The 144,179-nt window shown below is 45.3% G+C and overlaps 1 protein-coding gene, 1 non-coding gene and 1 pseudogene across 2 annotated transcripts; 1 reads left to right on the top strand and 2 right to left on the bottom strand.

Moving 5' to 3' along the window:
* Nucleotides 1–14,949: 14,949 nt before the first annotated feature.
* On the bottom strand, nt 14,950–15,113 carry LOC142442089 (U1 spliceosomal RNA). Its single transcript, XR_012783341.1, has one exon. It is a non-coding gene; the product is annotated as a U1 spliceosomal RNA (small nuclear RNA).
* Nucleotides 15,114–17,772: 2,659 nt separating this feature from the next.
* Nucleotides 17,773–76,213, top strand: NDFIP1 (Nedd4 family interacting protein 1). Its single transcript, XM_075541753.1, has 8 exons — nt 17,773–18,045; nt 44,837–44,924; nt 52,909–53,039; nt 59,676–59,763; nt 60,743–60,867; nt 64,063–64,129; nt 67,499–67,604; nt 75,215–76,213. Exons 1-7 carry the CDS (start codon nt 17,983–17,985, stop codon nt 67,600–67,602), a joined length of 666 nt encoding a protein of 221 aa, XP_075397868.1. The 5' UTR covers nt 17,773–17,982; the 3' UTR covers nt 67,603–67,604; nt 75,215–76,213.
* LOC142439411 (signal peptidase complex catalytic subunit SEC11C pseudogene) lies at nt 61,994–62,779 on the bottom strand (annotated as a pseudogene).
* Nucleotides 76,214–144,179: the final 67,966 nt, after the last annotated feature.

The following is a 144,179-nucleotide window of genomic DNA, read 5'->3' on the forward strand; positions in this document are numbered from 1 at the left end:
CTGCCCCTGTGGTGAAGGAAGCCCCTGGGGTGCTGTGGGGGCATGTTAACTTGACCAGCTGTTAGCTGAAAGATTAGAAGTTTGGGTCCACCTGGAGCCATTTCAGGAAAACGTCTTGGTGCTCCACTTCTGAACACTCAGTTCTGGAGAGCCCCAAGGGGTACAACCCTTCTTTGGGCTCACTGTGGAGCGGGGCTGACGCTTTGATTGGCAGCTGCTGGTGGTGGTGAGCAAGTAGTTAAAGAAACAGAGTTCAGACACTGTGTCGAACCAGTCCTCGCTTGGTCAGGGGGAGCAGTGTGGTCTGAGACTGGTAGTCATTTAACCTTTAGGAGCTGATGGTCCCCTCTAAGGAGGTGTTACCTGAGCTGCTTCCCGGGTGACAATTTAGGAGCCAGTGAGATCTGAAAATGCTGCTTCCAGGTGAGCTTTAGTCTGGGTTTCTCCAGCGCTTCCTTACAGTGGCCCGGCCTGTCTGCCAACGTCCAACGCACGCTGCTGGTGTGAGCTCAGTCTGCCCCACTGAAGGAAGCATGGCCCGGCCCTGTGCCATGTTGGAGGGCACTGTGGCAGCCACTGTCTGCCAACCCATCTGGCCAGGGGCCTTCTTCTTTGTCACTGCCCTCTTCTTTACCCGCATGCGATCCTGCTCCAGGGACCAAGCTTTCCAAAATGTGCGAGAGAAAGGCTTAACTAACAAGTGGCAAAGAAGTCTTCCTGAAAGGGCCTCCCGGACCTGCCTCCGATTTGTCTCCCTGGGTCTGGCACGGTCTGGTCCGGGCTATCAGGGCCGTAGGGTGCTTCCTGGACAAAGCCCAGGGGCCGGCTGCAGCAATCGGCTAAGCGGACTTGGTGCTTGAAATAGCAGCGTCGCCACGTCTGCTGATGCTGTTTCTCCCAGAGCTGTAATCAGATCATGTGGAGGGGTCGGGGAGTGCTGGGGGAGGTTAGGGCTTACAGTGCTAGGGCTCTGCACCCTCGCAGTCACCTTCGGGAGTTGGTCAGGCCCTGTTCGTTCAATATTAAAAGACCGCCCTCCCGCCGCAAAGCGGGGGCCGCCTCCCCCCTTAGTACAAACCAGAGTGTATGAGGAAATTACTCTCCCAAGAAGCCTGGCAGAGGAAGAGGACATGACCTAGTGGGGTCCTTTTGTTTTCTGCTGTTGACCTTGCCTACTTCCTTGCCCAAATAGATAATACAATCTCTGAGAATCTTCGCACAGAGCTGGAGCCTGGGTGGATTAAACATGGAGGCAGGAGTGGGGCTGGGTGGGCAAAGGCTAGGAAGCCCAATTCTATGGTACCACCCCGCAGCCTTCTATTTGACAAACATGCATAAAGCGTGCTTACCGCCAACAGCGGTCCTCCATCGGCAACATGGGCACACTTGAGCCCACCAGGACCCACGGGGGGCATGTGGCGCAGGGTCGCTTCGAGTCAGGGACGCGGCTAAGTAACAAAAGCACGGATCACAAACGAGATATCGTCCTTGTTGTCCTCAAGAACGATCTACCGAAAAGCCATGCCAATCAAACGCTCTGTTCCTTGGCTTTTCTTGAATCAAGTCTGTGGTATTTCTGAGAAAGCCTATTAAATGTATAGGCTAGGTTTGAAAATACACAAACAAACAAACAAACAAACTAAGCCCTCTATTAAATAAAAGAAAGCAGTTATTTGTATCTTATTCTGGCAAAGAAAACAACTTTAGGGTACTGTTACGGTGGTGCTCACAGCAGTTCCACACCACCGCCATCATTATCTCTGGACCCTTTTAAGCACCCACTTCCCTGACCCAGTAGTCATGACTTTCACCAGATTGTAGCTTTCTTAATTGTAGGTCAAGATCAAATTACCACTGACTGGCAGGACTCAGGCCTCGGCAAAGGAAATTACATTGGGCTTTAAAGAAACAACGCTGGGAGCAAATAAACTTTGCAATCATCCCATAGAGATGACTCACCGTCTCCCCAAGGAGTATCTGTTCCATGCAAAGGAGAACGTTTCTTTTAAAACACGCGTCTCAGCCACATGAAAACTCGGAGGCCGATGTTCAGAGCAGCATCATTCATAATGGCTATTACTGGCAGAGCCACTAGCGCCCAGATGACACTTAGAAAAAGCTGACTTGTCTTCCTGTGGAGACAGCCCTTTGGGTGTTACAGTTACACAATGAACAGCGTACACAACGGTTCATAATGGCTTTAAAACTTGTGCAGTCGAATACACTTAAAATTAAAGTGCGGAAGTAACATGGCCTTTTTGAGGATGCGTACTGGGCAGGATACTCTCCTTACGTAACTGCCGAGAGGACGGACATGAGCTGACGCTTCCTTCCTCGTCTGTTTATTCATTCGACTCAAACTTGGTCAGTCTCTCCTCCGTGACATCTTTCATAAGTCATCCAGTTTAAAAGGAGTACTGGCGCTTCAATGGTTACGCACCAGGTTGCTAAATGAAAGACCAGCAGAATCCACCAGTTATTTGGGGGAGACAAACCCACCAGACTATCAACTCCTGTCAGAGTTACAGTTTCGGAAAGCTTCCACGCTAGTATACAGGGTCACTCTGACTTGGAATCAACTCAATGGCACACAACAATAGCCAGCCATATCTTCCTTTCCTGAACTGTTGTTGAACTTGGTCCAACATATAGGAATGGCAAAAGGAGGTGGTGGATGAGCTGCATTTTCCTGCCAACTTTAGGTAATTGGCAGTGCTGACAAAGCAGAGTGCTGAGAGTGCTGAGACGGATTCCTAACTGCATCCGATTGTAGTGGGGGCGTTGTGACTGACTGTTGATGTCTGGCCTGGGTTGGGAGTGAAGTAAGTCACATGCACCATATGCATTTGCCCTGCGTGGGTTGGGCACTATTTCATGAGTCCAGTTTGTTTGGCAATGCCATTGCTTGTATAAACACCAAAAGCACAGCCATCACATTTTACATTTTTGGTTCTTCGTAGTGATATTTATTTACATTGTTGCTGTTGTTGGTTTTTTATCCCCTCAGAATCTGTCATAGAGCAAGGTACAAGAATGCCAATAATAATACAGAATGCCCAATAAAAGCTGTTGCAAATGATGTTACGTAGGGAAATCTGACCTTTTGAAAATACTGCTTTCTAGGAACCCAGTAGCTCCTTGTAACAGGATCTATTCCACTAGTGATAGATTTATGTCCAGTTTACGGCAAGGGGCAAAGAGAGTAGAAGGAAGTAGAAGCAGTGGAATTAGACACATTTTTAACTTCTTATGTTAACAAAACTTGTTTACTTGAAACTGTACTCATGGCATGCAGTGGATAGACATAGAGGGTGTTGTGTGTGGAAACTAGAGGGGTTGTGTTTCATTCATTTAAAGAGAAAGTTGCTCAGAAAGGGAGTTCAATGTCTGTGGACTGAGGAATGCAGGAATAAAGTGAAACAACAGAAATCATCTCTTCCATGACTAGGCACCCGCTGAGCTCAAGCCTCGCACACCCCTGACAAGAAGCTAGGGGAACTTGACCACTGAGAGTCAATTGGAAGTGCATCCCACCCCCAGAAAGAGGCTCTCTCTAACCTGGCCACTCTGCTGGCTTGATTGAAATGCATCCTAACTCCCTGCACCGCATCTGAGTCTGCTCAGGCCCAACCTCAGGCCCGCCTTGTGCAGTGGTCCTAATTGTGTCTCAGCACAGAGCGAGTCACTCTCAGGAAGCCTGTGGCAGGGACACTCCCTGGGTGTCTGTGGCTGGAAAATATGCATCATCAGAGGCACCACGAGAGAAGTCAGTGCTTCCACTGGCTGTGAGTCTGAAGGGGCAGGGCACACGCGCAGAGGCAGAGGATAGCTCCTGAAACAGGCAGTTTGTGAAACATTTGTACCTACTTAGTCTCATTAGGACCTTTAGCAGTTCGAAACCACCAGCTGTTCCCCAGTACAGAGAGGAGGCTGCCTACTCCCCTAAAGAGTTAGGGTCTCAGAAGCCCACAGGGACAGTTTTACTCTGTCCCATAGAGGGGCTGTGAATTGGAATTGACTCCATGACAGGGAGTTTGTTTTGTTTTATTTTGTTTAGGAGGGAAAAGACTAGGCTGAAACCACCACGCCCTTTACCTTGAAATCATTCTGCTTTAGGAAAACATTCCCCCCCCCACCAACGTTTATGTGAAAATTCTTTCTCATTTGCTGGTCAGAGGCACTGCTTGCTCTCTTCTGATGAGAGGAAGGTATATACGTTTACACAGCACTCTGAAGGAGGGGCCTATTTGAGCGGTGAGGTCTGTATATGGGAAAGGGGAAAGGAGTGACATTTTTAGGTCCTAAGCCTCTTCGGAGAAAGCTTGGGGACAGGTCTATTTTTAGATTTGTTCCCTGCCACCCACAAAGAACTAAAAGGTACCTAGGCACCTGGCTGTTTCCTGCGGGGAAGTTGTTAAGGGCTGGTAAGTACAGCTGCTACGTGTTGTGAGTCACAAAGTTTGACTTCATAATCTGAGGCAGAGCGCAAGGTACCTCCCCACCCCCCCCCTTCTTTTTCTGTTTAAAACTCAGTTGGGTTGCATGATTACAGCATGTTTGGGGGATAGCACAGCTGCTCAGATCCTAAAGGGCTGGAGCTGTAGCCCTCACTAAACAAGAGACCAGCATGAGGCGCGCCCCAGTTTGCATAGTGCAGCCATGGGAGGAAGCTTGTGTTAGCCACTTCCTGGCTGTGTGACCATGGGGTGTGAGTTGGTCTCTGAGATCAGTGTCCTCATCTGTATAATCAAAGGCCCGATGAAATGATTTCTAAAGTCCTTTTAGCACCAATATTCCCCGGCACACAAAACCAGATACTTAACCGCTAGGTCAAGTTATGTCTTTTCTTATCCATGAGATAGAGATAGAAATTGGACCTCCCCTATTGTTCACATCTCCACAGGAGAGAGAGAAAGGGATCAGACTTCAACCAGGTAACCAAGACGCAACATACACGCATGAAGCAGGGAACCAATAGAGAGGCCTGCGGGGCTGGCCCCAATCCCAACTACGTGCTTCCCCCCCCCCCCCCCCCACACACACCTCAGAGGAATGCACTTCTTCAAAGACAGCACTGAAGCTGCAGCTCAGGAAGAGGGGCTGTCTGATCAGGACAAACAAAGAGGGAAGGTGAGGGAGTGGAACACATTCTGGCCCACCAAGCCCCAGGATAATATTCAGGCTCGGAGGAGCCAATGCATAGAGAGGAGCACAGGGCCGGCCTCACCAGGAGACACGACGTCCCTCACTGACCCACAGCCCTATAGAGGACAACACTGGGGACACGGAGCAGCAGATGTGCCTGATCCGACCCCACCACACTGAGGTAGGACACTAAGGACATGCAGCAAAGCAGCAAGGGAAGCAAAGCAATGCAGTCCTGGGGGAATGCCAAAGGTGGACTTTGGGGCCAGGCCAGTGGACTTGACCGGAAAACACACATAAAGGTCAACTGGAACTGCTGGAGGGCTTTAATATTTTTGCTGTTGGTTATTTATTTGTTTTTCTGGAAGGCATAGGACAGTCACAGATGTCTAAATACAGGCATGTATATATGTAAATAAATTTATATATAATGATAGTGGAATAGCTATGTACATATATTTATTTATAAAGTATTACAGCAGCAGATGGACATTGGGCCTCCACTCAAGTACTCCCTCAATGCAAGAAAAATTTGTTCTATTAACATGGCCCTCTGTGATGCTTATCTTCCCTGACAGGATCGCTGAAGACAAAATGGGTGCATAAGCAAATGTGGTGAAGAAAGTTGATGGTGCCCGGCTATCAAAAGATATAGCATCTGTGAATGAGGGGGAGGACAGAGTGGAGACACAAAGCCCATCAGTAGTTAATTGGACAACCCCTGTCAGAAGGGCCACAGGAAGAGATGAGCTAGTCAGGGTGCAGTATAGTACTGATGAAACACGCAACCTTCCTCTAGTTCTTTAATACTGCCTCCCCCCTCACTATCCTGACCCCAATTCTACCTTACAAATCTGGCTAGACCAGAACATGTACACTGGTTCAGATAAGAGCTCACGACACTGGGAATCCAGGACAGATAAACCCTTCAGGACCAATAATGGGAGTAGCTATACTAGGAGGGGAAGGGAAGGGGGGTGGGTAAGGGTGAACTGATCACAATAATCAACGTATGGCCCCCTCCCAGGGAGATGGACAACAGAAAAGTGGGTGAAGGGAGACAGCAGTCGGTGTAAGACATGAAAAAAATAAAAAGAAGAATTTATAAATTATCAAGGGTTCATGGGGGAGGGAAAAAATGAGGACCTGATACCCAAGGGCTCAAGTAGAAAGAAAATGTTTTGAAAAAGATGATGACAACATATGTACAGATGTGTTTGACACAATGGATATATGTATGGATTATGATAAGAGCTGTAAGAGCCCCCAATAAAATAAATTTTTTTTAAATTGGACCTCCCTCATGTAAGCGGTAGAGAATACGGCGAATGTAAATTGCTTTGCACAATACCTGGCGTGTGCCGTCAGTCCTCAGTACATGTCAGTCGCTGTTGTGAGAGTTCATAGGCACACACCACATGCAGATTGTAGTGCCTTACCACCTTCTTCATTTGAAAGTAAACAATTCTATGACCAAGAGTGTGGGACAGCCTAGTGTAATTGAGGATGCATGGCGGGATAGCCCACGCCAGCAGGTCAAACGCTGAACCATTTTGAATGCTTCTGCTCCACTTCCAAGGACTGCACCTAGGAGCTGCCAGCTCCGACAACTCCATGGACGGCGGCCTATTGGGAGACGAGAGAGCAGACCTAGGCCTTTCCATGCGTGCTGTTTCCAATCCTTGCTTCGGAGTCACCTGTGGATGCCCTCGAGCCTTGAACCTTTAGATTAGCAATCGAGGGACTTGGAACGATCTATTGAGTGGTCTACGGCCATGTGTGGTTATGAAATGAGGCTGGGTTCTCAGGAAAAGGGAAGCCCATCTACAGGACGCTTGGTGTGTCCTTGTCTCAGAACTCCGTTTCCATTTAGCTACCAATCTGAATTTACAATGTGTTTCTGAGACCTTGTGATTGCTTCTGTCATCATTGATTTCACAAGGCTTCATTTCCTGGGGTATCATCTTACTGTGTGCCATCCTCACTGTGTCACGGCCCCGCTCACTCCAGGGCAGAATTTTCCATCGGAGGCAGACGGTGCCTCCTCCATGGGCTTCAGTTACTAAAGATGTGAGTTGGTAATGAGTGGGGATCCTGCTAGAGAGAGCTTCCTGAATGATTGGTCAGGATTTCATGGTTTACAGAGGAGCTCCGCTTCGCTGGACCTCAGGTCATCTTACTTAGAAATGGGAGGTGCCCCCCTGTTCTTTGCCCAAGGCCTGCTGGGAGACACCCGAGCAGTGCCCTCTGAAGACCTACAGGAAGCGCCATGCAGGCCTGCCAGCGGGGATGAGCAGAAGTCAACCCTAGCTTCTCCAGTGGAGGTCCCCTGCTGCTGTTGTCTCTTTTGTGTCATAATTAGAGCGTATTGTTTCTCCCTTGGCACACCGCGGGCAGTGCTCTGCTCCCAGCTTTACAATTTCCCTTGTGTAAGCTTGTTTCCTGTGCTATCCCTAAACACAGGAGAAAACTACCATCCTGGGAAATGTGCGAAACCCTTGATTTAGCTCACCAACCAGCCAGGGGCTTGGAGGCACTTAAACACTTCCCCTGCTGCTGTGCTCTTTTTTTCTTTTTCAAGGCACTTCATTAACGCAACAGGTTGGGACATGGTACCCAAAGACGAAAGATTAAAGGTTTGATTGCCTTGTGGGCACTTGGTTGGTCCTTATACCGTGACCTCCCACAAAGCCCACAAATAGATCCTAAATGTAAGCCACGTGCCAGAAGAGGGACCACTGAAAGACTGCGTGGGTTGACTCCTAAGTCTCCCCAGGTTGTGTATTGGCCAACTTCTAGGAAACGTGTGTCGTTTACAAAGACTGTAATGTCCACGGCTGTTCCTGGAGTGGAAGAAGGTGAGGCTTTCTACTCTCCGCCAGGCCTCTAGTCGCAGGATTCCACCAGGGCAGCTGACCCAGCCCCATTGCGTTGCAGACTTAGAATGGACTCGGTGGCATTGAGTTAGGTTTTTATTTTATCCCAGGAGCTGGGCAGTGCACACCTTGCCCAATCAATGGTGGCTGCCCGTGCACCATCATTTCCAAAGCTTCAATCACATATAGTCTATTTAGAACAGTGGGGACCGTTTTAGCATCTTTAAGACCCCTGGGAAGAAATGCCCTCCTTGGCGTTTTATTTAGCTCCCAGTCCCTGCGGGTTGTTTAATTTATCAGGGGTCCTTTTAACGTTTCTCCCTGACTGGCTTTATTTATTTATTTTTATAAAGAGCACGATTACGAAGTCTTTGATGAGACAAGGGCAAGACAACAGCCGAGACATAGCATCTGGATGAGGGAGACGTTCGCATGAGGTCATAATGGTGTCCGATGGCTTGCTGGGACACTGTTGTTCTTCGATGCCATCGAGCCAGCTCTGACCATAGCGAGCTGCGCGGTCCGGCGCCATCCTCACATTATTCTTAGGCTCGAATCCTTTGTTGCTGCCACGGTGTCACTCCTCCTTGCTGGGACACATAGCTTTAAAAAGGACATGGTACTCAAAGAAGATGGTCATAAATAGGGTTGGTATCTTCAATTGCAAGTCAAATTTCAGGTGAACTGGGTCTTCATTTGGGTGCTACTAGCATTCCTGGGGCCATTTCGAGTCTACAGAGGACGACCATGTACCAGACTCCTGTTCACGTGGGGATAAGAGGGACCAGAAAACAGCAACGTCTCTTTTATGTTGCTACTTTCGTTTTGCTTTTTTTTTTCCTTTCCTCTCGTGTCCTTCTAATTTAGGATTTCCTGCTTCTTCTAACCACCTTCCATCCTTCGGGGTCCAGGCAGTGTGTAGCAGGAGTAAATGACCCTCCTCCGCATTTCTTGTGTCCCTCTGAGAGAAAGCTGGAGCGCTGGCCTATGCTGCGGCCGTGAGCTGCTGCAGAGACGGCTCTGGCTCATGACCAGAGAACTACTCCATCGGGTTTTCAAAACCACGGTCATTTGGAGGCGGAACTCTAGACCGGTCTTCCAAGGCACCTTGGGGAGGCAGGGTGTTGTGCAATACACAGCATGTGGGCCCTATCCGACCTCCTCTGGCTTCGCTATTACCACGAGGCAGGGGTCAGGCAGGCCTCTGAGCCTCTTTACGGATTCTGACATCCACTGTTCCTCCCCCAGCACTCTACTTCTGTGGGTTTGAGAATTCGCTGCATGACCACACAAACGCTCAGACCATTAAGGAAAGTCAGCAGGGAAGTTAAGGAGCCCCGGGGGCACAGTGGTTATGAGTTGGGCTGCGAACCTCAAGTTCGAGTCCAACAGCTGCTCCAAGGGAGAGAGACTGGGCTTTCTATTCCCCTAAAGCATTGTAGTCTCAGAAAGTCAGGGACAGTTCTACCCTGTCCTTTAGGGTCGCTATGAGTCAGCATGGACTCAGTGACAGTGAGTTTGGTTTGGGGATCAGGGAAGTGAACAGTTTATCACAAGTCAGGATCAGCAAACACTGAGGAGACAATCATTGGTCCACAGCCTCACCTCTCGTCAGCCAGTAGTCAAGCTGCTCCCTAATCCTTAGTCTGTCAGCCATGTGCTCCCTTGGACTCTGCCTCCATGGGCCAGGAAGGTAGCCTGTCACTTTAAGTCACAGTCCCATAGTCTCAGGCCAGAGGAGGAGAAGGTACCCCATATTCTCAGGACTGCTTTTCTGAGTCTCCATGCCCCAGTCTGCGGAGCATCTGGTCTCAGCAGCCTCTGCTACTTCAGACGGAGATAGTGGCTCTTGTCTACCGAGGAATGGCTTTGATGGAGGCGTGATTTGTCTTTTGCTCAACCATACTCCCACGGAAAAAGAAGGATGTCTTAAGTCACACCCTTGAGTAGTCTTGAAGATACCCCCCAATAAACCAAGGGTGTGATTTGGTTCACATTCTCTACTAAATCAGGTCTTAATCCCACCCTAATCTCCCTGTCCATTGGAATAGTAGGGACTACACTCTAAAATGAGATTATAGACACAGGCGTATAGTCCAGAATTAGAATACAGCACTAAGGGATTATGGCTAGAAGGGCTATATTCATGGACTACATTTTGAACCACTAATGTGGGGGCTAACAGCTGAGTGTATAATCATTTACACCACCCAGCGCTTCACTACTTGAAATCCAAACCCGACCCACTGCCACCGAGGTCATTGCGACTCATAGCAACCCGGCATAGGATTTCTGAGATGATAGATTTCACAGGAGCAGACAGCCTCGTCTTTCAGTCACTGAGCACACTGAACGCTGACCTCACGGCTAGCAGTCCAACGCTTATGTGTTTGTCGGTGGTAGAGGCTAAGCGGGTGTCAGTATTGTTGACTGAAAGAAGCCATTGCAGTCCAGTGGCGAGAAGGTCAACTAAGAAACCAAGAGTCTCGTGTTGGATTTCTACACAATTAACCCTGCTACTCTGATTCAGGTTTGTCTGAAGAAGCCATTTATGTCTTAATATATTTTCTAAATTCCTAGTCTCATCCTCTTTCCTTCCCTCTCAGCCTATAGTTGGTCTGCAAACTACAGCCCCAGGGTCCAATCTGGCCCATTCCCTGCCTTTGTTTGCTGAGAGAGCGGATGGTTTTTGAGGTCTTTAGAGGAAGAGTCCCAGGTAGAGTGGGTGATGAGTCAGGCTCCCAACCCTGAAGTCAGCAATTTGAAGCCCGCTGGCTTTCTATTCCTGCCCGATAGGTTGCTATGAGTTGGAATCACTTGATGTCAGTGAGGTGTTTTTAAATGGGTGGGGTGCAGGGGAGGGTGGTGGTGGTGGTAGGAATTGTGACCTTGGCCCAGGACCATGGCTGTTTTGTTCTACTGTACATGGGATCCTTAGGGGTCAGAGCTGACTCGATGTCACCCAGCGACAGTTCCCTTATTGCTCTGTGTGGACTAGCGGGAGAAGCTCCGGGCTTCGAAGGCCATGTTAGATAGAGCAGACTTCTAACAAACCCTTCTCAGTTACAGATTGTATAGCTCCGCTCCTGCCTAGTTCAGAAGAGGAACCGCTCAAAGATTTTTATAGTTCCTATGATGTGAAAGACAGAGGGCCATAGTTCTCCTGGAGATTAAAAAAAAAATCTAAACTGAGAGAAGAGATCGAGTCATGAACTGTGTTCCTACTTGTCCGGGTGATTTCTCCTCCCTCTCAGGGTGGATGATTCAGAGCCAGCCATTCTCATAAAAAATACTGCACATGGAAAATATTACTGTTATTCTGTGGGGAAATAAGTTTCTAAGTGCCGCAAACTGAAATGATTAACTTTCTCTGTGGAAACTCTCTTGACAACATCTCTAGTTGAAGCCAAAGGGTTCATCTGGTTTTACAGTCTTGGATTATCTTCTCTGTCTGCTTGGTTTGCCCCAGGCGTGGAGCTGAGTCAGAAATTCAGCGTTCTCTCCTTCCCTGTTCCATTTACAGGCCAACAGGAGACCTTGTTTAGAAGAGACACAGTTTCTCAATTCGCCAATGTACCTCACCTGGTGAATCAGGGCAAATACTCTTAATTTACTTACTAAAGGTTTTGGAGAACTTGGCGGAAGAGGAGCATACATGGCATAAAATGTTTTGGTTGAGACCATCAGAGGGCTTGGTAGGGATGGGAGATTGGAAGTCGATCAATTTCTTCCTTTCCAGAGGGAATATTCCTGTTGATTTCCATTCTGAGCAGGATTCATCTCCTCATGCAGGCAGTGTCTGGACATTGAGGGTGAACGTCTGGAGGAGAGCAGTAGGTGGGAGGCAGAGCACTTCCGTCTCCGCAAGTCACAGAGCCACCCGCGTCAGGAAGATGGCATGCACTTTTCTAAAGCCCTGGGAGACAAGGAGGGCCCTTTCCTTCCGATTCCTCCTTGCGGATTAATTCCAGGAAGAGGAGGAGGCTTTCTCAGTCAGGGTGCAGTATAGCACCGATGAAACAGACAACTTTCTCTAGCGTTTTAATGCTCCCCCTGCCCCCCACTATCATGACCTCATTTCTACCTAACAAATCCGACTAGACCATGGCATATACTCTGGCACAGAAAGGGGCTCACAACACAGGGAACTGAGGACAGAGAAACCCCTCAGGACAAATAATGAGAGCAGCGATACCAGGAGGGGAAGGGGAAGGTGGGGGGACAAAGGGGAAACCTATCACAAGGATCAACATATAACCCCTTCCCAGGGGGACAGACAACAGAAAAGTGGGTAAAGGGAGACAGCAGTTGGTTATCAAGGAATCATGAGGAAGAGGGGAAAGAGGATCTGATATCAAGGGCTCAAGTAGAAAGAAAATGTTTTGAAAATGATGATGGCAACATAGGTACAAATGTTCTTGACACAATGAATGGATGTATAGATTGTGACAAGAGCTGTAAGAGTCCCCAACAAAATGATATTTTTAAAGAAAAAAAGAAAAGAAAGGAAACTTTCTGTTCCTATAAAGCGCTATAATCTCTGAAACCCATAGTTCTACTCCGTGCGACAGGTCCTATGAGTTGGCATCACCAGGATGGCAGTGAGACATGCAAGTCTGGACAATTTGGACCAAAAAAGGGGCTGCATTTCTACTTTCCCTTTGATGAGATCTGTTTAAATTCATTTCAAATTGTTTCTCCATCCCCAATCCCTTGTTTAGAATGAATCCCTGGTTTTTATTAACTTTGAAAGTTTTTGGGGATTAAAAACAATATCTGAGAGGCAGAAAAGGGAGGGGAAAATATGAGACTTGAGTGTCCCGCTTTGTGAGTTCTCCAGCTTGGCACGCTGCTCTCCCAGCATAGGAATATGGGAAGCTAGCGCCTTCGACAGGAGCCCCGGTGGAGTCGGAGGTCACACATTGGGCTGCTAACCATCGGGTCAGCCCTTTGAAACCACCAGTTGTGCTGAGAGAGAAACCCGAGGCTTCTTACTCCTGCAGAGTTATAGTCTCATAAACCCACCAGGGCAGTTCTACTCTGTCCCCTGGGCACACGAGAGGTTGGAACTGACTCCGACTCCATGCCAGTGAGTTTGGTTTTGGTTTTGACAGCACCTGGGAACTAGGAACACACAGGTAGGTGTCTGGATACTGACAGAGGATTCAAGACAGGGAAGGTGAATAGCTATAATTAAAAACAAATGTTTAGCATATTTATTGCTACGATGGAGGGGCCCTGGTGGCTTAGTGGGCTATGCACTCAGCTGCTAAGCACAATGTCAACAGTTCAAATCTACAGCCGCTCTGCAGGAGAAAGATGAGACTGTCTACTCTCACAGATTTGAGGCCGTGGAAGCTCAAAGGAGTAGTTGTACTCTGTCCTATAAGGTCGCTGTGAGCCAGGATACACTCGGTCGATGGCAGTGAGTTTGGTTTTGGTATTGCAATGATAATCATAGACTGGCTGTATTTCAATAGCAAACGAGATAAAATCATCTGTTTAAAGTGCATTCTTAAAGAACGCCTATTCCTTTGGATTTCAAGTTCTTTGGCTATCACGCATTACCTATAGGAAGAACATAGCTAGTAGGTTATTTTTAGGTGCGATAAATCAAAGTATAAAGAACGTGAGCTTGTACTGAAAATTAGATTTACTATATTTAAAAAGTCATGAATAGCTGAGATTTGTATTGATTATAATTTGCTTCTGTATATAGATGTGATAGCTAAGGTTTATTGTGCCAACCTGGCTGATGAACACATGTGGGATTAATTGAAGGGCAGAGAGATAAATTATTTGGCGAGCCTCACCTGTCTGCTCTCTTGCTCTCTGATGGTTGGACCAGGGTGCAGCTGCCTTAGCTAGTTCTCTGCCTCAGCTGGCAAGGCTCACTTCCTGCGAGACATCCCTGAGGAGAAGCCTCAACATGGACCTACCCTGATGCAGCCCTGCCAGCACTAAGATGCTTACATGTTCACTGATTTGGCTTTCCTCCTGCAGTCAACGTCATTGTGTGTGTGTTGTAAGTTTGAGGAGGACTTTGGAGATTGATGTCGGACATGTGGGCTAATGTCAGACTTATGGGCTTGGACTGGACTGGGTTGGGATGCTTAATGTACAATTGGCCTCTATGTAAAACTCACTTATAAAATATGAGTGTTTATGAAATTTGTTTCTCTAGACTACCTAGACTAAGACAATAGACAACCCAGGGTGGGCTCAAAACAGAGCCATGTTTTAAAATACGCCATTAACCAAACTTGGCTCTCAAAAGCTAAAACAATGTTAATGTTGATGCCAATTGTAGACTACCATATTGGAAAGGCAATCAAGAAGATCTAGGCATTGCAACAAGTTTCCCAGATCAAGTTTTTGTTTTTCTTAGTTGGACCCACGAGTGACGCAATCTCAGACATCTGGGTGTTAGACGCAACAGACCACGAATGCCTGCTGTAGTATCAGGAGCTTGAAGCCTTGATGCTGTGCGATCAGGCTATCGGGGAAAAGACAACCAGCTCTTATCTTCACAATGCTTATCATTTATTTGTGTGATATGGGTTTAAAAGCCGGGTTCACGGGCTTGCAATGTAACCTATTTAACCTCTCCAGGCATAATTGCCTCATTTTTGGGGGGCCAGTTATGCTGGCCTCTAACCAATTCTTCTGCACAGTGAGCTCTTTCTCCTCTCATCCTTTGTCCCCCTTTGTTCCTATAACTCGTCAAGCTGTTTGTTTGTCTACATCTTTCAGGTTTGGGTTTCCATGTCACAAGCTACAATCGAGGTATTAAAACACTAGAGGACTCCAACTTTCAGGTCTGGAACCGAATTCACTCAAACAGTAGACGAACAATAGCAGGTCTATAAGGGGGACAGCAGCACCAGGGAAGTAAGAACCCTTGACAATGATCAATTCTTTTTTTTTTCAGGGGAGAGCACGAACGCAATCCCCCACTACCACAAATTATGCAGTCGAGTTTCCCACATTTGGGGAAATCTCAGGGGTCAGCACATCCGGAGTGCAATGGATAAGCCTTGCCCTGGGAAAACCACCTTCGTGATCATGGTATCTCCCCTGCCAGGTAAGTATAATAATCAATTCTTTAAGATCAGATGGGAAGCATTTACTGAAAGGCAAAGTTCAGAAGGGTTAGAAACGAGGGAGTGTGGGAGCAGACAGTCTTAAGCTGGACTCTGAGAAAGGCATCCCCAGGCATCTGAGAAACAGTGCATTTATGGGACCATCTGCAACACATTTCCTTCTCTAAGCGAGACAGGACCATCGCCATATTCCACAGTGCGAGCAAGGCCCCCTGGGAAGAAGCAGTCATCTCATTCCCAGGAAGCTGAGGCACAGAGTGGCTTGACCTGCAACTATGATAAACACGCTCTCCTGTTCCCTGGGAAACAGCGGAAACACAGCATTCTGCAGGTGTTCAGTGATACTCCCCTCCAGACTGTGGACTAATTGGCTAGAGATATTCTGGCCCCTTTGTTTGCCTTCAAGGAAATTGTCAACAAATCCGTTGTGTGAGAACTCGTCACGGAATGCAGGATAGGTGACAAGAACTGTATATAAACCTGCCTTGAATGAGGTTTGGGGCCTTGGGATCCCTTCTCCTGGAGCCCCCTACTTCCCAACTGTATCTTATCTTTCTCAATTTCGACCTGCCCCTGTGAGTGAGTAAGGGGGCACTTCACAGGGAGGAATGGAACCAGGGGACACGGGGCTGAGTCCTGGGACAGTGGGGGAACTGCAATGAATTGTGATGAACCAAAATGTGCATGCATTGTGGAGTGCCAAACAGGGCTCCGTAAACCTTCACCCAATTCACAATAAAGAATAGCAAACAAAAGGAAAAAAAACCCAAACAATAACAAAAACCATTGGAGGACGGTATAAACAAGAGGATGCTACTATTGCAAATAAGCTTTGAGACCCAAGGGGCCTCAGAAATCCTGAGGATTAGGGTCTGCAAACCTTGCTGTGAAGGGGCCAGATAGTATCTTTTGCGGGCCATACTAAACAGCTGTTGTGTGCCAAGAAAACTTAACATTGACACTGAAATCTGAATTTCCCATTGTTCTTTTTATATTTAAATTAAAAAAAAATTTTATTGGAGGCTCGTACAACTCCTATCACAATCTATACATCCATCCATTGCACATTTGTGCATTTGTTGCCATCATAATTTTCAAAACATTTTCTTTCTATTTGAGACCTTGGTATCAGTTTCTCATTTTTCCCCCTCCCTCCATGAACCCTTGGTAATTTATAAATTATTATTTTTTCTTGTCTTACACTGACCGATGTCTCCCTTCACCCACTCTTCTGTTGTCCATCCCCCAGGGAGGGGGTTATATGGAGGTCATTGTGATTGGTTCCCCTTATCTTTCCCCACCTTCCCCTTCCCCTCTTGGTATCACTACTCTCAATATTGATCCTGAGGGGTTTATCGTCCTGGATTCCCTGTGTTTCTAGCTCTTATCTGTACCCATGTACATGCTCTGGTTTAGCAGATTTATAAGGTAGAATTGGGGTCATGATGGGGGGGAGCATTAAAAACTAGAGGAAAGTTGTATGTTTCATTGGTGGTATACTGCACCCTGACTGGCTCATTTCCTCTTGGAGACCCTTCTAAAAAGGGATGTTCAGTTGTCTACAGATGGGCTTTGGGTCTCCACTTGCACCCCCCCACCCCTGCATTCACAATGATATGATTTTTTGTTCTGAGTCTTTGATGCCTGATAGCTGAACCTATCAACACCTCATGATCACACAGGCTGGTGTGCTTCTTCCATGTGGGTTTTGTCACTTCTCAGGTAGATGGCTATCTTCAAGCCTTTAAGACCCCAGATGTTATATCCTTTGATAGCTGGGCACCATCAGCTTTCTTCACATTTGCTTACGCACACATTTGTCTTCAGAGATCAGGCTGGGAAGGTGAGCATCATGGAATTCCCCAATATCAATTATGTGGACAGCCCCGCCCTCCTCCCCCCGCCCAAGAATTTCCCATGTTTCTTACAAGGAACCCTGGTGGTGTAGTGGTTATGCATTAGACCCTTAACCACAAGGTCTACAGTTCAAAACCACCAGTAACTCCCCGCTTTCTACTCCCAAATATTACAGTCCTGGAAGCTTAGAGAGGCCGCTGGGTTTGTTTGCCGACTCCTGTAATGAAGCACAGTCTCCGAAACCCACAGTCAGTCCTGCCCTGTCATAGGGGTTCGCTCTGAGTCGGAACTGAGTGGATGGCAATGAGTCATATTTTTCACAATCATGGTGGCTCACCAGATTTGCCGCCTCCCCCCCATCTCCGACCCCCTCGAGCTGTCGCTGACTGATCCCCTGATCGGTGAGGATGGCAGCCTATCACGGTAGATGCAACAGGGAGACGAGGGATTAGATCATTGCAAGATTGTCCACCTCCCTGAACACCCAGCACTTCCTCTAAAATTGGGCTGTGTCATGGGGTTGAGGAGGGTTAGCCGAGAAAACATGGGGGAAGCCCAGAGCCGGGTACAGGTGAGGGCCAGCGGGGCTAGAAGCGGGCAGTAGCGGGTTAGTCTTCAGTTCTGCGCGGAATCAATCGGACGCAGGTTGGAGCGGCGGACCCCAGAGGGGCGCGGCGGCGGCACGGCGGCGCGCGGGCGGTGGGCGGGGCGCGAGGCGGGGCACGGGGCGGGGCGAGGGCCGGGGGCGGGGCGTCGCGTCGTCGCCGCCGCCGCCGTCCGCGCCGCCGTCGCCGTGGTCCCCGCCTCCTCCCCAGGGGCCGCGTCCGAGCCTCAGCGGCAGCGGCGGCGCTCGCAGCCGAGAAGAGCGTCTCGCCCGGGAGCGGCGGCGGCCATCTAGACCCACCGAGGCGCGTCCCCCTCAGCCTCCCGGCGCCCCCAGGCCCCAGCGCGCCCCTCCGCTCGCTCGTCCGTTCGCCCTCCCCTCCGTGTCCCGCTGCGCCATGGCCTTGGCGACGGCGGCGCTGGCGGCGGTCGAGCCGGCCTCCGGCAGCCGGTACCAGCAGGTGAGCAGCGCTCAGGTCCCGCCCCGGCCCCTGCTCCACCCGCCCCACCGGCCGCCTCGAGCCGCGCTGGCCCGGCCTGCGGCCGACGCGACGTCGGGGCTTGGCAGGCCGCGCTGGGCCCGGGCGGGCCGGGCTCGGGTCTCACGCCGCCGCGGGCCTGCCCGGTCGCTCCGGGACTCGGGCCGCGGGTGGGGGCGGTGGGAAAGCCGCCACGGGGCCTGGGTCACGCATTCCCGCGGGCGGGCGGGCGGGTCCGGCTGGCATTCATTTCATGTTCCCCTTTCCGCCCTTGGTTGATGTCATTGGCAAGGGGGGGATGGGGGGTGGGCGACAAGAAATGGCCATGGAAACGGGGTGGTGAGAGAAGATTAAAATCACTGCCGCCGCGGCCGACGGTTCCCCGCTGCGAGATGCGATTACTCAGATTCCGGGTCGGATCTGTGTGTGTCAAAGCCCACCCGCCTCGCCTCCGTTTGAAGACCGAAGTAAAAAAAAAAATAAAATAAAAAGCCTTCGTTTAGGAAAAGGCGATGTTTGCCTGCGATGATGCCTCAAGATGTCGAGTTTCCGTGAAGGCTGCAGGGCGGGTGCGTGTTTCAGACGCCGGGAAACGATTCTTTAAGAGATTGAATAGCCCAGTGGGGAGGGGATGATTGCATAGGGAGGATTGGCGTATTATCGTGGGTATGATTTATAAATTGAGGCCCTGGGGGAAAACAGCTGCTTGTTTTTCTCGATACTGTCCCGCCGCCTCCCGCTTCCTCCATTCCCCGCCCCCCCCCCCCCCCCCCGGAAATAGAGCGGGACCTGCTGCAGGGTTTTTAAAGGTATTTAATCTCAAACGTCGTAATTGGGAACTGAGCCAGGTAATAACTGCTGTGTGTTGGAACTGCAAGTTTTGTCGGGTTTCAAGTGCTATCAGCATCATTTGCATATCGTGTCAATCTGCTCTTTTTTGGAATCAAGCGCCCTAGCGTAGGTGATGTATAATGTTATATTTTAGAAATAAGGGAAACCAGTCTGATCGAAGCACGGAGCCGAACGCTGGTGAGGCCACTTTATTGGCTTGTTTTGCTGTGGTCAGTGCTGTGTTGTAATTTCCTCCTTCCTTAGGCTCCCACTCCGGAGATGTCTGCTTAAGAATTTAGCGTCTAGATTTCATAAATACGCCCAAATTGATGGCAGTGCAGGCTAGTCCTTAGATCTCTTCCCAGACCGAGGTTGGGCATCTGCTTCTTTGGTCGGGTCTGACCTTGGGCAAGGCCCTGGGTCCCTCACAGACTTCATTAGTAACACGGGGATGACAACTATCACTTAGCTGTAACCACGGTGTGTGCGTGTTATGCTAACCCATAATGCCCTCTGACTTTTCCAAACCCTTTTAAGTGAGACAAGCAAAACGCTGTTTTTGGTTTAATCCCCTTTGTACTGCCATCTCCTTGAGCTATTAGGCAATGCCAACATAAAGCTAGAATACAAAAAATCTGATGGGAGTATCAAAATTATGTACGACTCGGTGTGGCATTTCATAGCTTTAAATATGCAGAATTGAGCTATATCAGGGGCAGGCCATCTTTATCGCTCATTTTATTCTTTTGAAAATCGTCATGATTTTGAAGAAATAACCTTCCTAGGAAATAAATAAAATTCCGTAGAAGCAAAACAACAGAAACAAAAGCAAACAAGCCTCAGACCAACCGAAACAAAAGTCTATCAACCATAGATCAGTATTTGAAGTTCATGTTTTTATGTGTATCTTTGTGGATTTACGGCTATGTATATATGCACAAGCATAGTCGGTGTACACCTACACAGATAAGGATAGCTAAACTAATATTGATTGAGCATTTACTATGCACCAGGCATAGTACTAAGTGCTTTATACCATATCCCATTTAATCCTCCCAAAACCCTCATGAGACAGCTATTATTCTCATTTCTCAGAGGAGAAAATTAAGACTCCGAGAGGCCCAGGAACTTACTCAAGGTCACAAAGATTCTAAGTGACTACAGAGATTTATATATACCTACTCAGAAGACAGATTCCTGGTCCACATATAGGCATATGCATTAGCAGATGTGTATACATGCATCTTAAGCACACACACATGCATATACAGGCATGGTTTTGTACACCCACATGCAGTTCTATAGACAGCAGATCGCACTTACATGCACTTTTTTCACGTGTATGCTTATGTACCCATGTTCTCATTTATCTCATGTTTTCAGATATGTGTGCTCACAAATTATACATATATGTACAAAGGCACACCTAGATATGTAATAAATATGTGCTCTTAATTTAATATGATTGTATAATATGCTAATGCCTGCATAGCATATAATCATGTGGCAGAACCACCATTTAATGAAACATTTGCCTACTTGTCCATATATATATGTATATATATATGTATTTACTGAAATTTCTCTTAGATACATCTTCACCTATTTAGTATAAATTTCTAGATAGGAAAATGCTTGGACAAAGAATATACATATTTAAAAGGCTTTTCGATTACACCATTGGCAGCTTGGTGGGAGCATGATACTGTGGTTGTCACAAAAGGCTTTCCTGGCTTCTGTTTGATTGGGCCGATCAAATGGCGCTGCCGCGTTAGCCAGCTCAATGTGATGGGAATCTATTATTGATTTACAAATGCCAATTCGGTTTTGCCTTTATGGTTTGTTGGTAGTACACGATGTGCATCAATTGAAGTTGGCTTCATGACAGACTACACAGAAGGCTGGGCTCCTAGGTTTCCTTCAGCTTTATTTTGTAATATGTCTGCAGTTTGAAGTTGAGCTGTACATCCAAATGTACAGAAGCACTGTTTCCCAAAGGTCTGTGTAGATTCATAGCCCAGGTTTGAGAAACCGGTTGTGTTTTGTGCCCCTGAGATGCTGGCTCTGCTAGTCTTCTATTCCAGACCCTCTGCCTTGTTGGAAGACATGGTTAGGTAGATTGTGAATGTTACCCAGTGTTTTGTAAAGTGTTTGGAGATGATTGGATTTGCATTCAGGATAAATAGACTATGACGACACCACTTCACAGATTTAACAATAGATGGCAGAATATATACCTTTAGTCTTAACTTGGTGCCTGCTGGAAAAGTTGCCTGCTTTGGAAAGTCAACAGTCAGTAGTGTAGCTTGCTGACCTTGTAGGGAAGCTATTGGGAAGGATACCTGCTTAGATACATTCTCTCTCAGAATTGTAGAACCTATTGTTGACCCATTCTTATTTTCTGGCCTGGCTTTACTAGTTGAACCTAATTAAAGGAGGATTAATCACCTTAATTGTTCTGTCAGTTAGCAGATGTGTATACCCAGATGTGCTGGGAATAAGGCAAAACTTCCTGGTCTGGCAGAGACCAAGGCCTAGCTGCACAGCTGTCAGACTTGATGCCATTTGAGTTGATGCCACTCCCTGGTTTGCCTGCACATAACTTTAGGTCACTTCATAGTAGACACTAATTTTATCCCACCACTTTACATTAAATTACATTTTGAAGCAAGACCTACTTTGACTTTGTGTTTGTATTAATAGAAAAACAAAATAAAGAAAACTTGAAATAAATTCAGGTGACAGCCCCCAATTTCTTAGACTTATGATAATTTCTTTTAAAAGAATTTTCTTGTATTATGTTTGAACAAGTACAGTTGCTTAGTGGAAGCATATTTGTACATGAGAATAAGTCAAAAATTATTGCTGCAAAATCATAGAAACTGGCTCAGCAGATCCTCTCAGAAGCCATGTTTTGATTGGACTTTTTTTAAAGGTGCCCTAGTGAAACTAAGACAAGTATATACTTAGAGAACTTGTCAACAACCGTCCACGGATTACAGAGACATGTTTAAACATGGGTGTTTTTAAATAAACCCGTGAGCATATGAACTAGAACCCAAGCAGCCATACTTTTGACTTACCCTCATACTAATGGACGATGCCCATTTACATAAAGCAACATTCAACACTTTCGCTAGAGATTAATGCTGGAATCAGCTAGATTGTTTCATGCTTATTCTCGTTATTTTTTTGTTGTTGTTATCATATATCAAATTTGTTGGACTTTCCGTGTTTCCATTTGTGATTGGTATCAGTGGCTGGCTACGTAAAGTACAAAGTGAGCCCTTGCCTTCATTTAGTGGAGCAGTGAAGCAGATTTTATCAGATGTCACTTAGCACATCCTGTTTTACAATGAAGCTGACTAATTCTTCTTTGGAATCGCATGCTTTATATTAAAATCCCCAGTACTAATTTTATTTTAAATTTACTTTTCAACAGTTTTATTGGCATATGATTTACATGTCATGCAATTCAGTAGTTCAGTCACATCAAGAAGAGTTGTACAATCATTACCACAACCCAATACTAGTTTTAAATCCTAATCAAATTTAAGAAGATATCCAGTAATATACATTCTTTTTTTTGTTGTAATATACATTCTTAAGGTAGTTTGTTTCACTTAATGCATTTCTTACACTTCTGACTCCACCCATGAGCAGTGAGCACAATCGTGATGATTTTCCTCCTGTTGCCTTGAAGCTAGTATGCTGGAACAGGCTCAGTAGCAAGCACAATCGGAGGTTCCAATGTGGTTTGGAGGCCTGTTTGAAGCCTGGATAGATGATGCATAGAAGTACATGTATTTAGGGAGTAGTAGTGTCTGTTCATCACAATTTTACTTGGTCACCCAGTGATTGAAAGTTTCATTTAAAAGGAAACTTGTTACCCAACAGTCCAAGGACACATTATTCCTGTGCTGGAATCAAGGAGTAACTTTCTATTCCTTATGATTTAACGTTCTTACCGGTCTCTCTCAGAGGTGTAACTGCTTCTTACATGTGGTCAGCTTTCTGTAGGCGTGTTCCCTGTTTTCTATGCTTTTTTTGTTTTTTAATGTGTTAAATATATATTTGTATACTCACACACATATATACTTAACACAAACGGCAAATGTATATGTATTTCAACATTTTTTACATGTACAGTTCAGCAACATAAATGACTTTCATCATGTGCTCCTTTCACCGTGGTTTCGAAAAAGTCTGATCACCTTGAGCAGAAGTTCAGGCTTCCCTAAGGAGTGATTCCCTCTGCCGCCCTCCTGCCTTTTCCTGGTAAGCACTAATAAACGATAAATTCTCCTTTGTCCTTTTTTCTTTTGAAAGCGCTGAATTTTTTTGTATTTTAAAAGTAAACTTAAATTGGGGAGGCAGTTTTAGATATACAGAAAAATGGAGAAGATGTACAGAGTCCTCAGTGCCCTATTTTTCACTGTTGATTATTGACGTTCACACCATTTTGTGTGGTCAACTCATCGTCACCCAGATGGCCGAGTAGAAGTTCCCCATAGGCTTTTTTGTTTTATCGACCCCTTTATTTCCAGAGTTACTTAGGCAGGCACCTCTTACTCCTTTAATAGGGTGGCTGCATATTCTCATATTAGATTGTTTAGTCATATTTTGAATTCTATCTTGTGATCCTTCAACCGCCTAAAGTAATTTTTAAAAACTTGGCGTACATTAAGGCTTACTCTCTATGCTGTCAAGGTCAGTAAGTTTGATGAATGTATAGTATCTGTTTTTTTCACCTTTTAAAAATGATTGATACCCTATTAGCAATAATTTTTTGTTTATCCCTGTATGATGTGCATGTGTGCACATATATCGTTACATGTATACATTCATGCAGGCATGCGTACATGCATATATGTCTACACATATATATGCACTCATAGAGTAGCCACATACATATTTTTAGTTTTTTGTAGTATTTTCTTTTTAAAAATGTATTAACTTTGTTGAAAGTAAGCACAGTAAAGCATAATCCAGTCCAATTGCATCAATGGCCATTATTACTTGATCTTCTTGCATTTAGTAGTTTTGTTTTCAGCTGTTTGCAAAGCCCGAATTACTATAGCAGTAGAGCCTAAAGAAGTGTGATTTGAGGATTGTCTGTAGCCAGGGGACTCTTGTACATGATTGAGAGCTGACAGATTGTCCTCACACTTTTGTCCTTGTGTATTGAGTTGCTTTTTCTGATGGACTTAAAGGCTGTTTAAAATCCATTCTGCTCAGCTGTGCACGTGAGGATGGGCAACACTGATGCCCTTACACTCACTGGCCCAATTCCCTTAGGTGGCTGAGAAAACAAGGTTGCTTACAGGTATACAGTGGACCTCGTGAGACTTAACTTGTCACCATTCACCATTGTCACTATTCAGCTCTGACCAATATGAACAGCTTCGTAGAGGGGAGACGAGAAAATTATGCTGGGCAAGGAAGGTAGTCATGGGCTTATTGTATTGGCATCTGCCATTGTGTGGAAGGTTTAAATATCTTTTATTTGTGTCAGGTTTCATGTAATCCAAATGCCATTTTAGTTTTAAGACATTACATTTCACTGAAAATACTTAAGTGATACCCTATAATTATGTTTCAAAGGATATCAGTAATTACTAGGATTGTAATTCTAGCACTGATTTTATGTTTGCTTATCAGGATGTTTTAATTGTAATTTAGCTGTAGTTAGTTCTTGTTGATCAGGTTTAAAAGGTTTTAGTGAAATAGATTTATTTTTTCCTTTTAAAAATACATAAAGAAGCTTTCAACAACTTTAGTAATAAAAAGACGATCAAATATTTGGTATTCCTCCAGAGGCTCGAAGGATATCTGCAAAAAGGATGATGGTGCTTTTTAAATTTTCTCTATATTTTTCTGCGTGGTATTTTTCTCCTTATGTAACTTTTATAATCAGAAATAAAAACATTACTGCTTTTAAGAATGTTACTAATATATTATATATTTATATATATATATATATATATATTTTTTTTTTAAAGAAGAAGCACACCAGTCTGTGTGATCACAAGGTGTCGAAAGGATCAGGTATCAGGCATCATCAGAACAAAAAATCATATCAATGTGCATGAAAGGGAGTGCGGCGTGGGGACCTAAAGCCCATCTGTAGGCAACTGGACATCCCCTTACAGAAGGGTCACGGGGAGCAGACGAGTCAGTCAGGGTGCGATGTAGCAAGGATGAAACATACAACTTTCCTCTAGTTCCTAAATGCTTCCTCCCTACCCCCACTATCATGATTCCGATTCTACCTTACAAATCTGGCTTGACCAGAGGATGTACACTGGTACAGATAGCAACTGGAAACACGGACTCCAGGAGGAATGATCCCTTCAGGACCAGTGGTGAGAGTGGCGATACCGGGAGGGTGGGATGGAAAGGGGAACTGATTACAAGGATATACATATAACCTCCTCCCTGGGGGACTGACAACAGACAAGTGGGTGAAGGGAGACGTCGGACAAAATAATAATTTATAAATTATCAAGGGTTCATGAGGGAGGGGAAAGTGGGGAGAGAGGAAAAAAAATTAGCTGATGCCAGGGGCTTAACTGGAGAGCAAATGTTTTGAGAATGATGAGGGCAATGAATGTACAAATGTGCTTTACACAATTGATGTATGTATGGATTATGAAAACACTATTTTATATATATATGTACATCGATTGTACATGCAGTACTGAATGCTTTTTATCCTGCCGAATTTGTGCATTGGTTTAAAAATGCCTAGTGACCATTTTGTAAAGATGCTTACAAACCATTTGTAATTTAATTAATTATAAGGTATTTATGAAAAATACCCACTCACTGCTTAAATACTTTAGGTTCAAAAGTATGTTCCCTGGGTCTTCTAGTCCAAACAACTCTACCAAAGGTGGTGGACTGTTGCTTTGTTATCTGTCTATCTGTCCCTTCAGCCCTTTGTTTAAATAACACTCAGACAGTCCTTGTGCAGAGTGTTGTTGTTATCTGCTCTGGCGCTGACCCCCAGTTCATGGTGTCCATGTGCACAGCAGACAAAACCGCGTGATCCTCTGCTGTCTCCACACTCAAATAGTGAGTTGAACCATACGGCTCTCCATGACTGGTTTTGGCGGAGAAGATCAAAAGGAGACCTGTCTGTCTGTCGTAGTGGGAAAGCTGTGCTAAGATATAGTCCGCATCATAGCACTGTGCAAGTCTGCCGACAGGTGGGTGGTGAGCATGAGGTGGATTGCTTAGAAATTGGACCCTGGGGTCTCCTGGATGGAAGGTGAGAATTATACACGCAAACACCACTGCCGGTAGGTACTCATTAAATAATTGCATGAATCTAGTCTATGAAAATGAATTATGGTATTGAAATTTAATCAGGTACTTATCAGAGACTAGGATTTCCTAAGGAGCTTCGTTGTTAGGTGCCATTGAGTCTGTTCCCACTCATAGTGACCCCATGTGCAACAGAACAAAACACTGCCTGTCCAATGCCGTCTTCACAATGGTTCTGATGTTTGAGCCCATTGATGCAGCCACTGTGCCAACCCCTCATTGAAGATCTTCCTGCTTCTCTGCTACTAAGTAGCTGGTGTTACTATAACAGAAATGCCACGTGCAGATGGCTTGAAAAAAAATACTTTCTCCGTTCCCAAACCACTGTTACTGAGCAACTCTTTACCTCATTAGGGTTTCTGATACTGTGACTTTTTTTTAAACCATTTTATTGGGGGCTCATACAGCTCATATCACAATCCATTGTCTCAAGCACATTTGTACCTTTGTTGCCATCATCATTCTCAAAACATCTGTTTTCTACTTGAGCCTTTGGTATCAGCTCCTCATTTTTTACCCCTTCCCTCCTCATTCCCCCCTCACTCATGGACACTTGATAATTTATAAATTATTATTATTTTGTCATGTCCGACATCTCCCTTCACTCACTTTTCTGTTGTTTATCCCCCCCAGGGAAGAGGTTATATGTAGATCCTTGTAATCTGTTCCCCCTTTTCTAACCTGAGACTGTGACTCCTTATGGGAGCAGACAACTTCATCTCCCTTCTATGAAGCAACTCCTGGGTTTGAACCACTGACCTACCTTGTTAGCAGCCCATCTATACCTCACTTACAGCTAGCTGTTCCTCAGTTCCTCCGAGGTCGTCAGATGGCATCTGTCTTCCCCATTTTTGTTTGTGTATCCAACCTGCTCTTTTTATAATTAAGATTCACCATGCACAGTATTGTGGTATAGCTTAATAAACATGACAAGCTATTTTCAAATAGGATTATATGTATGAGGGTTAGGATTTCAACGCAGACTTTGTGGTGGTGGTGGTGGGGAAACCACACAATTGAATCCATAATATTAGATAAAAGGCATTTTGTGATGGTCGTTAGAGAACATCCAGCCCCAAAGAATTCTAGGGAGGCTTCTGAGAACATGAAACTGTCCTTGAAGGGCGAGCTGTTGATGGTAGATAGGACTTGGAAGCAGGGGCCGGTGCTTACGATTTATCGTTTCCCACGGGAATTTGTTTTCATTCCTAGAATTCACCATCTTCTCCTGAGAACCTCAGGCCTTCCTTCTCTCACACCTTTTCTGCTACTGGCGATGCCCGCCATCTCAGTTACGTATTCTGTCTAGGAGAAGTTAGAGTAGCCTTCCCACCCCAAAAGTAGGTGGTGGTTTTGTTGTTAGTAGCTAAGGAGTCATTCCAACCTTTAGAAATAATTTTTCTTGATTTCTTTGTTTTGTTTTATATATTAGTGGTCTTGTATTTGTCTTTGTGGGATTGACTCCTAAGCATAGTATCTTCCAAATTCAACCATGCCAAGTGGAATTTCACAATTTCATCATTACCTTCTGAGCAGTACATAGTATTCCATATATATACCTGGAGGTTTATTTATCCTTTTTATCTGTTCTGCTCCTGTCAGGCATTTGGGTTGTCTCCGTCTTCTTACTATTGTCATGGTGCTGCGATAAACATGGGTGGGTGGGCATGCATCGCTCGTGTTTTGCGCCTTAGTCTTTAGGTTACGTACCAAGTAGAAAGATTGCTGGGTCCTATGGTTTGTCTATGCCCATTTATTTAGGAAAAGCATCATATGGCTTTCCACAGTGGTTCACAGTTTTCACAGCCCAACAGCAGGGTATGAACGTTCCAGTCTCCACATCTTCTCCAGCTTTTGTTTTTCTAATCTTGTTATTAATAGCTTGTGTGAAGTGGTATCTGTCCACCGTTTTCCTATTATGGTTATAACTAATTTGGTTAGCTAAATATTTAGCATTTCTAATAATTGATTATAGTAAAGGCTTTTCCTACCTAGGAATATATTACACTATAATTACTTTTCCTTGCCTAGATAGCACTCTGCTTACCATAAAGTTAATAATAATAATTTGGTGTTTGTTTGCTTAGTTTCTCTGTGTACTTCTCTGCTTTAGTTTCCTAGGGTTGTCGTAATAAAGTTCCATCCTGCTGTAACAGCAGAAATTGCTTTTCTCATCGCATGGAGCCTAGAAGTCTGAAATCCAATGTCAGCAGGGCCATGCTTTCTCTGAAGGACCCAGGGAAATCCACTTCTGTGCCTCTGCCTAGCTTTGTGGTTGCTCTCATTTCTTGGCTTGCAACTGTATCACTCCGCTCTCTGCCTCTGTTGTTGTATGTTCTTCTTGCCTATTTCTTTGTGTCTCCAAATCTTTCTCTTCATATGAGGATACCAGCCTTTGGATATAGGGCCCACCCTAATCCAGTGTGGCAGCATCTTAGCGTGTTTATATCTACAAAGACCAGAAGGTCTCATTCACAGGTACTGGGGGTTTAAAACTTCAACATAACTTTTTTTTAGGACACAGTTTAGACCACAATATCAAAGGTTTACTCATGCTACTATTTCATCTTCAGATGCTCACCTAATAATATCTTCATATTTTTATTGTTTGTATATATTTATATATACATATAGATGTACAGATGGCTTTAAGATCATGGAATTTTTCCACAAACTTTTTGAACCCCCCTCAATATATAACAATCTACTGACCATTTCAACTATTTAGTGTACTATTCATTGACATTATGTTTGTCATATAGTGCAGTCATCACCAATATTTGTTTCTAAATGTTTTCATTTCCCTTAACTGTACCCCTTAACCAATAACTTCCCACTTCTTCCCCTATCTACCCACTAATAAGTTTTAGTCTCTATGCATTTGCCTGTTTCACCAAACATCTTAATTTTTTTAAGTGTTTAACATATTTAATTTTCTCAAGAGTCTTCCGGGCTGTTTGAGGGGGTTACTTTGAAGGCTTGCTCCTGAGTTGTCATGCTGGGGTTTACTTGCTCTTTTTAATGAAATGTGTATCAGCAGCTCCGATGGCACTGCGGTTGGTCAAATGTGAGGTTGCTAATCGAAAGATTGGTGGTTCTGAGAAGACCCAGTTACTTCACAGGAGAATGATCTGGGCTCTACTTCTGTAAAGATTGCAGCCAAAGAAAGCTGATGGGAGAGTCTGACTCTGTCACATTGGGTCAGTGTTAACTTGACAGTACCCAAAAGCAGTAAGATATGTACGAAGGGCCCAAGTTCATGGGAGAGAGGAATGAAAAGGTTACGGGATTTTCTCACAAACTCTGTGAGGAGCCACCTTTTGCATCCCAGCTTTTGCCGTTTGTTTGGCCTCCCTTTCAGTGTTCCCACTGACCCCCTTCCTTTGATTTGTGTCTTCCTCTCTTGGTTTGTTGTTGTTATCAATTCATTTCTTTTCTTTTTAAAAAAATCTTTTTATTAGGGTCTCAAAGAACTCTTATCACAATCCATAAATACATCAATCTCGTGTAAAGCACACTTGTACATTCATTGCCCTCATCATTCTCAAAACATTTGCTCAACACTTAAGACCTTGGCATCAGCGCCTCATTTTTTCCCCTCCCTCCCTGCTCCCCGTCCCTTATGAACCCTTGATAATTTATAAATGATTATTTTGTCATATCTTACACTGTCCGACGTCTCCCTTCACCCACTTTTCTGTTGTCCGTCCCCCAGGGAGGAGGTCACATGTAGATCCTTGCAATCGCTTCCCCCTTTCCACGCCTCCCTCCCACCACCCTTCTGGCCTGAAATTCCTTTTCTGCGGTTTTATTTTTCCTCGAAATTTTTTTGAGAATTATATAGTCAACAGACCAATTAAATTTGTGTGCGCGATGTAAAAAGTTTCTTCATGTACAGTTTAAGGACGTTGATTATATTCTTCAAGTTGTGCAACCATTCTCTCTCCTTTTCTGAGTTGTTTCTCCCTTACTGACACAAACCCACTGACCCCTAAGGTTCCTGTCTCATCTTTCAAATGGCTTTTGTCCAATCAGAATCCATAGGGACGGTTTGGTTTTTTTTCCATGAGTTATTCCAAGAGACTTTATTTTTAAAACAGGTCCCAACAGTGAGTTTTTGGCCCTTGCTGCCTCGGTAAACTACAAATGCTGGTTTAGCTGCTGGATGCATTCTTTAGTATCAAGTTTGAAAAGTGAATAAAAATTATAAAAACATTCAAATGGTTTCCATAGGATAATAAAGTGTGACCCCCCATCTCCTAGTCTTAGTTGTACATCTGTGCCAACCCTACTGTTAGTTAGACATTTCAAAGTTGGTAATAATGAAGTTAAATAGTCCTCCTAAATTTCTTAATTCAAGCTAAACTTCCAGTTAACAGCTACAAAAAATAGTTTTGTACACATTTAAACACAAGTTGTTGAAGACAACCCTGACTTCCTGCTCCTCTCCTTACAGACAGGGAGTCCTGGTTCTTGATTGACGCATGAGTTACTATGATAGCCCAGATATCACATACTAGATAGCTGTCCTCTGTAACATGTGGATAGTTCTTAAAAGAACATAATACTCAAGGCAGGCTTTGAAAACAAAAACAACCCAAACAACTAATGAAGCTTAACTACTGTTTGATTTTAAGACGACCTCAGGGTACAGTTTCTTTGATGGGGCAGTGTTTTCTTGGCTGTGCAACAGGCAGATCTCTCTCTGGCCTTTGATTCCAGGAGCTTACTTGTTCCCTGCTTGGGTAAATGTTACAAAGCTGGTTTAGGTCAGCCAATAAGCATCTAGAGACATGCCACACCACCAATAAGCCTCAGCCTGAAGGTGCTTAGCTCTAACTCTATGGACTGGCAGTTCAGCTCCAAGTGCTCAGAGGCACCCTCTTCTACTGAAGGTGGTCAGCTGTCTCAGGCTGTAGGGTGGGGAACCCACTGCACCATTTCATTCTCGTCTTTTGGGGCTGCTGCTGCTGCTTGTTGTCTCCATTGTTAACAGTTGTTTCTCCGTCTCTTGGATCTAGTAGATTCACAGTGCAGGAATACTTGATGTAAAGGATGGCTTTGCTCATGGTTCTCTATTCTTTGTGGTAGTGAGGTCTCCTTTCCTCATCTGGGAAGGTTCATTTTAAGCCTATTGGGTTCACAAAGCTGATAAATCCTTTTAAGAGGAGCCCTGGTAGTGTAGTGGTTATGCATTGGGCTGCTAACCACCAGTAAGCAGTTTGAAACCTGGTACCAGCCGCTCTGCAACAGAAAGATAGTCTTTCTACTCCCCTAGACAGTTACAGTCTTGGAAACCCACAAGGGTGAGTCTACCCTGTTCTATGTATGAGGTGCCCTGAGTCGGACTTGACTTGATGATAATGAGTTGTTGTTGTTTTGGTATCCTCATTATGGTGCCAGTCTCCTGATTTACATTATTAGCAAGCCATCCAGTGTCATTTGGTGGGAGTTATAAAGATTATGGCTAGAAGGACCTTATTTAAGTAATTCATTGCACTGCAACCCAGGAACTATGTGCAACAAACCAGGAAGTAGAATGGAAGCATTAAACATGCTATTAAGCCAATTAAAATATGACTGCAAACCTTCAAACCAAGAAACTAAATTCCATGAAGTGTTTGTACATAGCAGCCTTAGCAGTTAACACATTTTTGGTCATTGTTTTAAATTTAATCTGTCATTACCACTTTTCCCAATTGTTACCCAACAGATGTACAACTATTGGTGCAGTACTGTGCAGCGTCACCCTTGATCCTTGTGACCTCATCAGCATTGTTAAACTCCTTCCCCTCTCTCTCTCCTGCTCCTGGTAACCACTAACAAACTTTGGTCTTTGTACATTTGCATTTTCTTCTCTTTGTATAAGTGAGTGGGGTCATAAAATACGTGTTCTTTCATGATTGACTTATTTTGCTCAACATAATTCCATCACACATTTCCCATATTGTGTAGCATGTATCAAGACGTCATTTCTTCTACTGGTTGAGTAATATCCCATAGTGTGTATATAGCTTATTTTGTTTATCTTTTCATTTGTTGGTAGGTGCCACTGGCTTTTTAATTCAGACTACCGCTCTCCCACCTTTTTAGCATTCCTGCTGCGTGGGCTGTGTGCTGGGCTGCTAACCTCAAGGTCAGTAGTTCAAACCCACCAGTCGTTCCCCTGGAAAAACAAGGCTGACAGTGAAAATGCAGTCTCAGAAACCCTATAGAGGGTTGCTATGAATTAGAATTGACTTGTATAAGTGGGTTATCCCCCTTGCTCGCCTTTCCCACCCCGTTTATAAGGACCTGGTAGCACAGCAGTTGGCATACTACTGCTAATCCAAAGGTTGGTGGTGAGTTTGCCGGAGAAAGATCTGGGAATCTGTTGCTGTAAAACCATGATTCCCAACCTTCCCAGTGCCGTGACGCTTTAATGCAGTTCCTCATGTTGTGGTGACCCCAACCATAACATTTCTGTTACTACTTCATCACTGTCATTTTGCTACTGTTATGAATTGGAAGACCCCTGTGAAAGGGTCATTCGACCCCCCAAGGGGGTCGTGACCCACAGGTTGATAACCGCTGCAGTACAGGTTACGCTGTGGAAATCCTGTGAGCACTTCTCTATCACACGGGGTTGCTGTGCATCGTCATCATCAGCAGTCATCCGTGTTTTGGAAATGTCTGTTGGTTATAGGTGAGGCATTTCTAGGATTTCGAGTGATCGAAATGCTGATTTTCCTTCATGTGTCCACAGACACATATTGACACCTATGTTGTACCTAAAACACTATTCGCAGTTTTGCCAAATAGTACATGTTGTTATTTTCTCTTTAATTCTAAAAAGCTGAAGTTTTAAGATGTCTGTATTTCTTTTGTGTTTCCTAGATTGTTTTCTTTTTGTTTTTATTATGAACTATTCGATAACGAAAAAGAGATATATGCAATGTGTGTTGCTTATGGAACATGATAATAAGCACCCATGCACATCCTGCGTAGTAAGGTTTGTTTTTTGTTGTTCACATATCCTTGCTTTTGGAACATTAGAAAAAGGCGTTGGTTCTCCGACCTCTCTTTGTGATGAGGATGTAGTGATGAGGATGCTGCCTGCTGCTGGCCCCTCACCATCATTACTGTCCCTTGCACAGTCACTGCAGTCACCTCTCAGTGGCTATATGCTTAGCCTGCAAATGGATTGCGTGGGTTGTAAAGTAATAGGAGTACTGTGAACTGGTGGTAAACGAGATGGCATTAGGACAAGTTGCCAGAGCTGTGCCTCCATGCCTGCTCTACTCAGCGTGCATTAATAATGTATCAGTGACTGCCAGTCACTGTCTTAGCGCTTGGGTGAGTTCTGCGAAACCAGGCCATGGTGTCAGTTGTTAGAGATCTCTCATGCTAGACTGCTGGTTCCCTGACAGTCTCCTTTCTTCCGTACTCTACTCCCTGAACTTGTTCGTGAATATGATTTACCTACAGAAACACGCACAAATCATTAATGTACACAGCTCAATGAATTTTCACAAACTGAACACACACGTTTACTTGGTATCCAGATCGAGAAACAGAGCATCCCAGGCACTCCAAAAGCTCCTTTGAAGCAGCCTTCTATATACCTCCCACGTACTGACATCTGACAACACGCTCGTTTTCCCGCTTCTGATCTTTGCGTATGAGAGGCCTTCAGAAAGTGTGTAGAAAATGGATTTAAATGATACGGAATTTTTCCACAACCTTTTCCGAAGCACTTTCATATAAATGCAATCTAAATAAATAAATGTAATCTAATCATGTAATTTTTTTCTGCTTAAAATGATAATATTTAGCCATATTGTAAATTGTTACTGTTTATTTGTTTGCACGGCTGCATGGTATTTTTTTTTCTTTTTTAGCTGCATGGTTTCCTATTGTGTGATTATCCCACAGCGGTGGATTTGGTTTGGCTTGGTTTAATTATCCATTCAATTGTTGGTGTGCATTAGAATAGCTTCCAATTTAGAACTATACTGAATTAAATTGCTTTGAACACTTGCAAATCCTGTGGTCAACATATATTAAATATTGCTGTAGCTTTGAATGGAATTGCTAGGTTCCAGAAGATAAATGTTCAGCTCCAGTAGATATTGCTAAGTAGTTTTCTGAAATGACTAAGTAAACCTACATTCTCACCTGCAGTGTTTGAGTGTAGGGGTTATTATACATTCTCAAGAACATTTGATATTTTTCAGCTCTTTCATTTTAGCCATTACATCTGTGCTTTTAATTTGCATTTCTTTGATGGCTAATGAAATGGATCACTTATTGGCTATTTGAATATTCTTTGTGAAGTAGCTGGTCAAGTCCGTTACTCATTTTTCAATTGGGTGGCTTTTACTGATTTTAAGGGTTTTTAAAATATATTTTGGACATAGATTTTTATATGTGTGTGTGTGTAAAATATATATACTATATATATCTTTTGTGTGTGTATATTCTCCTAATCTTTGGATTATCTTTTCATTCTTAATGTTCTTGAACTTCTTCTTGTCCTCCAACGCAAAAAAAGGTAACAATAAGAGAAGATTAACAAGGGCATGCTTTATTTCTAGAGGAAGAAATTGATAAAAAACATTCACTGCTGACATACAGGTGTAAAGCCCAGAAGGAACCAGCAACTGTCCCTGGGAAACAACTTTCTTTTTGGTGTTGATAATGAAGTAGGAACAGCAGCCCTCTCAATGGATTTGAAACATATTTTATCCCTGATGACAAACGATAAATAAGTACTGTTTAACAAAAGGTCATTGAAGTAACTGTTGAACCCGGTGGTCCTCAGCCTTCCTCGTGCGTGACCCTTCATTGCAGTTCCTCATGTTGTGGTGACCCCCAACCATAACATTATTTTCGTTGCTACTTCATCACTGTCATTTTGCTACTGTTATGAATTGGGAAACCCCTGTGAAAGGGTGATTGGACCCCCAAAGGGATTGCCACCCCAGGTTGAGAACCGCTTGTTTAAACCACTCAAACTATCAATCTAAACAGTATCGTGATGACATAAAATAACAGCAAGACATTCTAAAATTAAATTTAAAAGTGGAAGTGTTCTTTTAGGGACATTAAGTGGGCACTGGGTGAAATAGTGAAACATTGGTGTGTGTTTAGCATGTAGTGAGTGGTGTTTGGTAAAAGTTTGCATTGAATGAGGGTAGTCCAGCTTTCAGCGATCGACAAAGATGATTGCTGTAGGCTGTGGCAGAGGAAAAGCCAATGCAGAGAATGGGAAGCTCGGACAAAAACATTTTGCAAGTGATTGTACTTGTTAAGCTAGAGATCTACATTAGTGGCATTTACATATTTTCAGTCAGTGCACAGTACAGATTGTTTCACAAAGTTGTACAATTTGGACAAACTGAGATATATTATTAGATGGACAGTTATTTAATGATAATTTTATATTGGATCAACTTTTTAAAGGGTTGGCATCTTTTATAATTTTATGCATATATTGTTCTTAGTTGCTGTCACAGTGGATCTGACTCATAGTGACCTAGTGTTTAACAGAATGAAGCACTGCTGCTTCCCAAGCCATCCTCCCAATTGTTGTTATATTTGAGCCCATTGTTGCAGCCACTGTGTCATCTGTGTCATTGATATTCTTCCTCATTTTCAGTGGCCTGCTATACCAAGCACTATGTTCTCCTTTATGGCCTGGTCCCTCTTGACAACATGTCCAAAGTATGTTAGGTGGCGTCTCGCCAGCCTCGTGTCCAAGAATTCTGCCTACTTGTTTCAAGACCAATTTGTTCCTCCTTCTGGCAGTTCGTGGTGTAGTCAATATTCTTTGCCTATCGCATAATTCAAAGGCATCAATTCTTCCTTATTCATTGTTCAGTTTTCATATGCATATGAGACTATTGAAGAAAATACCAGGACTTGGGTCAGGCACTGCTAAATCCTCAAAGTGATATCTTGGCTTTTGAACATCTTAATTAACTAATATTTTTATGTTATTTACTCTGTAATAAAGGAAGAATAGTTTCTCTCATCCTGTTGAAGTAAAGAAAACAAGCCAGCACCTTTTTATACTTGTCTTTGCTAAAGACTTTTAATTAGGCCCTAGATCTATGAGCCAAGTCTAAATTTTCTTATGGAACCAACAAGTGGAAGAAAAGTGGTTACTGGGTGTGAGGGGCGATGCTGGGAGAGTGGAGGGTGAGTGGGTTGGAAATGGGGAACTGATTACAAGGATCCACATGTGACCTCCTCCCTGGGAGATGGACCGCAGAGAAGGGGGGGAAGAGAGACTCCGGGTAGGGCAAGATATGACAAAATAACAATGTATAAATTACCAAGGGCACATGAGGGAGGGGGGAGCCGGGAGGGAGGGGGAAAAAAAGAGGACCTGATGCAAAGGGCTTAAGTGGAGAGCAAATGCTTTGAGAATGATTGGGGCAGGGAATGTGTGGATGTGCTTTATACAATTGATGTATGTATATGTATGGATTGTGATAAGAGTTGTATGAGCCCCTAATAAAATGTAAAAAAATAAAAGAAAATGATGAGGGCAACGAATGTACAGATGTGCCTTACACAATTGATGTATGTATGGATTGTGATAAGAGTTGTATGAGTCCCTAATAAAACATTTTTTTAAAAGAAAAAGAATAATTTGAAAACAAAAATACACTTTACATTAAAAAGTACATCTGACATAAAAAAAAAAGAAAAGTGGTTACTGTGGACTTACGTTGTTATTATATAGTATAGATGTTACTTCTTAAGAAACAATAGTAAGTTTGACATTTGTGTTAATGCCCAAGTAATAATACATTAAAAGAACAAACAAACAAAAGCATAGATCCAGGAATGGGTTTGGGGCTTACATGAAATCCTAACTCCAGTTTAAAAACAATGAATTCTTATATCATGGCCCTGCTTGATACTTGCCCTCAGGAAGGGAACTCAGAGGAAGACCGGTGCTGTAGCAAAATGTGGTGCATAAATTAGATGGTACCTGGCTATTAGATAAAATAGCATCTGGGGTCTAAAAGACTTGTCTCCAAACAAGCAGCCATCTAAGTAAGATTTCAACTAAGAGCACATGGAAGAAGCACACCATCATCAGTCACTGAGGGATTGTGAAGCATATAATCCAAAGTCAAAGGAGGATTTGTATCAAGCCCAGCGTATAAGAATCTGGTTTGCAAAAGGCGATGGATGAGAGTGGGAACTCAAGATCCATTTGTGGAACTATATAGGAAATAAGCCTCTGGGGGAAAAAAAGGAAAGCATAGGAGCTTACTGTTATTCATTTGAAAATGCTGAACAAGTCCACCAATCTTTCAAAAAAGCATGAAGTGTATTGGAGGCCTACCATTAATGTGGAAGGCTCTCTGCTGTAGGTTTTATTGAAGCGCTGTGCTAGAATGCATAATGGTGACTCTGCCTGATGTCTGGTGGAGCCACTGTGGGTGGTGAAATACTTGGACGTAGGACTGCATCTCAGGTGCTGGCACATACGTGCCTGTTTTCTAGTGCCACCTGCAATCTCAATGCCACAAGTGTAGCTGTAGCTGACTGACTCAGAGCTTTGACAAATGAAGTGATGCTTCTAGTGCCTAAGTTTCTTTGCAAACTTGGAAGTGAGTGACTGTTATCCTCTGAATGCTATTTCTTCATTTGTCACTTGAGGCTCACATGGACAAACTAAGATAGGCACAAGAAAACGATCTAGTTAGAATTAACATGAGTACAGCATTGAGGGAATTTTTTTCCCCTTCCAAATCGAGTTGTGCTCATCCGTTGTATTTATACGTGTTAACAGGGATACTCACATAGTTCTTTAAATAGAGAGCTTTACAAACCAACAGGCTAAGAGAATGTATTGCACTATAATTCTTTTCATTGCTTTGATTTTTTTCCTCTTTTTTTGCCTTGACTTTCAAAGCATTGTTCTGATTATTTCGCTTCTCCTTTGCTTTGACTAATTTTGATTTTTAATTGTACTTTTATTTCAATATTAAGAAGACTTGCATCCGTCTTTTCCTTCTCATATGATAGATACTGTTGGAGATAGTCTAAATTTTAGTGCATTTTTAAAAAAAAGTATCTTTTGTTGAACTCAAAGTAGGGAAAGTAAGTAATTTATGTTATTTATCATAAAATAAATTGTTAGCCAAAATTACCTTTTGAATTCCTGACTCTTCATTTAACTCCTCAGGAAAGGAAAATATTTTTTAAAATTTACTTTGGTTTCTTGTTCAACTAGTTAATGATTGGTGTGTTCCTCTATTCATAAATAGGCACTCTGTTAAATCTTGGGGATAAAGCTGATACAAGGGCTCAAGTAGAAAATGTTTAAAAAATGATGATGGCAACAAATGTACAAATGTGCTTGACACAGTGGATGTATGTATGGATTGTGATAAGACTTGTATGAGGCCCCAATAAAATGATTTTTAAAAATCTTGGGGACATTGCGATGAGCAGGACCTAGTCTTTCCTGTTAGGGAGTGTAGGAATTGAGTCAGCAAGAGAATAATGATTTGGAGTAGTGACGTTTGGGTTTGGTTTTAAATGCAGTTTACCTTATAGAGGTTTGCCTTTACGAAGTTAGAAGATAAATCTTTTTTGGTGATGTAACTAACATTGTAGATTTTGAAGTGTTCAATTAAATGATTCTTGGACATTTTCTTCACTCCTGAAATAAATGCCATGCACATTAGCAATCACGCTCAAGTCCTCTTTTCCCACAGCTTCTGACAATTAACAATTTGCTTTCTGCCTCTTAAGGAGTTGTTTATTCTGGCATTTTGTATTTGTGGAATCATGCCGTCTTTTGTGAACCGGCTTTTTTCATTTAGCATAATGTGTTCAAGGTTCTCATCATGGCTCAGTACTTCATTCTTTTTTATGGCCCAATAACTCCTTTGTTTTATGTTGTTTGTATGTTTTAACATTATTTGTAATAGACAAAATGTCAACCAATTGATAGTAATGGGTAAACAAAATGTAGTTTACACAAACTATATGTGTGTGCCAATTTTATTTTTTTATTGATAATAATTGGTGGCCTTTTGGGGTTATTGTGAATAAAACTGCTATGAAAATGTGTATGGTGTGTGTGTGTGTGTGTGTGTGTGTGTGTGTGTGTGAGAGAGAGAGAGAGAGAGAGAGAGAGAGAGAGAACATGCCTTCAGTTTTCTTAGGAGTGGAATTGTTTGATAATAACTATAGGGAGCCCTAGTGGTGTAGTGGTTACTTATTGGGCTGTGATCCACATGGCCTGCAGTTGGAAACCACCAGCTGCTCCACGAGAAAGATGGGCTTTTTATGCTGTAAGCATTTACAGGCTCAGAAACCCAGAGGAGGTCATGTGAGTTGGCTTGGTGGCAGTGACTTGAGATGAAAACCTCGGGAGCTCTGGATGGGACGGACGGAACCAATGGCTATTTCAGCTTCGTACTCAATACCCCCGACCTTTCCATTTCCCTCTTTTGATACCTTCTGCTTAATTCGCATCCTCCATATGAGCACTCAGCTCTGCTCCAATGCACGTGAGGTTACCATGAGTCAGAGTCAACTGCCAAATTTGTTTTCATCAGAAGCAGCTGTTTGAGTATATGATGGTTCCAGTTTCTCCACGTCCTTAATAACATTTACTAAGCAACAATTACTGTTGCTTGTCATCTTTGGTTGTTGTCACAGTGGATTGTGATAGAGCTTTAAAATGTGCTTTTGATTTGCATTTCCCTCAAGACTAATGAAGGAGCCCAGGTGGCATAATAGTTAAGCAGTTGGTTACTAACCCAAAGGTTGGCAATCGGAATCCTCCAGCTGCTCCACAGAAGTGATTTGGCAACCCGAGCCCCTTGAGGTTACATGCAGCTAGGAACCCCTATTGGTGAGATCTGCTTTGTCACATGGGATTACCACAGGCCAGTCTGACTCGGTGGCATGCACCAACAGTCAATCATGATGTTGAGCATCTTGGCATGTGCTCATTGGATATTGGCATATCATCTTTGGAGAAGTGTGTATTCAAATATTTTGTCCATTTGTTGAATTACTCTTACTTTAAAAAATTACTCTTTTAATGTAAATAAAATGTGTCAGAATTATTTTACCATACTTTAAATGCCATCTCTAATTGATAGCAATTTAATTAAAAAAACTGTTCTTGGATATAAAGAATTTGATGATGTTGGGATAAAAAGAACTTATACACTGAAAAAGGATGTACCTTACAAACTCTCTGGCTGTAGTTGAACATAGAGTAATATACATACTTGGCTGTTTGCTTAAAGAAATGTGCTTGTTTATGCTCTTTTTATACTGTCTCATTTAGTAAGGTTGAAAGAGTGTGCAGAAGCTGTGGGTTGGTAATGAAAGGCTTAAAAATTGCGTTTTAAGATAAAAGTTGTAGAAGTCAACTCTAAAATTAGAAGTGAGTAAATAACATTTAAAGCTAGAGTTTAGACATTCACTCAGAATTTTCTGAGACTTACTGTGGATAACTTAAAAGAAGGGACTTAAAATTTTTAAGAATCTCCTTGCCTAAATAGGCCTCAACCAAGAAAAAAAAATTTTCAATGACGCAAATACTTCCAATTTTATTGGTTAGGTCAGTGTTATAGTTTACATGCTATTTGTGTTAGAATGAATTATAAGATTTGTCTGGATACTTTTCTACATATGTAATTTTCTTGTTTTTGTTGTTCAGTAGTGATTTTTATTTTAATATATTTTCTCTCTAGCTCCTGGTAAATAGAAAGAATCCAAGAATAACTTTGAAGTGGCTTTTGACAGACTCAAACTCACGACCGTCGAGTTGATGCTGACTCATGGTGATCCTGTAGGGCAGGCAGGGTAGTTTTCCAAGACTGGTTTCTAAGACGGTAACTCTTTACTGGAGTTGAAAGCCTGGTCTTTGTCCTGCAGAGCCGCTGGTGGTTTCAGATGGCTTCCTTGGGATTGGCAGTCCAGTGTGTAACCACTACACCACCGGGGCTCTTTCCCAGGGTGGGAGACAGACCCTCCACCCTGAAGGAAAGTGGACTTTCCTGGAACCACAGGGGCTTCTGTCCTCTACGGTCACTGTGATTCAGAAGGGACTTGATGGCAATGAGAAAAAAGAAGAAATATATTTGAAGACAGCTAAACAGATATAGAAATAGTCCCTACTTACAGAGGAAGGAGGTGAAAAAGGAAAGCATTTTGTTTATTTTAGATTTGCATTTTTTATAGGCAATCTAGAGAACCAAACTTGAGGAGCACCTGTTTATAGGCAAGAATCCCTGGAAGGTGTAAGGGGTTGTGGTGGATGCTAACCAAAGGTATCTAAAGCAGGGACGCAGAAGAGTTTTAGGATCATTTTGGGGTACCATGAAGAGTCTGTTTTGAGTAGAGATAGGCGTACAGGAAGGCAGGAAAGCGGAAGTGCGGGCACACCGTGAGTGTGGTTAAAGAGAAGACCATCCGAATTTTCAAATGACTACCTTTTTCTTTCCTCGCAGTCAAGAGGCATGTGATAAGTAGCTAAACTCCCTACTTGGTGTAGCATGTTGCCATTACTTGGAGATAAGTAAAACTGACCGAACTTGTGTGAGAAGAGAATCCAGTCCCTAACCACCTTTATTGCCTATCTACAAAGTCATGTGGTCACGCTCAGCAGGTCCCACCCTTCTCAGACCTGCTCATGAAGCACCTTTACAACTAGAGTCCGTGACACCGACTGCACTCTGGCTCCAGTGGCCCAGTTGGTAGGAGAAATTGAACATCTTTTCAACTCCAGCCACAAGATGATGATGACGCTCAGCCTCAGGAGAGAGCCTGAAGATCCCTGAGCGCTAGAGATGTGTGTGGTGGGGAGGCTTGCACAGGAAAAGTCCAAGGGACGAAAAAAGAGAGCCATTTGGAGACCAATTTTTTATAGTCTTATACCTAGACCACTGTCAACGATGTGGATTGCGATGCACAGTGACTCTCCTGTGTGACTTCTGAGCTGTAAAGGGTCACAGGAGCAGACATCTGGTAGCCCATAGGTAAGCTCAACCGAGTTCCAGTTGTGCTCGTTTCACTTCTGTTAGTGAGTACCTGACTTTGCTTGCTGAGTCAGACTAATGGCTGTTGACACACTCAGTTTTTAAGGCTGTGACTTTATGGCTCTCCTTTCACTATATACCAGGGGGCTTCAAAAGTTCACAGAAAAATGAAATGATTACACAATGGAATTTCTCCAGGAACTTTCTGAAGCTCCCATATTCCTGTTGAAAATAATGTTAATACATGATTCTAAAGTGAAAAAGTTTAATGGGGCAAACACTTTCAACGTGGAAATAGTCCTTTCTTTCCTCTCCAAAAGAAAGCAAGGGTTGTGAGAAGGTTGGAATTTCTCTGGTGTTCTGTGTTACTGTGGTGTGTGGTGATCACATTTCACACTGCCAGTTGCTCGGAGACAGGCTCCTCTCTTGTAGATTCTGGTATATAAAGTCTCTTTATTCTGTAGACTTCTGTCTTTCTTAAGAATTTCCAGGCCTCCTTTCTGAAACCTAAATTATGCAGAAGTAGCATGATTACTTTGACTGGGCTCAGGAACTACAAAGCCAGACAGAAATGTTGAGCGAGGTTTAAAGAAAGGGCATTACTGGCAGTGGCAGATTAAGGGAACATTCCTGAAAAGTCTGTTGGCCCCTGTTCTTGCTATTCTTCTGCTGCTTTCCCTGGGCTTCCCAGGGCACAAGCCTATTTTAAGTGTGAGGAGGCTTTGAATAATCTGGCTAAAGCCTCAGGTGAAATTAAAATCATTTCAAATGAACCATGGCTCTCTCTAAATAATTCCTTGACTTGACATCCCAGTAAATCCACTTTACCTCAATTTAGAAAAATTATTTTTATTACAATTAAAATATTTAAGTGTGTTGTATGTGTTTGTTAGGTGGGGGCACCCCAAATATTTTGCCTGCGTACCATTATTTAAAAGAAGTTTCCATCTAAGGTTATAATACAGTTATCTTATGAGTGCCTTAAGTTTAACATTGGCGCCCTGGCGGTGCTCTGTGTTGTGTTGGACCGCTAACCTCGATGTTGGCAGTTCAAACCCACCAGCTAGTGTGTGAGAAAGATGACATTAGCTCCTCTTGGAATGGTTTACAGCCTTGGAAACTCTAGAGAACGGTTCTACTTTGACCTGTCTATTCCATCTTTGTGAGTCAGAATCGACTGAATGACAGTGGTGTGTGTATATGTGTGTTATTGAATAGCATAGGAATTAGATACTAAGATTGTTTAAAATGTAATAGGTTGCCCTACTCAAGCTCCCTCTGTCATTTTTCTGTCTCAATTCAAAGTACACCTGACACCATCCAGCCCATGTGCAGTCAACAACCTGCACGGAATTTTTGACTCCTCCCAAATTTAACTATGGTTAGCAGGACCTTCCCAGTTACAGAAGCAGTCAACACATTGTTTGTTATAAGTACTATATACTACACTGACATAGAAGCTGCATTTTCAATATGAGATCAAATGGTATTTTGTAAATGCAAGGTTTTTGTGTGTGTTGGTGTAAGTACAGCGAGGGCTACACAAATTTTCGTTCTAAACCCCCCCCCCCCCCCCCCCCCGCATTAGTTCTTGTGCTGGAAGTTCTCATCTGGAAATAGCAGGCAACCACAGCTATAGACCTCAATTTATCAACCCAACCCTTCTTGTACTGTCATGACTTTTCTGTCCTTATTTGGAGCACTTCCAGCATCACTAGTGGCACTTCATCTAGGCCTCACGGTGATCCAAGGGATTGCACTAAATATGATAAAAATATACAAGACCTGCGAGCGATCACTTTATACTGAGACATACAATGGGCTAGAGAGACAAACTGCACCTGTGGGGAGAAGTTTGCATCACATGACATTAAAAACAAAAACCCCAGGGTGTAAGTGGAGACCTATGTAGTTCCAACCCATGTTCAAGGATCGACTGTAGAGGTTTTTTGTATGTGTGAATTGGCTTAATGGTAACGAGTAGAGGGTTTAAGTAAAGGTTGTCTAGAGAAGTAGATTGCCAGGCTTTTCTATTTTGCCTTTTTCTGGAGGCTCTGCTGAAATCTGTTCAGTATCACAGACGCTGATTAATTAGGGGGAATCAAGCCTCGGAAACCCTTGGTTCGACCTGCATGGGTCCTGGGGGCACACAGATGGTTTGCAGCATTTCATTCTGGTATGCATGGTGTCCTCATGAATCGGGCAGCCTTGACCAGCTGACAACATTTTACAAGTGGCTCAGTTGACACTATACATCATGATTCTAATGAAATCAGAACTAGACCCATAGGTACATTGAGAAATAGCTGGCTATTTTTATATAGACTGACTGATTCCTGTCTTATACAGCTCATCTTGTTAATGAATTGAATGTAGGGGCACAATAGAAAAATTAAATCCGATGTCTTCGGGAAGATAACTTGAGTGGACTAACCTAGACTACCAATGGCAGGATGACATACTTTCAGTGCGTTATTTCAAATAGCAGACGATTTCCTAGTAGAACACTTTGCTAAAGGGTTTGTCAAGTTTTTAAAGTATTTGGAAACACATTGCCAAATTGCTTTCTTCTTGCATTAAACTATGAACTTTTCATTTAGTTGCAGAATGAAGAAGAGCCAGGAGAAGCAGAGCAGGCTGGAAGCGATGCTCCCCCTCCTTACAGCAGCATCTCTGCCGAGAGTGGGGGTAAGGAATGGGGAGAAGGGATTACTGAATGTCTTAAATGCTTTTTTTGTGTTTATTTATTGGTGGTTGTCTTTGCTTCAACTTCCCTTAAGACATTTTTTGACCTTTTTTTTTTAAGTTTGTAGTTTGAGGTGAAAAAAGTCTTGTTCTAAGAAACAGATGAAACCCCATTTCAATGTTTTGTTGTTGTTTTTCATGGAGCTAAATTTGACCCTATGTGGTAAATGTATAGGTAAGAAAACACTTGCCCTTTCAACAATTTTACTTGTGCAGTTCAAAACCAGAAAGCCAACCTAGTTGCCATTGCATGGTCATGGATTCTGAATCATGATGGCCTGTAGAACAAGGATGAACTGCCCCAGACACCATGATTATAGTCAGGAGTAGCAGCGTTTACTTACAGGATGACTCTAGGGGACAGCCGTACTTAAGTTGTTGTCAGACAGGAAACCAATCCTATCTAAACCCACGCTGACTCATAGAAACCCCAGAGCATGGAGCAGAGCTGCCCCGAGGGTGTCCACGGCTGTAGATTTTATGTAAGCAGCATGCCACACCTTTCTCCTTCAGACTGGCTGGTGGCTTCTATTGGTGACCTTTCCATGAGCAGGGGAGCACTTCCTCACTATACCTCCAGGGCTCCTGTAGAACAATTCAGTGACATTAAATAAGTTCATGATGTTGTTCAACCATCATCATCCCTCATTTTTCCATCACCCTTCATATAGCTCTGTGTTCCTTAAGCCAATGGACTCTTTTTCAAATGCAGATAAAATTTTATTTTGATGCTATTGAGAATATGCACAAGAAAACATATGCCAGTTCAGCAGTTGATACATATACCCTTTAGTGGCCTTGATACATTCCTTGAGTCGGTTAACCATTCTAACCCTTCTTTTCAGAGTCATCCCTCCCGCTGCCTGTACAATTTCATATCTCTTATTTCATTTATCATAATCAATTTGATTCCATATAGAGAGTTCTTAAAAGAGCCCAATACTCAAGGCAGGCTGTTTGTTTTTGTTTTTTTTTGACTAGTTAAGCTAAACTATTTGGTTTTAAGAGGATTTCAGGGCATACTTTATGTTTTAAGTTTTAAAGATTACTTTAGGGTAATAGTATGCCTCTAACCTTCAAGGCTCCTGAAAATCTGGTGTCTATAAGAATTTAGAATTCTGTATTTCCCTCTTTTTAATCAGGATTCTCCTGTGGAACCGTCTTATCAGTAATGGTAGCTTGAGGACTCTTCAATTATGGCAGGGGTCCTCAAACTATGGCCCGAGGGCTACATGCGGCCCGCCGAGGGCATTTACCCGGCCCGCCGGGTGTTTTTGCCCCGTTTTGTTTTTAACTTCAAAATAAGGTATGTGCAGTGTGAATAGGAATTTGTTAATAGTTTTTTTTTTTTTTTTTAACTAGTCTGGCTCTCCAACGGGTCTGAGGGACAGTGAACTGGCCCCCTGTTTAAAAAGTTTGAGAACCCTGAATTCTGGTCTCACGGCAAGGGAGGCAGTTGTTCACAGAGGCAATTAGCCGCTCATTCCATATCCTCCTTCTGTTCCAGATACTGAAACTCCCTCTGTTGTCCAGGGTTACCTGCCATTGGAACCACTAATTAGCCTTAGTCTCGATACATGTATCTTTCCATATAAGTGAGATCGTAAGACATTTTCAATTTTATGATTGACGTACTTAGCATAATGTCTTCAAGTTCTGTCCCTATTACAGCATTACAGAGAGTTCCTTTTTCCTTTTGGCTGAGCAATATTCCATTTTATATATGTACCACATTTTATTTACCCATTTATTGATTGATGGGCTTTTTGGTTGTTTCCACCTTTTGGCTATTGTGGAAAATGCTGCAGTGAACATTGTGCAAGTCTCTTTTTGAGGCTATATTAACACCCCTGTCAGAAATCAGTTGGCCATAGATGTATGGATTTATTTCTGGACTCTCAATTGGATTCTATTGGTCTGAGTGTGTATTATTATACCACAACCAAACTGTATAGTATGTTTTTAAAATCAGGAAATATGAGTGCCCCTATTTTGTGCTGTTACTTATTCGGGGCTTCTTGCCATCCTACAAAGGTTGAGGATTCATTTCTCTCTTTCTGGAAAGATGGCTGTTGGAATTTTGATAGGAATGCATTGAATTTGTGGTTTCATCTTAGTATTGACATGTTAACACTATTAAGCCTTCCAATCCATTAACAGGGAACATCTTTCCACTTATTTAAGTCTCTTTGATTTCTTCCCGTAGCGCTTTATAGTTTTGATTGCACAAATCCTTCACATCACTGTTTGGATTTCTTCCCAGCTGTTTCATTCTTGTAGCTGCTATTGTAAATGGTTTGCCTTGTTTCCCTCTTCGATTCCTCATTTCTGGTATATGGAAACCCAACTGATTCTCACGTATTGATCTTGTACCCTACAACTCTAGAGGAGCACCCTTGTCTTGTTCCTGATTTCAAAGGGGTAAGCTCTCAGCGTTTCTACATTAAGTGTAATGTTGACTCTTGGTTTTTTCGTATATATATTCTGGATCATTCTGAGGAATCCTATTCCCATCATCTTTTGGGCTTTCATCAAGAAAGAATGTTGGATTTTATCAAAATTAAGCCACTGGACTCTTAATATAAAAGAAGTAGAATCCAGGAATCATGTGATCCACCTTTTGTTCTCTTTCTAGTTTCTTCATTAGCCAGTTTGCCCTTTGTGACTCTAGTACCTGTGATGTAGAATGTAGTATGAGAATTGTCTCTTAAACTAGGACATTCTTAATGAAAAATGAAGCAAACCACTAAAGTTTCCTAACTTGCTTAGCCTGTTCCTCATTACTTTTCTTACACATTAACCTTTACTGTTGTCATTTTATATATGATTAACTCTTTGATTTTTATGTATACGATGGAAATAGCGGGAGAAGAAACAAAATGTCAGTAATTAAGGACTTTTGATAATGAAGAGTTCCTAATAACCACTTCTGTTGTAATTCCTAATGGTGGACCAGCTCTGATGGAACTACTTTCTTATTCTCTAAAACAGAGGGATGACAAGGGTGTCCGAAATGGCCCCCGCTGAACCCAGATGGATATACAAGTTGAAAACCGCATTCCTGTTGAGTCCCAAGTGTGCGCTTCAGCTGACGTGAGATTAAATCTCTTGATAGTCTGCGTGACCCTGAGACTACCATTTTAATTAGGTGGAACATGAGTCACAGTTTCCCACCTCTACTGGCTTTAATTTCTGAACCCTTTCAATTTTGGATTAGTGACGTTTCTTTTATTTGTTAGTAGCTAAAATTCTGTTGTCTTGAGTTTTTTTGTAGAATTCTAAGGTGTCTCATGGAATCAGATGAGTAGTACAATATTAAGACGGGGAGGAAAATCAGGATGTCCTGCATGAGGCATTCCTTTCTGCACCTGTTATGGTGCAGTTAATGCGAAACTTCCGCAGTGTTTGTCAGAGGATAAGTTTGTCAGCATTCAGAGCGTCAGCTATTGCCTAACCCGCTCGGAGCCCCCAGTGCTATTCTTCTACAAAGGGTTTGTACTGTTCAGGTAAAGGGGAGTTGGAGCAGGTGCTGATTACTGTTGAGCAAGTGGCGAGACTCAGTTCAAGGGAGTTGGAGCAGGTGCTGGTTAGCTCAGCTTTCCGTGCCAGGCCTGGGCCAGGGGTGCGGAGGGGAAGATGGCTGTTGTGAGGTTACCAGAGGAAGGCTGCTGCCACTGTGGCGTATCACTTAGATCAATTTGTGCTGGGAGAGGGTGAGGCTCTCAGCTGAAAACAAGATGGTTGTACTTAGCGTAAAGTGAGTTATGACACATCTAGTGAAAACTTATGGATAAGAGTGGATTTCTATTCTATTAGTAATAAAAATTCTATATAATTAGCTACTCAGAATCCTTAGACGCCAAGTTTTTCCTAAAAATCTGTTTCTACTTTCTTTTTAATTTTTTTGTGTTGATCTTGGTAATATATAGAGCAGAACATATGCTTCAACAATTTCTACCACATGCAACTTAGTGACATTGCTTATATTCCTACAGTTTCTAGCTTCTTTAATTGTGGAAATTTTGAAACATTTTAGATAGAAATCTTCCACAAACACATCCTAAATGCTTCTCTGCCTTGTTCATTTAAATCTCACATTCATTACTTTTTTATTTATGATTTGGAATTTCCCAGTCGTAGATAAGCTGTTCTATAGTACTGTGATGCCTTTTTTTCTTTGAAATTTGTGGAACTTTTTGACTGAGGAATGGGTCCCCATCCTCTTCCCTCGCTGTCAGAGGAAGTCCCTTAACTGCTGTCAGCATGAGGTAACCTTACAGGAGGAATCCCATTGCTCCATCTCATTAATTTCTGTTCATCGGTTATGGGGCTAAACAGCAAATAAAAGCTTGTTGAGATTGAGTCTGAAGCAAAAGTAAGCCCTTGAGGAGTAAAGGACTGATGAGTTCCTGCTTGAATAATGCCTTTGGATTTTGTGGCCTTTTAAAAATAAATCATTTTATTGGAGGCTCTCACAGCTCTTATAAAAATCATACTTCAATTGTGTCAAGCACATTTGTACATATGTTGTTTGTAGCCTTTCTTCTGAGTACTCAGACCTTTAGGGGAAAAAACAAACCAAAAAACCCCAACAATTTATTTCTTGAGTCTTGTTGAGCTTCTTTTTAGTGTCAAGTAAGCTAAAGGTGACCTTCCAGGAGTAGCTTCAGTTCCAGGTTAAAAGGATGTCATAAGACAACAGTTGTAGAAATTCCACCAATCTCTATCAGACCAGTAAGTCTGGCTTTTTTTTTTTTTTAATTAATTTGAGTTTTGTTCTAAATGCTTTTCCCATTCTAACTGAGATCTTCTATTGCATCGGTCAGTCACATCTAGTTCTTCTGGTCTCAGGCTACAAGGGGCCATTGGTCCCTTGAGTTGTTTGTTTCCTTCACTCTGCTTCGCTCCAGACAGAAAGACACCAATCATTGTTTCTTAGATGGCCACATGCAAGCTTTTAAGACCCCAGATCTACTGATCAAGTTCACCAAACTAGGTACTACTGTCATGATGAACTGTGTTATGCCATTTGGGTTAGATGCCCCAAAGACTATACTTTTTTACTCTTCAAGCCCAGTAACCCCTCCCACGAGATGTTTAGGTGTCAAAAAAAGTTTCGTCTTGTATGTGTTCGCTCTCTATATAGACATTTTCAGTACACATATTTTGGAAAGTGTCAAAAAGTTCATTTCAAAAATGAATTGAAAAGATAATGGAATATTTCCAGGAACTTAAAATAAACCTTGTATACACGGCTAACCATAACCATTAAGCGTACATCATGTATTTCCACACCTGCCTAGCATGCATATCTACCTATGTAACTACTTAAGATTTTTTGTTCTTGCTGTTGTTTCAAAATTGAGTGTGTTGTAACATGCATCACAGTTGTCTTTATTCTTGCGTATCTAGTGCTTGCTTCCTTTTCCTTGGTCGCCCTGTGCTGACATCCTCATTATGCGAATTGCCTTTCCCATCACCAGAATTTTGTGTCTACTGTCTAGAAAGTGATTATCCTTTTCCTCCTCCTCCCATCCCTGGTGACCATCAAAGGTGATCCCCCCCCCACCCCCCCGCCCCTGTGAGTCAATCTGTTCTTTTTATTAAAGTGATCACTGGCTAGATTTATATCAGAGTATTTGAACATTTTAGGGCTAGTGAACAATGTTATTGTTTTCTTGATTTCCTCTTCAGAGTTCTTGTGGCTGCAGAGGAATCTCACTGGTCTTTGTCCACCCAGCCCCTTTGCTGAAGTCCGCTGTCGGTCTCAGTGATTATTCGTTGATCCATACAGTTTTACTTCTCCCTGACCCACTGAAACGCTTCATCTCCTTTTCTTTCCACTTAGCAGCAGCAGCAGCAGCAACAGCAACGGCAGGGCTTGCAGCCCAGTGCTGATTAAGAGTGATAGTAGTGGGCATCCTTGTGTTTCTTGTTCACTTTTTTTTCCAGAACAACCTTTCAGTCTCTCTCCATAGAGAACAATGTTGGCTGTGGTTTTGCATATTTGCCTTTTATTGGGAGAATATCGCTTTTAGTTTCTGTTTTGCTGAAAGTTTTATGACAAAAAATACTAGATTTTGTTAAATGCTTGTTCTGTGTTGATTATGGTGATCAAGTGATTTTTTTATTTATATGGTTAACTACTTTGCTTGATTTTCTAATGTTGAACGTCCCATCCTTTTGCATTCCTGGTGTGAATCCCAACTGATTGTGATTTTTTTTGACCCATAAAAGAATAAATTAATTAAAAGAAAAAAATTAGAAAGAAAAACCTGTAAATAGATCAAGGTCTGATTTTCGAATTCTAGGCGTGTCCTTCAGTCAGGTCCAATGGGGTGCCACGCTTTGGCCCCAGAGTCTGTCCTTTGTACTCCCTCATGAGCTCCATGCTCTGCTCCCCGCATTGCTCTGCCGCCCGCCTTTAGTGTTTTGCCTTGGTGTCGCAGAGTCAGACCAGGCCAATCCCAACACTTTGAGTCTCCAGTGTTGTCCCCCATGGGTCCCTGGGCCAGTGAGTCTGATTACTATTGTTCGATGTTTTGGATTCTTCTGCTGGCTAAAACTGTGTTGAGCATATTTGCGTCTGTACTTAGGAGAGGTGTTGAGCTCTCATGCTCATTTTTGTATGGTGTCCTCACCTGACTTTGGTACCGGCTGATGCTGGCTCCATAGACTGAGTTAGGGAGTGCCCCTTCCTTATCGGTGTTCCAGAAGAGTTTGAGTAGAACTGGTGTCAGCTCTTCTGATTGTTTCTTAGTATTATCCAGGACCTTTTTTGCTGGGAGTCTAGTTTTTCTGTATGACCTTTTCAATTTATCATTTTGTGTGGTCTGTTGTAATTTTCCATCTCCGCATCTGTGTTAGTTTAGGGTACATGGTATGTTTCTAGAAATGTGTTCATTTTGTCTAGGTTTTCAAATTTGTTAATAATATCATTTTTAATACCATTCTGCTGTGATCCTTTTTATCTCCGTTGAATCTGTTACAATGTCCTTCCTCTCGTTTCTTACATTTACTCAACATTGTCAAATTGAGCAGTGGCTTCGTCAACCTTATTGATCTTCTCATAGAACTAATTTGTCTTGTTAGTTCTATTATTTTTCAGTTTTATGTCTCATTTATTTCTGCACTGATTTTTAGTATTTCCTTTCTTCTGGTGATTATAGACATCTTTTCTATTTTCTTTATTTGTAAGATTTTATCAAATGCTTTTTCTACCTGTGTCAAGATTATTTTTCTGTTAATGAGGTAAATTTACATACATTGAAAAATTTGACAGTGTTTTACAGTAGAAAATTTGAATGTCAGCTATAATTAACTGAAGAGTAAAATGTTAATCTTGATGAAGTTTTTAAAAAAAGTCTTAAAGTGTCTCAAAAATTACAAAGGAAATGAATGTATTTGTAAATAGACCTTTTCTATAAACAAAAATAGAATCATCCATAATAGAGATCAACCAGAATGAAGATATAATGTCAAAAAAGGAGGAGAAACAAAAGATTAAATATGGGTAAATGAACGTTTTCCTTTTAAAGAATCAATTTTTATTTCCATAAATGAGAGGAAACCATAGAATACAAAACATATATATTAAGGCTGCTTAACCTTCTGAAAGATTTCCTTTATGTCAGTATTAATATTGAATGCTTTTTCTGGCTATATATTACATGAGTACTGAAAAAATTCTCAGCAGCACTAGGAAAGGAGGGGGTATACAAGTGAGCCTGGAATTTAAATAATTGAGAAGCGGATAAATTTCAAAACTACTTTTAGTCTTTTATATTCATCTTTAACCATTTTTTGGGTCCATTATTCTATATGTACCCTTGGTGAATGCCTAGGTTTTGTTTTCTAGGGTTAATGGAAATCCTTGTATTCATTTAAACTATTTATCAGGTAATGTGACCTCATCTTTATTCTGCAGCATATTTTGACTACAAGGATGAGTCTGGGTTTCCAAAGCCCCCATCTTACAATGTGGCTACCACACTGCCCAGTTACGATGAAGCTGAGAGAACCAAGGCTGAAGCCACCATCCCTCTGGTTCCTGGAAGAGTAAGTTTAATTTTACTACTTTTTACTTGATTTGTGGGAATTAGGTTGTTTTTCCCACTACACATAAAACAATGAGGAGCAATATATATGGCCAGATGATCCGCTCATTTTCCTTGTATTTCTACTACCAGCACCTTCCCAAGTCTCTTAAAATAGTTAAAATGCCTTTTAGCAAACGTTTTTATTTCTCCCTTGATTCCGTGGTACTTACTATTTTAGTGCTATGCCAATGACCTTAGAAAAATCTATGTAGAGAAAAAGATATAAATGCAATTTCATAACATTTATAGACACAAAAGGGACCTTAAAAGCCATCTGGATTAGTGTTCCCCAAATTGGGCCATACCGACCCCTAGTGGGTGCTGGACCGATTCAAACTCGCTCTTAATGGACCTATTCAAACTCAAACTCATGCTGACTCAGAGTTACCCTATGGGACAGAGTAGAACTACCATTGTGAGTTTCCAATTCTAACTTTTTTTTTTTTTAAGGGAGAGCAATTGTATATTGAGAAAACATCCCAGCCCAGTGCAGGTCAAGTCCATAAGTCCGATATTAGCCCATATGTCTGATACTAGTCTATAAATTCCTCCTTTAACTCACACGGCACATGCAATGACACTGAATGCAGGAAGATCACAGACCAGTGGGTGGGAAGTCTTATGGATCCAGTTGCAGTGGAAGCATCTCAGCACTGACGTGGCTCTCCACGTGGCTCCTCCAGCTCTCTGAGAGTCTCAACAGCAAGAAAGGGAAGGCAGAGAGCCCCAATTCTAACTTTTTATGGAGGTAGAAAGCCCCATGTTTCTCCCAAGGAGCAGCTAGTGGTGTTGAGCTGCTGACCTCGCAGTTAGCAGCCCACCACATAACCGCTGTGCGAACAGGGCTCCTATGGACTAACTCAGGAGAACTGCAAAAGCAGATTACACTTCTCCTGGATTATGATCTAGAGTACAAAAGTTCTTAATTGTGAAGGTGGTGCTGAGTAAGATTTCCTCCTGGAAAAAAGACAGGAAGCCAAATAAGACCAAAATACCCCCCTTGCTAGTTTCAGGCCAGGTACTTTGGAAGCATAGTGTGCTGAGTCATGGGGAAAGGGACTGGGTAGTGTCTGGGCTGCAAACCAGCCAGAGATTTAGGGCACTCATAGTTCATGGCTTCTGACTTATAAGGGAGGTTAATGTGGTTTCATAAACTTTGAACCAGTCTGGAGTTACAAAAGCAGGGCTTTGGGCCCTGGGTCCTAGGGAGGATGGGGCATAGGATCCAGTCTCCAGGAAAGTGGGGAAATCAAAGGTTCAAATTCCTAGTTTCCAATAGGAAATGAGTGTGAAAGAGAAGCCCAAGGAGACAACCTGGGCAGTGTGATGATGCCATATGCCCCAGACGGCCCGCTGCTTTAATGTAGTGGCTTGTGTACAGCGGTACCCGAAAATCACTGCCTGCAGACCCCATCCTAGGCTGACCGTACATTAATATGTTCAGTTCTTGTGGGTGCCAGAAAGAGACTAAGGAATTTTGGAGCTAAATTCCTTCCTCAAGGAGTTTATTGTTTAGGACAAAACTGTCAATGTAGCTGCCATGTATGGAAAGCAGACAACATGCTTTCATCTCTCCTTAATGACTGTACATATTTTTACCCATTGAAGGTAGAAATTGTATCCTCATTTTACAACTGTAAAATTTGAAGCAATTTGCATAAAGTCATGTAACTGATAAGTAGCAGAAATAAGGCATATCGGATCTTCCAGGCTCTGTCATCCTTGTATATTTTATTATGCTATAACATTTTCTTATGCAAGGTGTTTTTTTTTTTTTTGCATTGTGTGGGTAGAAAACATTTTATAAGGCACAATTTCTACCATTCATTTTAGGAGTTTAAAAAACCGTGTAGGGGTAAAAAGCCCACAGATAGCCATTTCTAACCAGTACAAAACCACCAGACCAAAAGAGATCCTTTTTTTTCTTTATATATAGTATATATAAATTTTATTAGTGTATTTCTTTTTTTTTTAGCATTTTATTAGGGGTTCATACAACTCTTATCACAATCCATACATATACATACATCAATTGTATAAAGCACATCTGTATATTCTTTGCCCTAATCATTTTCGAAACATTTGCTCTCCACTTAAGCCCTTTGCATCAGGTCCTCTTTTTTCCCCCTCCCTCCCCGCTGCCTCTTCCCTCATGAGCCCTGGATAATTTATAAATTATTATTTTGTCATATCTTGCCCTATCCGGCGTCTCCCTTCACCCCCTTTTCTGTTGTCCGTCCCCCAGGGAGGAGGTCACATATAGATCCTTGTAATCGGTTCCCCCTTTCCAACCCACTCACCCTCTACCTTCTCAGTATCGCACCTCACACCCCTGGTCCTGAAGGTATCATCCACCCTGGATTCCCTGTGCCTCCAGCTCCCATATGCACCAGTGTACAGCCTCCGCCCTATCCAGTCCTGCAAGGTAGAATTGGGATCATGGTAGTTGGGGGGGCGGGGTGGGGGAGGAAGCATTAGGAGGAAAGCTGTATTCATGACTGACTCATCTCCTCCCCTAGACCCCCCTGTGAGGGGATCTCCAGTCAAAAGAGATCCTTACATAACTGCTTTGACATATATCAATCTGCAACAAGAATAAAAAACAATATGTGAGCTATATGAGAAACTTTAAAAAGTTTATGAAAATGGAATTAAAAGATCATGAAATTTTCCTCAACTGTTTTGAGGCACCCTCATATAAAGCATATGTGTTTGCATAAATGGACGTGCATACATATATGCACATGTATATATAGATGGGTGTATGTGTGTCTTTATGCATGTATCTGTGTGTGTGTGCGTGTGTGTGTGTGTGTGTGTGTGTGTGTGTGTGTGTGTAAAGCCCACGGTGGGATAGGAGGAAACAGGCACAGTTCTGGGATACTACATAGATATAACCAAACACCTTGCAGGATTGGTTTTTAGGGCTTAAAAGCTTAGGGCCATAGTCTCATAGAACAACTCAGTCTGTTGGCACTATATGCTTCAATAATGTCTGAAGTCTCGGAAACTTGCAAGCAGCCACCTAAACACAGTATGTAGTCTGGAGGAAAGAGAAAGGCGACAAGCAAAGACTGAAAGAATACCCTAGCCTGCAAGTCTGGCGATCGACAAGAACCGCGGTCTCTTCTGGCCTGATACAGAAGAGCTAGATAGTCCCCCGCTACCACTACCAACCATTCTAATTGAGGGCGCATTAAATGGATGTGGATTAGAAGGGGTAGAAAATGTGGAGAATTGTAACGTCTTTAAAAACAACGACAAGATAATAACAACAACAACAAAGGAAACAAACAAAATTTCTGGACTAGTTGAGACTAGAGGCCTCCCTGAGACTGTTACTATGAGGTGCTGCTCTCTTAACCTTGAACTGAAACTATCCCTTGAAGCCCCTTTTGAGCTAAGTAACAGATTGGCTCAGAAACTAAAGAACATTGTCCATGAATACTGTGCCCCTTTACAAACAATGAAATGCTGGCCCTAACCAACTGTGGCTTTTTACACAGTTGGGGAAGATGAAACTTTTGAAGCAAGTCGAGTGTTTTGATGGATACAGATGAAAGTATTGGAGAAGGAAAAGCCCAGAAGCAAGAATAAATTCAGTCAGGTGTAGGGCCAGGTCTGTGGAGGTGGAATTGGTTTTATGAAGAGAAACAGAGGAAAATGTGACCAGAACTTCAGGGGATGGAGGTTTGGGAATGCTAGACTGAGGTCTTTGGACTTGTGTTAAATTTTGATGAGACTAGTATGGTATTTGAGACACATTAACTTGACACTAATTTTTGGAGGCATGAAGACAGTGTCTTAACTACCCCTGTGAGTTTCTGAGATTTTAACTGTTTACAGGAGTTAAAAACTCCTGTTTGTTTCTTGTTGTGCAGCTGGTGGTTGTGAGCTGCCAGCTTGCAGATCACAGACCCAAAGCGTTACCACTATGCACTAGGACTCCTTAGGCATCTTTCTTAAAGGACCGAGTAAAACAGCTCTAAAGGGTTTCCAAGGCTTTAAATCTTTACAGGGGCAGGCAGCTTAATTTTTCTCCCACAGAGCAGCTGGTGAGCTTGAACCACTGACCTTTCCATTCATATGCTGGTGCTTAACCTACTATGGCACCTGTGCTCTTTCAGTATCTCAGTTGTATTCCTGGAGCTGTTGAAAAGGTAGGCCACATATGTTGGTATCTACGTTAAGATTATATTCCAGACGTTGAACTTTTATTATCAAAGTAGGATGGAAGAATGGAAAGAATCCTATCTGCCAGTGAAATTGGAAGTGAGATAATGACAGACCTATGTGCCAACCGAAATACGTTGTTTTGGCATAGATTTTTCCAGAGAAGCAAAACCAGTGACACTTATATATGTAGAGATGAAGAAGGAAATCTATGTTAAGAAAAATAACTCGCAGTGGTAGAAGTGGTTTGTATGCAGCTTGGTTCATGTCCATATGTCTGATGGTAATCTAGAGCAGCAGTTCTCAATCTGTGGGTTGCGACCCCTTTTGGGGTCGAACGACCCTTTCACCGAGGTCACTCGATTCATAGCAGTAGCAAAACTACAGTTAAGAAGTAGCAATGAAAATCATTTTATGGTTGGGGTCACCACTACATGAGGAACTGTCTGAAAGGGTCACGGCATTAGGAAGGCTGAGAACCACTGATCTTGAGGTTTTTCCTGACTCATGTGGCTGCCAGAGCTGGGAAACTAGGAAGCCAGGAAATGAGTCAAGAGGCAAAGCAGGAAGGTCGTGGCTAGTAGATGCAAGCGACGGGTCAGAGTATGGCAGCCACTGCTAGCTCTCAGGATCGGTAGGCAACATCAAAGGCTGCAGGGCAGTCTCAAGAAATGAGAAGCAGGATCCAGGCCAACAAGAGGAGGAAGGGGGAGGAGGATTCTTCACAGAGTCTCTTTTATGGCATCAAATAAGGTGCACTCTCGGGCTGAGACCTGAGTGAGAGATTGCCTTGCTCTGCAGGGGAGCCTGGAATTGCTTACATTATGGTAGACCCAAACCTCTGAGGCTCTTGGCCCAGCCAGGACACTGGTAATAAATTTCTTTTGTAAGAATTAATACCAGACTAGTTTCAAGGAGATGGAGGTGGAAGATGTCCCAAATGTCCAACTCTTCCAAGACGCTACCCTGCTCCATTCCCTGCCCCTCTCCTCCCTTGAGTGCATTCCCTCCCGTGCTGTTCTGTGATTCCCTGCAGTGTCCCACAGAAACTCATGAAATGGTCCATATGGTGGGTGGGTGGTGGTCATTTCAAAATGGAGGGTCAGCCAGAGGCGAGCCAAACACAGGGTCCAGACCCACAGCCAAAATGTCCAAAAGGCACTGCGGGTCTTCTTGCTTCTTACCAAAGCTCCGTCAGGGAAACAGAAGTCTGGCTTTCCAAGCAAGACGTGTGTTAGAACCAGCAGCATTTTATCCCTTAGCAAAAATGACGTCTTAAATCACGCCCTTGACTAAAGGGCAGACACAAAGTGTGCGCCTCAGCCCCACCCTCTACGGAGGGCAGGCCTCGTGCCTCCCCACCTTGTCCATCAGGTTAAGTAGAGAGAATGTCCTCCAAAATGAGACCATGGCCCCAGACGGCCAAGGCCCAGACCATAATGTATCATATAAGGAACATGGCTAGCAGGGCTGTATTAATTGACGATAGCTCAGACACAAAACCTAACCGTCACACATGCTTATGGAGTTGTGCAGTGGACAGACCTGCAAACTCCTCATGGATAGCCGTGGTGTCCTTTCTTTCCATTCGGTTCTAGGATGCACTTGGACTTGTCAATTTTACCTCCTCAATACAGACCCTGGATTACTAATATTCTAGAATCTAAACCAAATGTGTAAATAAGTTTTCTCTTAAAGAATGACTAGTTCTCAACACAGGAAATCCAGGATAGATAAAACCCTCAGGACCAATATTGAGAGTAGCGATACCAGGAGGGGAAGGGGAAGGTGGTAGGGCGAACTAATCACAATGATCTACTCTAACTCCTTCCCAGGGGAATGGACAACAGAAAAGTGGGTGAAGGGAGGCATTGGTCAGTGTAAGACATGGAAAAAATAATAATTTATAAATTCTCAAGGGTTCATGAGGGAGGGAAGGTGAGAGGGAAGGGGAAAATGAGGAGCTGATGCCAAGGGCTCAAGTAGAAAGAAAATGTTTTGAGAATGATGAGGACAACAAATGTACACATGTGCTTGACACAATTGATGGATGGATGGATTGTGATAAGAGCTGTATAAGCCCCCAATAAAGTGATTTTTAAAAATAAAGAAAAAAAAGAATGAATAGTTCTTTGTGGACTGTTTCCTTTTGAAGTTGTTAAAGAATTTAAGGTTATAATATGAAAAACCCTTTTTGTGTGGAAAACTACAGGAATAGAAGAAAGATAGGTTTTTCTTTGGTTGTTCTTTTGCTTATAAGGCAAAATTACGTTTTGAATGTGTGCTGAGCCATGATGGTCATAGTTTGAATTGGGTTTTCTCATTTGGACTCTTGGTTGCCCTTTGTCTTTCTCTTGATGCCTTTCCTTTGCTTAGAACTAATGCTGATGCATTTGCTTTTTCCTTTTGTCTCTTCACGCAGGATGAAGAGTTTGTGGGCCGGGATGATTTTGATGATGCGGACCAGCTGAGGATAGGAAATGATGGGATTTTCATGTTGACGTTTTTCAGTAAGTATGTTCACATTCACAGACCCACCCACCACAGACTGGCGAGCTTTGGTTTATGGGTGGATCTGACTAAATTAGAGTAAGTCGTGGAGCTCGTATATTAGTGTAGTATATTTATTTGGTTCCCTTTTCTGGGTTGCTTAGAGCTCAGTTTCTTTTTTATCTTAACACCTGTCCCTTCTTTTCATCTTCTGTAAGGAGACTTCTGAACATTTGTTGGAAAATTCCATCTTCTCATTCTTTTCCATGAAGAACTTTTTGAAGCCCCTACCTAATATTTTCAAGAGTGTTTATGGAAGATATAATTAAAGCAGTTCTGGGGATTGTGGCCTGTTCACCTGAGCTAAACCTCTTCTTTGTAGATCAGCATGATCCCTTAATGTTAATCCTACGCAGACCTGCCATGTAGAATTAGCATTGAGTGACTTGCTCTGACTGATTTGATACCTATTCTCTGACAGATCAAAGTCAGCCTCTTTTCCCCTTGATATTATTTTCCATTTGTCTTTTGTTGTGACTAATTCAGAAGTGAACCACCATTTCTTTTTATGTGCTGTGTTACAATAAAATGGTTTCTTCCAAGAACGTGTGGTGCTTTTAATTGTGATGTTATAAAGCTATCAAAGCTCATAGAAGCAGGAGGATGAATGACTTGAGTCAGATTATTTGGGGGCACTGACTCAATAATGCTCCAGGCATTTATAACACACAGTAAAGGTGAGTCAATGTGCAGTGTGGTGAATGTTGTCATAAAGTGCACAGTGTGTGAATGGTGCATTTTTGAAAGAGTGAATAGGAATTGACTGTATAGTGTAATGTATTCAGAGAGGGTGTTGTGGTGGGGATCCTTGCTGTGGGGGGAGATGGAGGGCTAGCAGTCTTTTATCTTCAGGAAAGTCATTTAAGCAGAAACAAGTATAACGGGCTCTTCTCCTTTGGTCTAGGGCTTGTCTGAAAGCTTTTTCCTCTCTTTACACAGTGGCATTCCTCTTTAACTGGATTGGGTTTTTCCTGTCTTTTTGCCTGACCACCTCAGCTGCAGGAAGGTATGGGGCCATTTCAGGATTTGGTCTCTCCCTGATTAAGTGGATCCTGATTGTCAGGGTAAGTTATACAACAGAAACAACTGCAAAGAGATGATACTAAGAATAATTTTGAATATTTGAGTTTTCATTTGTGTGGGCGGTTTTGGGTTTGTTTGTTTTTTCTTGTGTGGTTGTTATGTCAACATTTTATATGTGAATTTTGGTTAGCTTCTGTTCTGGTTTCATGAAGTTGAACTGAAATCAATTGCAGTTAAGTTCATGGACATAAGTTTTGTAGTCAAATCTGGTGAATATTGGTTGTTTGCCAGCTGCCCCCTCATTTTAATGTTTGCAACCCAAAGGGCCTCCTTGGTCTCCAACCAAAGTGGGTATTCCTCTCAGTCATTTTACTTAACACTTTTACTTGAGCTTTCTTCCTCTCTTCTTCCTTCTCCCTTTCTTCCAGGATTGCTTATATGATTAGCATCACTGGTTATGCCAAAATGTTCAAAGATTTTTAAACAATTTAAGTACTACTACTGCATTAGGGGCCTTGCCCTATGAAGTAACTTCGTAAAAGGTCTTCCAGTGGTTAGGGGTTACCAGCTAGAAAATTTTCATGACGTTCTTTCAAGTTATAAAGCTCTAATCTCTTAGAGTACCTTTGATATCAGGTAAATGTATTGCTATTAATATTATATACAAAGCTAATTTATATATCATAAATTGGCATTCTTAATTCATTAATGGGTTGCAATTTTGCAAATCGCAAAAATTTTCCAAGTAGTTCTTTATTTATCCTAAAGCATTGGAAACACTTCTAGGATCCCAGGCTTGCTTGAGAATATAATGAAAGCTGTAAACCTTCCCCACAAGGAGAGGACACACAAACACACACACACACACACACACACACACACACACAAAATGTATTTTAAGACACAGGCCCTCAAGAGCTCTTTGTCATTCCCTCTCTAAATCTTAGGTATTATTTTATTAAGAAACAACATGCTGTGTTTCAATGATCAAATTGTGAAACTTTGGATACCAAAGCCTTTCATAGAAAATACAGATGGACAGATGTGCTTTATACAATTGATGTATGTATATATATGAACTATGAAAAGAATTGTATGAGCCCCAATAAATTGTTAAAATTAAAAAAAAAAAAAAGAAAATACAGATGGGGGGATTAGTTACCAGTCTTTTTTTTTTTTTTTTTTTACTGAGGAAGCGTTTATTTGGGCAAGACAAAAAGGTCTCTGGACGGGGTCTCTTTATGCAGAACGAGGAGCATCCCAAATATATTAGTTTCTCTTTTTTAGCACAATGCATGTCATCTGGCGGCAGAACTCCCGCCCTCCTGGTTCAGGACTCACGTTTGAGTAGCACATAGGCGCCCATCACAGCCAGCAGGGTGTACTTGAATTTGGGGTAGTCATTCATTATTATGGTAACCATACCGACATAGGGCAGAAACCCTCTTGCTCTTCCTACCACGTCCTTCTTTTCCAGCCAGTTCTGGCCTTCCTTGTATAAGCCTCTGTCGTCCACCTCGTTATTATCACCTTTGGTCAGGAACTTGATGTCACCGTTGTCCTTTTCATGGACTTTGATGACTCTGTGCACGATTGGAATGTCTCGCCTTTCGACTTTGAAGACAACGATCTCGCCGGCTCTAATGGGGTCTTCCCAGAAGTTGGTCAGGAAGAGGAGGTCTCCCCGGTGGAAGGCCGGCTCCATGCACCACTCAGCACCACCACGATGGGGCTCTTGCTGCCCGTGAGGACGATCAAGCCTTTTCAGATCATGAGCGCAGAGGACACGAACATGGCGAAGTTCAGCACCTGGTAGTAGAGCTGGCGCTTGTTCATTTCCCTTAGGTCCCCGAAAATGTCCAAGCCAGACACGGGGAGATGTGTCCCCACCGCGCTCGCGCGTACCGTGGCGGGGTCGCCGGGGGCCGAGGCGGCCCGCAGACTCTGCTTGTCACCGGACCAGTTACCAGTCTTTTTAAAAAAACAAAATGTTTGTATTAAATTGACTAATTTTTTAAAGCAGAATCGATTTGTATCTGTTAGGAAGCTCTTGGCTCTGGGCAACAGAGAAATTTATCTTACAATAGTTTAGAAAACAGCAAGGACAATTTGCTATCTCTCCCATGATGTCAAGTTTGATCTGCACCCGCTGTGGAGCGCGGTAAGTCAGTGGCTTGGTCGTGGCATCAGGAGCATCTGGCGTTCCCGCAGTCTTGTGCTGAGCATGTTGCTATACCTTCCCCTCCCCTCATGGTCAAAAGCTGTTTCAGGCGTTACATCGAAACACAACAGTGCCTAACCGAAGAAAAGGTACAGTTTCTTCTCTGTCTTTTCTTTTTGAGAGCCAGGAAACCCTCAGTTCCTGTTGACCATAATCATATCATGTGTCCATGTCTAAACCAGTCTTTGCCCAGGGAAGGAGATAGTCATGTTCTAGGAGACAAAGCTTTCAAGATGCAGAGAAGGCAGGAGAAGTAGGAACAAAATCGGAGCTCATTAGAAAGACAGCAGTGGTAGCAGCCAACCAGTCCGTTTCGGCACTAGGCAAGCAAAGGAAACGACTACCAACAGGTATTGCTAGGAGGGTGAATATTATGTGCGCCCCCCCCCCCCCAGTGTTTTGTTTTTTTAGTATATGTGCTGCCGAAGAGAGCCCTGTTTTGGTTTTTTAGAGCAAAGTTTGTTCAAGTTCAAACCGTCCATACTTATGAAAGCTATTGTATTTCAAGATAGCTTTTCCATAAGTGAAATATATTTACATGTGTTACATAGTGATCTCAAATCAATGAGTAATATATAGAGAGAAGACTTTTACATATCTTGTTGTCTTGGAAGAAATACGGCCAGAATGCTCCTAGAGCCAAGGATGGTGAGACTTCGTCTCATGTACTTTGGACCGGTCCCTGGAGAAGGCCGTCGTGCCCAGTACAGTAGAGGGCAGTGACAAAGAGGAAGGCCCTCACACTGTGCACAGAAACAAACTCAAGATGGACCGACACAGTGGCTGCAGCAATGGGCTCAAACGGAAGAGTCGTGCGGATGGTGTGGGACCCAGGGGTGGTTTTGTCAGAAGCCAGCTGATGGCACCTCACAACAGCAGCAACAGAGTTTCTCTGTGTCCTTGTTAAATGACGGCATCGGCGTTCCAAAGGCAGTCTGTGCTTCAAGTGCCCATAAGTTAGAGTGTGCACCTGTGTCTGTGCAGCAGCTCAGCAAATGTTCGCTTTGTTTTTCAGTTCTCCACCTACTTCCCTGGATACTTTGACGGCCAGTACTGGCTCTGGTGGGTGTTTCTGGTTCTCGGTAAGTGCTTTGACAAATGAAAAGGGGGGGGGGGGGTTTACATTAAAGTTCAGAAGTAAAAGTACTTTTAGCAAACTCTCATCTTGTTTGCTGTTCAATAATACATGATGAAATCATCAGTAATAAATCTTTGAAGACTTAACTCTTAAAGACTAGGCTGCTGTCACCATCAAAGCAACATTTTTACGTTATTAAAAAGTCTTCTGGTGGTGGTAGGTTTTCCCTAACCCATTCCTTCTGTGTTTCAGGGGCCCCTGAGCATACAATGACTTTACAGTCTGTTTTGTTTGTGTTCTTTTTTCCTTTGTGAGTTACTACCTTGAAGTGGTTACTGGCTCAGACGGGTTGTGGCCCATGTTTGGTCAGCAGGCCTGCTGATGGGTCTGACTAGCATGGTCCAGCACCCATCCTTGATAACTTTGAATAGGCTAACCAAGTCATGCTTTGTCGACCCCACATTTTACTTAGAAAATATCTTTCTACCCATAGCAGCGTCTACTGTAGTCTGACCTTTGGCATTTTAAGTGACAAGAAATAATGACACTCCCCACCTCCTTGATAAATGAGAAGTTAAATAAGAAAGATTACCAATCTCCCCCCCCCAAAAAAAGGTTAAACCAAACCTATTGCCATCAAGTCGATTCCAACTCATGCTGACCCAATAACCGCCCTATAGGACAAGTAGAACCATCTCTTCCCCAGAACCAAAAGTCAGATCAGACCGTGAAATGCAGCGAAGAAGAGCAGTGAATTGTATTTTCAGGTGGACTGTTGACAATGAGATACATTGATCATCTTTCTGTGTTAAAAGTTTCATCAGTATGGTGCTTCCTCAAAGGCCAGACACTTAAATACCATATAGTCCAGCAATTCCACTGTCGGTGTTCAGTCTCTTTGCTGAACAAATAACGCAAGAAGCTGGACAACATGAAGACGAACTCCGCATCAGGATTGGAGGAAGCCTCGTTAACAGTCTGGCTATGCAAATAACAGCTTTGCTTCCTGAAAACAAAGACTAGAAGGAGCAAAGCCTTTGCTCAGTACCAAAGACTGCAGCCCAGTCTGCATTACCCCTCCCCATCAGGAAGGATAAATCCTCACAACCAGATAAAGAAGTAAAACTGTCAGAAGTGGGGCAAGACTGAAGTTGTCGAGGATTTCATTTTACTTGAGTCCGCAGTCAATGCCCGTGGAAGCCGCAGTCAAGAAGTCAAACGACGTACTGCACTGGGCAGACCTATTGTGAAGACCTTTTCAACGTGTGCAGAAGCAAAGCTGTCATTTTGAGAGGACCAAGATCTTTCGGATGCATGTGAAAGCTGGACAGTGAATAAGGAAGACCGCAGAATAATTGGTGCATTTGAATTGCAGTGTTGGCGAAGAATATACCATGGACTTCCAAAAGAATGAACAGCTCTGTCTTGGACGAAGTACCGTTAGAATGTTCCTTCAAAGTGAGGGTGGTGGTACGTCACCTCACGTACATCAGACATATTACTCAGAAGGGACTAACCCCTGGAACAGGACATTATGCTTGGTAAAGGTCAGAGAAAGATCCCCAATGAGATGGACTGACACAGTGGCTGTAACAATGGGCTCAGACATAGGAGAGATTGTGAGAATGGCACAGGACCAGTCTGTTTTTTCTGTTGTGTACTGAGTTCCTATGATTCCACTGCACCCAACAATAGGTATAATCCTAGAGCATTAAGAACCATGACAGGAATAGACGTGTGCACACCGTGTTCATTGCAGCATTCACACCAGCGAAAAGAGAAACAAACCAAGTGCCCGTCAGTGGATGGATGGATGGATGGATACACAAACTGGTACATATACCCAGTGAAATGCCATGTGACATTAAAGAATAATGGCGAATATGTGAAGCAAATCTTAATGTGGAAGATATTATGCTGAGTGAAATACATGAATCACAGAAGGACACATATTGTTTGAGACCATTATTATAGAAAGTCGACACAGTTACACAGAGAAAGAACATACTTTTGACGGTTGCCAGGGATGAGAAAGAGGTGAGAGAGAAAGTCACTAACTAGACAGCCACGTGTTAACTTTGACTAAGGGAGAGGCCAGCAGGTAACCATGGCAGAGAGCGGGGCAGCGTTTCACTCAGAGCTTTGGGCTTGCTGTAGACACATCCATATAGGTGAGTGGATCCCAACTCAGTGCCCTTGTCACCAAGGAGAGCCTCCCCATCCGGCTTTCTAAGCTGTAACCTTTCCAGAGACAGGGTTTTCTTCTTGAAGAGTGCTCGCTGCTACTGGATTTGAACACCAACCTTTCAGTTAGCACCTGAACATCATCATTGTGCCACCAGGGCGCCTTGATTCTAGTCCAGTGGTTCTCAACCTTCCTAGTGCCGCGACTCTTTAATACAGTTCTTGTGTTGTCGTGACCCCAACCATAAAATTACTTTAATTGCTACTTCATAACTAATTTTGCTACTGTTATGAATCGTAATGAAAATATTTGATAAGCAGGATGTATTCTCATTGTTATAAACTGAACTTAAGTAAAGCATGGTGATTAATCACAAAAACAATATGTAATTATATATTGTGAAATATTTATTCCTAATTACAAATAAATTTGTCTTGAAGCATGATTTACCATGGGTAACAGTCTTCACACTGGGTACTGGGATGTAGGCGTATCTGCATGTGGGCGGACCCTCCTGGAGACAGAGGAGCTGTGTCTCCATTCCTAAGACCATTGGAAATAGGTGTTTTCCAATAGTTGTAGGTGACCCCTGTGAAAGGGTCGTTTGACCCCCCCACTGGTTGAGAACCGCTGTTCTAGTCTAAGCATATAAAATCATTCTCACTACTTCACTCGCTGGTAAATAGAAAAATAACCTATGTAAAGTAGAGAAATAAGATTTAAGCCTCCAGATGAACTGCAATAGTTAGGGATGCCCTGACATCTAGTGGACAGTAGTATGTACTGTAGGCCATTGGGGTTGGGGTGGAAGTGTGTGAGAAGAAAGAATCCCATAATACGGAGTGAGTAAAAATGCCCCTCACTTGATTAAAGCAGCTATTGCTCTCTACTTTAGGAGCTAATTCCATTGGGGTACTTTTTTCTAGAAGGTAGATTTTGATGTTTTTTAATGTGCTTTCTCCCTTACCTTTTATTTCTTTCTGGACCCATTAAATTCCAATGCGCAAAAGAGACTTATAAGAGGGATGGAAAATTTTTTAAATGGGAAAATTTTAAGGAAATTCTGGAACAAATTGATTATGTTTTGATAGCTTTTAACAGAAATGGCCAAGTATTGCTAAACGGATATTTCTGGGGAGGGGACTTAGCATTAAATGATAATTTCATGCTTGATTTTTTTTTTTTAAGGCTTTCTCCTGTTTCTCAGAGGATTCATCAATTATGCAAAAGTTCGGAAGATGCCAGAAACTTTTTCAAATCTTCCTAGGACCAGAGTTCTCTTTATTTATTAAAGGTAGTAAAGACAAAACAACTTTATTCTAATCTAAATATAATCATGTGACCATTTCAGGTTCCTGTTCATTTACGGAAAAACAAACACTTGTACTGTTTTACTGTAGACATTGTGCTGAAACGACGGCGTCTCTTTAGGTCTCATACGGTGTGTGTGGTGGAGGACTTTGCAGGGGCAGCGTGTGTGCAGTCTACTGCTGTCCTCCAAGCCCATGGGCTCTTTTCGGTCTTCAAACTGCGGCACGGGCCTCCTTCCTGGGCTCCTGGACACGTACGTCTTCGAGCTCAGCCTCGCCATGCTGCTCCTCTCTAACCCAGCTTTTGAGTCTACTCAAATGATTATTGGGCCCCTAGTAAGAGTACGGGTTTGTGATTGGGATGGAAAGGGTTAGGGTGCTCCTGCCTTTTAGGAGCTTCTAATTTAGTCCGGGTGTTTCTGTCTACAAAAAAGCTGTTGACAAGGGTGAGTTGGGAACCTTAACCTTGGAAGCAAGCTCTAGCTCATGTTCTGACAGTACAGAAGAGGCAAGGATCTTGGTATCATCAGGGAGCCGGGGTATTTGGCTAGGACTTGGTCCTGGAGGTTTGAACCTGTAGCTCACTGGTCAGTGGATCCAGAGGATGCCGTTCAGAAGGAGCTCTTCAGGCTGATGATGCTTTGGCCGACGCGAGCCCTAGGTCGCAGGCACGTCAGCAGCTCTTTTGGTTTGGGCGCTTGACAAACGCAGTTTCGATCCCTTAACCGTCACCAGAGAGGCTCTTCTGAGTTGCCTTTCCTGAGGTCTTCCTGCTAAGCCCTGCCCAGGCTCTTCGCGGGTTCACACCTGGCTGCTCCATCTTGCATCAGCAGCCACGTAGGACAGAGAGGAAATCTGGACAAAGTGCACTGATGTTAGTTAGTAGGCCTGTGTGGACTTCACACCTTGTTCCTTGTACCTGGGTTGGGCTAGAGCAGTGGGTCTCGATCTTCCTAATGCCGCAACACTTTAATAAGTGACACCCCCCCGCCCCGCCAAAAAATTATTTTCATTGCTACTTCATCACTGTTAAGAATTGGGCAACCCCTGTGAAAGTGTCATTCGACCCCCCCCAAAGGGGTGATGACCCCCAGGTTGAGAACCGCTGGGCTAGTGCCTCATGGTGTGGAGTCTGAGCACCAACTAGTGGTCAGTCTGATTGAAGGCCCCAGGCAATGAGTTAGTTACATAGGGTGTACCACATACACAAACCTTAAACTGCAAGCGGAAGTTCAACTAGATGAGGGGTAGGCAGGGGAATATAACTTTTTTTTTCTTCTTTCAAGCACAGTGTAATAGTAGCAACATGTATTAGTCTGGCTTGAAAACAAATTCGTAGATACTCGTGTATAAGAAAGAGCTTCATATACAAGAGCAGTTGAATATTGAGAAAGCATCCCTGTCCAGTCCAGATCAAGTCCCTAAGTCTGATAATTAGCCCGTTTACCCGTCGGAGGTTTAGATGTGGGAGGCTGTGACTGCCCAGCATGCCTTGGGAATGGTCAGATAGCTACTCCAGGGCCTCTGACTATCTCCATGGGGGGTGTCATAGTTTTTCAGCTTTTCTGTCCTGCTTTGATTCTCAGGGTGTGATTTGAAATCATTCCTGATACTCTCAGAACATTCAGAACTTTAAGGGGTTGGGCTCAAAGCAGCATTGAAAATTCAAGTACCTCCTGACTAATTTTCAGGGGTCTTCATAAGAAACCCTCAAAGCCCTATTATTCCACCTGTGACTCTTTCCTTTTTCCATGAATAGGGGTGAGAACTCTCCATGTACTAACCAAATACAGAATGCTTGCTTTCTGTAGTGCAGGGCAAATTTGGTTTGAAGGTAGGCTGGATGGTTTGGGTTTTGGTTTTCCTTCATTGGTTCTTTCTTTCTTTTTTTTTTTTTTTTTTTACAATTTTTCATCATTTTATTGGGGGCTTGTACAATTCTTTTTTTTTTTAGATTTTTTTTTTAATTTTAACAATTTATTGGGGCTCATACAATTCTTTTCACAGTTCATGCATATACATACATCAATTGTATAAAGCACATCTGTACAGTCTTTGCCCTAATCATTTTTTTCTCTTTTCTTCTTTTACATTTTATTAGGGACTCATACAACTCTTACCACAATCCATACATATACATACATCAATTGTATAAAGCACATCCATACATTCCCTGCCCCAATCATTCTCAAGGCATTTGCTCTCCACTTAAGCCCCTTGCATCAGGTCCTCTTTTTTTTCCCCCCTCCCTCCCCATTCCCCCCTCCCTCATATGCCCTTGGTAATTTATACATCGTTGTTTTGTCATATCTTGCCCTATCCGGAGTCTCCCTTCCCCCCTTCTCTGCTGTCCCTCTCCCAGGGAAGAGGTCACATGTGGATCCTTGTAATCAGTTCCCCCTTTCCAACCCACTCACCCTCCACTCTCCCAGCATCGTCCCTCACACCCTTGGTCCTGAAGGTATCATCCACCCTGGATTCCCTGTACCTCCAACCCTCATATGCACCAGTGTACAGCCTCTGTCCTATCCAGCCCTGCAAGGTAGAATTCGGATCATGGTAGTTGGGGGGAGGAAGCATCCAGGATCCGGGGGAAAGCTGTGTTCTTCATCGATACTACCTCACACCCTAATTAACCCATCTCCTCTCCTAAACCCCTCTATGAGGGGATCTCCATTGGTCGACACTTGGGCCTTGGGTCTCCACTCTGCACTTCCCCCTTCATTTAATATGATATATATATACATATATATACATACATATATACATATACACATATATACACATACATACACACACTTATATCTTTTTTTTTTTTTTTTGCATGATGCCTTATACCTGGTCCCTTGGGCACCTCGTGATCGCACTGGCCGGTGTGCTTCTTCCATGTGGGCTTATTTGCTTCTGAGCTAGATGGCCGCTTGTTCACCTTCAAGCCTTTAAGACCCCAGACACTATCTCTTTTGATAGCCGGGCACCATCAGCTTTCTTCACCACATTTGCTTATGCACCCATTTGTCTTCAGCGATCCTATCATGGAGGTGTGCAGTCCATGATATGATTTTTTGTTCTTTGATGCCTGGTAACTGATCCCTTTGGGACCACTCGATCACACAGGCTGGTGTGTTCTTCCATGTGGACTTTGTTGCTTCTGAGCTAGATGGCCGCTTGTTTATCTTCAAACCTTTAAGACCCCAGTCACTATCTCTTTTGATAGCCGGGCACCATCAGCTTTCTTCACCACATTTACTTGTTCACCCACTTTGGCTCCAGCCGTTGTGTCGGGAGAGTGAGCATCATAGAGTTCCAATTTAATAAAAGAAGGTATTCATGCATTGAGGGAGTGTTTGAGTAGAGGCCCAAGGTCCTTCCACCACCTTAATACTTGACCTATAAATATAGACACATAGTTCTATTTCCCCATCCTCCTATATATATTTGCATGTACATGTCTGTCTAGACCTCCATAAATGCCCTTTGACTCCTAGCTCTTTCCTCCATCTCCCTTGACTTTCCTCCTGCCCTACTACCATGCTTCATCGCCACCTGGGCTAGAGTATACCTCTTCTCTAAGCAACCTTACCCTTGATCATTTCCCACCAGGCCTGCCACTCCCCCTTCTCTACCATTTGGGGTCCCATGTTTTTCCCTTGTCCCTGGGTTTGTTAACACCACTTCCTTACCCCCCCTACCCCCCCACCCCAAGTCCCCCCAGAACTGTCGGTCCCGTTGTTTTTCCTCCAGATAGTTCATCCAGCCTGTCCTATTCAGACAGACCTGTGGAGTCACTAACATGCACGAAAACTAGACAGAGGAAAACAAAGCAACAGTATACAACCAGACAACAAAACAACAAAAACAAACCACTGACAAAGAACAGAATAAAACAGTTCACAAGAGAAAAGCTTGTATTTAGTTCAGGGATCGTTTGCTGGCCCTTAGGAGCGTTTTCCAGTCCAGTCTGTTGGGGCACCACGCCCTGGCCCCAAAGTCCACTTTCAGCATTCCCTGGGGACCTTGCCACTCCATTCCCTTGCTGTTCCGCTGCACTCCCCCAGTGATTTGCCTCGGTGTGGTGGGATCAGGTCAGGTGCAATTCCCACACTGTGTCTCCAGTGCTGTCCCCTGTATCGCCCTTAGTCACTGAGGGGCATCATGTCTCATAGTGGGGCCAGCCATGTTGTTCTCTCTGTGGACTGGCTGCTCTACTCAGGAACATCATCATCACGGCCTGGTGGGCCAGGCTGTGCTCCACTCTCTCCTCCTGCCCCTTCATCTGCTCCCGTGTGCTCTGATCAAATATGTCCATCTCCCAGAGCTGCAGAGTCAATGTCGTCCTTTGGAACAAATTCTTTTCGGGGGAGGGGCAGGAATCCACTTAATTTATGGTGCTGGGGCAGCCTCCCAGACCTCTCCACCGGTTCCCTCCTCCACACCGGGATATTGCATTCACACCTTGTGACACTGGGTTGAAGTCTGGTCCCACTTTCCCTGTGGAGATATAAACAATACCCTCCCCTTGGGTGGATTAATGCCCCATGACCCCACTACCCTTTTCTTCCTTGTATTCATCCTTTTGTTTTCCTTTCCCCACCTCCTCCACCATTGTCTACCATGTACATCCCTGGTTTTGGTCTGGTCTCTTCCATACTACCCCGTCTTCACCCCTAAAATGTTTGTATACAGTAGCTTTTTTCTCTATGCCACTTTTGCTTTTTTTTTTTTAAATTTTTTTTAAATTCTTACCTCAGCGGACTCATGTTGTACTTGTCCTTTTGTGCCTGACTTACTTCGCTTAGCATGATTTCCTCCAGTTCTTCCCATGCCGCTATGTGCCTCATACGTTCATCACTGCTCTTTAGTGATGCGTAGTATTCCATTGTATGTATATACCACAGTTTTTTAATCCAATCGTCAGTTGATGGAAATTTGGGTTGCTTCCAACTCCTTGCAATTGTGAACTGTGCCGCAATGAACATTGGAGCACAGATGTCTGGTCTTGGTTTGTTTCTTGCCTCTTCTGGGTATATGCCCAGTAGGGGGATTGCTGGGTCATATGGTAACTCTATTTCCATCTGTTTTAGGTATCGCCAGATATTGGTTCTTTCTTTCTCCGATATATCACTAATTAAAAGCCAGTCATAAACTTGCTTTATACCAAAAAGACCACGTGTTTTAAAAGTAATCCTACCTTAAAACAGAAAAAGAATTTCCATGCTCTCTCAAGCCTTGGTGTTTTGCTTGAAAAGATACATATGAAGAGGGATCTTTTTCATCTACTAAAATAGAACACAAGACAAACTCCCCAAAAACTCTGAAGACACGCCTTTGAACAGACAGCATAAGCACTGCCGTCAGTCACAGCAGCTGCTCTCTTGGACCCTCTAAGCACACAGCCTCCCCCGCGCCCCCCACAGACCCCATGTCCCAGACCACAGCAAGAAGCCAGGTGGAACGGCTGGAGGGGAGACAATGGCATGTGTCCCTGTGAAGAAGGCAGGAAAAGCCAACCATTCCTCTCACTGTTCACAAAGAAACCGCTTGTAGACACAGCTTTACCTGAAATGTGTTCAGAGTGTTTCTTGTCTCCCAGTTAACTGCCACCTCCTTTGATGCCATAAGGGAGGGGCTAACTGTTACCATAGCCCTAATGTGTTGGTAGCACAGCTAAGTAGCTAGAACTGAAACTATCCACAAAGCACTCGTACATGTGACGCAGACTAGGTTTTAAAATTTAATATGCAAAAAAATTTTGTTTAGTGTGTACATCACATCTAAATAGAAACAGTCTTTAAGTGCTGGCGCTAATGAGCGAGGACCCTATGTAATTAGACAGTGATTACTATGCCCTGGGAGCTCTGGACCTATTAGGTACCCAGTTGTGCAACTTACCCGTGTGCTGACACACAGGCTTCCATTCCTCCTTGTCGGCACCTGCCTCCTCGCTCCCCATCTGCTCTTCAGTTCAACTCAAGTTGCAAGTTCGTTTATTCCCGTGTTACCGACATTGCATCCTTGTTACCATAGTGCTCAAGACGTGGGTGTCTCTTTGAAGTGAAATTCTCAGAAGGCTTTTGGAATCCTTCAGAGCACTCTGACCTGCCATTAATAATGATGTGTGTCCCCCGAGTTTCTGCCACGCAGTGGGAGGCAGCGAGGGTGCCTCTGGGCAGGGTGTGCAGTTTGAGATGAGCCTTGATGATCCGTCTGGGTTCTCCGTGCATGTGCAGGGTCACAGGCGGACTTTGAGGGATCTATTAACGCAGACGTTCTATGCCAGAGCAGCATGCACATAACCGAGTAATTATCTGGGCTTCATCCATGTCCTCACAAGCTCTGTGTTGATCTAATACTCATCATTTCATCAAGATTCGAAACTGATGAAACTCAAAAGTTAACTAGGCTTATAATAAATCTGGCCTCATTGCAAAAGTCATTTGATATCAGACAGCGTTTTCTTCTCTTTGACTTGTAGAGTTCTTTATTTCCCTGTGTGACTGATGCCCTTGCACAGGCTGAGATGTGTCAGTCTAAGGAAAAGGCACTCTGTCAGCCTGGTGTACTTCAGAGCCATGCACTACTGGATTCGAACTTAGGCAAAGTGACCACTTAAAGGGACACTTCTTGTCCATGTTATAGCTTCTCCACAGTTTTGGCAGCTTTTTAAAGACCTATGTGCTAATATAATCAGGAAAGATATAAAACCAGGGGTTCTTGGGCCTCGGGCAGTGTAATTTGAAGAGAAGGGAAGGAAGCCAAGCACCAGCCAAGCCCTGACTCAGCCCCAACACCTGTGAAATAGGGGGGTGGCACTTGCTGGGCCCATGGCCGTTAGTGTCGGGAGCTGCCTGTACTATTTCCTAAGCAGTTGTCCCGAAGTCATGACTGGGAGTAATTTGTTATGCCGGTACAGAAATGAGCAAAAAGTACTGGATGAGAATTGTATATAGCAAAATGTAGGGGCACTTATTTTGAGAGCCTTTATTTCAGTCATACCTATTTCTTAACATTCATTTGAGACTGTAGTGATTTTTTTGAGTCATACATACGTGTCCCCCAAATGCATTGATCTTAAAAAAAACAAAGCAGCAGCAGCAGGTAGCCATGCACTATGTTGAGTACAGACTGTCATAATTGGCCTCCCTGTCTGAAATGTAAGGCAGGCTTTCTAGTGTGTGATCTGGCAGGACTGGCCGCGGAAGCAGTACCCTCATGTATTAGGCAAGCAATGTGTACATGGGCAGTCTTCTGCCTCCGAGCAGAGCGTGAGCTGTACTGTCCGGGCTGTGTAGCGTGACATGAAGAAGCGCTGCTTCTGTTCTGTTCATTGGTTTGGAGGGAGAGATCCTATGGGCACGTGGGTTCTTAGAGAAAGCCTTCCTATTCTTTGTAATGCTGGAGACCTTGGTAGCCTGAAGAGCTGCAGTACTATTGAGCACTGTGATGTCAGTGCACAGTAATTGCGAAACTATGCAAAATGTAATTCGCTTGTCTCCAAACATCCTGCCTTTGCCTTCTTTTGTGATTATATCCTTCTTGTAGCCAAAATAACAAGCTAGCGCGAGATTCAATATTCAATTTCCTTCTCTGGCAGATGTTTTCTGGCAAAGGCCTTCCTGCGTTTATGAATTCTCTCCCAAGAAGCCAGAGGACACCTGCAGGAAGTGAATCAAGATGCAGAACACGGGAGAAATCACCTGCTTTACAAAAATAAAGAAAGTACTGTCAAAGAAGATCATTTCTCTCTATTTGTTCCTAGGTGTAAAATTTTAATAGTGCAGAATTCTGTAATCATTGAATCATTAGTGGTTAATGTTTGAACAAGCTCTCTCAATCAAGTCTGTGATGTATTAGTAATGCCTTATATATTGTTTGTAGTCATTTTCAATAGCATGAGCCATGTCCCTGTAGGCAGTAGGGGGCAGTCTTGCTTTATCCGTTCTCCATCTCAAAATGAATTTGGAATTAACTATCTTAGTGTAAGATATGTATAATGCTGGTCATTTTAAAGGGGTTTTCTCAAAAGTTAAACTTTCATTATGACTGCATCTCTGCACATAGTACCTATTTGCTGTTAAAATTAATCTAGAAACTTATTCACTTGTACTGAGAACACTGCGAAGCAAAATTACATTTAAGGTGTGACCAAAACTATGTTCTTAATTGGTAAATAAGTGTTCCATTTTTATAATCTGTATTCTCAATTTTGTGGTACCTTATTCTGTGGTATTCTAAGCGATTCTAAAGATGTCGCTATATAAAAGAAAAAGGACAAGGACACACAAGCTACTCAATTACTAAAATGCAACTCTTGACACTTTATATATGAATAGAGCCCCTACCCTTTCTTTTCCTTTTCTTTTGTCTCCTGACAGCTAGGAGCCTGCAGTGGGGAGGAGTTCAGGTACTAGGAGCAAAGAAAGAATCAACTTGCAACTTTTGAGACGATCCCTAACATACTGTACTACTTGCTTTTACAATGTGTTAGCAGAAACTGATGCGCTTTCTGCCAAGTGGTAATTCACCTTGGTTTGCTATGTTAAAACTGTAAATACAACAGAACATTAATAAATGTCTCTTGTGTAGCACTTTTGCTGTAGGTTAAATTTCTTGGTTTGCATTTGTTGGTTGCTAAAAGAAATTTTTCCTTAAATTGTACAAAATCAGTAAATAAAAACATAAAGGAATTCTCGAAAATCTAGGGTGAAAAATTGGTTCTGCAGGATACCAGGGAGTGTGCGCTGTAAAAGATGCTTGGAAAAATTCTATTATCTTTTACTTCTTTTCATTAATTTTTTGAAGCCTCCCCGTAAAGTAGGTTAAACTATCTCACAGGGAAGAGGGATAGAAATCTTAAATCCTTCTGGAATTCCTAATTATCTCTCGCTTTTTAGACATAATCTTAGACAAAGGATTTCTATTGTTTTCTACATGTTTTCTGAGTTTGCTCTTTTTCTCAATCAAACACAGCCAACTGACTTACGTCCTGGCCTATGTGAGCACCTGTTGAGGTGAAAGAGCTCTATGTCTCTTTGTTACCATTTTGTCTCTGTTGTGGTAAATTCAGAGGTCAGTGGTTCTTCTATATCAGTCATTTGAGTTTTTATTTTTCACATGTTCAAATGAAATGCAAAGACAAAACCCAACAGCACGATCAAAGAACTGCACGAGCCAGCACCAGAGCGCAGCGTGATGACTGCTGGTGGGGGTCATTCATGCCCCTGTGAATGGCAGGCACTCAGCCTAGGAAGACTGCTTCAGCATGTCAGTATGCCTAACACCCAGCGGAGGGCGGCTCGTAGCCGGTTGTTGGTTACTATAAACAATAGTACACCTGCCCCTCACTTAGCAACTCTCAGTGTTTGATTTGCAACCTGGGGCTGTAACCAGGCCTGGGGTGTCCTCCCTGGCCTTCCCAAGCAGGCGCCAAGGCGAACAAGGGATGTGGCCAACAGGCGGAGGGAGCTCTTCTGTTTGTCTGCAACATCTCAAGGTGGCTACAAAGGGCACAGGGTGAGAGCAGGAGGGCACAAAGTCAAGGGCATGCAGGGGGAGGCTAGGTGAGGGCCAAGGGTGCCAGGGAGGTCAGTAGGGGGATGGGAAAGAAAGGAGAGAGGGTAGGGACCATGTGAGGCTGGAAGAGGACAGAGGACAAGCAGGGTCCTTAGCCAGGGGAGCTGTGTGAGTAGACCTTTATCCAACAGTCTGAACGGACGAGGGCACCCGTACTAGTTGTTAGATGCCACCCACTCATGTCCAACTCGAAGAACAGAATGCACCTTGACTGGTCCTGTGCCATCCGCGCCGCCGTTGCTGTGTTTGAGTCCATGGTGGCGGCCACTGTGTCAGCCAGTCTCCTCGGGGATCCTCCTGCTTCCCACTGACCCCACCAAGCATAACGCCTCCAGGAATGGGTAATCCCTGATACCATGTCCAAAGTAGGGGAGATGAAGTCTCCACAGCCTGGCTTCTAAGGAGTGTTCTGTAGCAGAGGGAATTAAGTAAATTAACTTGCAAAACAAAGTAACAGCGCCTTAAATCACAAATTCAAACATCGTAAACTAGCTTGAGCTCTTGTTCCTTATTTGGTTTGTATATTCAAACAACTGAAATATTTGGAATCCCTATTTCTACATAAGTGGTCGTCTACAAGACTGTCGAGTGGAAAAGCAGAGAGGGTCAGCTCTATTTCATTTGAATGTCACGGCCGGAAAATGAAAGCCATCTCAGGTACGTGGGATTGCCCCACTGGTTCTCTAGAACCCCTGCTATTGACGGGGACACGGTGCTCATGCGTTTTTCTCTTTCTGCCTTTGGGAGTTACCTCGAAAGGAGAGAATCTTTACATTGACTTTGAAAGGGCGCCTAGAGAAACCACTGGCATTCACCCGAGGCTATGGGATAACCTGCGTCTGAGACGCCATTCCTCAAGTGGCGTTCTGTCCCATGTTCTTTGAACTGCGGTTTTTGAACTCTGAGGTCAGGGCTGCAGGGCTGTTAGGGTAAGCGTTCCCAAGGGCGGGGGGGGGGGGTATCTTTACTCCTCTGGAAGAATGAGCAAGAGCTTGTCCCAAGAACACCTGTGGAAATCCTGTAGAACAGTGGTTTTCCACCTTCCTCATGCCGGACCCTTTCATACAGTTCCTCGTGTTGTGGTGATCCCCCTCAAACAATTGTTTTCGTTGCTACTTCATCACTGTCATTTTGCTACCCAAAGGGGTCGCAACCCCCAGGCTGAGAATGGCTGCTGTAAATGAAGAGCTGTCCCCGCTGAGGGCAGGTCCTTTGTTTCTAAGCTCCAGAGTAGTCAATCTACTGCAAGTGTTCATCTCAGCCCTCGGCTAGTCTCAGAATAAAAGTCTGATTTCTGTTTTTTCTTTTTCAAATGCCATTGTCTCCTGATTTTGTGGTGTTTTGCTGCTGCTTAATCTAAGTCTGTCGATTGGTACCTTGTGAAATGCACATTTTAAAAATCTGCATACAGAATATTATAAAAATGGAGAGTTCTCGAGCATTTATCCAGGATTTCACCCAGGTCAGAAAATGAGATGCAGGTGTGTGAAATAGGCGTCTGTGGGCTCTTCATCCGGCTCTGCCGACGATGCTGTCTGACCGTTGATGCAACGTTTCGCTGGCGTTTGCCAGCCATCTGTGATAGCAAGTTTATAGACCCCAGTCTAGGAGAAGTGGTTTTCTTTCAGTCCTACAGAGATTCAGAGTGGAGTTAGAAGAAGGTGGCACTCCTTGTGACTTGGGAAACGAAAAAATGGATCAGAGAACCTAAAAAACCTCTCCAGTTTCAGGAGTGATTCATTAACAAACATTGTCAGAAAACCTAAGAAAACTAAGCAGGGTGGCGGCACCTTGGATTAGCATTTGCCATTTAAATGCTCCTCCCGAGAAAGATGGGGCTGTGTGCGTCTGTGGAAATGCACAGTCTGGAAACCTAAGGAAGAGGTCTACTCTTTCCTATGAAAATCCAAACTAGCCCACTGCCATCAGGCTGCTTTACAGACAGGTTGACTCAGCATCTGCCTGTAGGATTTCCAGGGCTGTAAATCTGTCCTGGAGCAGAGCAGCTTGTGGGTTTCAACCAGTGACCTTGTCGTGAGCATACCAAGGCTCACCTGACAGCACTACTTCCAGGGTTCCTTTCCAAACCAAACTCGGCCATCCAGTCAAGGGTAGAACCGCCCTGTGGGTTGTTGAGGCTGTAACTTAAAAAAACAAACAAACCAGTCTTGTTGGCATATACTTCCCATATGCCATACAATTAAATAGTTCAATCATATTGAAGTGGTACAAGCACCACTACAGACAATTTGAGAACATGCTTTTTTTCCTTGTATTTCTTGGCTCCACATTTCCCACAACCTCCCTTTCCATGCTCCTAGGCAAGTATTAATCCAATTACTGTCTCTCTAGATTTACTTATCCTGAAAAACATGAAGGCAGCAAAGAAATAACAATGATAAAACAAAGTCTCCATAAAATAGCAGAAAATATTACAAATGGGTCGAAAGGGAGGCTGAATGAGAATGGATTTCATTTTAACCAATCACATTTGCCGTAATAGATGTTACATTGCTGCCTGGTTGCGGGGCTCCTCACATCCCTGGACTGCTCAGAAGGGTCTCATCAGAGGTTTAGTGCATGGGAGGACCCTGCAAATGGATTTGGGCTTCCACTGTCAGCCAGAACCCTCTGCAGAATTTAAGCTCTGATACCATTCCCTCCTCCAGATTTGGATCTCATTATTTACAATCCGTGCATCACACAGGCTAGTCTTCCATATGGATTTAGCTGACACTTCACTAGATGGCTGCTTGTTTTAAGACAAGCCTTTAAAAATATCCAAAAGATACAAATAGCACAAACAAAAAATACCCCAGACCGTTTTCTTTCTGATAGATGGGCATTATCGGATTTCACCACACTTTGCTGTAGTACCCACATCTTCAGTGATAAGTCTCCTCATGAGGGTGCACATTGAGCGGGGCTAACAGCTTTCTCCTGCAGGGAGCAGCTGGTTTAGAACTGCTGACTTTGGAAACCTAAGTCAGAATCAACTCTGGCAGGGGTTTTGGATGTTTAAGAAAGTGCTAACTTTTTTGACTAGGAACCCCCTCTATATTTCATTCCTGAAATTCACCCAGAGTGACGGCCTGCTGTAGTGATTTTCACCTTGTTAGTGCAAGGAGCCCTGGCAGCACAGTGGGTTATGCATTGGGCTGCTAACCCCAACCTCACCAGTTCGAAGCTACCAGGTGCTCATCTGGGAGAAAGGTGAGACTTGGTACTCTTGTAAAGAGTTACAGCCCTAAAAACTCACAGGGGCTGTTCTAATTTTCCCTTAGGGTCTCGAGTCTGCGTAGACGACAGTTTGGAGCCAGGGTTTGCATGTTCTCCCTGTGAGAGCTTCCTCCGCCAAGTGAACAGGAGCAGGCAGATTGTTACTGTGACTTAGGAAACGGCCCTCTTCATTGTTAGGTCAGAAATGCCTCCTCTCTGAGGTCTTAGCAAGAATTTTGCCATCTGTTGCCCGATGCCACGTCTTTGTTTTGGCAAAACATCACCCAGGCCATATTTGGCCATTGCCTGGTTAGATGTCACCATGGTTATTCGGTGTTTCATTCTTTCCCTCCGATTGTCAGCACTGAAGAGTCTTACACCCATGACTTATTTCTTTCCAGTTTATATTTTAACCGAGATCGCAGGTAAGTTAGTAAGTGAGCCACTAGATAGATGACCATCGCTACCGGCCTCTTTCTTTCTAGAGTTACCTGGTACTAGAGTAAGACCTGCCAAAATCAGACCCAGTGTAAGCAGGAGCACTGGGGGGTGGGCTAGGGTGGGGTGGTGAGCTACGACCACAAGGGCCGCAATCTGAGCCCACCAGTCACTCTTGAGAAATGATCGGAAATCTCGGAAACCCGCCAGCGTGGGTTTCCCAGCTCTACTCTGTCCTGTAGGGTTGCTATGAGTCAGAATCTATTTGATGGCAATGAGTGGGTTATTTTTGGACAGTAGTGTGCTGAATGGAGGGTGGAACCCTGTCAGAAAAGGAAGACTCGAGATGATTTCCTCTGAGAGAGAAGTAGGAAAGGGGTAGAGTGCACCTGCCCAATGTGGACAACCCGGAGACCTGGGAACCAGGCCTGTCAGGTCTCAACTCTCACAGGTTTCACATTGTTTCAGAGGAGCCCATGGTGGCACAAATGATTAAGCGCTCAGCTGCTAACCGAGAGGTTGGCAGTTTGAATTCACCTAGGGCCTTTCAACTCCCTTCAGGATTCTCAGAATACCACACCTCGCGTCCTTCGGACACGTTGTCGGGAGAGACTAGCCTCTGGAGAAGGACATCGTGCTTGGTAACGTATCAAAGAAGGCTTTCGAGGAGAGGTGGTGACTGGCATCGGAACAGTAGTGAGGATGGCTTGGGGCTGGCGGTGTTCGTTCTGTCGTGCACAGGGTCGCCGTGGGTCGGAGCTGAGTGGATGGCAGTGGCTTCCCAGGAGAACGACCTGGCGACCTGATTCCTGGCAGATGGCAGCCTACAAAGCCCTGGGGGTGCTCCGGCCCTGCCCCGTGGGTTGCTGTGAGTGGGAATTGGCTCAGTGGCACCCCAGCAGTTGTTCAGGCCATGGGCACCGCTGGCCTAGGATGCGGCCTTCACAGCCCGCAGTTTGCTAGGGCAGGCTCCAAGCTCTCAGCTCCAGGGGTGTGTACCCGTGGTTGTGTGTCCTAAGACACTTTTTTTTTTTGGTAGTTATAAATTATACCTAAGGGGCTTTGGTGGGCATAATGGTTAGAAGTTGGGCTGCGATCAGAGGTTTGAACCCACCAACTGTTGCTCAGGAGAAAGGACTTTCTATTCCTGTAAAGAGTTACAGACCCATAGGGCTATAAAGACCTCTGCACACGACCTCTTTAGAGTACTGAAGAACCAGGCAATTCCTTGGAGGACTGAGGTGCCCCTGGCCCACGCCATGGTGCCCTGCACCGCATCATATGCATGTGAAAGTCGGGCAGTGTATAAGAAAGACCGAAGAGAAGTTCAGTGCATTTGAATTGTGCCGGAGACGAATGTTGAAAGTACCACAAGCTGCTAAAAGGACAAACCGATCTGTCTTGGAAGAAAGATGTCCAGAGTAGAGGCCAGGATGGCTTGACATCGTCTCACATACTTTGGACACACTGCCAGTAGAGACCCGTCCCTGGAGAAGGGCATCCTGCTTGGTAAAGTGGAGGGGAGCGGAGGAGGAAAAGACCCTGAAACAAGATGGGGTGGCCCAGTGGCTGTATCTATGGGCTCGGGTATGGGAACCATTGGGAGGGTGGCACAGGACCACGCAGAAAGTCAAGGCCGACTGGATGACACCCAACCGCAACAACCCCAAGGAGTTCATAGTCTCGGAAACCCCCGGGGTCAGTCCTCTGTCCTATAACGTCGCCGTGAGTCGGCATGGAGTGAAGATACATCGTTCTGGAGACTGTATACTTCATAGGTCTCCAGCATTCTGTCTCGAGTCATTCTGTGATTTAGTGGGATTTCTTTCTTTTTTTTAAGGATTGGATATAATGAAATAAAATTCCTTATGTTTCTCCAACACCCATTCTAAGTTGGGCAGTCAGACTTCGTTCCTGTAGCAGCTTTACGGGGTTCCCCAAGTAAAAGTGGGTATGCACTATCTGGGGTCGTGCTCTGCGTGGGAGAGGGGAGAGAACAAGCCTACAGAGCCTATATCCCTAATGCCTGATCAAGTACAAGGGTTTTTTTGTTTTGTATTTTAAGGAGATTTGTTAGAGTATTCTTAAGGGCATTCATTGATTGTTGGGTAGAAGTAAGAGTGTGTTTTGTCTTGGCAGGTCTTCTCAAAGCCCATGGCTCCAGGTATTTCCTCTTTAGGCAGGATGACGGGAAGGGCTGCGTAGCTAGAGCCGTGAGGAAAGTGAACTTCTAAATAATGGACTGATGTGACTGTGGACTCTTCCATGGAGGTCTTGGAAAGTGGTAGGTCAGCCTCTGTGTGGAATGGTTTAAGGATAAAGGGAAAAGAATGGGCTACCAGGCTCCTCAGAAGTCCCCAAGAGCCCTGGAGGTTTGTATGTGGCCCATGTCAGTGACAGATGGGACAGTAAGTTCAACAGATGTCATGCCTGCCGTTCCCAGGCTAGTCTTCCTTTAATGTGGTGACCTTCTGGGAGCACTGCCCTCAATAGCTAGAGGGACAGGAGTGTGTCTAAACTTCTGGAAAACCTAATTGGATGGCTCATTACCTACCAGTACATTTTTAAATTAAAAAATTAAGAGCCACTGATTTTATTTTTTTTAATGAAGTTGCATTTTGCTCAGAAGTCAAAGATAAGAAAACAAACCCTCCCTGCCTTCGTTCCTGGAGCCGTTCTGAAAGCTTTGTAGATGCTGAAGGGATTTGTTTCCGTGGCCATCCCGAAAGTTGCCTTTAAGACCCTTCCCCTGAGGGCCAGTGGGCAGGAGGAGAGAAGGGAGATTAGGGGAAGCTAGAAGTCTGATTTGTGAAAGAAGGGGAGAAGGGTGGGAGGGGCTGGTGCAGGAGTGTGGCGAATCGGGTCCTTTTGTCCTTTGCTCCTGATTTAATCCTTCCGATTCCTGGGATGAGATTGCCAGCTAATTGCTCGGAGCTCCCAATGAAAGAAGCAGAGGAAGAATGAATGACTGCAGACGTCCGTCCGAACGGCCGCCTTTCTGCGGGGCACTTTGCTTTCTGTAGGGTCTTCAGGAAGAGCTCCGGCGGCGCTCTCTAGAGATCTGCTATACTGACAAAGAAAGGAGGCAGAGAAGAAGGCATGCCCTCTCCAATTCCAAAGTCTGGGTGCCCCCTCCACTGTTGCCTTTACATAAGGGTTGATGAACTAAGTTCACGAGGCCGACTTTAAACTTGAAAAAAGAGAGAGTGAGAGACTAATGTGTTTTATGGTGGTGTTTTAATACAAGTGACTCTTTGCTAGAAGTATATTGACCATTTTAAAGTGTAATCTGATCTTCCAGGGGAAGACATTTAAATCCTGAGTACAGACACTCTCCCTAGGACGAATTATTGTGTTTGTACCTTGATACCAATCTCCCTCATGTTCTCATTGGGAACTTATGTTTCAATAATACCTGAGCTGTCCAAAAACAGTGCACTAAAATTGTCGTCAAAATATATATCGAGTTTTTAATAGCAAACCATGGGCACTTTACTGGTTTGTATTTATTGCCGGGTGTGTTTTATTAGAAGGGAAGGTAAATAAATGTGTTTTGCAGAAAATACGGAGTCTTAAGTCAGCTCCAGTAGCGGTTATTATTTTTTAACTAGATGGTGGTGCGTTCACACACCTAGTTTATTAGCAACCTCCCTGTAAAATGTTGAGGAACACGGCCAGGGCCTGGGTGAGAGGTCGTGAGTTCATCCCAGCTGGCCTGAGAGAGGAGGGCTGCTCTGGTGACGTAAGACTGACGGAGAGCCAAGAAACGCTCCCTGCATCTTCAAATTCCCACTGACCTTGGCTGCCTCCATCCACGGTGTTTCAAGAAGAATGAGAGATTGAATCTGGGGAGCTGATCACCTGTGCTAGAAGGGGAAAGGTTGCCGCTGCTCCTGCGTGCCATCAGGGGCCCGCGGGTAGCAGAATCCAGTCAGCTGCAAGCACTGCGGGGTGGGAGCTCCTTTGCAGCCCTTGTGTGGCGCCATGTCTTCTCTGCGGCTGCCCCTCCGCTTCTCAAAACATGACCTCCGCCTTCAGGGATTGGTCTCCCCTGATAACATCTCCAAAGGATGGGAAATGAAGTCTCAGCGTCTTTGCTTCTAGGGAACAGTCTGGCTGTACTTCTTCCAGGCCAGATGGTTGGAAACTATAGCTTCTATAAATGATAAATAGCAACCCTCTAGAACACACGAATGGAACTGCCTCAGGGTTTCCAAGACTATCGATCTCATTGGGAGGAGAATGCCTTCTCGTTCTCCCACAGAATGGCTAGTGGTTTTGAACTGCTGACCTTTTGATTAGCAGCCTGACGTGTAACTCGCTGTGCCACCAAGGATCCTATGAATACAGAGGCACTATGAGGCTGAGTCAACTGGACAACAGCTCAGTTGGGTTTGGGGCATCAATTACAAATACTTGTACTCTTGAGTGAGAGGTTTTATTTGTTTTTGCTTTCATTTGATACATTTAAATATTGATTAGCTGATTATGAGGTATCTGACCTCATGGTGGACATAGTAGATTCAAAGATCTGTAGTCCCTGGCTACCAGGAGTTGCTAGTCTGGGGTGGAAGGTGGGCAGGATATGCTGCAAAGTGCTTTCCTGTCGAAGAAGCCTTCGTAGGTCTATGTTTCTCCTCTGCTTGACTTGTTCAGTGGTGATATTCTTCAAGGTATGACCCCACCGCGGCCACCACAGCCCATGCTATCAGAGTGCATTCTGACTTGGAGCTCTGGTGGCAAAGTGCTTATGCGTTGGGCTGCCATCAACAAGGTCGGCAGTTCAAAACCACCAGCCCATCTTTCTCCTCCCGTACACGTGGGGCAGTGTGACCCTGCCCTGTGGGGTCGCTGTGAGGCAGTATTGACTCACTGGCAATGAGCTGTTCGCCTGACTTTGGATGGCCCGCGTGTCTCTCCGTAGAGCTGTGCTCCTGTGGGTTGGGGAAGCAGATCACCAGGGCTTCCTCTGGAGGTGCCACTGGGCGGACTCATCCACCCAGCCTTTTAGTCAGCAACCGAATGTGTTTACCGTGGCCTCCCAGCCAGGATCGCCTGCCACGAATTCCTTTTTCAGCAGAAAAGCACGAAAGAGCTCCATGGAGTCACATACTGGACGACTTCAGTGGAGGACTGCTGCCACCTGTAGAAGCCATGCCAGACGCCTAGAAAGATGGGAGGGGACAGCCGCTTGGGCTGAGGCAGATCGTGGAAAAGCAGCTGCAGAGGGGAGAGGTGTGTGAGTCAGCCCACACCAGGGCTTGAGCTCTCACTTACCACTGTGTGATCTTGGCAAAGTCACTGTTCTCTCCAAGCGTGGGTATCCTAAGCGTGTGCCCGAATGTTTTCTCACAGGACCTCTTGCAGTTCTAAATAGGGTGGTGGAGGAAAACTGCCTGGTACAGGGGAGAGCTGTGCACAGCTGTCCAACCAGCATTCGCTTCAAAGACAGGACGTTAAAAACATAAACCTACTATTTGGGTTACGTGTTGAGCTGTTAACCAGAAGGTCAGCAGTTTGAAACCACCAGCTGCTCTAAGAGAAAGATGAGACTTTCTACTCCTGCACAGAGCTCCATCTTTGAAACCCACAGAGGCAGCTCTACTGTCTCAGCGGGTCACAAGGAGTCAGAATTGGCTCGGTGACAGTGTCGGAGTGAATGAGGGAGTGCTAGAAGTCAAGCCATGGGCATTCCTGTCCTTGTCCAGGCTTCCCTAAAGGCTGCCTTTCCTCGTTCCTTCTCTCCTGGTACCCGTCATGAGCCCAGATCTGGTACCTGGTCGCCCTTTGCTCCCGAAATTCTTGCAGTCCAGATGAGGCTAGGAGTCACCGCCTGCTTTCCTGGTAATACCGTCAGGCGTGTATGTAGGACTTGATATTTATATACGTGTTCATTCGATCCACACAGATCACTATAAAAAGGATTATTATACATTCTGTACCGCCAGGCAACCAGGCCTCACTCCCGGTGCCAAGTAAATTTTTCTACACCCAGTCACATCAAACTCTACAATGAAGCCAATAAACTGCCCTTCTCATTTCCTTCCCTGGGTGCGCGAGGCTGACACCGCGGCCCCCTCTTCTCGGGGCGGTTGGTAGCCTCGTACACGATTTGCCATGCTCTGGCGTTGTGTGCATCTTCGTCTTCAAAGCAGCCTTTGAACTTCTTATCCTTTGCCTTGTTGCTTTCTGTACTCGCCGCAAGCCCTGTGTTATTTTCCCTGCTCTGCTCGTCCTTCTCGATGACCTGAGAGCCCTGCCCCGACCCTATCGCCAGCGCTGCTTAGGTCACTCTGCTTCTCTGCCTGTTCCTGACCCAGCTTCACGCACTTCCACTCCCGCCTTCCAGCTGCTTCCGCTCAGGGCAAGCCCTTATGTGCCCGAGGAGAGGCTTGCGCCCTGTTGTTGCTGCTCAGTGCCTTCAAGTTGAAGTTCGGGCTGGGCTGGCATCGCCCTCACAACGGTTCCCTTGGAGTCGCTTGCTGCCGCCTCTGGGTCTGTTCATCTTGAGCAGCTCCCTCCTGCTTTGCTGAGCCAGCATGATGGCGTTTTTCACGGACTAATCTCTCCTGATAACATGTCTCACCTTCTCCCAGGCTACGGAGCAGTCCAGCGTCCTCCCTCCAGGATAGGTTTGCTTGTTTGTATGACAGTCCACAGGGCTCTGGCTATTCTTTGCCGCCACCCAAACCCAAGGCACCTACCCTCCTCCAGTCTTCCTGACTCCGAGTCCGGCTTTCGCCTGCAGACGAGCCAGCTAGAAACACCGGGACTTGGGTCAGGCGCACCTCTGCCCTCAGAGTGACATCTTTGCTCGTTGGCACTTTTGGGTGTTGTGCAGCAGATTTGCCCAAACTGATACATTGTTTGATTTTTTGACTGTTACTTCCGTGACTCTGGATTGTGGGTCTAAGCAAGATGAGATGATTGACAACTTCAGAGAAAAGATTGAAATTGACAAGGATTTTCCTTCATAGGGTTGTCTCTCTTTCTTTTTCAACTTATTGTGAATTGGGTGAGGTTGGGGGGATCCATTTTCCATTCAACAATGCATATAGATTTTTGTCGCATGCCACTGATGGCAGGCCCCATAATGTCCCTCCACTGGGATGTAGTCAGGCACTTCATATGGCCCTTCCAGCCATCATCCCTTTCGAGATGGATTGGAATTGTAGCCTCTATGCCCTGGCTAGCACCCCCTGTTGCGGGGAGTTCTCTCTTATGCTAATGGTCAGGATTAAGATGGGATGTACTTGAGTTTCCACCATACTGGAGGGTGTGACTCAAATCATCACCCTGGGTGTCTTTGGGAAGGGGATGCAGGGACGGGGGAGTATGCAGTGAGTTTGGTTTGGGGGCTTGAGCTGTGGGAGGCAACACATCACCTCTATCAAAGCTGTTCTTTTAGTGAACCCCCCCTTCCTGACTGAGCACATACAGAAGCAAGAACTGCTTGGCCTCTGGGATATATTTTGCTTCTAGCTCTGGACCCTGCCTCTGGCTCGCCTCTCTTTATCCCACCTCCGGCTCTTGAGCCTGGAGCGGCAGCCTACCATTTGACCCGATTGTACCAGCTGCCGCAGCCTTCTGTATGAGAAGGGGCCTCCTGGCAGCTGTCTGAACTCCCACCTAGGGCTTACCAACATCCACAACTACACAAGGCATTTCCTTAAAGCTCCGTGAGCCCTCTGAGAAGGTGCAGAACCCTTGGAGGTGAGGGCATATGCTGAGGGGGAGAGTGGTGATTGAGATCAGAGACCATGATGTTGTATCGCATTTTGGAAAAGTTAGACATTTGGGACATCTTTAATCTCCACCTCTTTTGGACTAATTTTGTTTTTTAAAAAAATTTCTTTTGCAGTAACATCCTGTTGCCCGTGTGTGTGTCCCATGTCCAGTTCTCCTTTCCCCCTAACCCTTCAGAATTTGCCCTTGGCTAGATGTCCTTTTTATCTCAGGGGTTCCACTAGTCTATCCGGTCAGCTAGTCTGGTCTTTTTTATGATTTTGAGTTTGGCCCCACATTTTTCTTCCACTCTATCCAGGACTTTCTAATGTGATCCCTTTCAGAGCAGTTGGCAGGGGTAGCTGGGCACCATCTAGTTCTTCTGGCCTCAGGGTTGTGGGGACTGAGGTTAGCACGATCTTTTAATCCACTGGACTTACTGCTTCCACGGGTCTTCAGTTTTCTCCAATATTCTTTCCCCCAGACAGAGAGGGGCCAATAATTGCACCTTATATGAGTGCTTGGCAGCTTTTAGGACCCTGATAGTGGCCCCCAAAGTAGGATCTAGAGCACTGACTTTGTGAACTAGGGTGTGCCAGTTGACCCTGGTGTCCCCAAGACCATCATCCTGAGCCTCCCACCCCCACCCCATTCCCAGGGACTCATTCTCCATGGGACTTCCCATGGTAGATGGCCAGGCCTTTGTTCAGAGGTGCCTCTGCGTGGACTTAACCACCAACCTTTTGGTAAGGAGTCCAGTGCGTACCTATTTGCTCTATCAAGGGCCTTCCATGACGTTAGAGGACCGTGTTGTCAGAGGCCACCTGGCCTTTCTGTTTTTAGCCTGGGCCATTTTATCACTTAGTCACTTTCTACCTCCTTCACCATCCCATTTAGTTCACCCCTCTCACCCCAGCACAGCATCATATGCTTGACTTCTTAGTTCTCCCTGAAGCCCCATTGGATCTCTGAATTCCCCTGGACAGATGTCCCAGCGTATGTGCCTGTGTCCCACACTCACCTTCCTCGTGTCAGCCCGTTCAGCAGTGGCCTGCCTGTTACCCCTTTTTATTTAGGGTCTGGGAGACTTTCTTTTTTTTTAATTTAAATTTTATTTTATTGGGGTCTCTTACAGCTCTTATCAAAATCCATACATATATCCATTGGGTCAAACACATCTGTACATATGTTGTCATCATCTTTTTCAAAATATTTCCTTTAGACTTGAGCCCCTGGCATCAGCTCCTCATTTTGGCCCCTCCCAACCTCTCACAGGGTGTCTCTCCAGCTCTCTGTGGCCTCCTGTGTGGGTGGGATTTGGTCATTAAACACAACACTGAGGGGTCCTGTGCCCCTCGTTCTTCCTCAGACACATGACCCCAGCTGACTTCTGCATGAGGCTCCGGGAGGCTAAGGGCTGAGTGGAGAAGCACCTGGTATTGGGCTAGCCCCACGGGTCACCACCCCCTGAACAATCACTGACTCTGTAAGCTTTTAATTGGAATAAAATAAAACGCTTGTGTCCAAATGTATCTTAGACTAATGAAGCTATTGTGTTCTCACATGCAGAATGTATGTGTGTAGCAAGTGTTAAAATTGAACATAGAAACGCTTTTTCTCAATTACAACAGCTTTTTATCTGTTTCGCATACTGAGGTCTTCAGAAGACTTTGCTTATAAAAAGGGTTTTATGGATGAAAACAAAGGTGTTTGAAAACCACTAATCTAGGTGGACTTCGCAAGTCATACATCACTTTATCTGAAACTGTTAGTGTGGGACGGACTCCACCACTGAATAGGTCCTAGAGGGCGGCTGTGTAACTGAAGGGTAAATTAAAGAAAAATAAAACAAAGCACGCAAGGGCTCACCTCTTCCATGGAGACCAGAGAGAGAGTGAATGTATTCTCTCACAGGCTTATATAATCTTGGGCATGCAAACAATGTCATACATGTACCTAACATGAGGGGACGTGCTAGGGGTATACATGCAATAGGAAGGGGACTTGATAGAGACATACACGTAACAGGAAGGCACATACGTAACAAGAGGGGCGGGTTGTTGAGATGATGGCTTAACCTTGGTTGCCTCTGAGCTGGCTTGACCTTAAGTGTCCTTGACCTCAAGTCTTCTCTAGGGGAGTATTCCTGATCCCTATCAGAAGGGAGTGGGCTGTACTTAAGGTGGGGTGGTCCGGTTGCTCTCCATGGCAGACATCCTTCAATTGGATAGTAGCAACTATGTGCTTGCAAGCAGCCCTTAAAATTGGCTTTATTACAGGGCGGTGGGGGACTGGGGGCCGTCGGGGGATGATATTGTGGGGAGTGTAGTTAGGAAAATGTGACTGGGATGTATCTCCAACCTCCACCAGAGTCTACCTCTCGGACTCCTTCAATATGAGCACGGAGTGTTTAGCCACATACACTCTATGACTACTTCTCAATTTCCCATGTTAGTCCATCACACTTTTTTACACTTTGATCTTAGAGGGATTTCCAAAATACCTGATTCTGGAAAAACAAACAAATTACAGTAAGTTGATAGAGATAATTTTATTTCCACTGTCCAGAAAATAAAATAAATGTGGGGTGTTTTTCTAGCCTTGCTTTTGTGAGTGTATCCATTGTACATAGATTGTGTTTGCATTTTCTCTCTGATAAGTTTCTACCTTACACATGTTCCAGTTTTCAGAAACTTTACTGTGTTTTTCACCAAGATGGGCGATGGAAAAGTAGTAAGACCTTGATAAACAAGGCAGGCCCATTGAAATCCAGCTTTCTCGGTCTCATTGTCCAATAAAATGTGGCCAGGCATTAAATCAATTCTATAGTCTTTTTGCTACAGCAGAGCTCCTCCGGTCTTTCCTATAACCAGATGATGCCACTGGGTGGGGTGAATATATTTTCAGGACCCCATTGAATCTTCAGGACAAGGCTTAAAGGAAAGTGGTTGTGTCCTATTTCAGAAATGAGGAAACAAAGGCAAATGGGTGTGTCACTTCCCTCCATGGCAAAGAAGTGTTGGAAACAGAATTTGAGCCCAGGTACGCTGACACCAAGTGTTATAGATTGAATTGTGCTTCCCCCCAATTATGTGTTATAAATCCTGGCCTCTATACCTGTGGTTACCATCCAATCCCAATTGGGGAATGCATTGTCTTTGTTATGTTAATAAAACTAGATTAGTGTAGGGCATGTCCTGAGGGTGTACTCCCTCAATGCAAGAACACTTTGTTCTATTAAACTGGAATTCCATGATGCTCAGCTTCCCCACAAGATCACTGAAGACAAATGGGTACATAAGCAAATGTGGTGAAGAAAGCTGATGGTGCCTGGCTATCAAAAGATATAGCATCTGGGGTCTTAAAGGCTTGAAGGTAAACAAGCGACCATTCAGCTCAGAAGCAACAAAGCCCATATGGAAGAAGCACACCAGCCTGTGTGATCAGGTGTCAGGCATCAAAGAACAAAAAAATCAAATCATTGTGAATGAGGGGGAGTGCAGATTGGGGACCCAAGAAACATCTGTTGGCAACTGGATGTCCCCTTACAGAAGGGTGGTGGGGAGGAGATGAGCCAGTCAGGGTGCAGTGCAGCAACGATGAAACATACAACTTTCCTCTACTTCCTAAATGCTGCCTCCGCCCCCACTCCCCACTATCATGATCCCAATTCTACCTAGCAAGTCTGGCTAGACCAGAGGATGTACACTGGTACAGATAGGAACTGGAAACAGGGAACCCAGGACAGATGATCTCTTCAGGACCAGTGGTGAGAATGGCGATACTAGGAGGGTGGAGGGGGTTGGGGTGGAAAGAGGGAACTGATTATAAGGATCTACATATAACCTCCTCCCTGGGGGATGGACAACAGAAGAGTGGGTGAAGGGAGACGTCAGACAGTGTAAGATATGACTAAATAATTTATAAATTATCAAGTGGTCATGAGGGGAGGTGGGCAGGGAGGGAGGGGAAAAATGAGCTAATGCCAGGGGCTTAAGTAGAGAGCAAGTGTTTTGAGAATGTTGAGGGTAATGAATGTACAAATGTGCTTTACACAATTGATGTATGTATGGATTGTGATAAGTGTTGTTTGAGCCCCGAATAAAATGATTATAAATAAATAAAGTGTTTAAAATCCCATTTGAAAAAAAGATTAAACAAACTAGAGGAAAAAAAAGAGATGGGGCCAGAGAGATGCCCAAACTCGGGCAGTTGGTTGTCCAGGGAAGCCGGATGTGCAAGTTGAAGAGACCAGGACCTTCCTCTAGAGCAGCGGTTCTCAATCTTCCTGACGCCGTGACTCTAACACTGTTCCTTGTGTGGGGGGACCCCAGCCATAAAATTACTTTAGTTGCTACTTCATCACTGTCATTTTGCTACTGTTATGAATCGTCATGTAAATATCTGAAATGCAGGGTGTATTTTCATTGTTACATATTCAACATAATTAAAGCGTAGTGATTAATCACAAAGCAATATGTAATTATATATTGTGAAATACTTGTGTTTTCCAGTGGCCTTATATATAAAGGATATGATTCAGATAATGGTGACTTCATTTGTTTGTGAGCCTATATTACGGCTCGTGACTACTTAAATTGTTCTGAGGGACAGGATTGGCTCTTTGGTCTCAAATGTTTGACACCCCCTGCTCTCAGCCCACTGAGAAAGAGCACCCTCCCCTCTAGCGGGCACCCTGAGTTCCAACTTCTGCCCTCCCAAACGGTGAGACGTCAAAGGTGGGGTGATCAAGGCGCCCGCTGGTGGCATGAGATCAGTCAGACACCTCGGCCTCCACTAGTTCTTCCAAGCTGTGCCGTGTGCTTGGGTGAATATTTCACATTTCACCAAAATGGAGGTCATGTTGTAGTCTAGTTTTCAAAATGGCAAAACCTACGATAAAGTTACTTAATGACTTGGTCTCCATGATGTGGTTTTGCATGGCCAAGTGCTGCCTACTGCCTTCCGGAATCAGAGAAAGCCCACCGTGACACCGCCGCCACCGGCCTTCCGAGGAGCTGGGTCCCAGGCCAGACCCACCAGAGCCCACAGGTACCTTCCAGTAAAGAATGGTCAGGGATGAGAGAAGGTGGGACAGTGAGCTTCACGCTCTGGAGACAACAGGTCTGTCACATGTCGTGGGGAGAGTTGTTTTGAAGATGAGTCCAGTCTAGAGGTGCCCGAAGGAATCACAAGAATGCTTGGCAGGACCAGGTGCAGGATGCTGGGAGATTTCCTGAGCAGAAAGCACAGTTTGACATCAACCGGGTCTAGGTTTCTCTAAGGGACATTACTGGACCAAAGTCTGCCTGACCCAAGCAAGTTGTTTTCCTTTGCCTCATATGCGTGTGAAAGTTGGATGCTGAATAGAGTAGCCCGGAGAAAAGTCGAGGACTTTGAATTGTGGTGCCGGAGAAGAAGATGCAAAGTACCATGGACCGATGACAGTGGCTGGGTCCATGCAAATGGCCAACCTTTCTGTTTAGCATCTGACTGAGCTCCAACTCACTGCCATCAGCTCTCAGCAACCCTATAGGACAAAGTAGCACTGCCCTTGTGGGCTTCCAAGACTGTAACTCTGTGCGAAAGTAGGAAGCCTCATCTTTCTCCCAAGGAGCCGCTGATGGTTTCAAACCACTGACCTTGCGGTTGACAGATCAAAGGGTAGCAACCCACTGTAGCCCCGGAGGTCCCACTTCAGGTTCCGTAGCAGTCTGGTTTTTCTGATGTTACTCTGGGCTTGACCTTGACTTTCTCCTTCGGGATCCGGTAAATTCCACATCTCCTTTCTTACCTGTTTACTGCTTGTTCTGAATCACATTTGTTAGGTGAATGCTGTGAGACCGGACAGGGCGAGAGAAACACCCAGGATTGAAGATCAGCTTTAGGCGTCTATCTGATAAGGGGCTGCTCAATTCTTTCTCTCGGCCCACCCCCACTTCCGTCCTCTCCGAGCCGCGGCCATATCCAAAATGGACTCTGGATGGCCCCTGTGGCTGCTCGGCACAAAGGGCTCTTGTGTGTCCCGAGGTCTATCAGTGTTTAAACAGCCCCGGCGGAAGCGCAAGCACACCCTATCAGCAGCTTATCGGGCCACTATTTTCCAAGCACAGTTGTTAGTCTCTCCAGTTTACCCAGCTCCACGAGCAAGCAGGGGAAACTGCACATGCAGGACCAGGCTGTGCCTCGCCAACACGGTCAGGAAGAACTAGCTGGTTACTGAGATGCCCCTGTGGAGGATGCCCCAGGAGATCTATGGGCATCTGCCAGTGTAGCTATGAAGGCCTGTGGACTCACAGGCACCCAGAGAAAACCACAGTCTGACTCAGAATGCACCCAGAAGACGATGCTTCCAAGCCTCCCTGAGAGGCTGGGGTGAGGAGAGTAAGTGGAGACACCTCTTGTTAGTACCCATTTGATCTCCATTGTAATGTAGCTGGTCAATAGCCAGCTCTTATGAATTGTGCTGCTACCCACAAAGTCAGCAGTTCGAAACCACCAGCTGTTCCGTGGGAGAAAGATGAGGCTTTTTGCTTCCATAAAGAGTTACAGTCTCAGAAACCCACAGATGTAGTTCTACCCTGCTCTACAGGGTCCCTCTGAATTGGAATTGACTCGATGGCTGTAAGTTTGTGGGTTTTTAGGTTTTATATTTAGCTCAGGTTGTGTTTAAAGGAGCTGTCAACTGGGGACCAGTTGGACAGTAAATTGTATGCAACCTTGGTATTTTTAAGTGTGTTTGTACTGCATCTACCTGTTAGTCAGGGGTGGCATGCTATGTTGCTGGAAGCTAGGCCACTGGTACTTCAAAAAGCCAGTATCGTGGACTGCCCAAAGAGCAAACATCTGTCTTGGAAGAAGGACAGCCAGCATTCTCCTTGGACGTGAGCTTGACAAGACTTCATCTCACTGACTTTGGACATGTCATCAGGTGAGACCTGCCTGTGAAGAAGGACATCATGCATCACAAAGTGGAAGACAGCAAAAAGAGGAAGACCCTCCTAGAGACGGAGGGACGTGGTGACCGCAACAACGGCCTCAAACGTAACAATTGTGAGGATGGGGCAGGACCAGGCAGTGTTTCATTCTGTCGTAGGTAGGGTTGCTGTGATTTGGAACCAACAAGCAGAGTCTCCCATTTGTGTTAGGCAAGGTTCTCTAGAGAAACAAAACCAGGACACTTATGATTGTATATAGATAGATAGATAGATAGATAGATAGATAGATAGATAGATAGATAGATATGTGAGGATAGATTTATATAGCATGAAGGAATATAACAGCTAATTAGTCCACACAGCAGTACAGAGGGCTCAGTTCAACTCACTTCTGTGGAACAGTTAATATACTGGAAGTCCAACTCAAGAGGGCTGCCGGGTCCAAGATCAAGGAAGCAGACAGCTGAGTCTACCCTCAGGCAATGCAGGTAGTACACCCACAGGCCTCAAACAGCCAGGCGAGTACCAACAATCAGCAGCTCGGGAGCTTAGCAAAGCTGGTCCAGATGGGATATCGAGCTCAAGCAATGTAAGATGACAGGATCTGTCAGCCTCAAGCTCAAATGATGTACACACCAGCAGCGTGGTGAAGCAGGTCTTGAAGGAACCTCAATCTCTAGCAACATGATCCATGGGCTGGCTGTCCCACAGGTAGTGTAGCTCACAAGTTGAGGCAGAGAACTAGCTAAAGCAGCCTCACGCTGGTCTGATCACCAGAGGGCAAGGGAAAGGGGTGGGCCTTGCCAAACCTTTATCTCTTTGGCCCCCAATCGAACTGCGACCCCATTAATCCCACATGTTTCTATTGACCAGGTTGGCACAATAAACCTATCACACCCACGATGGACAGGGCTCATCAGCTCTTCCTCCTATCTATCACACCCATGATGGACAGGTTTCATCAGCTTTTCCTAAGACAAGAAAGACCTGCTGATCAATTTCAAAAGAAGTAGCCATTGAAAATCGGTTGATTGGAAGGTGCACCTCCTCAGCTGGAGAACACTCAAAATACACAGGGGCTCCTAGAGCAGCCACGATTGTGGAAAGGGCACAGACCGGGGCAGCTGTGAGTCAGTATTTGATGGCAGCCAGCATCTCTCTCTGCCATGAAGGGGTCGGAGGATTCTAGGCAAAGGTGCAGGACAACAAGAGCTATGTGTGCTGCTGGAGGGACCCTGCTGGCAGTTGAGGGCTATGGAAGCAACAGTTGTGCCTGGGGAAGAATGTTGCGCTGAACAGGATCCCAGGAGAATGTAAGCGCCTTTAACTAAGCTGCATTTGTTTCTGTTTCCATCTTGACCCAAAAATTTCTCCCTAAATCCCTTGCCTCTGGGTCCTCCATTCAGGGGAAATTTGGAGTCTCGTTGTGTATGCAGTCTTTAATACAAATAGTTGAAGACCAATGTCTAATTGCCTGACTTCTCCTTAAGCTACCCTGCCAGGAGCCTCAGGAACTAAGCAACTTCATTTTTCCCCCTTCATAAAGTTGCGTTTTACACATGGAACCTTCCTGTCTGGGACCTTAAGCAACTTTCGAATTTAGCAATTGCTAACAGGCAAGCTAGGAAAGGGATAGCATCTTACTCGTGGCCCTGGGGAGCAGATTTCTGGAGTCTGTCTCCTTTGACTTGCTGGGAGAGATCGCAGTGATCAGGAAAGGTTCTTTCTGAGGCACAGCTGCGCCTCAGCTTTCTCTGATTAGGCCCACCCACTGCTCCATCTTTCTGGAGGCGGCTGGAGCAGAAATGAGACATTTGTCTGCTCTACGGCTGATCTGGTGACTTGATGGTCTCAGATGCAGAATGGCTCGCTCGCCTGCGGGGATTCGGGCTGTTATTATGCTCAGCTTGGTGCTCAGCTACTCAGTGTAAGGCTGTCCTGTCGTGTTTTCCCAGAAGCACCTCAGAAGAAAGGCCTGGTGATCGGCTTCTGAAAACTCAGTAGTCGAAAGCCCCATTACCCATAGACCCACTTTGGCACATTGGGTCACCATGAACCCAAGTCAGCCCCACAGCATCAGGTTTGTACTGTTGAGGTTGGGCTGGGGGTCGTTGCATCGATTCTGACTCCCAGGAAGCCCATGTAGAAGGGCCCTCGTGAGTTTTCTGGGCTGTCATTTGTATGCCCAGCTGCTAACAGAAAGTCGACAGATGGTTCAAACCCACTGAGTCAATGCTGACTCACAGCGACCCTGTAGGACAGGGTTGAACTACCCCTGTAGGTTTCTGAGACGAACTCCTTATAGGCACCCCATCTTTCTCCCTCAGCAGCTGATGGTTTCAAACTGCCGACTTTGAAGTTAGTAGCCCAACATTTAAGCAGCACCCCACCAGGGCTCCTACCCGGTAGAGACTACAGCCTAGTCGTCTCTGTTTTACAGGGTCGCTGTGAGTTGCAATGACCCGATGCCACACAGTCTTTCAGGGAGGAGATTGCTCGCTCTCCCCGATAAAGACACCTGGTGGGTTCGAACCCAGGACCTTCTGTTTGCTGCCAAGCGCTTAATCAGTTGTGCCACCAAGGCTCTTTGGTTTGTTGCATCCTGATGGGGCGTTGGGCAGTTACCATATATACTCGAGCTTAAGCCAACCCGACTATCTGACGAGGCACCCACTTTTACCACAAAAACGGCATTTAAAATGTGCTGGGAAAACTCGGCTTCTACTCGAGTAAATACGGTGATCTGTGCCTTCCAAGTGGGCTCCGGACTGGGCTGGGCCTTCGACAGTCTGAGTGTCCCTTGTCACTGTGGACCCGCCATAGCTACCCCATGGTTCTCTGGGGACTGCAGCCGTTGATCTAGAAAGCTCTTCACGGTGCAGTCCCCGGCCTGCCTAGCTTGGGCCTTCCCCAGAACTCTAGATACCGCTTTCAACTTCTTATTCTGCTCTGCAGCTCCCTGCCCCCCAACCCCCCCCTCGCCGGAGCCCATGGCTTGAATTTCCAGGAACACCAGGCACACGTGGAATGCTGCCAGTCCAGGAGATTCCGAGGGAGATAAAAAGCACATCTTTGACCACTTCTTTACCAAACAGACCCAAGATGTGTAATTAAAGGCCCCAGGACGCTCATGGAAATAGGTTTAAACTTGAGGTAATCCCCTCTGGCACTTCCTCTTCCTAATAACCATCAACAAAAATCAAACAAATCCACCTGGCTCCAGCCAGCGAGTCTCTAACAAGCAAAGGTCACAGGAGGAGCGATAAGAGAAGAAAGCGGCCACAAACATCGCTTTACTGGAAACACATGTCAGGACGTGCTAGCAAGTCACTCCTGCCTCCCAGCTGGGCCCAGGGAGCAGGGGCCCGGCTCTGCAGCTGAGAAGCAATGTCAGGGACACAGCCCCTCCCAGAGGGGAAGCATGTCGGGGCGCTAATTGGCCAGCCTGGCCAAATGGGGTTTCCTCTCTGTAAGGGGAGCCTCAAAGCTAGAGATGAGGCCGCTTCTGTGGAGGGAGGGGCACAGGGGAGCCTCGCTGTTGTATTTTGTTCTTAAGAATAAAGCCTGTCTGTTGCACCTCCTGTAGAGCTATACAGTTTAATTCAGTAGTCTGGTCTTTCCAATGCATTTGAATTGTGGGGCCAGAGAAGAAGACTGAAAGTACCATGGTCTGCTAAAGGGACAAGCCCCTGTGTCTTGCAAGAAGGAAGGTCAGAGGCGGGGATGGCGAGACTTCATCCTGTATGTACTGTGGACAGGTTGTCAAGAGAGACCAGTCTCGGGGAAGGACATCATGCTTGGTAAAGTAGGAAGGCAGTAAAAGGAAAAACAAAAAAAGGAAGGCCTTCAGTGAGATGGATGGACACCGTGGCTGCAACAATGGGCCTGGGCGCGGGAACGTTGGTGAGGGTCACGCAGGACCGGGCAGTGTTTCGTTCTGTTGTGTGTAGGGTTGTGATGGGTCAGACTGGCTTGGTGAAACCTAACAACAACAACAACAACAACTATTTTCAAACCCACAGCAGTCAAGGTGACTCCATCTCAGGGACCCAAACAGATGGAGTAAGGTTGCCAAGGGTCTAACTCTTTACAGAAGCCGATTGCTCCATCACTCTCCCTCGGGCCAGCTGTGGACTCAAACCACCAATGTTTCAGCAGGCGAGTGTTTGATCACGGTGACCCCAGGCCTCCTTGTCTAGTAACTCAACGCGTCTCTGTTGAGCTTCATCTACAAGCAGGTTGCCGAGTGTTACCAATGGTCTGTGCTCCCGCGAGACACGGATGGGCTCCTTTGGAATGCTCCTTGGCTTTGGAGGAACAAAAAGAATCTGAAGGGGCTTGAGGTGGGGTTTCCCAATGGAATTTGTGACGACAGCCCTTGCTCCCCTGAAGAATGAGCAGACCTATAGAGGTGAGAGAAAATTCCTCAACTTCTCAGCCTCCTTCTCCTCAGTTCCATTTTCAATGTCTTAAAATTCCTTAATAAGCCTCCCTATTGCTCCTGCATCCTTTAAGAAACGCTATCCAGAGGACGTCTTTGAAATTCAAACTCAGTGACTGCAACCTTCCCAACAGCCTTCTCTACCTTGAATCTAATTGGCCCAGCAGATCCCCTCAGAAGCCACTGCTGTGATTGGACGTTGTTGTTGTTGAAGGCATGCTAAGGGAGCCACACCGAGTGTACTGCCAGGAAAGCCTAGCCTGCAGCCGTGCACTGATTGCAGAGACTGGGTTAGAGTTTTGTTTGGAATAAACCTGTGCATATATGAATTAGAACCCCAGAAGCAATACTTTTGGACTTATCCTCGAACTTGGGGTAGGAAGTAGGCTTAAATGTGTTGAGCTTCTCAGTCTGACTATGTCGACCAGATATGCATGTGCAATTTAATATCTGAGCACACTAGGAAGCTGGGTAGGACAGGTCAAAAGCCAATTCCAAAAACCCCCCAAAATTTATGGCCTTCCCATTGATTCTGACTCATCGCGACCCTGCAGGACAGAGTAGATGTGCACCGTGTGGTTCTCGAGGCCATTGATCCGTGCAGAAGTAGACCGCCTCCTCTTTCTCCCGAGCAGCGTGATTTGAACTGCCAACCTTGTGGTTAGCAGCCTGATGCTTAGTCCACTCCATCACCGCACCTCCTCAGAACAAAGCACAGTAGGGCAGAATTCAAACTTTCAAACTAGTGTCAGCTTCCTCCGTGTGTGTCAGTCTTACTCCGAGTCATGTTGGCCTGCTGTTCAAGAGGAAAGGGGACTTTGGAGCAACAATCTGTTTTCGCAACATGTGCCTGTTGTAGAAACAAAACGGGGTGTCCACGAAGGAGCTACAGCGGGGAGAACTGCGGGATCATTACAGTCAAACCAAAGTAAACCTGCTACTATGGAGTCAAGTCCCATGCAGGACAACCCAGGGGTTACAGAGGAGAGCTGCTCCACAGAGGTCTCTTGGCTGGAATCCTGATTGCCAGGCCTTTCTGCTGCAGTGCAGCTGGGTGGATTCAAACTCCCAACCTTTAGGTCAGTAGTCCAGAGCAAACTGCTGTGATGTCCGTACAAAACAAAACACCATGCCCACTACACTCTAGGGGATTCTTCCTCATTGTGACTTATGTGGGTAGGTGGTCTTATAGGAGTAGAACTCTGCTCCACAGGATTTCTGAGACAGTAAATCTTTGAAGGAGCAGACGGCCTCATGGTTCTCTCTCAAAATAGCTGGTAGGTTTGAACCACTAACCTGGCAATTAGCAGTCCAGTGCTGAACCCAGAGCACCACACATAACCCAAACCACTGCCGTCGAGTTGATATGGACTCGCAGTGACCCTATCGGAGAAGCTGAGACTGTACCTCTTTGTGGGAGTAGAAAGCCTCATCTTTCTCCTGTGGAGTGGCTAATGGTTTTGAACTTTGACCTTGTGGTTTGCACCCTAACGCATAACTCACTCAGCCACCACACGCAGAAGCCTGGAAATCATTCCTTTTTACCACCGTCCTGGAGAAGAAGGGCAGAGTGTGGCCCTGAGCAGCCTGCCCACCGTGAGAGTAAAGCTCTGGTGCAGAGAGCATGGACTCTGAGGAAAGCGTACTACTCCGGCATTATCGGTAAGATTTCAGTTTGCACACCCGCCTCTCTGTCCTGCTGCTCCACATCTGTGCGGGGCTATTGCCTCACGGGAGTTTGTCTGAGTACCAAGAAACTAGCCCAGCAGGTGTCAGGCCAGCACATGGAGGACGTGTGGCCTGGCTGGAGAAATGGTCTCTGCCCTGCTTTGAGGGACCGCCTCCTGCTATTTTTGTCCCATGTCACAACTCCCCAACACTCCTGAGAAAATCGGGTGGCCTAGAAGCCAGGGCTGGGAAAGGGGGGGTAGCAGCACTGAGGCCCCTGACCAAGGACAGGCAGCAGGTGCGACTCAGGACATGGCCTGGGCTGCAGCTGGTTCGATTCAGCAGGGCTCCTTGAACCTGTGTGTGTTGCTCTGTTGAGCCAGTACCATAGATAGGCTCAGCTTCATGTTCCCACCACCAGGGAAGGGAGTCAGGGGGTGGGGGTGGGTGGGAGAATCAGGCCACCTGGAGTGGTTCCTAGGGGATGGTGTGGGGAAGGTGGGCGCGGGGATTGGGAAGATATAACATGGCTGGTACCCAGGCAGGCCGAGGCCCCTGCATGCCTAGTAGCTTTCTCTTCCCTGGTACTCAGCCTTCGTCCACTGCTTCTCCTACTTGCCAACCCTGTTGGTGTTAACCGGATAAGGACAAGGCAAGATTCTCAGTTTAGGGTGCCCGCAGTGTCCTCACTGAAACTCCAGACCTGGGTGCAGCAGTACATCTGCAGAGAAACCCCAGTGCTGTGCTGTGCCGTGCCAGGCACCTCTCGCAGCTCTGGAGGAGCTATAAAACTACCACCCGTTTCCTAATGCACGCTCATAGCACATCCATATGCAAACGTGCCCACAAACTCACTGCCATCTAGTCGATACCGACTCACAGCGACTCTTTAGGGCAGAGTGGAATTGTGCCTGTGAATTTCCAAGATGAACTCTTTTTTTTTTTAAATCATTTTATTGGGGGCTCGTACAGCTCTTATCACTATCCATCCATCCATCCATCCAGTGTGTCAAGCACATTTGCACATATGTTGCCGCCATCATTTTCAAAACATTTCCTTTCTACTTGAGCCCTTGGTATCAGCCCCTCCCTCCCTCATGAACCCTTGATAATTTATAAATTATTATAATTTTTTCATGTCTTACACTGACCAATGCTGAAACTAGCTCTTTATGGGAATAGAACACACGATCTTTCTCCATCAGAGCACCTGGTGGTTTCTAACTGCAATCATTTCCCACTGTGGAAACGCAAATGTCCCCAGTTGTCCTCAGAAATCTGTCTTTCAGCTGGTTTATTCAAACCAGCACCACACAGGGCATCTGGCTGTTAGGCTTGGAAGACTCTCTTCCTCCGGTCCTGTCGCTCCCGCTTCCCCCTGCCCTCAGACCTTGACTTGTCGAGGAAACCTAGCCTGGGGCCATCGACCACCCGGCCTTCTGATGGCTCTGACTGATGCCTTTTGGGGACGGACATCTTTCCCCAGAGCCTGCTGGAAGGGAGGCCAAGGGGCTTGACTATTTTCAGGTGTGCGCCGCCCGTACACTCCACATTGCCGCGGAGCAGGAAGGACGTCAGGCCGAGTTGGCCGACTGAGAGTCCCACTGTGAGTGGGCTGAGGTGACTCTGGGGGTAAGGTGACTCCAGTCAGATCCCCCAAGTGTCAGCTCACATTTACGCTTTCGACTCTGCAACCCTCAAGGGGCGAAGCCTGGCCCCATGCATCTGTCCAGTTCCCCAGTGACCAATTTCAGTCCATGACTTGTACATCCCTGACGATTCCTGCCTGAGCCCATTGCTTTCACAGGACAGAGAGAGAGAGAGAGAGAGAGAGAGAGAGAGAGAGAGAGAGAGAGAGAGAGAGAGAGAGAGAGAGAGAGAGAGAGAGAGAGAGAGAGAGAAAGACACAATTTCATTTTCACTCCTTCCATAGTTGCTGTCTAGAATTCTTTTGTTAAGAACAGTTCCTTCTAACTGATGACTTTGAAATACAGTTCCTTCTAGAAAAAATAGACAGGATAAATACCCAATTCTTTTCTTAAAAAAAAAAAAGGAATTTGCTTTATGTATTTTGTTGAGACTAAGCCCAGAAGAACCTCCAACAATCCACCAGTTTCAACATGTGTGACGCAGTCCCGTTGATTACATGCTTCACATTGTGGAACCTCACTCACTTCCTTTCCGAAGGTTTCCTACTCCAATAACGCAAACTCACGGACCCTACGTTTCCAAACTAACCGGTAGTTTAGAGATTCCCATATAGCTAGTTCTTGAAAAAGTGCAAGGCAGACATTCTTTACAAATTAAGCTAAACTAGGGGAGAGAGAAGAGACAAGCAGTGGACGAAGCTGTTGGTTTTTCAAAATTATATCTCAGGTTGTGATCTCCAGTTTAATTTCTATTGCCAAGGTCATATGAGGGGGTACCCCAAAACCCCCAGAGTTAAAAAAAATCATTTCATTGGGGACTCATACAACTCTTATCATAATCCATACATACATAATTGTTGTCCTCATCATTCTCAAAACATTTGCTTTCCAACTGAGCCCCTTATATCAGCTCCTCATTTTTCCCTTCTCTTCCACTCCCCACTCCCTCATGAACCCTTGATAATTTATGTTATTATTTTGTCATGTCTTACACTGTTTGATGTCTCCCTTCACCCCCTTTTCTGTTGTCTGTCCCCCAGGGAAGAGGTTATATGTAGATCCTTCTAATCGGTTCCCCCTTTCTACCCCACCTCCCCTCCACCCTCCCGGTATCCCCACTCTCACCACTGGTCCTGAAGGGATCAACTGTCCTGGATTCCCTGTGTTTCCAGTTCCTATATGTACCAGTATACATCCTCTAGTCTAGCCAAATTTGTCAGGTAGAATTGAAAAACTGGGAATTTTTTTCCCACAGCTATATATTTAATTTTTTTTTACAAAACAACCTATCACCTTCAAAGTACTCTCCTTTACCCTTAATACATTTGTCAAATCTGCGATTCCATTCTTGGAAACATTTTTCAAATTCATCTGTTTTTGTGACAGACAGCCCCTCCCTTGTTTTTTTCTTCACCTCTTCGATGTTGTCATATTGGGAGAGAGGGGAAGGGGGCAAGAGAGGCATACTGTTTGCCCCAAACTGGCACAATGAACTGTCTGCATGAGTAGGTGAATTGTGGTGGCAAAATCAGTCCCCTGTCTGCCACAAACCAGGACTTTTTTGTCCCACACTGTTACGCAGTCTTTTCAGAACCTCTAAATAGAAAGCTTGATTAACAGTCTGACCTGGTGGAACAAACTCCAAATACACGAGTCGACATTTTAATCTGTTTGGGAAGTTGATGGACTTCCAGAATGAGGTTTGTTATCAATTGACATTTCACCTTTTTAGAAACGAGAAAGCCACTCATACACTTTGAGTTTTTCACCTAGCGCTGTTCTTGTAAGCTGTGTTCAACATCACAACAGTTTCTGCAGCATTTTTCCCCCAAGCAGGAAACAAAATTTCACAACTACACACTGTTCTCTTAACCATCACAAAAAATGAGATTGGAGTGAAACTGCTTTTACAAAAAATTCACTGAGTTGCTTGATGCTCTCCTAGTGGGAAAATGCATACTACAAAAGGTCTGCTCAGGCGAGCACAATTCCAGTGTTGGGGGGTGCCCCCTCATATTTTCCAATTTCTGTTCCTTCCTCTTTGTTTCCCACTTTTGCATTCCAATCACCAATAATTTTTTTTTTCTTTTTAAAAAAAATTTATTAGGGGCTCATACAACTCTTATCACAGTCCATACATATACATACACCAGTTGTATAAAGCACAGCTGTACATTCTTTACCCTAATCATTTTCTTTTTTTTCCTCCTCTTTTCTTTTTTTTACATTTTATTAGGGACTCATACAACTCTTATCACAATCCATACATATACATATACATATACATATATCAATTGTATAAAGCACATCCATACATTCCCTGCCCCAATAATTCTCAAAGCATTTGCTCTCCACTTAAGCCCTTTGCATCAGGTCTCCTTTTTGTCCCCTCCCTCCCCGCTACCCCCTCCTTCATGTGCCCTTGGTAATTTATACATCGTTATTTTGTCATATCTTGCCTTATCCGGAGTCTCCCTCCCCCCACCCCTTCCCTGCCGTCCCTCTCCCAGGGAGGAGGTCACATGTGGATCCTTGTAATCAGTCCCCCCTTTCCAACCCACTCGCCCTCCACTCTCTCAGCATCGCCCCTCACACCCTTGGTCCTGAAGGTATCATCCACCCTGGATTCCCTGTGCCTCCAGCCCCCATATGTACCAGTGTACAGCCTCTGCCCTATCCAGCCCTGCAAGGTAGAATTCGGATCATGGTAGTTGGGTCACCAATAATTATTAATGATGCATCTTGATTGCATACTTGATCAGCTTCAGACTGGAGACGTTGGTAAAAGTCTTCCATTTCTGCATGACTCTGCAGTGGTTGGTGCATGTCTGAATGATAGTTACATTGCCTGGCTTTCCTTGTACATGGTTAGATAGTAGCCAGTCACAGCATCGTTCTTCAAGACAGATCTTGAAATATCCTTTTTGATCACGAATACCACGCCTTTATTGTATTCCTCCTGATTGTGTCATTCCCAGCAAATGGCCAGTGCCAGTCCACTTCACCTCACTAATGCCAAGAATATCTATTGTTACGCATTCCATTTCCTTTGTTACAACTTCTCATTTTCCTAGATTCATGCTTCGTGCATTGCGAGTTCCAGTGATGAGCTGTTGTTTGCAGCTCTTTCTTCGCCTTTGGAATCACACCCCACCAACCACAGGCTTTACTCCCACACGCTTTATTCATGCATGTTATCATGGTCAACTCCACTTTGAGAAGACAACTCCTCTTCATACATAGTTTTAGTACCTTCCTACCTGAAAGGCTCATCTTCTGGTGCGATCGCTGATAATGTTGAATGGGGTCTTCCGTAGCTGACAATGTTTCAATGTTATCTGTAAGGGTTTGGGTGGCTAATTCTCCTGAAGTAGACAGCCTATTCCTTCTTCACTGTCTTTTCTTGGTCTGGGGCCTCTGCTAAAGCCTGTTCACTTAGGACAGCCGTTCTCAATCTGTGGGTCGTGACCCCTTTGGGGGTCGAACGACCCTTTCACAGGGGTTACCTGATTCATAACAGTAGCAAAATTACAATTATGAAGTAGCAACGAAAATAATTTTATGGTTGGGGGGTCACTACTATGAGGAACTGTATGAAAGGGTCACAGCATTAGGAAGGTGGAGAACCACTGACTTAGGATGACCCTGCTGGTATTTGAAAAACCAGTGACACAGCTTCCAGCATCACAGTAACACACAAGCCACCACAGTAGGACAGACTGACAGACACACGGTGGGAGAGTGGAGTGCCACCTCCTAAGTATGGCCGTAGCCTTGATACAATTGAAAGGAAGTTTCATCAGGGATGAGGCCTACTCTTAATTTAAGGTGACACTCTGGGGAAGCTAGCTCACTTCTTCTTGATGAGCTGGATCCTGCATCTGTCTTACTGGTCCACCAAACCAGGGCGCTGTCATCAGTGCCATATTGTCTACTGACCTTTGGCTAATCCTGCTCTGTAAGCAGGAGCTGCCCTTATGCTTGACCACCTGTGCCACAGCCTGGCTGTTACCTGCTTCCTGATTGTTTGGCTCCAGCAGCTACTTGAGCCAGGAAAAGCCTCTAGCTTGAAACCTGACACACATATTTGAACCACAGTATACTTAACCAGTCCAGTCTATAACTGGAAGATCCACTTTCTTGATATAAAATTATATATATGTATATATCAGTAATATATATCATCTACACATGAATATATCATATATACATTATATATGTGTGTGTCACTGATTTTGAATCTCCAGAGAACTCAGCACTAGCACCCAAAGATGCATACATTAAAAACTATATGAGACCAGGGATAGGAAATAAAAAATAATATAAGTAAATTACATGGGACCACGTCACATCTATTAAATTAGATAAAAATAAATGAAATACAAAGCAATAGATCGCCTCATCCTGGCGGCGCTAGGGGGAAAGTAGAGATTCACCCATTGTTGAAAGCATTGTGATCTTTGAACCCGGTCATCTACTCCTGAGGATTTTCCTACGGGAACAGCAAAATATCATAAAACTCAATATGCATAGAAGAACTTGCATCAACTTTTTAAAGTGCAGACATGCTCTAGATTTTGACATATTTTCTCCTTAAGTCTATGTTTATGTTGCATTCCTACCTAACTGAAACACTTCGGTGCAGTTCATATCTAACATTTGTTTGTCAAATATCTGTCTTGAATTCTTGGCACTAAAATTTTATAATTTCCTTACAACAAATCTGCACCTCTGTTTTGATTTAATGTGGTTCTTCTTGCCATACCCTTTTTCCTTCCACCAAATGACCACTGTTTTCCTGATGGGTCCAGGTAAGAAGGTGAGGGAAGATACTGATTGGATTATATGAGTCAGCTGTGAGTGGTTGCTAACAGGGGGTCACTGTGACCCTCATCTGCTGGGTATAAAAACAGACATCGCAAAACTTGGAAGAGAGGATTTCACTATCAGCAAGAGAGAAGAGCCAGGCATGGACCTCAGATCCCTGCACATGGAACCCCTTTGACCCAGGAGGCCGCGATGACACCAGAGGAGAGGCCGAGGACTAGTAGCAGCAGAACCAAGAGCCTAAATGAGAAAGCAGTGGATGCCCCAGTCCACAGAGCAACCAAGACTGGGCGCTTTGGAGCAGGAAGCGGACTTGTGGAGTAGGGTGCTAGTCTTGCTGATTCATGGAGCTAGAGGTGGGTGCCTGTGGGTTGAGGCTTACAGCTCAGTGGCATGCCATTTGGGCACTCACAGGCAGCCCTCGCGGCTCTGGAACATTGCCTGAGCTCGGCAGAGGCCAGGCCAAGAGGCTGAAGGTCAGAGCGAGACCTGCCTGCAGGCAAAATAAAGAAGAAAGTACCCGACTGAACTACTCTATCCCAAGTATTTCTCACCTGTTAACCTCGCTAATAAGACCCATGACTATAAGCACAATCTGTGAGTTCTTTGTGGCCATTGCAATCAATGATCAAGCCCACCAAAGAAGTAGAATGCTGTGGAAAAGGATGCATGGTGGAGGCATGTCTGACATCATCTTTGTGGCAATTGGTCTTGAGGGTCAGAGAGGCCAGATGTGGCCCCATACCATCTTCCTCAACAGGACATAGTGCACCTTTCTAGGTATATATATCTCTCTATGAAAGACACATTTTTATATTCACAGGAAAGTAACACACACGTCAGCATACAATAATACACAGTATGATCGCTCACTTCAACATACAACGATACAGTAAAGTAACACACACGTCAACATACAATCATAATAATGATTCTCTGTGTTGAAAAGTAGCCTGTATTTGTTACTATGAACCATTGCATATACCTCCATTTTCAATATAGCCAGTTTTATATGTGAAATGTTTGTACCTTAGGAACTGCCTGTAATAAAAATGATAAAGATGACAGCCAAAAGAATAGATTGGTTAAGTAGATTAGGCTTTAAAATTATAAACATAAAGACCTCTATAAAATGTTTATAAGGTATGTAAAGCTACATGAGAAAACACAGCATTTCATACATACTATGATTTCCATCCATGCCATGGCAGATGATCGGAAAGACATAAAGATTTTTAGATTATATAAAAGTGTTTGTTAAAGTGGCAAGATTACGGAGTCACAAAATATCGAATGTTTGACTAGTATAATTTTGCTTTAACAATTACACGTGAAAGGGAAAAATTGAAAACTTTCACGGTTAAGAACTAGGTAACCGCTACACTGATCTCCCACCTTTTCGAAATTCCTGCTTTTGTTTTTGAACGTCTGGTACGGTAGGCCGCTCACCTGAAAGCTGGCTGTCGGAGCCCACCTGCTGGCTTCAGATCAGAAGGCCTAGTGCTGTGGGTCGGGAATGCCTCCGTCCAAGCAGACCCTGCGCAGCAGCACCTGGGGTCTCCGTGCAGGGAATCCACTCAAAGACACAGGTGGTGGTTTGATTGGGTTTGGTTTTGAACAGAGCAGCGTCGGGTGGTAGAGGGAGCCTTGGGTAAACTGTATCACCACTCTGAAATGTAGGATGACATAATCAACCTGTCTTCTAGAGGCCCACCTAGGTGATGCAAGCAGTTAAGCACTCGAGCAGCCTAAGGGTTGGGAGTCCAGACCCACCCAGTGCCCCTCGGACGACAGACAGGCCTGAAAGCTCGCAGCCTCGAGAAGCCCGAGGCACGTGGCTCTGCTCTACGCACGAGGCGCTGCCATCAGTCAGAACGGTGGCTCTGCTCTACGCACGAGGCGCTGCCATCAGTCAGAACGGTGGCTCTGCTCTACGCACGAGGCGCTGCCATCAGTCAGAACGGACTCCTTGGCGAAGAACAGCAACGCACTCTGCGTTTTACTGAAGCACAGGAGAGGATGGCCCTGCACGATCTTCTACTTGTTCTGTTTGAACCCATGGTTGCAACCACTGTGTCCATCCATCTCATCCAAAGTCTGCCTATTTTGCATTTTCAAGGATCCCCTGCCAAGCATGACATCCTTTCCAGGGTCTGTTCTTTCCTGGTCACTGCCATCAAGTCGATAGGGATTCATAGTGACCCGATAGCACAGGGTGGGACTGCCCCCTGTGAGTTTCCAAAACTGTAATTCTTTACGGGAGTAGAAAGCCCAGGCTTTCTCTGAGGAATCATTGGTGGATTTGAACTGTTGACCATCCCAAAAGCAGTCAAATGCATAACCACGACACCACCAGGGCTCCTGTTCTCTCCTGGCAGCATATCCAAGGCACTTGAGGCAAAGTCTTGTCAGCCTCACCTTGGTCTGGTCCACAATCAGCCTCTGGCCTCGCTTTGGCTGAGAATGTGCAGCACCTCCAGCATCCCTTCCCACAAAGATAGTCAGTTTGATTCCTGTGTATGCCGTCTGGTGACGTTCACATGCAGAGCTGCCATTTGTGTTGTTGAAAAAGTTATTTGCAATGAAGAAGTTACTTGTCTTGAAAATTGTTATCACGTGATCTCCAGCTTCCTTTCTGTAAACAAGGTCATCTTTTCCGACTACGGATTCTTCCTCTTTGTTTCCAACATTCAGCTGTGTCAATACCCGAAAACAAGCCCGCCGCCATTGAGTCGATTCCAACTCATCGTGACTCTGAGGTAGACGAGAGCTACCCTTTTGGGTCCCCAGGACTGTACATCTTATGGGAGCAGACAACTTCATCTTTGTCCCGGCCTCTTTCTCCTGAAGAATGGCAGGTGCATTTGAACTGCAGACCTTGTGGTTAGTAGGTTAGCAGCCCAACACGTAACTAACTATACAACTCGGGCTCTTTTCAGGGCTTCTCATTCAAAACAAATAAACAAACCACTGCTGCTGGGTCGATTTCACAACTCAATGTGAAAAAAAATCCCAAAATACAAATGGACCGATAAGTGACGTCATGATAAATGGAGAAAAAAATTGAAGAGGCCAAGGATTTTTGTCTTGCTTGATCTACAATCAGTGTTCATGGATGCAGTAGTCAAGAGATCAAAGAGATCATTGCTTTGGGGGAAACTGCTGTACAAGACTTCTTTAAAGTGTTGAGAAGTAAGATGTTACTTTGAGAACTAAGATGCTCCTGACCCAAGCGATGGTATTTGCAATCACTTCATTTGTGTGTGAAAGTTGGACACTGACTGAGGAAGAATTCATGCGTTTGAATGATGGGCTGGGGCAGAATCTCGGCAGTTTCATGGACTTCCAGAAGAACAAACAAATCTGTTTTGAAAGAACTGCAGCCAGGGTGCTCCTTACAGGCAAGGCAGGCAAGACTTCATCTCACATACTTTGGACCTGTTGGCAGGAGAGACCAGTTCTGGAAAAGAGGATCTTGTTCGGTAAAACAGAGGGGCAGTGACAAAGAAGGCCCTCAGTGAAATGGATTGACACCGTGGCGGCAACAAGGGCTCAAACATAAGAGCAGTTGTGAGGGGGCAGGTGGTGTTCCTTCTGCCATACGGACATGGGGTTGCCGTGAGTCGGAACCAGCCTGACGGCGCCGAACAACTCTCCACCCTCTTCTTCCGACAAGGACTTCGCTGCTCGCAGAAGGTCCCGCCACGGGCTTGATGACACTGCTGGGTCACAGCATGGGAGCATCGTGCCCCCGCCAATTGGACATAAAGCCTAACTCTCACAGGTAGGAAAGCGTGTTGGGTTGCTAACAGAAAGGTCAGCGGGACACCACCAGTTGCTCTTCAGGACAAAGAGGAGGCTTTCTGCTCCCAGAAAGATTTGCAATCTTAGAAACCCCCGTGGCAGGTCTACTCTGCCCTGTGGGGTCGCTACGAGTCAATGGATTTGAGTTTGACTCAATGGATTTGATTTTAGTTTTTGTTTACTTTTTAATTACAGTTAGGGAACAGGAAACGGTTTCCCCATGACCCGTTTACTATTTGTAGTTGTTCTCTACGAATTGTCTACTCCTAAACGCTGTCTATTCTTTTTTGGTTGTGTTGTGTCTGCGCTGTTTATGTATAGGAATGCTAGTCCGGCTGTGGCAGGAATCAGATGACACAGTCAGTTCGGTAGTTTGGAGATGGTTTAATAAAAGGACATTTGACAAAGCCATCAGAAGATTTCAGGGAATAACTGGGAGTAGAGCAGCCCTCTGCTTCTGCCCTCCACTCAGCCCGCCCTGACCTTACTGACACCCAGGAAGTAAGAGGAGGGAGCAGGCAGCAGGACCCTCAAAAGGGTTGGAATATGGAAAGGGTTCCCTGACAGTAGCTGTGACTTTGATATAGGGACACAGCCAACACGGGATGCCCTCCCAGGGAGGGACCTCATTCTGCTCTTGCTGCCTGTCTCCGACTGGTGCCCCGCACTCATACCGCTGCAGGTGGAAATGGATGGACATGGAGGCTGTGGTGTCAGACAGGAATGGTGGCATTGACAGGCTTTCCTGGCAAACAGAGTCAAGCTGTGATCACTTGCTCATAGGAAGAATGTGTCTGCATGCAAATGAACTTCCCCGAGGAAGAAAGTGTGTAACTAAGCCTGGCACCAATATTCAAGTGGCAGCTCATGCTTCCTCGCCCAGTGGCCAAGTTTTACATAGTAAAGGACTGAACCGGACATTTATTGTATCAATGACTAATCTACTACCTTGCCTAGGGTCTTGATGTGGACAGACCCCTCTCTCTGCTTGAATAGCGGAACCCTTCCTGTTCTTCATGCCGTCTAACAACACGAGCCCCATTCCTCCTTTTATTTCATTCCTAACAGAGGATGGGCTTCTGTGTGTTGGCCTCTCTAGCATCAGAAATAGGATTTCAATGGTGCATTGTCTTCAACTCTCCCCGAGGCCTTTCCAGCCTGGTCACTTTGGGCTCTCTGCCTCCACACACCCTTGGGAATCACTTACGGGGAAGGCCGCTCACATCTGAGCCCCTCTCCTCTGTGTGGCTAATTCTTCGGGTTTTACTGTGGAACCTCTTTTGGTTCTTGGCAGTAAACAGTGGCTTGCTATCGTTGCCATTGTAAAGCTGAGACTGTTGTGCCCAAACGAGATTTGAAGTCACCCTTGGCCTCTTAACATGGACTGCATGTTCTTCATCTGGGACGACCTACCCTGGGACAGCTTGGAAAATCAGTGGCTCCTTGGATCCAGCCCCTGAGGAAAACCCACTGTAAGCAGCTGAACCCACTGTAAGCAGTTGATGCCATCTTAAGTGCCCTGCTTCTATCGTAGGCCTACTGATTCAGACCCTGATGTGTGTTCATAACAATCCTTGCTATTTCCCTTTAGAGTTAGCGATTAACCCACCTCTCCCAGAGTCTGTTAAAACAGAACTACGGATGATAACACTTATGACTCACAGCCAGAATGTTGTCAAACTCTCCATGCAAAGAAAACGGCCGGCCGAGGAGACTGACTGTCTGGGGTGTGACCACAATGCCCATCAAAGACATTCCTCGAAACCCTCACGCCATCACCCTTGAAACCTATAGACCTTCTTGAACTGCCTGCGTGGAGGGGCACCCTCTGCCAGCCCCCTTCCACGCTGTCCTCCTTCGGTGTCAGTACTCCAGAAGGTTCTCGCTTCCTTCCCCACTGGAGCATCCACTTCTTCACAGCAGGCAGTGGTGGCTGCTGAGCTGCGGCACCTCTTTCCAAGTGGACAGACTAGCCTGTTTGCCGTCTGTAATAGGAGACTGGGCCTCTCGCTGGCCGCAGGAATGAGGTTCAGAAAGAACGAAACCAGGTTTCATGTGTGAGAAAATGGTGAGGGAGCTACCGAGGACCTCCTCGGGCCACACAATGGAGAATTCAGCTCCACGCCAGCCCACGGCCCATGGCCACAAGGCAGGCCTCTGACATGCTTCGACCCTGTTGTTGGGACACTGAGCATTCCTCCCACGGCACTCTCCTCCTGGGCTGGGTTTGATCATTTATTGTAAAGAACTCTCAGACAAGACCCACCATTGTGGGGGGTTACGAGGGAGGTAAACGGTCTACTGCACGCCAAGACCAGAACCGGAAGGATACAGTCCTTGGTCCACGGCAGCACTTCTTAGCCAGCAGCCAAGTGTCTCTGGTCCTCAGCCTCTCCGTCACAGGGTCCCTTGTCCTCTGCTTTGCTGCCCCACGGCCTCACCAGCAAGGGTCCTCTGCTGCCTCCACCAGCATCTTCCACCCACTCCCTTGGTTCTTTTCTCGACGGCAACGGGAACCTGGTTTCTGCTTCGAGATGGCTCTCTGATCGCCCAGGGGGTGACAAAACTGAGCAAGCCGTGAGCTGAGTCCTTGCCACTGGCTTCGAATGGCTCCACCCGGTCCTTCGGTGAGAGTTAGAGAGAAACAGATAGAGGAGCCACATTAAGCAATCTCCCTTCGCCACAGTGGGGTTACAAAGTAATCCCAGAGGCTTTAGGGGGCAACATTATCGGGTCGTGGATCGAGTCCCTTCGCGGCCCTCAGGGCACAGGCCACTGACAGAAAGACCCCTGCGAGCCGCTGAGCTAGGACTTCAGCTGGACCAGAGCCCTAGGGTGCCCCCGGGCCACAAGAAAAACCTCATGCACCAAGGGACACTGTGAATGAGGTAAGATGCCTACAAACTCCGTGAGAGACCGCAAACTAAGATTTTTATTTGACTCTAAGAGACCAAAGTTTTGACTTCTTCTGAACCTCCCTGATCCATGAGGCTAGGTTCACTGCTGCCAGCCTGCTGCTTAGGGAACTGAGAAGTTCCTAGATCATTTTGAAGGAACGCGTTTCCGTCTGCTCTCTCTCCTTGCCTTTTCGGAAAGCAAGTTCTCATTTGCATCGTCTTTTCTTTCCTCTGGAGAGAGTTTGCTCAATGCTCAGTTTCCGCCAGAGGGTCTGATATCCCTTTAGCTGAGGCTCTGGCAAGTTAATAAATGTTATCTGTAACCAGAATTGGGTTGACTTTACCAAAGATTTGCTGTCTCCTTTTTAGGAAACTAAGTTTCCTCTTTATGTTGTGTACGCGTGATTTTTGAGCTGGCTTCGAGACTGGGAGCGTATGTGCTTTGTCTGGCTTGCTTTGTTCTGAGCACTTGCTTCTGGTCCTCAGTGTTGTTCTGAATTTCTGTTTTTTACCAGAGGGTGAGCCATGACTGGAAGATCCCTTTTTGCTTTTTCCCCATGAGGTTGTCTAAAATCCCAGTTCCTTTGTCTTATGATTTGGCCTTTTAATAGCTCCTTGTTTATATAAATTGGTCTATTTAAAAATAGTGAAACTTACATAAATTTGTCTATGTGAAAAATGCAACAAACAAAAACATATTGTTGAGAATGAGAGGACTTGGAGCAGAGATTCAAAGCCCATTTGTAGACAATGGAACAATCTCCCTACAGAGGGGCCACAGGCAAGGGATGAGTTGCCAGGGTGCAGTAAAGCATCGATGAAACACACTATATTCCTCTGGTTCCTTGAGACTTCCTCACCCCCCACTACCATGACCCCAGTGCTGCTTCTCAATTCAGACTAGACTGGAACATGCACACAGGTACAGATAAGAGATGGGAGCTCACGACACACGGAATCCAGGAACAGGAGGGGTAATAGTGACAGCAGAAGGGTAGGGGGAAGGGAGGCAGAGGAAGGAAGAAAGGGGGAACTGATCACAATGTTTGACACATAACCATTCACCCCTCTCCAGGCAGGAAGAACAACAGAAATATGGGGGAGACAGGAGTCGGTGTGAGATATGAAAATAATAGCAATTTAAAATCTATTGAGGGGTTATGAGGGTGGGGGTGGGGAAGAGGAGCTGATACCAAGGGGTCAATAGAAAGTAAATGTCTAGAAAAGAATGATGGCAACATATGTACAAATTCGCCTGATTCAAGCGATGTACGGATTGTAATAAGAGTTGTAAGCGTCCCGAATAAAATGATCTTTTAATGAAAAATGCATGAAAAAAATGATGTGCTGTTTATTTTAATTGGTATGACAAGGCTTTAAGAAAGATACATTATTCTAAATTGCTTCTTTAAAGGAGCCTATAAATATGCAAAATATAAAGTTATGAAATGTAATAATTTTCTACCTCTGAGTATTATTATTAAATTTGATTATACATTTTTTTCAAAGAACTTAGTCTGATTGGTTTAATGATGAACAAGTGCTTGTATAAATTAAATCGTTCTAATATTCCCAGGAGTGAATAAAAATAAATTCATTCCAACAAAAGTTTATGTTTATATGACCCTTGAAAGCAAAATTTTATAACTAACAAACTAGACATTATATAAAATATGTTTTATTTAGGGGAAGAGAGAAATTTTTATTAATTTCAACACAAGAAGAAAGAAGGCTAAATTTTTTTTAAAACAATTTATTAGGGGCTCATACAACTCTTATCACAGTCCATACATATACATACATCAATTGTATAAAGCACATCTGTACCTTCTTTACCCTAATCATTTTCTCTTTTTTCTCCTCTTTTCTTTTTTTACATTTTATTAGGGACTCATACAACTCTTATCACAATCCATACATATACATACATCAATTGTATAAAGCACATCCATACATTCCCTGCCCCAATCATTCTGAAAGCATTTGCTCTCCACTTAAGCCCTTTGCATCAGGTCCTCTTTTTTTTATCCCCTCCCTCCCCGCTACCCCCTCCTTCATGTGCCCTTGGTAATTTATACATCGTTATTTTGTCATATCTTGCCCTATCCGGAGTCTCCCTCCCCCACCCCCTTCTCTGCCGTCCCTCTCCCAGGGAGGAGGTCACATGTGGATCCTTGTAATCAGTTCCCCCTTTCCAACCCACTCACCCTCCACTCTCCCAGCATCGCTCCTCACACCCTTGGTCCTGAAGGTATCATCCACCCTGGATTCCCTGTGTCTCCAGCCCTCATATGTACCAGTGTACAGCCTCTGCCCTATCCAGCCCTGCAAGGTAGAATTCGGATCATGGTAGTTGGGGGGAGGAAGCATCCAGGATCTGGGGGAAAGCTGTGTTCTTCATCGATACTACCTCGCACCCTGATTGACCCATCTCCTCTCCTAAACCCCTCTATGAGGGGATCTCCATTGGCCGACACTTGGGCCTTGGGTCTCTACTCTGCACTTCCCCCTTCATTTAATATGGTATATATATACACATATATATACACACGCATATATATACATATACACACACATATCTTTTTTTTTGCATGATGCCTTATAACTGGTCCCTTTGGCACCTCGTGATCGCACTGGCTGGTGTGCTTCTTCCATGTGGGCTTTTTTGCTTCTGAGCTAGATGGCCGCTTGTTCACCTTCAAGCCTTTAAGACCCCAGACGCTATCTCTTTTCATAGCTGGGCACCATCAGCTTTCTTCACCACATTTGCTTATGCACCCATTTGTCTTCAGCGATCCTATCATGGAGGTGTGCAGCCAATTATATGATTTTTTGTTGAACGAAGGCTAAATTGCCTATGAAAAGAATATTTTTAATTTACTGTGAGGAAAATAATCTCGTCATTCAAAATACCTGGGCCAATTTAAACATATGTAAATGAATTGAGATTGTTTCATTTTTTTAATAATAAGCTTCTGAGACCTATATTGCTCCAGAGGAGGTTTGAAAAACTCCTCCCTACCAGCTATAAACCTAAGACAAAAGAAAATAAGAGATGCTGTCAGTATAGTGAATGGAAAGTGGGTGGATCCCCAGCATAAAAATGAAAGAAAACCTCCATGGAGTAATCAAAGGTTGGAGGTAGAAAATATAAGAAATAAGAAAGGTTTGAATGGAAACAGACAATTTAGATCAACTTTAACTGTAAGGTTTTTATTTCTTTTAAATTATTCTTTGTATAAACTGGCTCAAAGGCAAGAGTTTGACAGAATAAATGACTGAGTTGGAAACCAAGCCTGTGGGAAGAGTTGGCGTTCTCACCTTTCAGATCTTTGGTTAACTAAGCCGAGTATTGCTTCTCAAGGGCCTAGGTCAACTGCTTGCAATTCTGAAACTCCACGAAAGCTTTGTTGCTGTCTTATAAAGGGGAAGTGAGAAAAAGGGTCTCCCCCCCTCAATATGTGATGAACCGCATGAAACACGTGATTAAGTCATTAGAAGTAATAAAAGTTTTTGAAGTTAAAATGTGTCAGGAATATTGAGCTGATATCTAACAATTGTATGTGTGTTAGGCTGGGTTTTCTAGAGAAACAAAACCATTGACACTCACGTAGGTTATGGGAAAGAACCTTCTAACAAACAGATTCCCAACGCAGTGCAGCAGCTCCAGTCCACGGGGCCGGCAGCGTGAGCCGGAGCCCTCTTCAGTGTGGTGCACCCGCCAGGGCCTGAAGCTGACGGGCACGCGGGAAGCTGGGCGGTCCAGGCTGGGGGTGGGTGCAGAGGTGTGTGGCTCCCAGGTCGAAGGAACAAGGCAGGCGCCACAGCTCCCAGTTAGCAGCCAGCCGCACAACCCCAGGCAAGCAGGAAGGGAAGGGCAAGAGAGATGAGGTCCTCACTGTCTCCCTCACAGTGCGGCTACTTTCCCAAGGAGGTTTCCCCAGGCCCCACGCCTACCTCCACACAGGTACCATCAATCAAGTGGGCATTACATCTAACCACCGCTGTCTGCCAGCATTTGAATTGCTGACCTGTGGTTACGACTCTGCTCCCTGTGAAACTGGCATCATCAGAGTCAATGGTCTTAACCGAGAAATTCATATTATTTATCCATGGATTTTTACTTTCTGTTCAGATATTTACAGATTTGATCATTGCAGTATGTTCTTGGTATAGCCTGACTAGTGGACATCGTTCTCAAGATTATGAGGTGTTATATTTGAAACCCTTTGAGAATAAGGTTAGTCACTCTGAAGTCTACAAACTTCAAAAAGTTTGTTGAAAAATGGAATTAAAAGGTAATGGAAGGTAAATCTGTAGAGACAGTAAGTAGCAGGAGGTCTAGCAGGGGAGTTTGGGGGAATGGGGAGCTAATGACTATGAGTCCAAGAACAAAAAAATGCTCTAAAACTGATTGTGGCGATGATTTACAAGTGTTCTTGATGGGATGGAGCGATTGAATCATAGAAGATGTGAACTATATGTCAATAAAACTGCTAATAAATAAATAACTTTTTGAAGTCCGTAATAGTTTTGTCTACGGTTTGTTTGTTTTTAAATTGGCTTCAATTGGCTTTGCATTACGTTTACAATCAATTCCCACCAGGTTTTCCGCTTTTAAGAATGATGATTATTTTAAGTTAACCATAGCCATTTTTAAAGTTTTCCATCTGCAGATACGTTTTACTTTCTGTTTCACTAAAAGCACTTGAGCAAAATTGGACTGCATTGGGCTTATGAAGAGGACTTTGATATTTGCAAATGCACTGTTGTGCTAAATCAAAATTTCTAGATCTCTCATGTAGAAGCCGGCAGGGTTTTCAGATCACCGCTGAGCCAGAGGGCATGAACCCAATGCTAACGACACAAGGCTGGCCAAAGTGAAGGAGTTCATCTCAGGCTTATATGAACACTGGGGTTTTAGATGTTCCCTTTTCTAAAGAGAAGAAGCCACTTTGTTTTCTTTTCTTTTTAGGAATAAGCACTTCAATCATTATTAACATTACACTGCCTCATCTTTTACGTTGCTTTTGCCAGTTGATACTGTATAATCGATTCCGAGAAGAGCCTAGTATTAAATAAAGGCAGATTTTTTTCTAGTTAAACTATCACTTGGTTTTTAAGACTTCAAGGGAATTTTTACTATAAATTTTAAATATTATCTCAGAACACCACTCTTTTATTTTTATTTCCGAGCATTTTACTACAAAAATGATCAAGCAGGGAGGAAAACAGAAAGAATAAAACAAGGAACATCCTGTCCCAGCCACTTGTGCTCAACGACTGCAAGCGTTCGGTTCCGTTTGTTTCAGTCAATCTGAAAATGCAGCGTTCTACATCGGGAAAAATGGGTAATAACTTGCATCAGGACAGTACCCCTCAAACCCTTCCCCATGTATCTTACAAGATAATGACATAACCCGACACAATCATCTTTCTACTCTCATGCCTAAAAACAGGGAAAGACCATCTCCCTAGTATTAATCAATAATCAGTTCAGAATAAAATATCTCCAGTCTTCTCCCAAATACGCTAAAATATATTTTTATAATTTCAATCAGGAGCCAGAGTTTCTGCATTGCAGAGAGTGGCTATGTGTTTTAGACTCTTTTGATCTAGAACTATGACCCGGCTTTTTGGGAAGCCTAGCATTGGCCTTTTGAAGCATCCAGGCCTGCTGGCTTTCGAACGTCCCCTGCCAGGTCTGTCGGCTCGCTTTCTCATGACGTCACCCACTGGGTTCCTCACTCCCCTTTTCGTCTGTCCTTTGGAAATACAGGCAGTCCCTGTATTACCAAGGAGGGCCTTCAGATCAAATTTATAAATCAGTCAAATAGATGTACGCAAATCTTAAGCTTATTTTAGTGCAAGAAAGGCACAGAGGCTTAGCAGTGATTTAAAAGCTGCCCGTGTGGCCAGTGAAGGTGATTGTTGAAGGTAGGGCTTGATTTAATTGTTTCAAAGTGAGGGCACGTAGGAATTGTCTCTCTTGGGTGCTTTAATTTACGGACTGCCTACATTCTATCTAAGGGCTTTTTGCCCCTCACCTAATGCTTGCTATTGAATTAGCCCAAACAGTATGTCTGGTTGTGTGGCTCTAACCTTGGCGTTGTCCCCCACCTGGATGGATCGGCAGAGGCCTCGCGACCTGAGACTCGCTCGCTCAGAGGGGGAAATATGCAGTGGGAAATTTCCAGACATGGAGGCTCTCCTCTCGGCACAGGAAGGATGGGTTGGATCGATGCGCTTCCCCAGAAAACAATAGGTTGGGATGTAAATAATTTACTCATCAGACAAATGCGTCAGATTTCAAGCCATTTTTTATTGCCTGAAAACGGCAGAATTCAAGAATGTATGTAACTTAACCAGCTGGTGCAACTCACCCACGTCGTGAACCACCTCCTCCCAGCCAAGGGGCCTGTTTGTACATTTGAAAGGACTTCCAACAGAAGCAGATCTATCACCCATTAACTCCATCCATGCTTTCTCGTTGTTCTCTGTGTCTGTAGAACCCTCTCTGCTTGGATGGCGAGCACTTTGTATTTCTTACTATGAGCCATTGTTTACACTTAAAAAACAAACAAACAACAACTTGTGTGAGGGCAGCATCTGATCTTTTAACTTCAAAAAGGGGGAAAACCAAAAACTCCAAACTCACTTCCATCCAGTTAATTCTGACTCATGGTGACCCTACAGGACCCCATAGGACAGAGTAGAACTGCCCCTCTGGGTTCCAGAACTGCAGCTCTCCCCGAGTAGAAAGCCTCATCTTTCCCCCAAGGAGCGCCTGGTGGTTTAGAACGGCTGACCTCAGGGTTGCAGCCCACTGTGAAACCGCTATACCTCCAGGGCTCCTTCACAAAGGGGCAGGAGGATCAGAATCAACATCAGCATCAGTCCAAGGCCACTGCCTATGAGCAACCTCCACTCTCCAGCCTGTTTCTCTTTCCTGACCTCAACTGACCCTCGCAAGGCAGTCTCTACTTCTTCCTTGGTGATGACCCATTTCAATGTGATCCAATACACTCTAAAATCAATTTGAAAGATTTTTGTTCCTGGTGTAGGCCAAACTATGTGCCTACATGGCGACTTGACTGAACTACATGTGAATTCGTGGACAGGTGGTGCTTGAAGCAGAACAAGAAACGACTGAAGTTCTGAAAAACAAAGCTCCCTACAGAACCTCCTCACAACATCCAACCCTTTGTTTTCTGGTCTCTCTCTCTCTCTCTCTCTCTCTCTCTCTCTCTCTCTCTCTCTCTCTCTCTCTCTCTCTCTCTCTCTCTCTCTCTCTCTCACACACACACACACACACACACACACACAGCCTGAAGTCAAGGGCTCCTGGTCACCCAGGGTAACTTGTTTCTAATGTCCAAGCTTGAGTTCACTAGTTCCCAAGGACCCTCCCAGACACTTCTTCACAGTGAAGCTGGGAGAGGGCTGGGAAATCAACTTGGGCTCATAAAATAGTGCCACAAGTGCCTTTAGCTGCCACTGAGTTACACACAGCCCCGAAACTGGATCCATGGCTAAAGATCGTCCCCCCAGCAGAATTGGAGTGGGGAAAGGAGAGTCAGGAGCCCTGGGACCACCTGCTGGTTTAGAGGGAAGATAAGTTCCAGCCCCTCACTCAAGGGGAATGTGGGGACAATCCTGGGGACCCTGCCCCAAGCTTAGTGACCAGTGGCTAAAATGTCTCCCCTTTCCCACCACCCAACCAAAGTGGTGGTGAGAGCCCTGACCCACCTCTTGAGCGCTTCACCCCGCGCCTGGGAAGATTGTGGTTGTGGAACCAGACTGGTCTGTGCAAACAGGCCATTTGGTGTTATCTCAGGCCTCTCCTCTGGGAGCTTCTGCTCCACCCAGAGAGTGCTCTGGGGCATGTACCTCTGAGAACAACATCTTCAGGAGACACCAGAGCACATTAGGCAAAAGACAGATTACATTACGGTTTATTACATAACGTATTCTATTACCCAGAAAAGTGGTTTGCCAAAATCCCTTCGAGAAGTGGCCATTTCCTCCAGAGTGGGGGGTGGAGTGGGGTGAAGGGGAAGAACACAGATTCCGGGTTTTGAAATTGGGAGCTCTGCAAACTTGAACTTGGAGCCAGCTTTCCCTGCCCTCACCACCATCTACAGAAAGACCAGGCATGCCAGCTTGCTTGGGGCAGGCTCAGTGCACCCATGTTGACCCACTTCATGTTTAAAAGCATGCTGGTCAGACATTACATTCTGGGAATGCGTGACTGTCCCCAGAAAGACTGTATTGGAGGGCTGGAAGGGGTTTCCAGAGGCCTTTTTGACTCATTCTTCTACAGAGGCAATAAACAGACCTCCCAAATCTTCCATTTGCGAAGCTCCCCGCCACCCTCCACCCCAAGCTCCCCTGCAGCTGGCTTGGGGTGGGGAGGGCTCAGTGGTAAGAGTTTCCATTAAGCTGCCTCTTCTTCCCTCTGCTCAGAAGTCTCTGATGAGAGAGCCTGAAACTGGAGCGGCTGGGTCCTGCTGGAGCGATCGCCTCTGTGCTGAGCGGCAGGAAGCCAAGAGATCACTTGTTCTCCTGGTTCCTTAGTGATACAGCTGGCGACTCCCTGGGGGAGAGCCACAGGGAGGAGGCCAGGGAGCTGCATGGCCCGATGACAGGATTGCTGCAGCAGGCCTGTCTGGGGGGATGAGGACCATGACCACCCAGAGCCAAAGGGCCTTGAACTGCCCAAGCTTGACCAGCACCTCCCTCACCCCTGTCTCCCTGAACCTGGAATCCTGCCTGGGGAACGCTTGGAGGAGGCGGGCGGGTCTAAGCATAATTCTAGTCTTCTCTCCTTCTGACCCCTAGCCGTACCTGAAACCGAGTGGGGGTAGCATAGGTGTGTCCTCGCATTTGGGGGCTCACGTCTCTATTCGCTCCTCTGGGAGATGTGTGCTCAAGTTGACTTAGTTATAGGACATTCAGAAGCCCTGGTAGAGAACCCTAGTGGTGGAGTGGTTAGGCCTTGGGCTGTGATCCGAGTGTTCAGCAGTTCGAAGTCACCAGCAGTTCTGAGGGAGAAAGACTGGGATTTCTACTCCCATAAACAGCCCCAGTCTCGGAAACCCACAGGGAGATGATCTGAGTCAGCGTTGACTTGGTGGCAGTGAGTTTGGTTCTGGGGGTCAGTGGATTATTCACTGGGCTGGTAACTGCAAGGTTAGTAATTGAACACACTAGCCTCTCTGCCTAAGGACACCAGAAACAGTTACATCCTCCGACACTCTGAAGGGAGCGGTTCTAGTCTGTCCTCCAGTGTCACTGAGAGCCAGAGTCGGCGCAGTGGGTTTGCTCTTTTGGTTTTATGGAACATTTAGGAGTCCCTGAGTGGTGCAAATGGTTAATGCACGGAGCTGCTAACAGAAAGGTTGGCAGTTCGAAACCACCCAGCTCTCCCTCAGCAGAAAGCCCTGGAGATTGTGTCTGTAAAAGGACAGCCGTGCTAACTCTACGGAGCCCAGGCCTCTCCTTATACACAGAGGGCGGCTACGAGCCCTCATTGACTCGGTGGCAACTGGTCATAGGACATGACTGGGTCCTTGTCCACGGACACACTTTGCGACAGTGCAGGGTTCCAGAAGCACAGTGGCCAAGCGGATGCAGGCTATCTCGGTGAGCTAGTGGTTTGTGGCAGAAGGCACCAAACTGGGAACCCAGAGCAGGGAGCGATGGGCCTGCCTCAGACTGGGAGGATGGACACCCCTGCAGTAAGCTTTGTAAGCTGAGGGGCCCCTCCACAGTGGGCAGGGGCGGCAAGCACTCTCCAAGCCACGAGCAGCTCCTGACAAACACCTGGTGGTGACTGAGGAGTGGGAGTTGTCCAGAGGATTCGAATGGAGAGAGAAGCAGGCAGCAGGTGGGAGAGAGAGCTCTGAAAGGCTGCCGAGGAAAGGGCATTTATAGAGGTCTAGACAAAGACATGTACATATACAAATATATATGAGGATGGGGAAATAGATCTATGTGCCTATATTTATAGCTTTAGTATTAAGGTGGCGGAAGGACCTTGGGCCTCTACTCAAGCACTCCCTCAATGCATGAATACTTTCTTTTATTAAATTGGCACTCTACGATGCTCACCCTCCCAACACAACTGCTGAAGCCAAAGCAGGTGAACAAGCAAATGTGGTGAAGAAAGCTGATGGTGCCCGGCTATCAAAAGAGATAGCATCTGGGGTCTTAAAGGCTTGAAGATAAACAAGCAGCCATCTAGCTCAGAAGCAACAAAGCCCACATGGAAGAACACACCAGCCTGTGTGATCACGTGGTTCCAAAGGGATCGGTTATCATACATCAAAGAACAAAAAAAAATCACATTGGGCGCACACCTCCATGATACAATCGCCGAGGACAAACGGGTGCATAAACAAATGTGGCAAGGAAAGCTGATGGTGGCCGGCTATCAAAAGAGATAATGTCTGGGGTTTTAAAGGCTTGAAGGTGAACAAGCGGCCATCTAGCTCAGAAGCAACAAAGCCCACATGGAAGAAGCACACCAGCCTGTGCGATCACGAGGTGTCGAAGGGACCAGGTATAAGGCATCATCAGAAAACAAACCAATCTTACCATAGTGAATGAAGAGGAAAGTGCAGAGTGGAGACTCAAAGCCAATTTGTCGACCAGTGGAGATCCCCTCACCGAGGGGTCTAGGGGAGGAGATGAGTCAGTCAGGGTGCGATGTAGCACCGATGAAGAATACAGCTTTCCTCCGGTTCCTAAATGCTCCCGGCCCCCAACTACCATGATCCGAATACTACCTTGCAAGTCCGGATAGAGCAGAGGATGTACACTGGTGCAGATAGGAGTTGGAGGCACAGGGAATCCAGGGCAGATGATACCTTCAGGACCAGGGGTGTGAGGGGCGATACTGGGAGGGTGGAGGGAGGGTGGGTTGGAAGGCGGGAACCGATTACAAGGATCTACATGTGACCTTCTCCCTAGGGGACGGACAACAGAAAAGGGGGTGAAGGGCGACGTCAGACAGGGCAAGATATGACAAAATAATAATGTATAAATTATCAAGGGCTCATGAGGTAATGGGGATCGGGGAGGGAGGGGGAAAAAGAGGACTTGATGCAAAGGGCTTAAGTGGAGAGCAAATGCTTTGAAAATGATGAGGGCAAAGAATGTACAGATGTGCTTTATACAAATGATGTATTTGGGATTGTGATAAGAGTTGTATGAGCCCCTAATAAAATGTTTTTTAAAAAGGCAGCCGAGGAAGCCCTCTGGAGTCACTCAGGCCAGCTGCGTGACCTTGGGCTGGTAATGTTTGCTCTCTGAGACATAGTTCACTCATCTGCAGCATGTAACCTCCTTCCTGGGCCCGTTGTGGTGATGGAAGGATCAAACTGCGTTGGTGGTACAACAGGTAAACCTGTGGCTCCTAACCTGTTTGGCTCCACCCAGCGACTCCACGGGGGGGGGGGGGATGACAGCCCAGACACCTCTGTGGGCACTTGGCCTCTGTCCTCTAGTGTTGCCACGAGTCAAAGTCAACTCGATGACACCAAATAGCCACCGTGGGTAGAAGTGATCCAGCATGGCTTCTGGCAATTAAATGCACCCAGTAGGTGAGTCACAGGGACTGTGTCTCTTATGGAAGCAGAGGTGGGCTGCTCTTTGCTAGATCATGTGGCCTGAGTCACTGGTGAGCCACAGAGCTGTGCGCCTGACCCGGCCCGTGATTTCATTTAGAAAGATGCTATCTGGGGCAGGAAGCTAATGGAAGGCGACTTGCTCCTGGTTCTGCCGCCATCCTCTTCCTCAGACAGCGAGCGGCATCAGGCCAGCCGCAAATACATCTCCTAATGACATTTGAATCCTGCGGCCATGTGTTCCCAACCGGTTCTATGTCAGGACCTGGGTGCAATGTCTTGGCAAGGCGGTGTGAGCGCAGGTGCTGGGGAGCTGGAGGGACAAGTGGAAAATGCCGACTTCTTTCCCAGCTGAATTTTCCAAAATCAGAAACGTGTCCTTCCTGATCAAACAGTCATTGAACTATCTTTCTCTAGCCAGCTCCGGGAAACTTGGATGGGGGGTGACGGGGGTGAGGTGGTTTCTCTCTCTCTCTTCGTCTCTTTGACTGAAGCGGGAGCCTGTCCAGAGGAGGTGCTGTGGGGACTAGGTTTGTCCATCGGCTCACTTAGCAGTCATTTACTGAGCACCTACTATGTGGCGAGCACTAGCCTTTATTGGGGAAAAACTGCTCCTGGAGCTTTTTGGTTTTTTAAAAATTGGTTTGAACCGTATTTGTGTGACAGGAGCAGGGGAGTGCGTGTCAGGGTGATGTGCCTCCTTTCACAGGCTCTCCAGCCCGTGTTTGCAGCTGAGGGGTGAGCAATCGGGGGCTCTTCAGCGGTGACCCTTCTTTTTCAGTTTAATTTCTTTCTTAATGCCCCTTTTATTTGTAGAGCGTAACACAGATGGAGAAAACATGCTCCATGTAGTTGCCGGCCTGTCACATCAGAGTGGTGACAGCACCCCTGCCCCCCGCCCCAAGTCTCCATTTTCCTTTGTCGTGAAACGTCCTTTTGGGTTCCTTGCTTTATAAGAATGGTGTCATGAGACGGTTCCCTTTGGGAGCTGGATGCACTCTGCTAGCACAAGGTCCCCATGTGGTCCTCGCCATGAGGGAGGCTGGAGGGCGTCCGAGTACCCTGTGGTGATGTTTCCGCTCTAGGGAGAAGCAAGCCCACTTTGCCTGCTCCCAGACTTGGAAGGAAAAAGCAGGAACCCACGCCTCTGGCTGAGTAGCACCAGGGGCGACTCCTGGTCAGCAAGTTGTTGGGGCCTCAGTGTTACTCTCAGCTCCTGACCTAACCACGGGGCAGGGGGGGAAGGGGGAGGAGGAGGGGTTCGAAGGGGCAGAAGCTGTGCTGTAAAGATGGCCGCGAACACTCTCCGGAGCACTCTGCTCCCAAAGAGCCACCACGAGTGGGAATGGGCTTGGTGACAGTTGGTTTGTTTGCTGATTCCTCAGGCGGGGTGGCTGAGACGGCCTGCTGGTCTCTCCCAGATGGGGTATTACTCCTGGTAGGCACAGGGGAGGACTTCAGCTCGTGTCTGGAAGGAGCAGCTACTTCGTGTCACCCACCTCCTCAACACACGCTTTGGAATCCGTGTCCCAAAGTGGTCGTTTAACCCTGGCACTTAGCGGAGGAAATGGCTGCCTGGGGCCCGTTCACGAGGCGAGTAAAGAAGATTGATGAAAGGGGGTTGATAGAAACCGTAGCCACTGTTTTTGAGGACTTATGAGGTTCCAGGCAGACCCAAGCGGGGAATACAGTGTCTCATTTAATCCTCCGACGATGCCTGTCCCTTTTGCACCGTCACCCTCCTGTGACAGACAAGGGAGAGGGAAGAGCGGGCCGCCAGCTTCAGACTTGGGAGGACTCAGCTGCTCCCAGGGGTGGGATTGGCTGCCAACACGTATCTCTTCTCCCTCTGACCTGCTCTCTTCTCTTTCTTTCCTCCCCACCCCCCGCCTGTCTCCTCTTTAAGGACTCCCCTTTAGTAATTTTATTGTTATTGAGAAAATGCAACAGCAGGACATACGCCAGCTCGACCCTGTCTCCGTGCGCAGGTCACTGTGAGCAACCGTTCCCAAGGGCTTTTCCAATATGTCCTTCTCTGTGGCGCGCAGCTCACCTCGATGATCCTTCAAACCAGGTGTAGAAAACCCCTCTCTGCTTTCTTGAGCCGTGGGAGCATTGACGGCAGGTGCGGTGCCCCTTCTCCAGAGCAGTAAGGGTTAACTCTGGCCTGGTGCTTCTGAGATTAATCCCTTGGCCCTGGGAGGCGGCTATTAGTCCTGCTTTCTAATTAAAAATGGCCACCACTGGCTTTCATCCCCATGCTAACTAGAAGAGTGTGTGTGTGTGTGTGTGTGTGTGTGTGTGTGTGTGCTGGGCTCATAGCTCTTTATCTCCATTTCCTGTCTCATGTGTAATTTGGCAGTTTTTCCAGTTTGTGGATATGGAACACGTGTGAGGTTGGGGACCATCGTGTGTTAGTGATCATTCCTGCATTTGGGGGCTGGCTTGCTCCCATTGAGCCCGACCAAAGGCTTATGGGGCCTCATCCTCCTGCCTCACATAAGTTACTCTGTCCCTGGCGGATCTGGTTTCTGAGCCAGCGGACCTGCCTTCCAGACGGCCGTTTTGCCCAGCACGCACATTGCTCTCTGGAAGCTCCAGGCTGGCTCGGGAATAAGGGAGTGGAGGGGTGGCTCAGAGCTCAGGATTGGCAGTTGAAGAACTGAAGGCCCAGAGAAAAAGAACCCCCACACCCCACTCAGGCCAGTTGGGCTAAGGGGAGGCACAGCTCCAGGACTTGGGGTTAACTGGCCAGTGATTACATGTGACTCTCTGTCCTTCCTCAGAGGTCTAATGGCCTAACCCATTCTGGGGATCAACTCTCCGACCGGGCCTGCCCCTGCTCAGCAGCATAGCCTTGGAAGCCCTGGGGATGAGGGACCTGAGGCTCTGCCTTCTTGGGGTATGGTGCCCACTGAAGGCGAGGATGATGAGAACTGGGGACTAGAAAGCTCTGCCTTCTTATTGGTTAGTCCTCAGCCTATCAGGGGGTGAAATAAGAGCTAGATGGAAGTGCTGCTGTTGCTAAATGGTCCCAGGGCCCCATCCCCAGTCTGTCCTGCTCCAAACACTTTCGTTATGGGGCTGTCGATTCTCCTTCCACCAACACTCTCCTGGGTGTTTCTGAGTCACTACGATTATCTGGTAACTAGACGACTGTGACGGCTCCGGAGCACTTTATGCGTTAACAACAACACAACAACCCAGTTGCTGTTCATTCCGACTCACGGTGACTCCGAGAGGGAGTGAGCAGCACTGCTCCACAAGGGTGGATATATTGGCAATCAGATTGCCAGGCCTTTCTTCTGAGGCTTCTTCTGGTGAGCCGCCAAGCTCATTGACTGGTTTGCAGCACCCAGGAGCTCCTGTCTCCTGCCCGGATGGATCAGATGGGTCGTAGAACGAGAGCGAGATGGAAACGTACACTGGGTCTGATCTGTGAGGGCCGAGCTAGACTTCTGGGTGGAATGTGAAGTGTGCTCTGTGCAGTTTTCTAGGGGACGGTGTTGGCGCCGGCTCTAGCGGGAAGAACCACCCGTCCCCGGTGGTGCGATGCCTTCAGAGGATAGCAAGGGCGAGGGCCCGCCTGGAAGAGCGCTTCAGTGTCGATGGTCATGCAGGCGGACATGGTGATGGCATCTGTCTTGTCATCTCTGTGTGTGACAGCTTTATTTGCATGGGCTTCAAGTGTCATGCCATTGTAATCCAGTCATATGGTTTTAGCAATCACTCGATCAGATTAAGAAGAGCTGCGCAATCACCACCACGGTCAGTTTCAGAACAATTTCTCCCGGCGCTTGTGCTCCCCATCTCCCCGGCCAAGCCCCTAGGAAATAATCAATCCAGTCAACCGTCCCTGTAGCTTTATCTATTCTAGATTTCATATACCAGAAAATAAAAAGGCATACAACAACGGCTACTAGACTAAACACCGAAAAACCTCAGTCAAAAAGAGAGCAGAAAATATTAGAAACTTTAACAACTTTCCAATGGACCAGAAGGGAGATAAAGTGATTCCATTGTACGTGTTACATTGTACTAAACAATGTCTGCCATCATCAACTTTACAATGTTCTCTGTCGGATAACAGGGCTCTTCACATCCCTCAGTTACAGTCGGGATTTACAGAGGCTTACTCCCTGAGTGTAGTCCCAGCAGATAGATTTTGGCCTTCCGCTGCCATCCACAGCCTTCTGTAAATGGGAGCTCGTGACTTAAACTCTGATACCACTCCCTTCTTCAGACTAGGAGTTTTACATTTACAATCCTTCTGAACCACACAGGCTGCTGCGCTTCTTCCATGTGGACTTAGTTGATGCTCTCTCTACATATATGTATATTTTATTACAATTAAAAAAAGAAGAATCACTCATCCAATCACTTTCTCATCCCGGAAGAGTGCTAGAGATAAGGAAAGGGGGCAGGCAGGTCGTGGTGGGGATGGGTGGGGATGGGTGAGGTCCAGGGACCGAGGTGGGGCAACGGAGATAGTCAGGCGCGTATCTAAACAGTTCTAGAACGCATCCTTCCCAGGTAACTTGTGGTGATGGGCTGTGGGTGGGGAGCAATCGTAAGAGGAGTGGGAATAAATAGTTTGAATTTCTTTGCAGACAAAAGCCTTCCATTGTTCTTGTTTGCTCTTGGCCTTGTGACTGTACATTAAGAAGTCTCAAGGGTAAAAAATGATAACCATCCCAGATTCCCTGACTTTGACTAATCCATGATAAAAGCCCAGTTCCTTTTATCACAATATTCTTATCTCCTGTTGGCTTCTGAACGAAACAAAAATGCCCCAAGTTACACCCAGCTGTAACCAAAGGCTGCTGTCTTCTTCCTCAGGATCCCTGGGGTGTTTGGGGGTTACAAGGCCTGGGCCAGCCATGTGTGTTCAAGAAACAAGGCGGTCTCCACAGCAGCGGCTCCAGCCTGACTCCATCCTGCTGTTAATGGAGGACAGGGGGCCACTTAGAGCTTCCTCTTCACCCCATAACAAATAACCCTGGGCTCCCCCAGGCCTTCCTGTGTCCCCTGCCCCCAACATCCCCTCTGTGGTGGCAGCAGTCTGGCTTCTCCACAGGCGCTGCGGTCTGCCCCCACCCCCACCCCCCTCGCCTGTGTGCTGCAGTGGAATTTGTCTCCGGGAGATAAGGCCCTCACTAGCCACAGTAACAGGGCTGCTGGCAGGTCAGTCTTGCCTCTGTCGTGTGTTTGGGAGCTCTCGAGCTCCTTGGGCAGGGCAGGGCAGGACAGGCAGAAGGCCTTTCCTGGCAATCCAAACTTTGAACTCATGCACCTCTGCTGGGAAGCCCTCCCTGACTTCTCTAGCCCAGGTGTTGCCATCTCTTTGTTGAATTCATTTAACACATGATTTATCACATACCATGATTTTTTTTTGCAGGGGGGGTGGGGAGGAGTGGAGGGGAGGCCATAGGCTACAGTACCTAGTCTATATGTAATAAAATTTTCCACTTATTGAAATTCACTATGTAACCAGCTTGGTCCTAAGCGCCTTACATGAAATATTTTATTGATTCCTCTAAAAAAATCCTATGAAGTTGGCACTATTGGTTTTCCCCATTTAATAGATGAGGGAATGGAGTCACTTCTGTGCTTCATGCTTTTATCATGCTTTGCAGTTGCATTATGTACTTATTTGGCTATCTTGTCTAATGTCTAGCTTCCCGTATTATGTCACGTACTCCATGAGGGCAGGGATTTCCTCTTGAGCTTCAGGGCACCCGGCATGAGCAGTGCCTGTGCCAAGAAGATACCCAGCTTGTTCGGTGGTTGCCGCAGACGCAGACTCACAGCCGGTCAGCGTGGAGGGACTTGAATTGAGAGTCAGGGGTGCAGTTGCTGCTTCCCATGGTCCTTTTCCCCAACTAGACCATCAGCTCCTTGGGTGGGGCCCAGATCTTACTTGAAAGGATACATGGGCTTGGGCACCGGAGGCACCTGGGTTCAGAGACTGGTTTTGACATTCAATTGGGTGACACTTGGAATCAGCCTATCCATTGGGCAACTGAGTGCGCATGTCTTGAAACGAGAGAGGAGCGCTCGTCTCGCAAGTTGTTGTGAGAGTTAGAAGGAATACCTGGATCACCTGGCTGATGGTAGGGCTCAATGAAACGACAGCTGTCAGCACTGTGGTCGTTACGCCATTTCATGTCAACCTGAAGATACATAAAAGTGTAGGCGAGGAGTCTAGCCTGTCAGTCAGGTCACAGCCTGATGGTAACTCCTTGTGGGCGTGGCCCTCTCCTAAGGAGGATCCTGGGAACCTCCCCTCTCTCTGCCTTCACTTTCCTGCTGGCTGACCCCACTTGCTGCCAGAACCACTGCCATTGGACACACGCAACTTTGCACCCACCAACCTGTGATCTTCCTGCATTCCCACCATTGCAAGAGGTTGCGTGAGTCTGAAAAGGGATGTATGGACTCATATTGGACTTGTGGACTAGAGTTGGAGTGGGCTGGGATGTTTTCTTGATATGTGTCTTTTGTACACATATGAGTGTCACTGGATTTGATTCTCTAGTCAATCCAATCTAACACAAGCATGAAACTGAGAATATCACAAATACTAAGAAAATCAGTGGACAGAGTTCAAAAGACTTAAAAATCCATTTGTCATCTTTTATTAAATCATAAAGCTAATACCTGAGCACATGTTCATTACAAAAAGCAAATGAACAATGCAGCAGTATGTAGGTTTAAAAGTGAAAGATGGCTGTGTGAGCAGGTGCATTGTCATGGTGGTAAAACCAGTCCCCCATCTGCCACAAATCAGGCCATTTTGTTGCACTGAAAGATTTTACCTCTGCTTTTGCCCAAATCTCATCTTTCTCCCCAGAAGTAATGACTAATTTGTTTACATGTATCTCTTAGATAATTTTAAATACATGATCCTAAATAAAATATTTTTGTGGTAGTTACAAAATCTGGTGCCAACTTGAGACTATTGAGAGTGAAGGGGTGGAGTTTAACCTGTCAATCGGGTCGCAGCTTGATGACCTCATTTGGAGGCACTATGGAGATAAATAGCTCACTGGAGGCTGCCAGACCCACACTCTCTGCTTGGTCTTCCTGTTGACAAGTCACATGGAGCTATGTTGATGGGGCCAGAGTCAGTTCTCATCTGTCCTACAGGGTCACTATGAGTCTTATCTGTAGAACTAATTAAAATCCAAAAAGAACTAGCCACATTTTTGCCCAAATTCCATATTATCTGTGGTAGTCACCAAACCTGGTGTCAATTTAAGGATTAAGATTGTAGGGGTGGAGTCTAGGTTGTAAATCTGGAGATAGCCAATGAGACTTCTGTGTGGGCATGGCCTTCTCTTCAGAATTCTGGGAAATCTGGTACTTCCTCCTTGGGGGTGGAAGACACCTTTCTCTCTCTGCTACTCCCTGGGAGACATTGCAGAAGACAAGCCACATGGACACAACCAGACCTTGGAAGCCAGAGAAGCCACAGAGAGACCCCTGCCAGCACTGAGATGTTTACAATGCCACTGGACCCGCCTTTCTACCCACTGGCATGTGATCTTCTGCATTTGGCATCATTACATGTATTTTGTGAGTCTGAAGAGGGCTTTATTTGGTAATATTGGAAATATGGGCTAATGTCGGACTTATGGACTTGATCTGGACTGGGCTGGGATGTTTTCTCAACGTCCAATTGCTCTTATATATAAATCTCTTTCTTATACACACATGTGTGTCCATGGATTTGTTTCTCTAGTCTATCTAGACTAACACAGTATCCTTTCAAACAATTTCTATTATTCCTCTTGATCAGTGGTTCTCAACCTTACTAATGTCTCGACTGATGCTTTAATAGTTCCTCATGTTGTGGTGATCCCCCCCAGCATAAAATTATTTTCATTGCTACTTCGTAACTGTCATTTTGCTACTGTTATGAATCAGGCAACCCCTGTGAAAGGGTTGTTTGACCCTCAAAGGGGTCATGACCCAAAGATTGAGACCGCTGCTCTAGATTCAAATCTATTTAATTGAAGTCCATTTTACTACATGTTACATGTATTGAACTCCATGTTACTTTCTTTAGTATCCATGTGTATTCTGAAAGCTAGTATATAAATTAGTTTACCTTCACCTGAAAAAAACAAACCAATTTACCTGGACAGTAATGCCTCAAGTTTTGTTGCTACTCTTACTTATTTTCTCATATTTTACAGGTGGACTTGCAACATTTACAATTTACAAACAAGTCAACATTGTTGCAATCCATCAACGGTTTGCTAGTATCCTTTCGCCTCCCAACAGACTTACTTTAAAGACACTGTAATCCTGTTAAGTGGAAGAAAGTAAAGGCTTTCTACTCCAGTAAAAAGTGGTGTCTCAGAAACCGACAGGGACAGTTCTCGTCTGCCCTATAAGGTCACTGTGAGTCAGGTTGTTAAAACATTTAGCTGTTGGAAGACATAAAATTTCTAAAGAAACTCTAGAACTGGCCCAGGTTTCTGCCAAGTATTTAAGTCATTTAATTTCTGCCAAAGGCATTTCTATTGCTACTAAGTTGGAAGAGGATATTTTTGACTTCCTTATATCTGCAATTAAAAATGGTGAAGGTTCCTAGAACTCTAGCTACTGCTAAACGCGAGTTCTAAAATTTCTCTTTTAGTTCAGCCTTTATACCAGTATTTAAAGACCTCTGAGCAAGACTCATTTCAAATTCCCTTGGAAAGTCAGGAAACTATAGTTAAACTACAGGATACTTTAATGACCCCATTTGCTTTAGGTATCCCAAATTACCAGCTAGATCAGTGGTGCTCAACCTGTGGGTCGCGACCCCTTTGGGGAGTAGAATGACCCTTTCACAGGAGTTTCCCGATTCATAACAGTAGCAAAATGACAGTAATTAAGTAGCAACGAAAATAATTTTATCGTTGGGGAGGTCACCACAACATGAAAAAACTGTATTAAAGAGTCACAGCATTAGGAAGGTTGAGTACCACTGATCTAGATGTTTCTCTATTTGTGCATGAAGTACCTGGAATTAACCTGTGGGTTATTATAACCTGAAACTTGACCCCATGGCTAAAGATACCTTTCCTGCCTTAGAGCTGTAGCGTCCATGCCGAACTCGTAGAATTAGCTGCTGCTATCATGCTGGGTAACTTTCTGGACGTTATGTCCACTATGCTGTATCTACCTAACCTGATTGTGTCTTATAAGTCAACACATCTCTGCCAGCCAGCTAAATTCTTCCAAGGTGGCATTTACTACTAAAAGACACTTGTCTGAATACAGTGACTCAAAGAGCTGATGACATTGCTGATGGACTGGCAGTTGAACAAGAGTCTCTAGAACTCTTGCTAAAGAGGTACGAGACCACATTTGACTTTCTACTCACCCAGAGCAGCCAGGTCCACCGCCATTGCTTCGTCCTGCTCCTGGATAAACTCCTCTAGAGAAGTAGCACTAGACATTGCCCACATTCATGAGAAAGCTACTTGGTTGCGTCCAATTTCCTCATGACCATGCCTACTCTTCTTGATATTTTTAGTTGGCTGTCAAATAGCATTGGTTCATGGTTGTATTCCAAATTATACACTAGTTTAATCATTGTTATAGTAACCCTAGGCCATGTCAACTGTCTTTATGAAATATTACATCTAATTGGGATAGCTAGGTCTTGTGTCAAGTTGCTGGGCCAGGGTTTTCTGTCCTTTGGCAGTGATCCTCCATGGTGTGATCTATCACACTGTAACCAGTGTCGTGGTGGGTCTAACAGTACAGAATCAACTGTGTGAGCAGCTAGCCTTTGCAGCAGACTGCAACCTCCTGGGTCAGGACGCGACCTTGATGCAATGGGAAGAAAGACTCATTGAGGATATGACCTACTTTTTAAGCAGACTCCCTGGGGAAGCTTATCACTTCTTCTGGGTCTAGATCCTGCATCTGATTCACTGTCCTCCTGACGTACTGCTTGCTGTACAGGAGCTATCAGTGGACTGCTGACCTGGGATTCATTCAACTTTGCATCTACCAGCCTGTGGGCTTCCTGCTTCCTCTTCTTCCATTTCCTGGTTCATAAGCTGCTGCAGCAACATGAGTCAGGTGAAGCTTGGAGCTTCACATCTAACTCCTGGACTTAAATCAGACTGGACTTACCCGATTCTATAACTGTGTGAACCATTTCTTGATATAATTTTTTCTCTAGATATAGACTTATAAATGTCACTGGTTTTGCTTCTCTAGAGAACCCGGCCTAACACACTAATATTTATAATCATCCACCCCCTCCACTTACTGTGCAATAAAGTATGCATCTAGAATGTAGATTCAACTTTACATCTTGATAGAGTGAGATTGTTCTGGGTTTTATTTTGGTATTGATGTTGGGTTCTTTGTTGTTGTTGTCATGTTTTCTTTTATATGAAACCCAAGATAGGTAGATCTATAGAGGCAGTAACTGAATTAATAATTTCCTATAGTTATGGCAGGGAGGTTCAGGAGAAATGAGGAGGACGAGTAATGAGTTCAAAATTGAAGAAAATGCACTAAAGTTGAATGTGGAGATATTTGCATAACCATTGGTCAAGCCACTGAATTGTATGTTATGTGAATTACTTATCACTGTTTAATTTTTAAATTAAATTTTAAAATATTTTAGGTGGGAAAAAAAAACCAACCAAAGCCAAAACGTTATCCCTCAAGCCAGCCTTCTTAGCACCAAGCTGTTCCTCTAGATGTGGCCCGTCCTTTACACACTTCAGCCGCAAGATCCCAGAAACACGTTTGCGCCACCGCATAGGGGAGTACTCCAACAAAGACACGCTGCCTGGCTACTCCCTCGACGGCTGTGTCTGGGTCTCACAAGTTTGCCGCAACCGATGGCATGCACAAAGGGAGCCCATGCAGAAGAAAACACTTGGACTAGTGAACGTCTCCTGAACACTCTTAATAGCAAACTGCCAGTGGACATTCTTGTAATAGTGAATTTCCATTGACAGTCTTGATCCTCAGGGGTCTGTGGGGAGGGGCATTAGAAAACTGAGGCCCATGAAACCACGGAAGTGGCAGATCCCATGTAGGCCAAATTATAGTTTTTAATTAAATGTTGGCTTAAGTCCTCCTTTCTACCCTACTAAGAAAAGCACCTGTAACTTCAAGCCTTAAAGACATGAGACTTCTTATAGAACAAACTTTAACCACCCTGCGCAAACAACGAAGTCCTCCGAAGAGCGCTTGTCAGAAAGATGTACGTTGAGATGGTCACGGCAGAATGTGCAACCCGTCCCAGGCGGAATACGTAGATATTTCAGAGCAGCGTCTGCTACAGCGGCTTCACGAAAAAGGCCTTAGTTAACCTTGTGCAACTTTCACTGGCTATTGTTGCGCGGTCAGCCGGCTTCCCAACCACCAGACTACTCACCTGCTCCCTTGCTCCTCTCCTCCCTCAGCGTCGTGGCTCCCTGGAACTGGACTTTCCTTTTCCGCGCTGTTGTTTCCTGTTTCCTGGAACTGTGGTTTCTTCCCTCAATAAAAATGTGTTCTTTTGCTTTTGCAGAGCGGCCTGCTTTCCTCGTTGACACCCTAGAGGGGAGGTGGTGGAGTGCTGGAGAGAGAAAGTAAGGAGGGGGCAAGACCTGGCGACGGCCCGGGGCTTCCCTACTCAGTTTCAGTCGCCAGATGGCTATTTGTAAAAGTGGTAACCTGCCTTGCAGAGGAAAGCTCCTTCGAGGAGGAGACTTCACCTCACATACTTTGAACATGTGATGGGGAGAGGCTGGTCCCTGGGAAAGGACGCCATGCTCAGTAAAGTCGAGGGGCCGCGGAAAACGAGAAAGACCCTCGGGAGGTGGGTGGACACTGGCTGCAACACCGGGAGCAATCCTCGGGGCCGCTGTGAGGGTGCCACGGGCCAGGCTGTCGTACACAGGGTCCCGCTGCGATGGGACCAAGCGCACCCCCTTAGCGGCAACAGCATTGCAGAGCTTCACAGAGTGTAAGTTAAAAAAAAAATAGGTTATGTATTTTTTTCAACCACCCCAAGCTTATTCCATTGGGGAATCCAAACATACCTTTTGTGCCAGGCTGCGTGAACAACTCTGAGATGTGCCCATAGGCCCAGTGGGACCATTAGTCCCCTGGGAATCCTTTCATGGCTAACTTTTTTATTTTATTTTATTTTTCAATAAGAGAGAGACTGAGAGAGTGAGTGGGTGAGTGAGTGTGAGTGAGTGGGTGAGTGAGTGAGAGTGAATGTGAAGAGAGTTAGACTGAGTGAATGTGAGAGAGAGTGAGACAGTGAGTAAGTGAGAGAGAGAGTGAGTGAGTGTGAGAGAGTAAGTGAGTGAGAGAGTGAATGAGTCAACTTTTTAATTTTTTTAGGAAAACTCAGGTTAAGTATTTATCATACAAGAAAGGAATGTGCTGCTTCCTCGGGCGTTTCAGCTTTGCTGCTGTTAGTTGATTCACAGGCAACAGCACGCGATTGTATGAATCTACAAGGTCCCAAATGCAGTATGGGGAAAATGTCCACTTTCTGGACTCCCCTGCCTCTGGCCCCTGCTCACCACCCCAGCGTTGGTGCCTGTTGCCGGTTTCTGTTGTATTCTTCCGGAGAGAGCCACGGAGTAGCTCCTGTTCAAAGATGCATAGCATACACATTGCCTCGTGACAATGTATTCTTTTGTTCTTTAAAATAAAAGACCAAATTTCCCACTGCAGTGATTTGAATGTTGCAGCGATAAGGACACAGGGAGCCAAAGCAACACATTCCACCTCACCTCCCAGTCAGCTAATTTGTTGGCTGCGGATGAATGGCCCCTGGTTGGAGAGGTTTACAGACCTTCGTAGATTCTCTTCCCGCAGGGCTCCCCCATTCACAGGGCCTGCACATGAAACCCACCCACCTTTGACCCAGGATGATTTCATTCAACATCATGTGACAAGGCCTCCTCACCTTCGTTGCTGTGTGGGCTCGAATGCCTGCCGCCTTCAAAAACACAAAGTGCATCCTCAGAGTGGAGGGCTTGGCTTTGCTGGGCTGCGTCAAATGTGGTGGCGTGGACTCCGAAGGCCCCGCGAGCCGGCAGTGTTGTGGCAAGGTCAAGGCTTTGGTAAGGAAGGTGCATTGAATGGCTTTTGTGTTCCAGGCCTTGTGATCGACCCTGAGGGTAAAGTGAGGAATAAGAGCTAGGGGCAGCCCCTGGAGGATGGGCATGGGCCCCAATATAAAGGCATTACTTGGTGCCCTGTAGGTGGCTCTCAGTCCCATGGAGAGGGCTGTGAAGGCGCGGCACTCATTTTCGATACAGGCTCTGCTACACTTACCTTTTGGAAGCGTTCGTCACTGTGCAGCTGTCCTTTGCAAGGCAGCAAAGAGCACTGATATGCAGTCCATGACACAGTGCTAAATGATGGTGGGACTGATAGGCTAGCGTGTGATACGAGCAGCCCTATGGGGCCGTCCTTAAAGCCCTGGGTTGCTTACGGTTGGCGCTTGGAACGCCCTAGGTGTTTCCCGGGTCTGAGTAGTGTCGGGAGGGAGCGGGCTGTGAGAACTGGTGTGTGTGTGTGGGGACAGGGTCTGTAATCGTTGGGTTCTGTGTCACTTTGGGTGGGCCAGGAGGCTCAGTGGTTTGGCAGCCAGCCTCTTCATCCACGCCTCCACCAGGGCTCCCTTGGTGGAATGTGGAGGGGGTTGAAGTGGAAGAGTTGAAGCAAAATGTGTAGGAGTGGTTGACTGTAAAACAGATGCTCTGCCCTGGAAACCTTCACCTAATTCACAACAAGAAAATGTTTGGAGAGAAAGAAAAACGCCTGTGGAGCCCAGTGGTCCAGTCTCGTGAGGTCATTGTAGATGGGGTTGCCGTGAGTCAGGACCAACTCAAAAGCAATGAACCACAAACGGTTTGGTTGAGGAGCGTTTCCCGGGACTGGTGCTGCCCTGAGCTCACCCTGCGAAGTGGTCACTTAAAGTGAACCACGAAAGGAACACCAGGTTTCTATTAGCTTCTCTGTGTCCACAAACTTAATCCTTCTTGAATCCAAGGAGATGGAAGGACAGAGAGTCCATGTCCGTGGCTGGGGAGATCCAGTGTATCAGCATTTTATTGCTCTTGTTCAACAAATCCTCTTTCCCAAACAAGCTACCTCAATGCAAGCTTCCTCCTTCCTGACAGAGCAGGCCAGCCTGGAGGAAGAGACAGTTGTGTTGCTTGGCTTGTGGTGGGAGGGGGGTCTATTAAAAGTTTTGCTGTGTAGCCGTAGGATTATAATATCCGTCAACACCACCCAGTACATCTGCTTTGCTTCAACCAAAACAACACTCAAAAACAGCGGTTCTCAACCTGTGGGTCAAAACCCTTTTAGGGGTGGAACAACTCTTTCACAGGGGCTGCCTCTAAGACCATGGGAAAACATATTCCCCATGGTCTTAGGAACCGACAAGGCTCCTCTATCCGTCTCCAGGTGGGCCTGCCCACACCCAGTCACCCACCGACGAGCACCCAGCGTGATGACTGTGACCCGTGCGACCCCGTGCTTCAAGATAAAATTTCATTTATTTGTCATTAGAAATAAGTGTTTCACGATCTATTGCATAGTGTTTTTGTGATGAATCGCTATGCTTTCATGCTGTTCAATTTGTAACAATGAAAATCCATCCTGCATAGCAGATATTTCCATGACGATTCATCACAGTAGCAAAATGACAGTGATGAAGTAGCAACGAAAATCATTTGATGCTTGGGGGTCACCACCACATGAGGAACTGTATGAAAGAGTCGCGGCATGAGGAAGGAAGAAAACTGCTCAGAAAGAAGGTGGGGGGCCTGGGCAAGGTGTGGTAAATAGGAAAGTCAAGAATTTGCACGTCATTTTCCCTCTTTTGTTTCCCTGTAGCTTTCTCTGAATTTCTTTTCACTTGGAAATGCGCTATCGCTTTAGGCTGCAAATACAGCTGCGCCTGTGACATTTGAAGGACCACCAGGAGTGGTACTAGAATGGCTTCTCTGTCGTCCTCAGTCTCTGGAGAGAGCAGCATCACCTGGAGCAGACGGCATCACCTGGAGCAGACGGGTGTTGGCAACATTGCTTTGCAGATGTCGTGGATTGACCCTGCCTGTCTTGAGGGCTCCTGGCCAGTTGGGAGGTTCGGAAGCTAGGTAAGCACTTGGGGAAGCAGAGAGGTGGTGGGTGGGTTGGCTTTCCAGTGAACAACGCCTGAATGCATGGGTGGAGGGGCACTTAGGTCAAGAGGCCTTTGCAAGACTCGATAGATGTGAGCAAAACCTTGCCCTTGGGCTTTGGGGCTATCTACCGCCTTCTAACAGATTTCTATGGCTGAGGTCCGCAGCCAGCTCTTGGAGAAGCAATGTTATAACAGCAACGTCTCGGGGGGTATAAAGTTGCTGATGATACAAACCACACATCAGTAGCGCAGGGATTCAGGGCCCAGTCGAGGTCCATAGCCTGCAGACTGGGAGGGCAGCGTGGCTTCTTTTCACTCCAAAGTAACCAAGAAATCTCCTTTCTCTTCCCTGCGCCAGCCTCTACCTGGGAGCTGAGATACTGCTGGTGGTAGCTAAAGTTTATTCAATGCCTCAAATCCACAAATGCTTCTCAGAGTTTCTGCCATACCATTCTGTGCTGTTTTATATTATTCCCTCCTTTGATTTACATCTTTGTCGTCTTCAGAGATCATTGGCTTGAGGATACGAGTCGTGCCTTATCTGTTTCTGTGCACTAGTTATACCTTCAGTGGCTTGACTTGCCCACTGACCTTCCCTCTTCCCAAAGAATGTTGCCACCATCATCCAGTGTGGGTCCCAGGAACCAAGTTCGTACTTGTAAACCTGCTTCCCTGGCTGTAGCAAGGGGACCGCTGACCGAGGATGACCACTTAGGTGACCTCTCCTGGGAATCTGAAACTAGGACGTGCACACTCCTTGGTTTCTATTTGCTTTCTGAGGATGGTGGGAGGACTCTGCAAAGCAGGAGCTGAGCGTCCCCACCCTCATGTTCTGCCATGTGCAGGGATACCAGAGGAAGCTGACCTGCCAAGAGGAGAGCAGAGAGTAGAGGTACAGACATCAGGACTGACGAGTGACCGGAGAGTCAATGGGGAAGACAGGCTGCCTGCCTGGATTCCTGGTCCTGGTTTCGATCCACAGCGAGGCCTGGCTGCTCCGGCTGCATTTGGGTTCTGAGAGGAACATCTGGATCCTTAAAGAAGACTCACTCTCATTGTGTAAACTGAATGGAATGAGTCTATTCCTTGCAACTGGAGAGCCTTAACGAAGTCACATGAAAAAATGCCCCTTGGTGAAATTACAAAATAGTCCATCAGCAAAGCCTATAGGTTATTGTGAAGCTTTACCTTCAGAAAATACCTAGAATATGACCCATTCTTACCACCTCCACTCACTTGGATTATTGCAACAGCCTTTTAACTGGTCGTCTTCTTTCCACTCTTGCCTTCTGAGAATCTATGCCTCACCTAACAGCTAGGTTGTGAGTTCTTTCCCTTCCCTCCCCTCCCCTCCCCTTCTTTTCTTTCCTTTATCTTCCTGTATTTCTTCATGCCTTCCTAAGCAAATCAGTCCTAAAGCCACCAGGTAGAACACAGCACAGTGAGGACATGGGAGATTGCGGCTGTGGTCCAGGAGGAAATGTCAGGGTTAGGAGGGGGTAAGGAGGACGTCTATGTGGAAAGGCTGCCCAGCAGGAAGATCAAGTGTAAGAGGTGTGAAAAGGCATCCAAGGAAGAGCCAGAGAAGGGTGAGGAAGGTGTTTGAAAGGTGCAGAAATGTGTCCTCATGGGAGAAACAACCTAGCAAGGAAGAGGGGGCATCACTGGGGAGATGAGGCACAGGCAGGAAGATTCCCCTGGAGAACAGGGCCATGACATACAGGGTCAGAACCCAAGCAAAGTAAGAAGGTGCTTGTGTGGGTGGAGACCAGACGGACTTAGGGAATCAGAGGACAGAGAGGGGAGCCATGCAGGGACCGGATGGTGGATAAAGATTGGTAACATTGAGTTTCTATCAACAGGGGGGATTGAATTTATATCAATGGTGGTAGAATAATTTGGAAAAGAATATCAATAATGGTTGTACAACACAAAGAATATAATCAATGACACTGAGTTATATAAGTAGAAGTTGTGGAATTGGGGACTGTTCTGTTGTGTATATTTTTTCGACAATTAGAAAAAAAAGTAATTACATGAAAAACAATGAATACAAGGAAGAAGGAAATGTTCTAGAATTGAATACGGTGACAATTGTACAACTCTTTTGATATGATTGAATTGTGTAACATGTGGATGAAGTGCTAATAAAACTGTTTTTAAGAGATTGGTAACATTAGAGAGATTTATCAAATAATTAAATATATTAGGAATAATGGGATCTAGGTTTCTTGCTGTTAGAGAAAAAAATTAGAATGATGAAAAGGGATAAAGCTTGAATAAATCCTGTAGTTCTGAAATGAACCTGGGAACATCTGTATGACCTCACAGTTTTTCCTGCATAATTAATTAAACAGGTAGGTAGATGAGAGAAAGAATGTAAATGTACACTAGCCCTGACTACGGAAGACCTGGGCATAGCACCACCTCACTAGTAACAAACACATCTAGCCCCATCCTCCACTCACAAGAACACTTGCCAGGAGAAATGGCTAATGTAAGGACTGTTGGTGTTAGATATAGCCAAGTCTGCTCTGACTCACAGAGACCCTACATATAAAATAACGAAACACTGCCTGGG

Source organism: Tenrec ecaudatus, chromosome 2, assembly GCF_050624435.1.
Source record: "Tenrec ecaudatus isolate mTenEca1 chromosome 2, mTenEca1.hap1, whole genome shotgun sequence".
Classification (NCBI taxonomy): domain Eukaryota; kingdom Metazoa; phylum Chordata; class Mammalia; order Afrosoricida; family Tenrecidae; genus Tenrec; species Tenrec ecaudatus.

What these genes read in the sequence shown, in the direction of transcription:
- NDFIP1 (XM_075541753.1), top strand. Translation starts at nt 17,983, where the DNA reads ATGGCCTTGGCGACGGCGGCGCTGGCGGCGGTCGAGCCGGCCTCCGGC. An exon ending in CCGGCAGCCGGTACCAGCAG is followed by an intron (nt 18,046 to 44,836) that starts GTGAGCAGCGCT and finishes CTTTTCATTTAG; the next exon opens with TTGCAGAATGAAGAAGAGCC. An exon ending in AGTGGATCCTGATTGTCAGG is followed by an intron (nt 60,868 to 64,062) that starts GTAAGTTATACA and finishes TTTGTTTTTCAG; the next exon opens with TTCTCCACCTACTTCCCTGG.